The 144,179-nt window shown below is 35.8% G+C and overlaps 1 protein-coding gene and 1 long non-coding RNA gene across 3 annotated transcripts; one reads left to right on the forward strand and one right to left on the reverse strand.

The window, feature by feature from the left end:
• Positions 1 to 1,742: 1,742 nt before the first annotated feature.
• LOC101415177 (butyrophilin subfamily 1 member A1-like) lies at positions 1,743 to 73,872 on the reverse strand. 2 transcript variants are annotated; one of them, XM_058277252.1, is made up of 15 exons: positions 73,659 to 73,872; positions 68,977 to 69,324; positions 35,159 to 35,440; positions 32,280 to 32,393; positions 30,657 to 30,677; positions 28,852 to 28,872; positions 21,135 to 21,155; positions 18,773 to 18,793; positions 16,971 to 16,991; positions 13,175 to 13,195; positions 9,674 to 9,694; positions 7,464 to 7,484; positions 4,323 to 4,343; positions 4,203 to 4,229; positions 1,743 to 2,806 (listed from the first exon to the last, which is right to left on the reverse strand). In XM_058277252.1, exons 1-13 carry the CDS (start codon positions 73,756 to 73,758, stop codon positions 4,339 to 4,341), a joined length of 1,017 nt encoding a protein of 338 aa, XP_058133235.1. In that variant the 5' UTR covers positions 73,759 to 73,872; the 3' UTR covers positions 1,743 to 2,806; positions 4,203 to 4,229; positions 4,323 to 4,338. The 2 variants fall into 2 exon arrangements, with proteins under 2 accessions (XP_058133235.1, XP_058133234.1); XM_058277251.1 differs by lacking the exon at positions 4,203 to 4,229.
• Positions 35,268 to 59,111, forward strand: LOC139436649 (uncharacterized). The gene is made up of 3 exons (XR_011645914.1): positions 35,268 to 35,379; positions 56,764 to 56,937; positions 58,056 to 59,111. It is a non-coding gene; the product is annotated as an uncharacterized lncRNA (long non-coding RNA).
• Positions 73,873 to 144,179: the final 70,307 nt, after the last annotated feature.

Here is a 144,179-nt window from a genome sequence, read left to right on the forward strand (position 1 = left end):
TAATATTAAATTAACAAATGATGAAAATTCTAAGTTTATATCTGATGAAATTAACTTAAGATGTGTAGGACTGTCTTTTCTTAAATGCATAAAGTAAATTCCATTGTTTGCTAATTGTAATCTAAGGTAAATTAGCCCGTGTGTGGTTATGGTTAATTATAAAGAGTTTGTGTAAGCATCTTCCAAACTGAAACATTTAAATGGCTCTAGTTCTAATAAACCATGATTAACTAGAACCTTAGATTGATAACAAAATAACAAAATATAACTTCATAGCAATGAAACCTGTCTGAAAGTCACCTCAGTGTAATACTCAGGTGGTGCTAAAGAAAACTTAACCTTGATTCCATTGAGAATCTACAGTTTTTATTCTAAAAATAGAAAAAAAATAGTTTTTCCTCTACTGCTAAAGTAAAACACCTGCTAATGTCTTTATGGTGAAAGTGTGGATGTAAGTGAAATACTAAAAAGTTGAGTTCATTTTGAGTGTCCTAATGGAATGGGGCCTGGTTTCCTCCAAAGAAAGTGATCCAAGAGATCAAGGTAGTATTTATAATGTCTTTATAAATTATTCTTTTTTTAAATTTAAAGAAACTTTATGTTACATAAATATTACATTAAATACAGGGGATCCCTATATTTCCCACTCCCTCTCCCTCCTATCCTTTTCCACATTGACATTTTTCATTAGTGTGGTACATTTGTTAAAATTGATGAACCAATACTGAAACATTGCTTCTAACTGTGGAATTTAGTTTACATTACAGTTTACACTCAGTCCTGCACAATTAAACCTAACCTTGAAATGTTACATGTAAATACTTCCACTATATTCTGTTGCTCACAAAAGTTAGCCCTGATTCAGAGAGGGAGAGTTTAGTAGGCAAAGATAATGGAGACCCGAGACCACACAGTGAACAACACAAATCCTAAGTGTACAATTAGATGAGTTTAACCCATGAATATATCTGTAAAACCCAAATTCCTATCAAGTTACAAAATATTTACATTATTCTAGAAAATTCATTTCTGCCCTTTTGCAGTCAATCCCAACTCTAAGACAATTTTTGTTTTAATTTTCTTCCAACTAAGATTGTTTTGCCTGTTTAAGCATTTCATGTATGTATCATTTTGGGTACAGTTTCTTTTTTTTTTGTGCAACACAAAGTCTCTCAGAATCATACATCCTATTTCACATTTCAGTGGTCCATTCTTTTTATGGCCAAATAATAATACAATGTATGACTGTATTGAAATACATTAATATACTTCTTTGGAAAGAACTTTGTGTTGTTTCAAGTCTTTAGCTGTTAGTAATCTAGTTACTATGAACATTCTTGTACAAGATTTTGTAATAATATGCTTTCATTCCTCTAGAGTAAATATCTGAGTGGAATTATTAGTGATAGGATAGTTGCATGTTTATATAAGAACTGCAAAACTTTCCTCAAAATGATGAAACCATTTTATGTTCTCACTAGCAAGATGTGAAAGTTCACATTACTTTATAACCTCATGAATCTGATTTATTTTATCTTTAATTTAAATAGTCAGTAGGTGGTTTGTAGGCCTATATATTGGTTATAAAGGACAGCAAATAATACATAATAATTGTATGGGCAATGGAGGCATTTCTCATGGGCACTCTCTCAGATACAAGATAGATATCTCTATGACCTAAGGGATTTGGAGTGTATGCACAATTGCATGAAAATATCTTTGGAAACATTGGTCAGCCAGAGTTTTGATAGAATTCAAATTTATTCAATTCAATATGATTCGGAATTACATTGTGTTCAAGCGACCACTATTTTGGAACAGTGGTGGTTTTAACAATGACCAACTTTTGGTCTCTATCTTTGTAGAGTCCAGGATTTATTGATTAAACAGAAAGAAACAGAAATAAATATGTTAGACAACATGTTAAAAATATCTAAGAATGATTATTTTTGGAAAGAAACTCATTAGTTTCAGAAACCTAAACTCAAATCTAGGAAGGATGTGAATGTTTCGTATTTTTAGACCAAAAGAGATAAGGGTATTGAGAGGAAAATGGATTGCGAGTATGTGCAGTGGAAATGGCCCAATGAGTAGGATCACACTTAGTTTCCCACAAAACAAGAAGAACACAGGGCTCTTGGTGGCAGATTTTTACACCCCATGGCTTGTAGGGTCCTGACTGGAGAATGTCTATATGTTATCAGGGACCTTGGAGATAACTATTATGGAACCGAATTTCAGGTGTGTTCAAAAGAGGGTTGCAGAATTTGTTACTGATAACTTGAGGATGGTAAGGCCATTGATATTTTCCTTACAGAAAGGCCCAGGGTAGAAATGCAGTCTAAGAGGCTTGCTGAAGTTTCTTTTAAAGGTGTAGAGAATGGTAAATTCTGTCACATTGTAGAAAACAATCAACAATTCCTCATAATTCAAAACTACTCCCCACAATCAAACAGGGTTCTGGGACATTATGTGGATAACAGGGGGTGGAAAGAGCCTGGTACACACACCATTCTTCAGGCAAAGTGTCCAGAAACCATTCTCTGGATGCACAGAAATATGCTGTCCTTTCTGTGTAACTGAGCCCCAACACAGTCCTATTGTCTATCTTCTCTTGCCTGCTCCTCCAACCTCCCAATAATGTTTACCACAATAGAAACTGTTCTGACCCAGCACATCCACCAGAGTAGGAAATCAGGCAGCATAGTGAGGCACATCTTCTTCTGTCGCATAGATGTCACACATTTTCTATCATCCAAAACAGAATGGTAAGGATCAGCAGTGTTTCTATCTAGTTTTCTGTCTTCTGCAGGGGAAGGAAATGAAAATGAAGCAGAAAAAGGAAATTAATTACATGATTTAATATTTAAAATATTCAATATATAAGGGAGAGATCAGAGAAGGGGTGAGAAACAAAGCAGGTAGTATTCAAGGATCCTTTTCATATATACAGAGAAATAAAAAATAGACATCATTAATACAGCATTATGCCACCCAGACCAAAAATCTGGAGGATTTTACTTGAGAATTCATATTTCAAAATAATTTTTTCTCTGAAATTGATTCATGAAACAAATACTGTGGTGGTTTTATAAAAGAAATTTCAAATGTACCTCCAATTATGCAGTTGTTAGAAAGGAAATATGGTCACATTTCATAGCCTTCTGAAATTTCTGCAGCAATATTCTGAGTTTCTGAATGCTATCCCAATATTTTCATTATGAATATTCTGCCTAGCACTATAGCATGGAAAGAGTGAAAAGAATGACAGAGAGATATCTTTGAGAGGCAGCACTATATGCAAGCATGGAAGCAGAAGCATAACCAATGTAGAAGAGTAAGGTAGGAGAAGAGGAAGAAGATGTGGACAGAAAGTCAAGGGTGGGAAGTGTGAACCACCATTTAAGACCATTAGGTCCTTTGCAGGATTTTCATTTCTTACTGAAAGAGAAGGAAAGAAATGGAGGGTAAAAATTGGAGAATATGAATATTCACAACTATTTAGTAGGGATTTTCTGTAAGGAAAAATAAATGAATTAGGAACTGCATAGAAATATTAGATCAAGAAAGGTTATAATTTTTCCATTTTTTTAAGATAGGAGAAAAATTAGCATATTTGCATGCTGGTGGGAAGGTCTGAAAGAAATGAAAAATAGAGGTTTCAAGAAGCGGAGGTGAAGAACAGAATCCATATCCCACATATTTTTATCTTATTGGCTTTGGAAAATCCTTGTGGCTATGTTTTTGCTGGATTTAGAGTACATGGAAGACATTTCTGCATATCAGAACAAGTTCATTGTGTTATAACTGTGATTTTGACAGCTTGTAAATTTTTTAAAGCAGACATTTCTAAAATGAAGTCCCTTCCATTTAGTGACTGGGAACTTATTTTTTGTTAAGTCCATATATCCAGAATCAAATGAATTTTTGAGTTGAAAACTTTCTTATAGATCATTTAGTAACCCCTCCTACCTGCCTTTTTATCACAACAAAACCTAAGAGAGTTTAAATGACAAGCGTAAAGTCACTCTTACTAATATATTATTATCATTCATTTTATATTTACTGGAAGCCTTCAAACTTTATTCAGAGCTAAAATTAGATAAACACATTCAAGAATAGCTGGGTTTCTAGGTAGGACAGAGGCTGTTGTAGGTTGTGGAGTATTTGGTATCAATTGTGAAAATTTTGACCTCACTTACCCTCCTCTCCAAAGACTCTTCTTCAGTCTGTAACCAGTTACAAAGAGAGATATGTGTTCTAAAAGAACACAAGTTGTATTTTCAATTCAAGTTAGCCTAGGAAAGAAACTCAGAACTTACCAAGTTCTTTAGTGAATTAGTCTGAAAAATACAAACAAAAAGGAGGAAATATTAATTTCTCAAATTACAGGAAATTTGATCCTAGGTTTTGGACCCATCTTGTGGGATATCAGTGAACATCTGGGAGAGTTTGCTGGATTGGAGTGCCAAGACTGAAATGTCATCATGTTCTAGCTGTCCTACAGGAGGTACCACCTAACTTGTTACAGCCAAAGCGCTACTGAGTCTTGTATATTGTGGCCCTTAAGTCTACCACAAGTAACTCTTTCATAACTTATAACTACTTCTGCATTGGTGCAGTTGATTTTCAGGGCATTCTTTAATTAATTGAAGAAAATTCCTATTCATTCAGCAAATATTTACTAAGGATCTAATTCAGGCCAAGCATGTTTTATGTACCAGAGACGTGGTGATGGTTAGGACATATTCTCTATAGTAACTAGGGCTGAGAGCCTGCCAATGGTTACATTGTGCTGGGAGCAAGGTGCTTTAAGAGAACAGAGACAAGGTACCTCAGATATTCTTGCAGGTTTTGGCAAAGTAGTAATATTTTTCGGCTAGTTATAAATGCTTGTTATTCACTTAAAAAGCAATTTATTTTTATTTAATGTACAAATGCAAATAGAGAGAGTAAAACTAACCCATCAAGTTTTCATTGCCTGGATATGACCACTTTAAAAAATCTTGTTGTATATACATCTAGAATATTTGTAAGCCACAGCATTATAAAGACTCATCTAATATACGCAACTTCAAAACATGCTCGATACATTTCAAATATTGTTTTTAATATTTTTCATGAAAATAAATATTCTTCTGTAGCATAACAATAGCTGAATGACATTTCATTTTATAAATATCATTTATAAAAAAGAAAGGTAATCCTTTCTTTTCAGAAATTTACATATTTATTTTTCTTTATTTTGATAAATGCAAAAACAAAAGTAATGGTCATTAATATTTCTAATCCATGAGGGATCTGCTGAAAAAGAGATAGACTAAGGCCACATAGAAAAATGGACCCAGGAGTCAATCAATATCCAAAGTAAAAATGCAGTTTGTGACTATACAGTCTACAGACAAAAACATAAATTTAAAATGAGAATGAAATTGGGATTTTTCATTCTCAGCAAATCAATGACCTCATAACTAGACCAAATCCCTCTAATATATACTCTTATTGCCCAAAGTTCCTTCATCCATGGCATGCATTAGAATATTAATTTAGTATTTATTCTGAACATTGAAAAAATGTTTAAATATCTTGGCCAAGTGCCACTCATTGGTTGGTACTGTTCACTGGAATTAAACTAATGAAGAGACCATTATATTTTAAGAGAATCAACGAACTACTGAATTTTGTAGATGAAAATGTATTTAATTGCATCACCATATCAGTGAATCAAATCAATATATCCAGTTGCACATACTAGAAAGAAGTAGTGTTATTTGCACTTTCCTTTCAATCACCCCCTTATTAACGCTACACATTGAATTCTTCACCAAGGCTGCTTGATTCTACCTCCATTGTAGGCATCAAATTCTCCCACCATCTCCAGCATTTTCTCACTAATATGACTCTTCCTTGACTTCTGTGGAAAACAATGTCCTCTCTAGCACATGCCAAGGCATTCTGAAATGAGGTCTCTTTAAAATTCATATCTTATGGTAATAATATGTAAAACCTTATTTATTTAAAGTCTTTCTGTTATCTGTATACAGATACTGTTATCTAAATTGTACACATGGAATGAAAGATTATTTGTGATCTACACTCTACCTCTCCAGTCTCATCTCATACTGCTCTCTCCAGATCTTGTTTCATATGTTATTCTTCTTTTGATGTTTGATATATTAGGAAAGGAATAGTTCCATTTTATTTACTCATATATCAACATTGTAAAAAAACTACTCTTAGGAAACAGGAAATCTTAAAAATAGATATAAGTGATGATGATGTAATAATCATTCCTCTAAGGAGATTTTTCCATTTCTCTAACTAAAGGAGGTTGAATTATAGTTAGATAATTTCTTTTATTCCAAATATGACATATTTTATTCTTTAAACATAGGAGAACTCTTTGATGTCATTCTATGTAAAATGCATTCCTATATTCCACACTCAAAAAATATTAATTCAATTTGGAAGATGACTTGATTAGAATTATTTGGAATGTTAACAAATCAGTGTGTAGTGGTTTTCAGATTAGGATTAATCTGAAGTCAATGCTGTATTCATTCTGGAAGAGATTTTGCTGTACAAGGCCATTTGGAGCATTCTAACATTTTATTAATAGCTTCTCTTGAATGTCAAGATTCTGTCAAGTAGTAAAGCTGGATCTGAGTATGATTTCATCATCATATGAAGTAGGGAACATTTTGAAAATAGTATCATGTATGTCTTCTGGACTAAGACCCTTGAAATCTTATATCTAAGGAGAGAGTAGCTATATGTAAGAAACATCCAAATAGTTGTTGCTGATGTTTGCTTCTCCTTTGTTCCTTTCTTCTTATGTTTTCTTTAAAACAAAGGTGTCCATGAAAATCGGGAGCATGGAAAAGCAAAGCTGTGGCAAAGGTGAGAGGGTGGCACACGCAGGGTGGATAAGTTATCTTACTGCCAGGGGTGATGGCCAGAGAAGAACCATCCTGTACTGCATCAACATATTGGTTGATGACCTCAATGGTCTCCAAAGGGACCAGTAGTGGATTGTGAGGTCAAACACCTCAAATGCAGTTTGAAAAACCTATCCTTATGGTGTTTCACGTTTTAGGGATGGTAGTGTGTGCAATGTGACAGTTCTTCAGTGTCAATTCAGAGTCAATAAATGGAGGCTTCCCCTTCCCTACATACTGGAAAGAACAAACAGTATTTGCATTTTGGTTTCTATCTCCATGACCTGGTCAGTTTTATTTTGGAATGGAGTGGGAAATTTGAAGGTCTAAATATTTTTTTCCAGTTACTTAGTGTATGGAGACTTGACCAAGTAAAACTGATTCCTTAATTTGAAGGCTACTGTAAATTTTAGCTCATAAACATGTCCTGGACAGAAGCTGAATTGTGCTATTTACTTAATCTATGAATTTTCATCATTAAAGGGAATTATCCAGGTAAATATAAAATACCAAATTAAAACTTACCACATATCTTTGAGATTTCAGCTGATAAAAAAATAAATGAAAATTAGTGGATAATAGTGAAAAAAGAACTGTAACTAGTGGAAAATCCTTTCAAAACTCTACATGTACGAGTTAATGATTTTTGGTGTTATGACAATCAACATTTCATGATTAGTTATGACAAACCTGTATCTAGTTCAATATAACTACAAAAAAACATGTGCACTCAAATAATTAAGTCTGCTGATAAACTATATTTAATACAGTTTAATTTAAATTGTCCAATTTATAAGTTCACAGAAAGAACTGAGTGAAACCTAAATAATTAGAATTGATCACTTTCCTTTTATGGTTTCCTGAATATTGCCTGTAAACAATCTTGTCTTTTTCAGGTGCAATAACTGAAACCATGAAACTATTATTACCACTACTACAACCACTAATATTGATAACCCAATATGTGTCAAGATTTTTAGATATATGAAAATTTTAGTACTGAGTATAACCTTATGTCATAAATACCATTATTACAGACTTTTAAAAATAAAAAGACATGCCCTAAGAGGATAAAAACCTTTTGCAAAATCATAAACTTCTATGAAATAGAGCTAGAATTCAAACCCAGACAATCTGACCTGATTTTCTACTCTTCCAAAATAATTATCTAATAATCACTTTTCTCACCCATGAGATAACCCAAAATGAATGAGAGAATGAATGAGTAAAAGAAAGAAAGAAAAAAAGACTAAATCTTAAAAAGAAACAGAGAACCTTAAGGTGGATGAAAGGGACCCAGTTACCACATAGCAGATAGAAGGAATTTTCCTGTCTCCAACTACAAACACTCCCCATCTTTGGGAATCAGAACTGAACATCATCTTCATTTTGTTTGTTGTCTATGGCAAACTCAAAGAACTGAACAGTAGGGGCTGTCACCAGAAGTGAATATACCACAATATTCAAAGAGATCACTAGTAAGGGTAAATGTGAGTGCATGTAAGAGAGGGGGTTGATACGAGAATTCCCTATACTTTTTGTATATTTTTAAAAATATAAATCTAAAATTTCTCCAAAAATATAGTTTAAAAATTAAGTAAAATCTAATTAAATTAAGAAGTATTACATGGGAGTGCTTTCTTCACTGGAAAATTTTCATTAAATAGATAAGACACTAGGGAATTTACATAGTGACAAAGAATAAAAACAATTTCTGACTTTGAAGAACATATATTGAATATTAAGTAAATAATTATATATTGATATAAATTGACTTTTTGTACCTATTTATTTATATGAGTGTATCTCCTAAGGGGACGAAATTTAACTTTTCTCTCTGCAACATTTTAACTGTCATTATGTAATCCATTCTTTACACTAAATAAAAAATGACATTTTAAAATATCAGTCTATTCATGATTCTCCTTTTCCTGCAAAGTTCAAAATTCTTAGCATGTCCAAACTCTTAGCATCTCCTTGTCTTTGCATATGTACCTTGTAATCTTGACTGGGTTTTTGGCACCAGAATTCTGGGGTCATTATATGTCAACAATGTTAGAATCGTGTGTTTGCACAACCCAGAGTGCAGTGTGCTTTCTGCTTCCTGCTTTGCACATGCTCGGCTCTCATTGATCTACCTACTCCATTCATTGCAGCTGATCTCAACTCCATTAGTCCTTCTTCAGGGAATCTATGACCTCATATATAAGCCAGACCCTCCAGTGTATATTCTTATTGCATGAAATTCCCTCATCATGGCACTCATTAGAATATTAATTTGGTATTTATTCTGTACATGTAATTGTACTTCTATTCCATAATAGACACCACAGTGCAAGGTGGGATCTATCCTGTTTTTTTTTTTCTTTTTCTGTTATTGTTTTTCAAGCACCAATCACATGTTCGTAAATTTCCATAATCACAAGAAATCACTGAATTTGTCTGAATGAAGTAGATGTAAGAACTCACAGTCCCAGTCCTCACATAACACAAGCTGTTGCATCATAACCTACATTTAACACCAACTAGTTAAAAATTGAGAAACTTACATTTAGAATTTTACAGTAGAAAAAAAGATATTTTAGTTACTTCTCGACCCTGTTTTAGAACATCAATAAGCGTTTCTTTAGCTGTGAGTTTTGATTTTACTACAGTAATTTTGAAAGTCAGTTTTGGGATATTATTGGATTTTGAAGACTCAAATGCTGTCTAAGACAAAAATAAATTTTACTCACCATTCATTTTCATGATTTCCTCTGAATAAAGAAAATTAAAATATAAAAACAAAATTATGTTAGAAAGTGCCCCAATACACTACAGGCAAATATTCCAAACCAGATATTATATATATTTATAAATATAAGAAAATCAGCTATAAATACCTATTTAAAAATAAAAGTTGACAATTTCATTTCACAAACATACTAAGCAATTGACAATTTAATGAGGAATTGTAAGAAAAATTTCTGCTTACAATATGAATGTAATACTTTGGGTTCCCCAGGTCTCCCTAATTTCTCAGCATCTAAGTGCCAGCATGATGTGGATGTAAGTTAAATGCTAATAACCCTACTCAAAAGGGAAAAAATGCATAGATGGTATCATGAACTATAATCTTCCCAAAGCTCTTAATGTCCTTTGTAAACATCCTTCTTAGGAGAGCAGTAAAGCATCTCCACACCCCATTTTTAAGCTTCATGTGACTCTAACAACAACTCTGTTCTCCAACCATATAGAATGCATTTGTTCTGAAACCACTTATAATCACCTCTCAGTTTCTCATCTCTTTGTGGAGCACAAACTTCAATTATTCTTGGCCTGCTACTGTTAAAGATTCTTCCCTGTTTGCAAGTCCCAATAAAACTTATGCTTGACTAAATGCCATGTATATTCTTTGGTCTCATGTCCTCACTATCTCACGCCCTTCAGGAGTCGGGTTGTAACAACTGGTGAGCCTTGAGCCAGGAGACAGAATGACAACAGCCAGTTTAGGGCATGTGCTCAGGTAAGGGAGAATCCACAGGCGAAATTCTGGGTTGACTTGTAATTTCCATGTGGGGAAGGGTGGCTGCCTTCTTGGGCAGGTGAGGACCACTGAGAGAATATGTAGTCACTTACTTGCTTGACAGTTGTGGAACTCCACATGAGTATGGGGATGCCCCCCAAAACTGACGGGTTAGCAGTTAACTAAGGTAGGAAAAACAATATTGAGGGAACTCTGCAGACCCACTTCTGACTCCTTTCATGGAGTATCACATGTTAAGAGTGGTAATTTGTGCAATGGGACAGTTCTCCAGTGTTAGATCCAATAAAGAGAAATTTCCCCTTCCTCACATTCTGGGAAAACAATGATTGCATGTGTACATTGGTTTCTGTCTCCATGCCCTGGCCAGTTTTATTTTGGGATGGAGTGTGAACTTTGAAGGTCAAAATATTTTTGTTCCAGTAATGTTGGTGTGTGGAGACTGGGCCTAGTAAAACTGATTCATCAGGGTAGTGTATATATATTCCTTAACCAAGTCCTAGACAGAAGCTGAATTGTATTTATTTTCTCTATTGAACTGTCATCCTTAAAGGGAATTACCAGGTAAATATAAAATATCAGTGAAAATTTAACACATTTGTTTGAGAATTTAGCTGATAAAAAATAAAGGAAAGTCAGTGGGCAGTAATGAAAATAGAACTGTAACTAATATCAGAAATTCATTTCTTGAACAAGTTACTGATTTTTTGATGTTATGAAAATCAAGATTTTATGATTAGATAGGACCAGCCTGTATCCAGATCAATATAACTACAAAAACATGTGGAATAGAATAATTCAGTCTGATGATAAATTGGTAAATTATACTTCTTACATTGAACTTATGTCCAATTTATAAATTCACAGAAAGGTTTGAGGGAAATATCAACAGATACAGTTGATCCTTTTCTTTTCATGGTGTCCTGAATATTTCTTAAAACACCTTGTCTTTTCCTAGTTCAATATCTAAAACTATGAAAGCAATTATTACTACTACTTATTAAACAAGTATTAACCCAATATAAGTCAAGAATTTTTGTATAGGATCCTTTTAATACTGAGTATAACCCTAGTCATAAATACCATTATTATAGACTTTTAAAAAAATAACTTGCCTTAAGAGGTTAAAAATCTTTTGCAAATTCATGAAGCTTCTAAGTAGTAGAGCTGGAATTTAAACCCAGACCATCTGATTCTAGAGTCTACTCTTCTAAAAAAATTAATCTATTAATTACTGACTTTTCCTTCAGAGAAACCAAAATGAATGATGGAATGAATGAATGAAGGAATGAATGAATGGACAAACAAAGACGTGTACATAAATGAATGAATGAATGAACAAATATTAAAAGGAAACAGAGCACAAGGATGAGTAGGGACCCAGATTCCACAGAGCAGATGGAAGGAAATATATGGTTTACAGCTACAAACTCCCCATTTTGGGGGATGGGAGCAATCCATCATCATCATTTTGTTGTTTGTCTAGGGTTTCTCATAGAACTGGACAATATGAGTTGTCCCATTTCCACATATACCATAGTAATCTAGGCGGTCATTAATGTTAACTGTTTGTGGGTGTGAGGGAGGGCCATTATATGGAATTTCCTATACTTTTTGCATATTTGCTCTTAAATGTAAATCTAAAATTTCTTTAAAAATAAAGATTAAATATTAAATGAAAAATAATTAAGTAAATGAAGTGTTACATGGGAGTTCTTTATTCACTGGAAAAATGTCATTAAATACTTAACAGACTAAGGGATTTGCATAATGACTAGAGAATAAAAACAATTTTTGACTTTGAAGAACAGATATTAAATATTCAATAAGTTAATAGGAATTGACTTTTTGGACCTCTTAATTTATATGACTATATCTTCAATGGTGGTTCCATTTAATTTTTCTGACTGCATTCTTTTAACAGTAATCACATCATCCATTCTTTACACTCAATAAAAAATGACATTTTAAAATATAAATCTATTTATAGTGCTCTGTTGTCTGCAATGTTCAAATCTCTTAGCATGCCCAAAGAAACATTGCATTTCCTTGTCTTTGTGTATGTACTTTGCATTCTTGACTGGGTTTTCTGCACTAGAATCCCCTGGTAATATATGACAACCCTGACAGAATCATGTGTTTGCACAACCCAAGGTGTATTGTGCTCCCTTTTACCTCCCTGCTCTCACTGACCTATCTATTCCATTCATTACTGCTGATCTCAACTCCATTAGCCCTTATTCAGGAAATCTATGTCCTCATATATTGGCCAAATGCTGCTATATTTTTATTGCACCAAGTTCCCTCTTCATGGGACTCATAAGAATGTTAATTTTACATTTATTTTTCTCCAGTACTGTTTTTCAAGCACCAATCACATTAGTTGATTTCTATTTGCACAATATATCATTGAAATTATTTGAATGAGGCAGATGAAAGAACTGAGCCCCAATCCTCACTTAGCACAAGCTGGCACCTCATAACCTACGTTTAAACCTAACAACTATCTGCATGATGAGAAACTTACATTTAGAATTTTACAGGCAGAAAAAAATATTTTAGTTGCCCCTTAATGCTATTTTAGAACATCCATAAGCATTTCATTAACTGTGAGGTTTTATTTTGCTATAATAATTGTGAAACTCAATTTTGGGATATTATTGGATTTTGAAGTTTCAAATACTGTCTATGATTAAAAATATATATTACTCACCATTCATTTTTGTTATTTCCTCTGAATAAGGAGAAATAAAAGATAAAAACAAAATTATGTTAGAAAGTGTACCCATACCCTACCTTCAGATAATCCAAACCAAATGTTATATATTTTTATAGAAACAAGAAAGTGAGCTATAAATACATCTTTAAAATTAAAAATTATCAATATTATTTCACATAAATACTAAACAGTGTCCAATTTCATGATGAATTGTAAGAAAAATTCCTGCTTACAATGTGAATGTAATAGTGTGGGTTACCCAGGTCCCCCTAATTTCTCAGCAATTAAGTGCCAGCATGATATAGACATAAGTTAAAGATTAACAATGCTCCCCACAAAGGAAAGAATGTATAAATCATATCAGAAAATATAATCTTCCCAAAGCTACTAATGTCCTTTGCAAACATTCTACCTAGGAGTGCAGTAAAACATTTCCACACACACAAGTAAGCTTCATGTGACCCTAACAGGAACTTTGCTCTCCTATCCTATGGTATGTCCTTGTTCTGAAACTTATATATCACCTCTCACTTTCTCATTACCTTGTGCAGCACTAACTACACTTACTTTTGGCCTGCCCCTATCAAAGGTTCTTCCCCATGTGAAAGCCCCAGTGAAGCTTATGCCTGACTAAATGCCAGGTGTGTTCTTCAGTCTCATAACCTCACCATCTTGAGCTCTTCAGGAGTAGCATTGTAATAACTGGTGAGCCATTGGCCAGGTCACAGAATGACCACTAGCATTGAGGGCATTTGCTCAGGAAAAGGAGAATCCATAGGGGAAATCTTCAGTTGGATTTAAATGACCATGAGGTGAGGGGTGGCTGCCCTCTTGGGAAGGTGGGGACCACTGAGAGAATATGGAGTCATGTACTTGCTTGACAGTTGTGGATCTCCACCTGAGTATGGGGATGCCCCCAAAACCCTTGTTGGAGTAGAAGTTAACTTAGATAGGGAAAACAACCTGGAAGCAACTCTGCAAACACACTGCTGACTTTTCATGGTGTACCACATGTTAGGAGTGGTATTGTGCAGTTCTGCAGTGTCATTTTAGAGCCATTTCCCTACATGTTGTGAAAACAAAATGGTATATGCACTTAGCTCTCGGTCTCCATGACTTGATCAGATTTATTTTGGGTTTGAGTGTGCGCTTTGAAGGAAAAATATTTTTGTCCCCAGTAACATTGGTGTGTGGAGACTGTAGCAAGTAAAACTGATTCATCACTAGTATATATTTAGTCCATAACCTTATCTTGGATGGAGATTGAATTGTGTTATTTATTTTCTATATGGAATTGTCTTCCTTAAAGTGAATTGCCAGGTAAATACAAAATACTAAATTAAAACTGAGTATATTTCATTGAGAGTTCAGCTGATAAAAAAAATTAAAATTAGAGGAAAATAGTGAAAACAGAAGTGTAACTAATATCAAAAAATCCTTTCATGGCTCTACACGAACAAGTAAATTATTTTTGATATTAAGATAATCAACATTTTATGATTAGTTAAGACCAGGCTATACCTAGGTCAGTAAAACTATAAAAAACAAAAACAAAAACAAAAAACAACACGTGGAATAGAATAATTCAACGTGATGATAAATTATATTTCCTATACTGTGATTTAAATTGTCCAGTTCATAAATTCACAGAAAAAACTGAGTGAAAACTAAATAGAGATGATCCCATTTGTTTTCAAGTGTCCCAAATATTGCCTTAAATCCATCTTTTCTTTTCTAGGTAAAATAACTGAAACCATGAAAGCTATTACTGCTACTACTATTACTACTACTACCACTACTATTAATGTATGAGCTTTTAATATTGAATATAACCCTATGTCATAAATACCATTATTATTTTCTTTTTAAAAGGAAAATAAATTCTTAGGAGGTTAAAAATCTTTTACTAAGTCATGAAGCTTCTGAGAAATAGAAATGGAATTTAAACCCAAATCAACTGACTCTAGAGCTTAATTCTATAAAAAATCAATCTAATAATCACTTTACTCTATCATGAGAAAAACCAAAATAAATGAGGCAATGAATAAATGAATGAGTGAATAAATTAATGGATAAATTAATGAATAAATAAATAAATCTTAAAAGGTAACAGAGAGTCCCAGGATGAGAGGGAACATAGATACCACTGAGCAGAACAGAAGAAATTATTATGTTTGCAGCTACAAACACGCCCCGTTTTGGGAGGATGGGAACTGTCCATCATCATCTTTTTTTTCATTGTCTAGAGCAAGCTCAAAGAACTGGGCAGTAGGAGTTGTTACTTGTACCAAATATACCAAACTAATCTAACAATACACTAATAAATGTAACTGAGTATGGGTGTTAAGGGAGTGGGGTTAAATGGGAATTCCCGATAGTTTTTGTGTGTTTCTTCTTAAAATGTAAACCTAAAATTTCTCTCAAAATAAAGTTTAAAAATTGAACACACCAATGATTAAGTAAATGAAGAGGTGTTGCATGGGAGTTCTCTCTTCACTGGAAAATTTTTCATTGATTAACAGTCTAAGGGATTTACATAATTACTAAATATTAAAAACAATTAGTGGTTTTGAAGAACAAATATTGAATATTAAGCAAATATGAATTGACTTTTCGACCTATTCATTTATAGGAGTGTATCTCTCAAAGGGATTCCATTTAACTACTCTGTCTGCAACCTTTCAAACGTAATCATCTAATTCAATCTTTATACTTAATAGAAATGACATTTTAAATATAATTCTATTCATGATGCTCCTTTGTCTGCAATGTCCAAAAACCTTAGCATGCCCAAAGAAGTATTCTATTTCCTGGTCTTTGCCTACGTACCTTTTAACCTTGACTAGGTTTTCTGCACCAGAATCCCATGGCCAGTCTATGTCAACCCAGATAGAATAACGAGTTTTCACAATCCAGAGTGTGGTGTGCTCTCTGCTTCCTGCCCTGCACATGATGGGCCCTCATTGACCTGTCTATTCCATTCATTACCACCAATCAGCACTGTTAACATTTCTTCAGAAAATCTATGACCTCATATATAGGTCAAATTCCTCTGGTATATATTCTTTTTTTTTTTTTTTTTTTTTTTAATTTTTTTTTTTAATTTTTTTTTTTTATTGACTTTGTAATAATATTACATTAAAAATATATATGTGAGGTCCCATTCAACCCCACCCCCCCACCCCCCCCTCTCCCCCCCCCCCCCAACAACACTTGTTCCCATCATCATGACACATCCATTGGATTTGGTAAGTACATCTTTGGGCACCTCTGCACCTGTATATATTCTTATTGCACCAAGTTCCTCTTCATGGCACTCATTAGAATATTAATTTGGCATTATGTACATGTTATTGTATATCTATTTCCTAATAGAAACCTCAGTGCAAGTTGGGATCCATTCTCTTCTTTGCTTTTACGATTATTGTTTTTCAAGCACCAATCCCATATTAGACATTTGATTTCTATTTGCACAAGGCATCTCCGAACTTTTCTGAATGAGGCAAATGGAAAAAATCGGAGTCCCAGTCCTCATAAAAGGCAAGCTGGCACAACTTAAACTCCATTCAAGCCTATCAACTATCTCCATGAGGAGAAACTTACATTTAGAAATTTACAAGTAGAAATATGTTATGTTAATTACCTCTCAACATTACATTAGAGCATCAATATACATTTTTATTAATTGCAATTTCTGATTTTTTAATAAAAATTTAAATACTGTTATGGAATTTTTATTTCATTTTAAAGGTTCAAATACAGTCTGTGACAAAAAAAGAATATCACTCACCATTCTTTTCTTGTATTTCTTCTGAATAAAGAGAAATAAAAAATCAAAACAAAATTATGTTAGAGAGATTCCCCATATGTTAGCTGTAGATAATCCAGACCAGATGTTACATATTTTTATAAAAACAAGAAAATCACCTAAAAATACCTCTATGAAAAATAAAAGTTGCCAAAATAATTTCACGTACATAGTTGGGAATGGCTAATTTCATGATGAATTGTAAGAAAATTTCCTGCTTACAATATCAATGCAATAGTATGGGTGACCCAGGCCACCCTAAATCCCCAACACATGGGTGCCTCCATGACCTAGATATAATTTAAATTTTAATAACATCCCCAAAAGGGAAAGAAAGCAGAGATGATATCATAAACTATAATCTTCCCAAAGATCTTAATGTAATTTTCAAACATCCTACATAGGAATGTATTAAAAACATCTCTACACCTCCCCCCTCCCATGTGTAAACCTCATGTTACCCTAACCCCAATTTTGTCCTCCTACCCTATAGAATGTCCTTGTTTTGAAACCACTCATATGTCACCTCTTTTTTTCTCATCTATTAGTGGAGTGCTATCTTCACTTATTCTTAGAGATGCCACTGTAAAAGTTCTTCCCTGTCCCATAAGTCACAGTAATGCTTATGCTTAAGTGCCAGGTGTGTTCTTTGGTCTCATGGCCTCACCATCTCATGCTCTTCAGGAATTGGGGTGTAACAAATGGTGACCCATCAGTCAGGAGACAGAATGACCATGAGCAGTTGTGGGAATGTGTTCAGACAAAGGAAAATCCATAGGGGAAATCCTGGGTTCACTTGTAATGTCCATGTGAGGAAGTATGGCTGTCCTCTTGGACCGTTTGGGATCTCAGAGAGCATATGGAGTCACTTACTTGCTTGACAGTTGTGGAAAGCCACAGGAATATGGGGATGCCCAAAAAATGCTGACTGGAGTAGCCATTAAGTATGAAAGGGAAAACAAACTGGAAGTAAGTCTGCAAACCCACTGCTGACACATTTATTGGTGTATCACAGGTTTTTATGAATGGTAGTGTGTGCAATGGGGCAGTTCTCTAATGTCATTTCAGGTCCAATAAAGGGAGACTTGTTGCTGCCTCCCTCCATCCCTTCCCCCAGCCTTTGTTATCTCTTTCCTCCAGCCATTGCTGTCCTTCCCGCCAGTCCCGCCCACGTTGCCAACATATAATCTGCCTTCTTCCCCAGCTACTGCCTACTCATAGCCGCCTGCACAACTCCGCCTATCCACTACCGCCCTGTAGTAATCCGCCCCAGCTCCTGCCCCTCCCTCCACCCAACCCTATATAACCAAGTGTACTTCCGCAATAAAGCAGACTTGTTCCTGCGCTCAGGCTGTCTCCGTGGTTTTTACCGCGCGTCCCCCACGCCTGGAGAACCTAGGCCTACGCGCTGGCCTAGGGGCTCCCCGCCGAGCCGTGGAAGGCTGCCCGGACCTCGTGGGCCGCTAATCACTGCCAGCGAGCCCACAGAGACTTACCCTTCCCCACATATCGGAAAAAGCAAATGCTATATGCACTTTGGTTTCTTTCTCCATGCCCTGGTTAGTTTTATTTTGGGGTGAATTGTGAACTTTGAAGGTCAAACTTCTTTTTCCAGTAACATTGGTGTGTGAAGACTGGACCAAGTAAAATTGATTCATCAGAGTAATGTAAATTTATTCCTTAAACATGTCATGGACAGAAGCTAAATTGTGTTATTTCTCTGCAGACTTGTCTTCCTTAAAAGGAATTATCACATTAATATAAAACACTAAATTAAAACTTACCATGGTTCTTTGAGAGTACAGCTGATAAAAAAGTAAATGAAAATTAGCAGATAATAAGGAAAATAGAACTGCAACTAATATAAAAATTCCTTATATACCTCTATTGAGCAAGTTAATGATTTTGGGTGTAATGATAATCAATAATTCATGATTTATTAGGAGCAGGCTGTATCTAGGTCAATATAAACACAAAAAACATGTGGAGTAGAACCATTTGGTCTGAGGATAATTTAAATTGTCCAAATTATAAATTCAGAAAGATCTAAGGGAAAACTAAATAGTTAATTTTGATACATTTAGTGTTCATGGTATCCTGAATATTGCCTTAAAAACCATCTTGTCTCTTCCAGGTTTATAAACTAAAACCATAAAAACTATTACTACTACTACTACTACTACTACTATTTTTTTCATTTTTTAAAATTAATTTTATTATTATCTTTTTTAAAAGATCCATGCACCACACAAAATATTACATTAAAAAATACAAGAGGTTCCCATATACCCCACTGTCTACACCCCCCACTCCTTCTACATCAACAACTGCTTTTATTAACACTACTATTATTATTAACCCAATACGTGTCAAGATTTTTAGATACATGAAATTTTAATTCTGTGTTTAACCCTGTCATAAATACCATTATTATAGTATTTCAAAAAATAAAACAAAACATTCCTTAAGAGGTTAAAAATCTTTTGCAAAATCATAAAGCTTCTAAGTAATAGAGCTAGAATTTAAATCTAGACTCTAGATGACTCTAGAACCTACTCTTCCCAAAAATTAATCTAATAATCACTTTTATTGCCTTTACATAAACCAAAATGAATAAGGGAATGAATCAGTTAATGAATGAATGAATGGATGAGCAAATAAAGACATAAATATATAAGTAATTAAATAAGTTAATAAATAAATATATAAATATTAAAAAGAAACAGAAAGCACCAGGATGAGAGGTGATCCAGATACAAAGAGCAGATGGAAGGAATTATCCTTTCTTCAGCTGCAAACATTCCCAAGTTTTTGGAATGGGAGCTATCCATCATCATCATTTTGTTGATTGTCTAGGGCAAGCTCAAAGAACAGGAAAGTAGGAGTTGTCACCAATACCAGCTTTTCCACACTAATTTATGAGTTCACTAATTAGGGTAACTGTGTTTGAGTGTAATGGAGGGGGGTTATGTGGGTGTTCCCTATACTTTTTTGTGTATTTTTTCTTAAATGTAAATCTAAAATTTCTCTAAAAATACAGTTTAAAAATTAAATAAACAAGTAATTAAAAATGAAGGAGCGTTACATGGGAGTTCTTTCTTCACTTGACAAATTTCATTAAATAGATAACAGACTAAGGGATTTACATAATGACTAAAGAGTAAAAAGAATTTGTCACTTTGAAGAACAAATATTTAATAATAATTAAGTTAATATGAATTGAATTTTTAGATCTATTTATTTATGAGTGTATTTCCCAAGGGGATTCCATTTAACTTTCCTCTCTGTAACCTTTTAACTGTAGTCATCTACTCAATTCCTTACAGTCAATAAAAATGACATTTTAAATATAAACCTATTCATGATGTTCCTTTGTAGTTTTCAAGATTCTTAGCATGCCTGAAGAAACGCTGCATTTCCTTGTGTTTGTACATGTACCTTGTAGTGACTGGGTTTTCTGTACCAGAATCCCCTGGTCAATATATGCCAACCCTGATAGAATCATGGATGGCACAACACAGAGTGTACTGCGCTCTCTTCTCCCTGCCCTGCACATGCTGTCCTCTCATTGATCTATCTATTCCATTATCTACCACTGATCACAACTCCATCAGCACTGCTTCAAGAAATCTATGACCTCATATATAGGCCAAATCCTTCTAGGTATATTCTTATTGCACCAAGTTCCTCTTCATGGCATTCATTAGGATATTAATTTGGCATTTATTATGTACATGTTATTGTACATCTGTTCCATAGCAGAAACCTCAATGCAAGTTGGGATCTCTTTTTTTTTTCATTTTCCTTTTCAAGCATCAGTCACATATGAAACAGCTGATTTCTGTATGCCTAAGAAATTAATGAACTTTTCTGAATGAGACACATGAAAGTAATTAGAGCCCCAGGACTCATATACCATATCTTAATCTCTAAGCCTAACACCTATCTCCAAGGTGAGAAACATTTAGAATTTTACAAGCAGACAAAAGTTATTTTTGTTACCTCTAAACACTACTTTAAAACATCAATAAGCATTTCAGTTACAGTGAGTTTTGATTTTGTTATAATACTTTTAAACTCAATTATGGGATATTATTTATTTTGAAGATTCAAAAACGGTCTAAGACAAAAATAATTATCACTCACCATTCTTTTCTTTTATTTCCTCTGAATAAAGAGAAATAAAAAATCAAAACAAAATTACATTAGAAGTATCCCCATATGCTACCTGTAGATAATCCAGACCAGATGTTAAATATTTTTTATAAAAAACAATATATCAGCTATAAATACCTCTTTAAAAAAATAAAAGTTACCAATATCATTTCACATACATTCTAAGCAATGTCCAATTTCCTGATGAATTGTAAGAACAATTCCCTCATACCAACTGTATATAATAATGTGGGTTAGCCTGGTCTCACTAAGTCCTTGGCACATTAGTCCCTGCATGACCTAGACATATGTTAAAAGTCAATAACCTTCCCCAGAAGGGAAATAGTGCATGGATGGTACCATAAACTGTAATCTTCTCAAAGACGTTAACATCCTTTGTAATCACCCTTCCTAGGAGCACAGTAAAATCATCTCCACACCCCATGTGTAAGCTTCATGTGATTCTAACAGGAAGTCTGTTTTCATACCATATGGAATGTCCTTATTACAAAATCATTTTATATCACCTCTCATTTTCTCACCTCTTCATGAGTGTTAACTAGACATTTTCTTTGTTTGGCTACCGTCAAATAATTTTCCCTCTCCCCTTTTCATAAGCCCCAATAATGCTTATGCCTGGCTAAATGTCGGGTGTGCTCTTTTGTCTCATGGCCTCATTATAATAAAACTGGCAAGCCATGAGACAGAAGGCCACTGGCAGTAGTGGGCATGATTCAGGCAAAGAGAATCCCTGGCAAATCCTGGCTTGGCTTGTAATGTCCATGTGTGAGGGGATGGCTGCCCTCTTGGGCAGGTGGGGCCACGGTGAGCATATGGGATCACATACTCTTGACTGTTGTGGAACTCCACATGACTACATGGTTGTCCCAAAATCTCTTATGGAAATAGCGTTTAACTTAGATAGGGAAAAAAATCTGGCAGCAACTCTGCAATTCTAATACTTCCCATGGGCTAGTGTAGGCTGATAGAATTAGTTTAGCTGTTGGAGAACCAGTAAATCTTAATAACATTAACATATTCTGTTTTGCTTGCATGTAAATTCTTATTAGTTCTAGATAGTCACTTCAATAAAATTAGTACTGTTAAAGTTTAACTGAACCAAACATCTCTATGAAAAAAAGAAAAAAGAAAAAAAATGCTAGCAGCTTTTGTAATCCTGCCATTAAAAATATATTACAGAAATGAAAGATCATAATATTTGTGTAAACTTTGGAACATTTGAAATTGTATGTTACTTTGACAATATTTGTTCATTAGTTGCTCAAATTTTTTATCAAGTCCTTAATTAGTACTTTCAGTTTTGAATCAATAGCTTACTCCTGAACTCGTCTAAGTGTACTCCTGAAGAGTAATTCAGAATATATGAGCTAAATATCTGTCTGTATAAACACCTAAATTACTGTTTAACTGCATTTATACTGATCAAGTATTCCTAACCTGATTGCTGTTTATTAATAAAAGTGTTTCCAAGAATGAGGTTGCATATTACAGGCCTCACTGATTCCAGAGGAGATTTTAAAATCAGTAAAAGTCAGATATGTGAAATAATGGAGTGCTTGGATACAGCCATACAAAATTAATGCGAAATATGCATCAAATTTGTGAGATTTATGTTTCTGTTGAAGTGTCTATAACTCTTTTTGTGTTTGTTTTTTTCAGTGTATATTTTTATACATTCACATTGTAAGATTGAATTAACAAATGAAAATTCTTAAAAGAGCTCTATTGGAATGACTGAAAATTATGTAAGTGTTTATATTGGTAAATGAGTACTCCTCAAGCCCAAATTAGAAAATCCAAACAGAGTATAAAGTCACATAAAATCTGAATGAAGAAATAATTTAGAGAAAGAAAATTTAAATTTTTATCCTGAATTCTCCCATAATCTTTCTATACCCTTTCTACCCACAGGGTCTTTTTGTAACCTTGAATGTATTCCAGTAAAACCAGTCAAGGAAACTAAGGAAATGGGCAGGATGTGGATAGATAGGAGCAATGAAAGTTTAGCCTATTCTGTCTACAAGGGCTGAAAATTAAAATTATACGTATAGCAGGAATATCACAGAATAAACCTTGTTTTGTATAGTATGTCCTATAATTCCCCTATTAAATTTTAACAGTTTTTGAGATGACAGTAATAATTCAATTGCTAAATTTCAGTATGTAAAGAAAAACTCCTTGAAAACTATGGAAAGATTTTTTAAAAGTTATGATTAAACAAATTAAAAAATTATAATATATTCCAGAGCTTGGCAGTCAGTATGCTTTTTAAGGTTATTCACAATTTTAGAATTTTTTAAAGAAAAAAGAGGTTTTAACCTTCTGTGGAGGAAGGAAGGAAAAGAACCTTTCTTTCATACATTATAATGCTTTCAATTTTATTTAGATTTGGTGTAATCGCCATAGGTTTATAGGATACTAATAAAATTAATTAGCATAGTATGTAATAAATCTAAAAGATGAAGAAAATTGTAAGTTTTTAGCTAATGAAATTACTACTAACCTCTTTGTAAAAATTTTCTTTGCCTAAATTGAAATGAATTTTTTTTCACAGAATAGAATGAGAGATAAGAGACTTAAATGGCTATAGACAGTAGTAAAAGATTTGTAGAAGTGAATTCATAGTCAATGCTAACTAAAATTTGATAAGTTTGTTTAAGGGAATGTGTTTTGATCTAAGATAAGATGGTTGATTGTCTTAAAATTGGGTGAAAATATGTAAGAAGATTTGAATGAATATAAAAAGTTGTAGAAGGTATTTTAGAAAGTAGTATGAAGAGAAGGTATTTTATAGAGGTGAAATTTGTGCTGCAATAAAACAACTAGTTTATGTGGTTATGTTTGGTTATAGAAAGTTTGCAAAAGTATTTTCTAAACGGAAATATTTAAATAACTAATTCCACAAAGCCATTATGAAACAGAAACCTGAACTGATATTGATAGCAAAAAGTAACTTCATAACAGGGAAACATGTCAGAGGCCACCTCAATCTGCATATTAATACAGTTGTAAGAGGAAGATAATCTTGATTTCATTGGAAATCTTAGGCTTTCATAAACTAATGGAGAAAGTAATGATTCCAATACTTCTAAAATAAAATACCTGTTAAATAATGTAATCAAAATAAAGTCGTAAAAGTTAAAACTAAAGCACATAATATTGTTAAGTTAATTTGATGTTATAAACCTCACTGGGAATTTAGGAAGTGTCCAAAAATTAAAATACATTCACTTCAGCATGGTCAAATTCTCTTGTGCATTCAAACCAGACGTTCAGTACCCTGCAGGATACCTCTGCTTTGAGTTATTGGTTAGGTCGTCACTGACCCTTAAAAGAATGAAGATATTTTTCAAATCTCAGGTTATGATCCTGAAGCAGATCGAGAGAATGTTTCAGTTTCAGATACTCCTGTAGCCACCAAAATAGCTCAATACGGCCACATTTATAATGGACATTGCCTCTAAACTGACTTTGATTCATAGTGCCAAAGGGTAATATGCATCAGGTCAGGGAGACACTGGAACTTTTCTCCATGGGCCAAAGGTGCTGAAGCATGCTGGTTAAGTGAAGGACTTACCAAGTGAAGCAACAATTACCACAGTGATGTGAGTAGAACTTAAACGATAACAACTGGCATTATGGCCTTCTCTCATAGGGAGACAACATGTATGGTATTGAAAACCTGGAGCTTATATCTATAAATTGCAGCTCAAGGAGGAACTTGAGCATTGATTAGTACATAGATGAGTATTAAGTGCTGTACCCATGTATTTGATGAATATGGTAACATCTCTTCATTCTAGATCATATGCAGAGTGATATTGAATATGTTATGTCTTTGAAATCTTAATTTATTTTTTAAGTAATTAATGAATGTGCATATAAGATAAAAATATGGCTTTCTTAAATATTGTCTTTATTTTACTTGCCACGTGCTTATCCTGTTGTTGCCTATATTATCATTGTGAGTTTATGTCGAGGGCAGTGCCCATCCTCACTCTTCTTCTAGCTGTCCCAGGCATAACCACCACTGTGGGAACTGGAGGTGGCAGTTTCCTAGACAGCTTTTGAAACTCACAAGATCAAGTCCATCTGCTTTGAGAGGATATAGCCTCTGGAGGCACCTGGCCTTTCTCATTCCCATGGCTCAGTATGTCATGGCTGGCCCCCTTTTGGGGGCCATGTACCATCATTTTCTTTATCCTTTTAATAGAACCATGTAGCTTCAAAATTCTGTTTATTTCTTCCAGAATCAATGCCTTCCAGAAAGAGGTATTAGTCGTATGGGGATTTCCTCCAGTTCCAACCATGGTTCTGGACTCACTTTGCCTCTACCTCAATAGAATAGCCAGAGAGTTTCACAGCTCTTCAGTCAGGGTCTTCTTCCCCTAACCATCAGGAAGCAGCTACAGTAGAATGACCATTAACTTTTACTCCCCCTTAAGAATAAAGGTGTGAACTCTCTGGGGAAGTTGAGACAGGTTAGTATAGGGAATGAGGGAAGGTCAGAATAAAGCCTGCCAGAGATCCTGGTGATGAGGTCCAGGTTGAAAGTCCCAGGCTGCTTTCTTATGGAGATGTTACTTGTATACTCCTAGCAGGAACAATCTGTCCCTAATTGTTCCCCATAAACATTTTTCTTTTTGCCCATTGCTCCCTAGCTAAATTCCCTTTCCTGTGGACTTCATCAGTAACCCATCTCCACTTACCATCCTTGGGTGTTACCGGCCTTCCTTGGGCCATAACTCCTGCACATTTGACAGCATGGAACACAGTAAATGACTCATTGACAAATTTGGAAAAATCCTTTGCATTTAAGACTGAAATTCAGCTGCTGTCTTTCAATGAGACTCTAAATTTTATTTTTCCCTTGTAAGAGAACACGTGAATAAGCCCAGGTCTTTATTAGGATACACTATTTATGAAAGTTTAGGATAGTTAACAGCTGAGTCTGTCACCATAGATCACATCCCTCCTGTCTTCATGGAACAAGAGGGAATCTGTGATATGGGGTGGTTACCTTGATGTGTGAAATTTTACTATCAAGGCTAGAAATAGTGTAAAACATGCCCCATGGTGGTTATAACTATTGGCCATTTTTTGTGCCTTGTGGTGCTGCAAATGTCACTGAAAAGCACATAATAGCTTTAGCTTTTGTCTTTTATACTGTTGCCATGGAGTGTGGATGCAATGCTTCTCCTATATTCAATGTAGGCCACTAAGTGGGGGTGGATCATGGAGACACAATCCCACCTACTGCTCAGCATGTAGCTGTCAGCATAACCTAGACATAAGCTAAATGTTAACCTTACCCATAGGGGAGAGAATGCTTGGATAGTATCATAAACTGTAATCTTTCCAAAGGAGTAAATATCCTTGGTAAACATCCTTCCTATGAGTGTAGTGAAAACATCATCTCACCCCACATGTATGCTTCACATGGCCCTAGCAGGAACACTTTTCTCATACCCTGTGGAATATCCTTGTTCTTAAACCCCTTCTATACCACCCCATATTTTCTCATCTCTTTGCAGAACAATAACTTCATTCACTCTTTCACTCTCCAGTATCAAAATTCTCTTCTATATGTAAGTCCCAATAAAGTTTATGCTTGTCTAAACGCCAGATGTGTTCTTTGGTCTCACAGCCTCACCAACTCATGCACTTCAGGAGTTGGGTTGTAACAAACAGGAACTAACTGGAAATAATATTAAAGCATAATACATGAACTTTAAAGAAGACTAAAAGAAATAATTAAGAGAAACAAAACCTTGAATAAATTGGGAAGGGTGAAATATTCTATACTAGCAGAGTAACTGTTTCTTTTAAGTATGCAAATTTTTCCAAATAATTTTATCTGTTGAATGTTGTTCTGATAAAGTTTTATTCAGATTTATTCTCTTGTTACTTGGCAAAATAACTTTTTTTTAATCTGTAAGAATGAGCAAACAACCATACTAAAACTTAGGTTGAGGTTGGTAATTTAGATAGATGATAATGTGTCCAAACATAAGATCATATAAAGGTATGAGGATATATCACCCATAAATGAGCATATTATATTTAACAATTTAAAATATATCATACATGAATTTATAAAGTGTTTAAAAACTGATACTTCGGTGTTGGTATATCCAGCTGTTTGGTCCTCATACACTCTAGCAAAATAATATGAATTAGTATTTAACTATTAAGAGGCAAATTAAATACCTGCTTTCTGAACTTGACCAATCTATTTCAAGAAGAAAACATAAAACAATATTCCATATTTTACATGTCCTTTAAAAACAAAAACATTTAAAAATTTGGATAAATTTTAATACAAACTCATAAAGGTGACTGTCTTAAAAAGCAAATTACTTATAAAAATTAAGCCTATTGGTATCATTTCTCCTGGAAATTAATCTTGGGTTTATATACATTTTGGAAGAATTGTTAGATATTTTATGGAAATCAATTGCTAATATAATCTTTGAAGAGTAAAGATATTGCTTCTTTGATACATTTGCCTCCAAAGATATGAAAAAATATTCCCCTCTCTTCTGTTTAATTAACAGTTCTGTGAAAACAAAACAAAACAAAAACAAACAGAAAACAAGATAAATGATAGAAAATAAGAAATCCACAATCACCAAAATATGTCTGAAAGAATTACCATAGAAGCCATCCCAACACAAGAAACTTTCCAGATATGGATTCAAAAAATAGCCTAGAGATGAAAATGAGGAGAGGAGAAATAGAGAAAAAGGATGTTGTTCATCAGTTTAACTGAGTGTTTTCTAGGAGAATCCTCAGGATTATGAACTGTGCATATAGCACAATATATCACTCATTGAATCAGTCCTTACGCAGTCATGCTGATTGTGTGATGTTCACCGAAGGATATTCATGAAAAGAGTTCATCTAGGGCCTCTGAGCACTGAGGTATAGGGATGAGGTAAGTGATCCTTGGGCAGTGCAGTGTCTGTGGAGTTAGGATGACCCAGGCACAACCAATGAGCTTTCACTGCCCAAGAAGAAATCCATTAAATTGGGAAACATAATCCAATAGTGATATAAATAATGTAAACTTGATGTATGATGTATGTGGTCAAGTCATCCAAAATTTCAGAACTCAGTATGGGTTGGAAAGAGGCCTACAATTATAACCAAAAATTTTTAAATGCAAAGGAAAACTAATATTTTCCAGGTGAACTTTACACAGACTACCTACACTCAATCTCAATGAAAGTGGAATAGCAAACAAAAAACAATCCAAAAAATAAAAATACTACCTACCATTAATAGAGTTTTTATTATGGGTCAGACGTTGTGCTTTACATTAAAGGAAGCATATTGTACCTATTTTTGGATTTTTTTCTTGTCATTCAGGGCTATGCTAGGGCATACATTGGCACACTAACCAGTTTCTCCTCTCTATAGAAACAAAATAATAATGACAAATTTAAAGAGATTATATGGATAATGACCCAACAAAGATCAGGGAGTCCTGGACAAACCAACTATGACAAATTAAGGAAGAAACTTAAAATTCCCAAATTTGAAATGTATAAGAATTTTTATTTCCTTATATGATACGGTCATTTTTTCTTGAATTTCATTTTCTATGAAATTTATCTAAAAGGGCCTAGGTATTTTTAATTGTTATCAATTCTTTAAACAGATGGGTATGGAATGAATGACTTACCATATCGTTCCTGGAGCTCACCTTTGAAAACAAACACAAAAAGTATTTAGAGGATAAATATCTACAAATTCTAATAGTATGTTCCTCCACGAAGGCATTACAGTCTGACATGAATTGGAAATTACCAAGAGCTGCAAGGCTGGTTCAGAAACAGAAAGAGGTGACACCTGCACAGCAGTAGACTTGATTCTTGGCAGACATTTGAGTACCTGTACCATGATTCAGAGAGTTCTATATCTGTTCTGTTTAAGACAAAACTGCAAAAATATTTTCTCCAGTTTTCTGCAAGATTCCAGTGTGACTTTTGAGATGAATATTTGGTAAATATGATTTATCTTCTACTCACATGTTCTGAAAAGTTAACACTGTTACAAGTATTAGATATTTACCATTAAAATGATTTTAAACTGTGTAAACAATAACAACATTGTTAATTATGGATTTGCCAGATGAAGAGGAGTAGGAATAAGATAAAGAGAATGAAAGAAAGGTTTTTAACTCCAAAATCACCTTTCTAAGCTCAGGAAAGAGCAAGAAGTTAATGTTTTATGCTTAGAACAGAAACAAGAAAAAGTTCTGTATCTCCAGCTTACAACATTGTACTCACTGCCCATACCATGTATAATAGAACAAATAAACCAAAATAATAGGATTGGCATATTATATATATTTAATTGGACATTATCCACTCTTAAACAGATGCTTCATTCACTAAGCTTGCTTTACTTGCTTTTGATCCAATGAATGACTGAGTATTCAAAAGGGCCCTGGTCATTTTGAATGATTGACATTTTAATATATTTCATGTCATTTTTGACGAACATTTACATTTTTAAATCAAAAAGGAGAAAATACTATTTCCTTTGGATGGACCCTTGGTCTACTCTTGGTTTCTTACACATTATTTTCAATTTACAACTTAAAGCTAGGAGGATTTAGTTCTGTGCAACCTGAAAACCTGCATGAATTTCACTATATTTGATAAACTCCCAGGCATTTATACTTTGTATTCCTTCTATCGTCCAAGCAATACACATACACTATAAATTCTAATATTTAAATGATTCTTAATATTTTCTAAACCATCAAATAAATTGCATTGGTTCTTAAAATGTGGTATTTGGACCAGCAGCATAAATATCATGAGAGAATTTGTTAGAAATACAAATTCTTGGGTCTCAAGACAAACCAGCTGAATCAGAACTTTAGCCATAGATTTCTGTGTCTTTTTTGGAGGTAACAGGGGTCAGGGATTGAGCCTGGGACCTCTTCTGTGGGAAACTGGTGCTCAGTGAGCCACATCAGCTCCTCAGAGTTGGGTTTTTCTTTGTGTACTTGTTTGTTTGTTTTAGGAGGCATCAGGGACTGAACAGGAACCTCCCATGTGGAAATTAGGCACTCAACCACTTGAGTTGTTCGCCTTCTGTGTTTTAACTACTTCCCAAGTGTTTCTGATACATGTTCAAGTTTGAAAATCATTACTCTATATGAGACATAGAAATAATTTAATGAACAGTGTGAACATGGTGCTTCTTCCCTAGATTGTTGAAATTGATTAAATACAGCTACACTTCAGTGATATTGATACATGTGAGCTGAATACATCACTAAACTTTACCTAAACTTGAACTCTAATCTCTCTGTTTTAATGTGAATAAGTGGACTCTGTAGGAACTTTTCAAGCCAACACAATTCATGTAATCCTTTCTGATGGACTCCATCCATGTTTGTAATGCTCTCCTTGCATCTGTGAAATTATCCTCTAAATGATAGAGGTTCTCTGAGTTTAAAATAAACCAACTCACCGTGCTGCCTCATGAGTGAACCTAAAACAAACACACAAAAAGGATACGTAGTTAAGACTCATCTTATGTCTGACTGAGAGGCTTTTCAGCTCACAAAAAGATACACTGCAGATCCCATTTGAAAAGTAAGGTTCCTGTCTGACACTGTTCTGTCCATTGAAGGGGCTTTAATGAGTTTACCTAATGCACATTTCTTCCCAACCTCTAGACAACACAATATAGGAAATTTTAAAAAACAAGTAAAACTAAAAAAAAAAAAATGTTATGATTCAAAGCAGTTCCCCAGAATTTATCCACCAATTGGTTATTTCTATCTTCAAAGCAATCATTATAGAGGAATATAACTTAAAATGCTAATCTTCCTTATAATATAATATGCATTAAATGGAACACCCTTGAGACTTGATATTTTGGTAAGACAAGATTTGTTTTTATTTTAACTTCAGAGTCAAAACACATATTGAGACATTAGTCACCGTTATCTCTTTGTTTCACATATTTTCAGTGGAATTGACACTATTTTTTTTATTGTAGGGTGGAATGTGAGAAAATGATTTGCAGTATCAAATGCATTTTAAGTGTGAAACAGCAAATCTCTCATTTAGTGTCAAAATCTTGATTACATGGCATGCAATCAATACCATGATTGATAGCTGAATACTATGCTTGGGAGCTAGAAAATTTTCAAAATGAACGAAATATATTCTCTTTAGTCAAAGGAACAGGAGCCACACCTATATTGTACCTGCTACAAACCTAGCAGCTGGCAAACTTGCAGAGATCCTGACAGATTTTAGTTTCTTTATAAATGTATGCTAAATGATATAGCATCTCCTTTACTATAAAGTGTAGAAATTATTCCTTGATAAATAAATCCTATAACCTATTAAATAAACTTGTGAAATTAATTTGGTGTTAGTTGAAAGAATCTTATGCGTGGACCCAAAGCAGGCAGTCTTAAAAGAAAGATTAGTTATTCCAAGAAAAATAATTTTGCCTGTATTTTACTAACAATTTGGTCATATACATACATGTATATGTGTTTGTGGTTTATATGCAACCATTTAGTTAGTTCTCCTATGCTGTCAGCTCAGGCCAATTGGAGAATAAAGTAAATAATATAACTTAAATGTAAAAATGGATAATTGAATTGATTGTGTGTGATGAATGATGAGTGGTGGTATTAAACTGGCCAATTTTCTAATTATCCCATTTTGCCAATTACTTCAAAAAATCCCCACTCTTGTCCTCATATGCTACTACTCCTATCCTTATATGCTACTACACTTTTCTTTAGCAGCCAAATACTTTATTTCTGCCTTAAAATGAAAAGGAAATATTTTCTCATAATGTATCTGGCATTGCAATAGCCATTTTCTCCACTGGAATTCATCAAATTATGAACCAAGCATGCTTTTCTTGATGAGATAACTGCCCTTGACCAGACAACTTTTAATATCTGACAAAGATGTAGAACCAAGGATATACTGGTGGAATATTTTTTCTTCTTCATTTATTTCCTTCTCACTTCAAATTTTAAAGATAATTCATGTTCCATGTCTGATTTTATTGAAATGAGTTATCCTTTGATGCCCTCACAAATGATGCTAGACCCAAATTTACCTTTTGATTTTCTAACACGCACTAGTAGAACACAGATGATCCCAATGATGACCAGGAGAACCACAATCACAGGCACTGCCACTGACCAGGGTGAGACTCTGGGGAACAAGGCATCTGAAAGACAGGGATTGTCTCCTTGACAGCCCGTTTGACACCAGGTGACTTAGCTGTTAATTATGAATCCCCATATGTTTTATCCTATGAGATACTATTAGAGGCCATTCCTAATCAAGCTTCCCTTCAATTCTAATGAATTCAGATTCAGGAATCCTGAAGAATTTCTTACATCCCAGCTTCTTCCCAATGATCAGAAACAGGACACAAATTTTTGTAATTTCAAAGATTTTAAATATACAAAACATATAAAAACTGTGTAACAGACACCCATGTATTCACCATCCACATTTTACAAATGCTAACTTATCATTATATTTGTAACATATAATTCTTTTGTAATAAAATGCTGCAAATACATTAAAGACTCTCCTTCCATCAAGTTTTCTTTCTTTCTCTACAGTGTCCTTAACATAATGTTGACAAGTGTCCTTCCTATCCATTGGTTTTCTACATACCTGTGCATTTAAGCCAATACATAGAAGAGTGAGATTAGAAATGAGTAATGTATAAAATTAAATGATTAGCATTTCCCTAAGAGCTAGTGATATTGAGCATTTTTTTCATGTGCTTTTAGCCATTTGTATTTCTTCTTTGGAGAAGTGTCTGTTCAAATCACTTTCCCATTTATTAAAATGGGCTGTTTGTCTTTTTATTTTCAAGACATAGGATTTCTTTATATATGCTGGATATTAGGTTCCTATCATCTGTATGGTTACCAAAGCTTTTCTCCCATTGAGTAGGCTGTCCTTTTAATTTTGTGACAAACTCTATTTCCTTGAATGATATTGCAGGGACAGAAACATTATATATTATGTATCCTGCCATAACCCACAGAATGGATGGAAGAAAATGTAAAGTATAATGCAAACTATAATCCATGCTGTGTAGCAGTGCTCTAAAATGTATCAATCAATGCAATGAATGCATGACACTAATACAAGAAGTTGTTGATGTAGGAAAAGTGGGGGATTTGAGGAGTGGGGCTTATGGGAATCTCCTATTTTTTTTTTTAATGAAATGTTTTATGTGAACTAAGTGAAAGGAATTGAGAGTGGGGTATATGGGAACCTCTAATATTTTTTAATGTAACATTTTGTGTGATCTATGTATCTTTAAAAAAGACAATTATAAAAGAATGATTCAAAATAAATAAGTAAATATTTTAAAAATTAAATGAAGGATTAAGAGCATTTTGATTGATAAGCTAAACAGATCTCATGGGTATAGGCCCCAGGGACAGAGTTCTAGTTTACTCAGACCCTTCTGAGATGTCCAACTGACCAATGGCAGCTTAAATCAGTAGTAATGGCATGGTGAGAATATTATTCTGTTGGTTCATACTGGTCCAAAGGAGCTATTAAGGCACTATGAATTTATGTTTAATTATATAAATATGAAGAGGCATTTTTAAATTCATAGTTAATCTCCAACATCCAAGTTTTCAAAAGCTTTCTCTTATGATGACTTGAGAGCATTCATTTGTTCTTTTCTCATTCCAAACTCATCATCCCGTCTTAAATATTCCTTATTACCTTTCTTAAGTGTAAAAATATTAGAAGGCTTTGGTGTTTTTCTTCCTTTTTATCTTTCTAAATCTGTCATAAAATTTAAAAATAATAATAATTTAAGGACATTAGCTTTTCAAACCTCACATTAAAACCTAAATTTTCCTTTTAATTATCTTAATTAATCGTGGCTTTCAAAAATGAAGCACACAAGAAATGCCATTTACTTGTTAGTAAAATTCATTGAATGTTCTTTTATTTATTCCCTTTGCAAAATAAATTTTAGACTAAGTGTTATGCTAAGAATTGAGGATTAAAAGAAATAAGACATACTGTCCTCAAAGGGATAATACTCTACCTGGAAATATATTGAAACACATTGAAAATAACGTAAGGATAAAAAGTGGTCATTTATCGCAGACTATGTTGGTGAAGACTTACTACAAAGGGAGAGATTACGGTTAAATCTTGAAGGACCAAAGAGAAAAACATAGTTAAATTAAAATTAAGAGAGCATGGATAGAGGGGTTGATGGGTGGTAGAGGAAGGAGGTTGAGTAGGAATGGTAGGGGAAAGATATGAGGATAGAGAGATAAAAGAGCAAATGAAGAAAATTCTTGTTGACAGGGTACAATGCTTTCTTTCCTAAGTTAAATAAATAGGGAGACTTGCAGGGGTGCTTTTGGGCAAAATTTTATTTCTTTGAACAATCATTATGGGTAAGTATAGAAGTTAGCTTGAGTTTTCTGAGCTCATGTCTACCCATGATATGAATTTTGTCAGATAATCTTCATAACAATCTTATGAGGTACACAGTATTATTCCTATTTAACTTCCAAAATTAAATTTCCTTAAAAATTTTGAGGCTAGGCTCAGAAACATTGTTACTTGCTCTATGTCATAAAGCTGGTAGGTGGTGCTGTCAGGACTCAAATTCAGAATGGTAAAATAAGCATAAATTTGTCATGAATGCTTTTCCCTTGCATGAGGGCTTAGGGGTAAGATAGAAGGACTTTGAATTCCTCAAAATAACTTCATTATCCTTAATTGCTTTAGAACATCTCATGCATTTTTAATATATTAAAATAATGGAATATATTTGACTGATAGAGGGATACAAAACAGGAGAAAGATGTAATTTTACTAAGTTCCTACATAAGAGTTACAAATTCCAGGTCTGTTGGTCATAGGTCTTTATCAGTTATACCTTCTTGATCAGCAGCAAAACTTCAGGATTCTAACCTGGAAGGAACTGACCTGTCAGAGAAATGTGCCCTTCTTTTTCCACGCTGAGGACTGGGTTCCTTATGTAACAGGCCACATTTTCTTTTGAACTTTTATCCAGCATTATAGATGTCTCTACATGAAACATGCCATTTCTTTCTGGTGTTTTTGTTTCAGAAGCTGGTGACAAATGTTGTCCTTGCAAGTCTCTCCACTGTACCTCAGGTTCTGGGTACCAACCCATGGATGTGCAGGTCAGATTGAGCCCTTTGGTTTCACCATGGTCAATGTGAATGTGAGGGGCTGTTCCAGAGCCTGGAAAACGAAATGAAGACAAATTATACTTCTTTAAGTGTTTATTACATTTCACATGGGCCAGTGAACATATGTTTGTCAATGAAAAATTATGGATCTCAACTATCCTATGTAATTATGAGGGTAAAAAAATTACTGACTCCAAAAGATTCAGAGGGGGAGTAAATTAAATAATCTATACCAGTACTTCTATAGGCACAAAAATACTAAGCAATTCCATATCATTTTTCCCTCTTCCTTCTATATCTTTGGCAAATTACTCATAATTTTATCTGATGATTGCTTAAGTTGTGTCACTGAAAACTGTATCAATCCTGTTGCAGTCTTTGAACAAAAATCATTATGTGTTTATCTGAGGTAGATAGCAAGGTGTCCCTAAAATATCCATTCATCATTTTTTTCTAGAGCAGTTCTTTTCAATAAATTGCCCTGTGATTAAGAATGTTCTATATCATCATGGCCCAGTACATAGACACTAACTATATGTGGCTACTGAACTTTTGAAATGGAGCTAGTGTAATTGAGCAGTTGACTTTTAAATTTTAATTAGTATTTATTATATTTAAGTAGCAACAAGTAGCTACCGTAAGTAAAATTTGGGGGTAATATAAGTTTTATCTATTGTTATATCTCTCCAGATATTTCTCTGGGTGATGTAAATGGGAATGATGTAGGCACCTTCTACATCATATTCTTAAGTGGAGCATAAACTATAATGTAAACTGTAGTCCACAGTTCATAACAGTGCTTCAATTGTGTTCATCAATTGCAAAAAATGTACTACACTACTGAAACATGTTGTTAATGTGAGAAAGTATGGGAGGGGGAGAGGGAGGGGAATAAGGGATTTCTCTGTTTTTTTTTTCTTTAACACATATGTAATCTAAATATTCTTTAAAAATATATTTAAATAATTAAAAAAAACAACTTTTAAAAAGAAAGAGGCATGCAATATTGTCCACTCTTTCACCTTCTTAATGACTGGAACAGAGGAGTGGCAGATAATTGTCTTCAAAGATCAAAGAAATTCCAGGAAGATGTTGAATAATGCAGCTGCAAGATATAGTCCTTCCTCCAAAATAACTATTAAGTAGGCAGAAATAGCCTGATACGACTGTTTTGAAACTCTTAAGGCCAGAAGAACACAGTACAGCATCCAGGGAGGAAGAGGTTGAGAAATTACTGTAAAGAAGAGTAAATTCATGTGCAGGGCTACTTTTCTGCCCAAAGGGTACAGTTTTAATCACTGTAGTTTTGTAATATAACTTAAAATCAGATAGTGTGTATCATCTAACTTCATTCTTTATTTTCAATATGTTTTTGGTTATTTAGGGTCACTTACAGTTCCACATAAATTTGATAATTGGTTTTTCCATTTCTATAAAAAAGACTATAGGAATTTTTATTGGGATTGCATTTAATCTGTAAATCAATTGGTAGAACTGACATCTTCATGACATTTAATCTTCCAATCCATGAATATTGAGATGTCCTTATATTTCCTTAGGTCTTCCCTGATTTCATTTAGCAATGTCATGAAGTTTTCTGTGTACAAGTGCTTCTATCCTTAATTAAATTTATTCCTATTCTTTGATGATTTTGTTGCTACTGTAAATGGAATTTTTGTTCTGATTTCCTACTCAATTGTTAATACTTAATGCACAGAAACACTACTGAGTTTTTCATATGGATCTCATACCCTTAAATATCTTGATCTCCTTTATTACTCTACCAACCTTGTTTTAGGCTTTTCATGACTTTAAATATATAGGATCATGTCTTCTGTAAATAGTGAAAATTTTACTTCTATTTTCCAATTTGTGTGACTTTTATTTCTTTTACTTGTGTAACTGCTCTAACAAGAACTTCACTGTGTTGAATAAGAGTGGTGGTTGTGAGCATACTTTTTTTTCTTGAGGTCTTAGAGGAAAAGCTTTCAGGCTTTCACTATTGAGTAAGATGTTAGCTGTGCATTTTCCATATCTTCCCTTTATCATATTAAAGGAGTTTCATTCTATTCCTATATTTCAAAGTGCTTTTAATCCATAAAAGATGCTGAATTTTTCAGAATGATTTTACTGCATAGAGGTAACCATGTGATTTTTCTCCTTAGAGCTGTTAATGTGATCTATTACATTAATTGAATTTCTTCTGTTCTACCATCCTTGCATACATGGGAGAAACCAATTTGATCATGGCATATAATTTGTTTATTGTGTTGTTGGATTTGATTTGCAAGTATTTTTTGAGGATTTTTCATCTATGTTCATTAGAGAGATTGGCCTGTAAGTTTCTTTTATTGTAGCCTCTTTATCTGCCTTTGGTATTAGGGTAATGTTAGGTTCATAGAATAAGTTATGTAATAATTCCACCTGTAGCAGTTTGATATGGTTCATGAATTTCAAAAATAGATATTGGATTATGTTTGTAAACTGATCTGTACCTGGGCATGATTAAATTATGATTAGGTCTTTGATTGGGCAAAGACAGTAGGATATTGAGTCCCCAGCCACCAAAGGTTGAGTACTCAAAAATAAATGATTTGGCAAAGAACAGAGTTGGAATTTTTCTAAATATATTTTTTACTTTTAAAAAATACATGGATGACCCAAAAATATTACACTAAAAATATAGGAGGTCCTTTTGGAGTTTTTGATGCTAGAATCTTGAGCAAGAGCCCTGGAAAGAAAGCAGGGGAACCTGGTTGTGAGGAAAGTGAAGCAAGCCCTGGGAAGATAGGAACTCAGAGCTTGGAGAGTATCAAACCCTGGGAAAGAAGGAAACTTGAACCCAAAGAGAATCAAGCCCAGGGAAGAGAGGAATCCAGAAAGCCTGAACCCTCACAGACTTTTGCAACCATCTTGCTCCAAAACAGCAAAAGACTTTGGTGAAGAAAGTCACATACTTTATGGCCTGGTAACTGTAAGCTTCTACTCCAGATAAATGTCCTTTATAAAAACCAACAGACATCTGGTATTTTGCATCAGCACCCCTTTGGCTGACTAACACAGACTTTGGTACCAAGAAGTGGGAAAGTACTTTTTCAATTATCAAAATGCTGGAAAAGTTTAATAAATGGGTAAAGGATATTTTTGGATGAATTGAGAAATGCTTGATGAAAAAAGCCTAGATCACTTTGAAGAGATTGTTGATAGCAATATGATGGTAAAGGCTTTTTATGATGCCTTAGAAGTAAATGATGAAACTATTATTGTAAACTGAGGGAATAGCTATCTGTGTTTTAAAGTTGCAGAGAATTTAGCAGGATTAACACTCCTGGTGTTTTACGGAAGGCAGAATTTACAAATGGCAAGCCTGTGTATTTACCTAAAAAATTTTCCAAAGTAAACCTGGAGAATGTGGCTTGGCTTCTCTTTGCAGCTTATAGCATAATGCTAGATGAGAGAAATATGCTGAAGACTGAACTCTTGGGCACAAAGAAACCAGAAACTGATTCTGGAAATTCTGAGCCTCTGGAAATCAAGTCCCCAAAAGACAGTGCCCCATTTGAGAACTTACTTAAACTTGGAACCTATAAATCATCATTGAAAATGCAGTTATCTAGGAAAGTCTTGTGGAAACTTTTACTGTCAGATGGCTTTGATCCCTGCTTTTTGAGAGAGCTGTGTGAACAAAACCACTGTCAGCTTTGACTGAAAGTGTCATGGAAAGGATAGACTGGAGGAGAAACAGATTTAAGAGGAAAACTATTGAAGCTGAGATCTGGAATTAAGAGCCTTTCCAGATGTGGATTAGTAAAATAGTTTTGAGTTGAAAATGAGGAAGTGGAAATAGAGAAAAAGGATTTTGTTCATCAGTTTAGCTGAGTGGTTTCTAGGAGAATCTTAAGGATTATAAACTGTGCCCATTGCACAATCATCTTTAGTTTCTATACTTTAATCATGCTGATTGTGTGAGGTTCACCATAGGATATTCATGAAAAGAGTTCATCTGGGAGTTCTGTGCACTGAACTATAGGGACAGTGTAAGTGAATCATGGGCAGTGTAGTCTCTGTGGAGTCAGGATCAGTGAGAAACAACTTAAGCACCAGGGCATAAGTAAACAGGGGAGCTTGGATGTGAGGAAGGAGAAATAAGCCCCAGGAAGAGAGGAAACTTGAGCCCAGAGAGAAGCAAGTCCATGGGAGAAAAGAATACTGAGCCTGGAGAGAAGCAAGCCCAAAGAAGAGAGGAACCCTTGAAGTCTGCACCTTGGCACATATCGGAACCTGTCTTGCTCCAATACGTGGCAAAAGAGTTTGGTTTGGGAAGTAACTTGTGCTTTAAGGCCTGGTAAATGTAAGCTTCTACTCAAATAAATACCAATCATAAAAAAACAACTAATTTCTTGTATTTTGCATTAGCATCCTTTTGGTTGACTAATACACCATCTTTTCAATTTTTGGAAGAGATTAAGTATGATTTGGATTCATTCTACTCAGAATTATTAGTACAATTTACCTGTGAACCATCTAGTACTGGGCCTTTAGTTCCTGGGAGGTTTTTGATGACTGATTTAATCTTACTACTTGTGATTTGTACATAAAGATCAAGAATATCTACTTCTTCTTTTGCCAGTAAGGTTTTTTTGTACGTTTCTGGATCATATAAGTTGTCCACCTACTTGGCATAGAGTATTTCATAGTATTATCTTATGATCCTTTATTTTACTCAGGTTATTGGTTATTTCCCCTCCCTCATTACTGATTTTATGTATTTGCATCTTCTCTCTCTATTTTTTGTTAGTCTATGTAAGGGTGCTCCCTGATATCAAGGGATTATTACCATGAATTAATCAGCAATTCATTTGGAAAATGGCCTTAACCAAAAGGGGGAAATATTAAATAAAACAAGAGTTTTTAAGGCTAAGAGATTTCAAAGTGAGTGAGGAGGACATGCTGGAATTTAAGCTGATATAATTTTCTGACAGACTTCACAAATTGGCAGAGTAAACAAAGGGGCACCCAGACAACACAGGCAATCACTTGACTTCATAAAATCAACAACTCCTTAGTGGGAACTTTCTGAAAATATATGAAAATGTATGCCACAATATAACATAGTTATACTCCTTTATAATTCTCATAATCATGATACTTCTAACCCCTTTATTAGAACATAAAATCTCAAGGTACTGTTTAGTATATTTCTTAGAGACATACATCTTCAGATTGTTCATATTCTGTTTGAGCTCTGAAACCTAACAGGGTTGCAAGCAATTACTACTTTACAGGTCTTCAGACTTTGCCCTGGAAAACTAACAAAATGATGATGAAAGATCAGTGATGTTCACCAAACAATGTGTACCATCAATGGCAAATGCAATAATTCCTTTACTTTACCCCTAATATCCACATTGTCCAAAATCCCTTAAGATTGAATAATAAAGAAAAATAAGGAGGGGGATGTAGCCACAGACCTAAGAAGATTTATTGTTATTGTAGCTATTATCTTGTATGATGGAGTGACTAGGAAAATTAATATAAAAAGTAAAATATAGCCATGAAAAGTACAGTGAACACCTAAAATGTCCTTACTGAACACCTTGTTTAACTAGAAAAATAAGAACCATCTAATCTCATAGCAAGCAGAAGGAAAGAAATGAACAAAGATTAGTAAGAAATACCTGAAATTGAGAACAAACTGTAATAGAAGAAATTAACAAAATAAGAAGGTGTTTTTTGAGACAATTAATGAAATTGACAGACACTTAGACTAACAAAGTAAAAGGAGAAAGTATGCAGAAATAGAAAGGAGAGCATTACTTCTGACCTCAAAGATCATAAGTGGATATTATGAAAAAATGTATGCAAACAAATTAGACAAACTAGATGAAACTAAACCTTCCTAGAACTATGTGAACAACCTACATGGACACTAGAAGAAGGACATCAACAAAGTAATCACAAACAAAAAAAGATTGAATCAGTCATCAAAAACTCCTCACAAAATAAAACCCGGAACCAGAATGCTTCACAGGTGAATTCTATCAATAATTTCAGAAAGAATTATTACCAATCCTGCTCAAACACTTCAAAAAAAATGAAGAGCAAGGAAAGTTACACAGCTCATTTTGTGAAGCCAACATAATCATAATACCAAAGCCAGATAAGGATACCAAAAGAAAAGAAGACTGCAGATCAATCTCTCTAGTGAAAATAGATGCAAAAATTCTAAATAAAATATGTGTAAATCAATTTCGGCAGCATGTTAAAATAATTAGACCACACAATAAAGTTATTTTTTATATTCCTGGTATGTAAGTGTGATTCAACACATAAAAACCAATTAATGTAATACATCACATTAAAAAGTGAAGAAGAAAAAAAAATTATTGTAGAAAAAGCAATGGAAGAAAATGTAACATCGATGTGGAGAAAGTGGCCACTGTAGCTGCTGAGGGTAGGAAGAGGGAAGAAGAGATATGATGTGGGGGCATTTTTCAGGACTTGGAGTTGCCCTGGATGGTACTACAGGAATAGTTGCTGGACAATGTCCTGCCATGGCCCACCGGGTGGACTGGGGGAAAATGTAAACTATAAATGTAAACCATCATCCATGTGGTGCAGCAGTGCTCTAAAATGTATTCACCAAATACAATGAATGTCCCATGATGATGAAAGAGGTTGTTGATTTGATAGGAGTGGGGTGAGAGGAGTGGGACCTCATGCTTTGACTGTAATATTTTAAAAAATAAAGAGAAAAAAAACAGAATCCTTTTTTGATAAAACACTTCAAAAGATAGAAATAGAAAGAGTATTCCTCAAAATAATACAGGGCATGTATGAAAAAAAAAAAAAAAAAAACACCCAAAATTCTACTCGGTGGGGAAACTTTGAAAGCCTTCCCTCTAAGATCCGTAACAAGGAAATGATGTCACAACACTTGTTCAAAATTGTGCTAGAAGTTCTAGCTAGAACAATTAGGCAAGAAAAAGTAATAAAGACTTCCAACTCAGGAAGATGTAAAACTCTCCCTAGTCACAGATGAAATTAACCTAAATATAGAATATCTCTAAGTATCTAAGAAAAGCTACACAAGTAATGAACAATCTGAAGAGGAAAGAGGAAATGAAAAAAAAAATTCCATTTACAATAACAATAAAAATACTCAAATATCTCAGAATTAACATAACCAGTGAGATAAAAGGCCTGTACTCAGAAAACTAAAAAAAAATCCTAAAAGAAAGATGACCTAAACAAATGGAAGGACATTCTGTGTTCATTAATTGGAAGATTAAATATCTTTAATATATAATTTCTACCCAAATTGATTCTGCAGATTCAACATAATTCCAATGAAATTCCAGTACTCAACTTTAAATAAGTAGAGAAGTCAATTACTAAATTTATTTAGAAGGGAAATGGACTCTAAATAGTCAAAAACACCTTAAAAGAAGGGCAAAGATGGAGGACTCACACATCCTAAACTAAAAGAATATTACATAGTTACCATTGTCAAAACATCATAGTTTTGGCATAAATGTATAAACATTGAACTATGGAATTGTATTGAGAGTTCAGAAATAGACCATCAATTCTGTGGTCATTCTTCTCAAGTGCTCATTGATCTTTCTCCAAGATAATCACATATCCTGGATTATATCATTATAATCACATATTGAAAGACAAAACAGGTCTCAATAAAGTTAAAAAGAATGAAATTGTACAAAACAGTTTCTCTGATCATAACAGATGGAACTGGAAAACAGTAATAGAAAAAAGGGAAAATCAATAAAATATGGATATTAAACACCACACTCTTAAATAATCAGTGGTCAAAGTAGAAATTGCAAATGAATTCAACAAATATCTTGAGATGAATGGAAATGAGAACAGAACAAATCAAAATATATGATACATTACAAAGGCAGTGCTGAGAGGAAAATTTATACCCCTCAAAGCTTTTATTAAAAAGGAAGAAAGCACTAAAATTGAAGATCAAACTGCACACCTGGAAGAACTAGAGGTAGAACAGCAAACTAATCCAAAACCAAGCTGAAGGGAAAAAAAAAAATAGTAAAGACCAGGGCAGAAATCAATGAAATTGAGAACAAATATACAATAGAGAGAATTTTTTTAAAAAATCATTCTTTGAGAAGATCAACAAAATCAACAAACACTTAGCTAGACTGACGAAGAAATAAAGAGAAAAGGCACAAATAAAATCGAAATTGAGAGGGGGGATATTACTGCTGACACTGCAGATAGAAGAGAGATCATAAGATTATACTATGAACAACTGCATGCCAAAAAAAGAAACAAAACTAGAAAATGTAGACAAGATGGACAAATTCCTGGAAGCATATGAAACGCACACTGATTTTATTTTTTAAAATATTTTTATTATTTTTTTAAAGAATAGATTACACAAAGTGGTACACACAAAAAATAAGGGATTCCCATATGCCCCACTCTACACCTCCAAACCTTCCCCACATTAACAATTTCAGTTGACGAACACATTTGAAGTATTGCCACTAAGCATGGATTATAGATTACATTGTAGTTTACACTTACTCCCATTCAATTCTGTAGGTTGTGGCAGGATATATAATGGCTTGTTTCTGTCATTTCATTGTCATTTAGGACAATTCCAAGTCCCCCATATTACACCTCTTTTTCCCTCTCTCTGCCCTCAGAACCTCCAGTGATAACTGTCTCTAAATCAATGATATAACTTCTTTCATTGCTAGAATCACAATAAGTTTATAGTACAATACCAGTAAGTTCGCTCTAGTCCATAATTTTCTCCCAATTCTGAGGATTCAGGGATGGTGATATCCACTCTTCCTCTAATTGAGAGGGGCTTTGATCACATATGATGGATGGATGGGACTCTCTTGCTTGCAGGTGTAGACTTGGTTCCTTGGTAAAGTTGTTGTCCATCCTCATCTCCTTATTAGTTGTCCTGGGTGAGTTCAATGAACTGGACAGTAGGTGTTACAACTCTGCTGAGGCTTAGGGTCCAGCTGTCACACAGACAACCCAAAGATTCAAGTCCCTTGGATGTACACCAACCAACTCCAGCACCAAATATAGGTTCAAATAAAAGGGACAGAAGAACCACGTGGAGAGAAGTTACATTTGAGTTCAACTCTGTCACACTCAGGAGCACAAACTCCAAAGTAGGGCCCACAGGCAAGGCACCAACCTCCAGAGCTATCCACCATTACTGTAAGTCCTCTATGTATCCAAAACCCTCAGGAGTGCAACTATTTGGGGTATTACATACTTTAGCAGTCTATGAGATCATGTTGAAATTTTGCAAAGTCACTACCTCTGGGATGACTTCCCACTCACTTTTAAGTATCTTAGTCATATAAACTCATTTGTCTTTTCCTTTCCCCCCTTTTATTCAAGGTCTTTTTCCAATTGCATTACTTGTTGGTGTTTGGTAGTAATCCCTCGGTAGCAGGGAAGTACAGCCCCAGGAGTCCTATCCCACACTGGGAGGAAGGTAATGCATTTATTTGCTGAGTTTGGCTTAGAGGGACCACATTTGAGCAACATGTAGGCTTTTAGGATAGCAACTCTTTGGCACCCTACACAACTGGACTAACAAAAATGAGAAATATTTGGAAAATTTTTTGACAGTTTTTCTTTCATCAATGTAATATCTGTTGTCCTGTATTTACAGGTACATTTTCTGCAATTTCTTCCCCAGTGACTTTTTTTTTTTCATTTTGTCTTGAAAGAAGTTTTAGATCACAGTAAAGTGACATACAGAACACAGGGGTCTCCCTATACCCAACATTCTTCCCCTTTTCTCCCTTCCCATATCAATAAACTTTTTATATGTGGATGGTACATTTGTTACAATTGATATACAAATATTAAAGTATAGCCATGGATCATGGTTAATGGTTTACATTATTGTCTACACTCTAGACCATACACTTTCATAAATTTTTTATGAAATTCAACATGGCCAGTGTCTACCATCGCATGATCATGTAGAACACTTACACTGTCCCCTAAATTACCTCTCTTCCATCTACTCTATTCCTTCATCTCCATCACCTTGGGGCCCATGGGAACCACTAGGTTTCACTCCTTGAAGCACAAAGTTCATAGTTAAGTGCAAGAACACTGAGGTTTTGATACACTGGTGTGTCCTCCTCTATTAGGAGCCACATATGCTCTTGAGAGACACCCACCCCTCTGTTTGAGAACATATTTGGCCTCCACATTATGGGAGTCCAACTCCTTCCCACTCCTTATGTGGGTCTCCACCCATTAAAACAATACTCTGTGACAAAATGATCACTTGCACATTCTCTAGAGGACTGTCCCAGGTGTGCCCTATCTTAAATGACCCCATCCAAAACCTTAAATCAGTAACCCTTCCTTGTCATATTGTCAAATGAACTTCCCCAACATTGTTGTTTTAACCACATACCTGACAATCCCCAATGTTCACCTGCTCCCTACCCCAGGTCCAAGGACATTGTAACACAGTCTACCCACACAACCCCCTATCGAACTTGCACAACCCAATCCAAAGGTATCACTATACCCTGTCATTGCCCTTCCAGTACAACTACTCATTCCACCTTATCATAGGTTTTCCCATACAGGCATTGGTTCACAACTTTCTTCTCCCTTTCTATTTGCTGTAAACCTATCTTCCAGACTAGCACACTAAGTCTGCTTAATTTGCTTAATTCATATCAGTGAGGCCATGTAAAATGTGCCCTTCAAAGCCTAGCTTGCTTCCCTCAACATAAGGTACTCAGGATTCATGCATGTTATTCCATGTTAGTAGTGTATTTCTTCTTACAGCTGAGTAATACTCCTTTGTATATAATATACCACACATTTTGTTTATCTCTTCATCTGTTCATCTGGATTGATTCCAATTTTTGGAAATAGTGAATAATGATGCAATGAACATTGTTATTCATATTATCTCTTCATGTGCTTGCGTTCAGATCTTCTGGGTATATACTCAGCAGTGGATTTACTTGATGATCTGACAGATCTACAGTTATTTTTTTGAGGAACCACCAAACTGTCCTCCACAATGGCTGGACCATTTCACATTCCCACCAGCAGTGGATGAGAGTTCCCATTCCTCAACATCCTCTCCAATTCTTGTAGACCTCTGTTTTATAATGTTCTTCCTGTCTAATTGTTGTGAGACGATATCTCATTGTAGTTTGTATTTGCATTTTCCTAATATCAAATGCTGTTGAGCATATTTTCATGTGCTTTTTATCTCTTTTCATTTCTTCTTTGGAGAAGTGTCTGTTCAAATCACTTGCCCATTTTCAAATGGGTTGTTTTTTTTTCAAGGTATACAATTTCTATGTGCTGGATATAAGGTTCTTATCAGATATATGGTTTCCAATATTTTCTATCATTGGGTGGGCTGTCTTTTCACTTTCTTGACAAACTCCTTTGAGATGCAAAAGTTTTTAATTTTGAGTAAGTTCCAATTATTTATTATTTCTTTCATTGCTTGTGCTTTGGTTGTGAAGTTCATGAAACCATTTCCTATTGCAAGGTCCTGTAGATGCTTCCTTACATTATCATCTGAGGTCTTTCTGGTTTTGGCTCTTATATTTAGATCTTGTATTCATTTTGAGTTGATTTTTGAATAACGTGTGAAATGGTGTCCCTCTCTCATTCTTTTGCATGTAGATATTCAGTTCTCCAAGCACCATTTGTTGAAGAGGACATTCTCTCCCATTTGAGTGGGCTTGCTGGCATTCTAGATTATCAGAGAACTCTGTATGTAAGGATGTGTTTCAGAACTCCCAATCCATTTCCATTGGTAGGTATATCTATCCTTGTGCCAATACCATGCAGTTTTGACCACTGTAGATTTGTAATATGTTTTAAAGTCAGGTAGTGTGATTCCCCCAAATTCATTTTCTTTTTCAATATGCCTTTGGCTATTTGATACCCCTTGTACTTCCAAGAAAATTGTAAATCATATTCAACTGCATATCAAATGGATTATAGTCCATGTCCAGTTGTGCTTGCATGCAAGGATAGTTCAACATAAGAATATCAATCAATGTAATATACCACATAAGCAGATTGAAAAAAAATCACCTGATCATCTCTATAGATACAGAAAAAGCATTTGACAAAATACAGCATCATTTCCAGATGAAATCACTGCAAAGGATAGGAACAGAAAGACACTTCCTCAACATAATAAAGGATATATGTGAAAAACCCACAGCTGACATCATATACAACGATGAAAACCTAAAAACTTTCCCTCTAAGATCAGGAAAAAGACAAAAATGTCTACTCTTATCATTTCTAATTAACACTGTGTTAGAGGTACTTGCTTGAGCACTTAGTCAAGAAAAAAATATTTAAAAAATCAAATTCGAAAGAAAATAGTCAAAATTTCATTTTTGCAGACAACTTGATCTTATACATAGAAAACTCAGAAATCTACAACAAAGCTTCTAGAGCATATAAATGAGTTTAGTAAAGTCACAGGTTAAAAAGATAAATGGACAAAACGGAGGCATTTCTGTACATCAGTAATGAGTAATGTGAAGAAGAAGTCAAGAAAAAATACCATTTACAATAACAACTAAAAGGATCAAATACTTAGGAATTAATTTAACTAAGGATAAAATGACATACACAGAAAATTGCACAACAATTTAAAGGAAAGAAAAAATACTTAAAGAAATGGAAAAATATTTCCTGTTCATTGATGGAAAGAATAAGCATCGTTGAAATATCTATCCTACACAAACTGAGCTACAGATTTAACGCAATCCAAAAAAAATCAACACCACATTTCTTACTGAATGGGAAAAGCTATGAAATTTATTTAGAAGGGCAAGAGGACCTGAGTAGACATACACTGACTTTAGAAGTAATAGAAGACCTCAACAAACCAATCAAAAGTGAAACAATTGAAACAGTCATCAGACATCTCCCGAAGATGAAAAGCTTGGCACCAAATGACTTCACAGATGAATTCTACCAATCGTTCATATATGAACCGATACTGACATTGCTCAAGCTATTCCAAAAATTGAACTGGAAATAATGCTACCAAACTCAATCTATGAAGCTAACATCACCCTATCCAAAATCATATAAAGATACTACAATAAAAGAAAACTATGGAAAAATACCTTTAATGAATATTGACACAAAAATCCACCACAAAATACTTGCAAACATAATCCAAAAGCACATTTAAAGAATTGTACACCATGATCAACTGGGTTATCTCAGGTATGCAAGGGGGGTTCAATATAAGAAAATCAATTAGCATAATAAACCACATTAATAATTTGAAGAAGAAATCACAAGATCATCTCAATTGATGCAGAAAAAGCATTTGAAAAAATACAGCATTCATTCTTGTTAAAATCATACCAGAAGATTGGAATAGATGGAAGCTTTTAGAATAGCTTTTAGAATACATATATGAACATTAAAAAATAAAGACAAAAAATAAAATATAAAAAGAATACATATATGAAAAACATACAGCTAGCATTGTAATCAATGTTGAAAGACTAAAACTTTCCAGCTGAGATCAGTAACAAAACAGGGATGACCACTGTCACCATTATTATTTAATATTGTGCTAGAAGTTCTAACTAGATAAACTGGGCCAGACAAAGAAGTGAAAGGCTTTCAAATAGAAAAGGAAGAAATAAAACATTCACTATTCACAGATAACATGATTGTATATTTAGAATATCCTGAAAAATCCACAGCAAAGCTACTAGAATTAATAAATGAGTTCAGCAACTTGGGAGGATACAAAGTTAATATGCAAAAGTCATAGCATTTCTATTCATTAGTGATGTGCAATCTGAGGGCGAAATTTTAAAAAATTCCATTTGTAATTGTGAAAAAAAATATTTAGGAATAAACTGAAGAAGATTTAAATAAATGGAAGGACATTCCGTGTTCATGGATTAGAAGACTAAATATTGTTAATATATCAATTCTACCAAAACTGATTTACAGATCCAATGTAATCCCAATAGCTTTTTTTTTTTGCAGAAACCAAAAAAACCAATAATCAAATTTATTTGGAAAGGTAAAGGAACCTGAAAAGCAAAAAAAGTCTTATAAAAGGAAGTACAAAGGTGGAGGACTCTCACCTCCTGACTTTAAAGCATACTACTTAGCTTCACTGGTAGGTATAACATGGTATTGACATAAGGACAGATAGTATGACCAATGGAACTGAGTGAATGAATGAGTGTGTCAGTAATTGACCCACTCATCTGCAGTCAAATGATTTTTGACAACACTCTAAAGTCCACCTAGCTGGATGAACAGTTTATTCATAAATGGTGCTGGGAGAACTGGATTGCCATATGGAAAAGAAAGAAAGGTCCCTTATCTTTCACCTTATTAAAAAATTAGCTCAAAGGACTTAAATATAAAACCAACAATCATAAAACTCCTAGAAGAAAATGTAGGAACACATCTTCAAGATCTTGTTGTAAGCTGTAGTTTCTTAATCTTATGCTGAAAGCATGAGCATCAAAAGGGAAAAAATAGATAAATGGGACCTCCTCAAAATTCAGTATTTTTGCACCTCAAAGGACTTTGTCAAAAGGTTTAGAAGGCATACAATTCAATGGGGAAAAATTTGGTAATCACATATCTAATAAGGGATTAATATCCATGATATAAGGAGATCAGAAAACTCAACAACAAAAAGAAAAAGTATCTGATTAAAAATGGGCTGGAGACATGAAAAGACAACTATCTAAAGAAGAAATACAAATAGTGAAAAATGCAGGTGAAAAATATTCAATATCATTAGTGATTAGAGAAATGAAAATCAAAACTACAATGAGATATCATTTCACATCTATTAGACTGCTATTAAAAAGTTGGAGAACTGTAAATATTGGAGAAGATATGAAGAGATAGAAATGTTTATTCACTGTTATTGGGAATGTAGAATGGTACAACCACTATGACAGACTCTTTGGTCATTCCTAACAAAGTTGAATGTGTACTAATCATGGGACCCTACAATACCATTGTTAGGTATATATGCCAAAGAACTGAGAGCAGTGACATGAATAAATAATCCGCACACTGATGTTCATAGCAGCATTACTCATGATAGTCAAAAGTTTGAAATAACCCAGGTGTCTTTCAACTGATGAATGGATAAAGTGAGGAGTATACACAAGATGGAATATTATGCAGTGGTAAGAAGAAATGAAGATGTGAGGCATCTGACAACATGGATGATCCTAGAGGACATTATGTTGAATGAAATGAGACACAAAAGTGTATGATTGCCCTATTATCAACTGGATATATAGTGAAATATAAATACATTATGTGAAATATTTATAAGGGTAGAAGTGTATATATAAAACCACTTTTCCTTGAAGCTGAACAAGTGTAAGTTAATACTACATAATGTTAATATCAGACAAAAAATCCCCCACATTATACTAAGTGAAGGAGATGAGATACAAAGTACTACATATTGTATGATTCCATTCATGTGAAATGTAAATATAAATCAATTCATAAAGATAAAAAATTAGTTGCTTTGTATGTCTGAGGAAGGAATGCTAAGGGGTATGGAGACTTTCTTTTTGGAGTATGAAATCATTCTAGAATTTTTAAGATGATGAATATATGACATTATTGCTATACTAAAAGCCATTGATTATATACTTTGGTTAGAATATTCAGAAAAAAGAGCTATGTACAGTCAGAGAAGCATAGAAAGAATGATAGATGAGGAATTTTCTTGTGTTTTTTTTGTTGTTGTTTTTGTTTATTATTAACATTGAAGTAATGTCTCTAGAGTCCTCAGGAGTTCCACAATTTGAGGCATTGTTTACTGTGGAAGTCAATGAAGTCTTCTTGAAATGTGCATTTAGTTTTTTTTCCAAATGGATCACTAGTTCCTGCATGGTAATAATTCCTCAGTGCCAGGGAGGTTATGTCCAAACCCCAAGAAATCATTGGGTCAAATAGAAATCAGATGAGAATTTAGGAAGTATCTTGAGGGCAAGTGAAAATGGAAACAACATACCAAATTTTAAGTTCTGAGAGGGAAAATTATAGTTCCAATGCTTTCATTAAAAACAAGAAAGAACTCAAATAAAAGACCTAACCTCAAAACTAGAAGAGTCAGAAATAGAATACCCAAATCAAGCAGATGCATGGAAATAACAATTATAAGAGCAGAGAAAAATGAATTAAAATCTTGTAAAATTGGAATGACAAATCATTTTTCAACCATCTGGAAATTCTTGATCTTTCATTATATCCAGGGGATTACAAAGAAGAAACAGAAGTTAACTAAAACAGACTAACATACTAAAGATCCTTTTCTGATGACAATGACTCCTGCTCCTACCAGGAAGGAAAAAGTAACAAAGAGAACAAGCTTACAATAACAATGTCTGTTGATCTTCACCAGATGGCCCCATTCTTATACCACAGCCTGCTTGTTAATTAATTATCTGGAATTCAAGGGCAACATGACTGGAAAGTCCACAGTCCTTGCTGTCTTTGTAGTTCACATCATCTTTGTAGCACATGGAGCTCATGTACTAACCCTCATTAATGTCCCCTTATTCCTCCCCATTCCTCCACACCTTCCCCTTGATTCAAGAGACCATATATGGGCAGCGGACTTGGCCCAGTGGTTAGGGCGTCTGTCTACCACATGGGAGATCCACGGTTCAAACCCCAGGCTCCTTGACCCATGTGGAGCTGGCCCATGTGCAGTGCTGATGTGTGGAAGGAGTGCCCTGCCATGCAGGGGTGTCCCCACATAGGGGAGCCCCATGCTCAAGGAGTGCACCCCATAAGGAGAGTCACCCAGCACGAAAGAAAGTGCAGCTGCCCACATGGAGAGCTGACACAACAAGATGACACAACCAAAAGAAACACAGTTTCCCATGCTGCTGACGGCAACAGAAGTGGACAAAGAAGACACAGCAAACAGACACAGAATAGACAACTGGGGTGGGGGGTGGGGGGTAAGAGAAATAAATAAATAAATAAATCTTAAAAAAAAAAGAGAGACCATATAAGCTGATCCCCTTTGAGCAGAAACATCTTTTGGTACTGCTCTTGTTTATTTCAAATTTAGGTCAATAAATTTCCTCTGCATTCCCTTTTTAAGTCTATTTCTTCTTAAATGGAACAGTAGTTGTTCAGAAGTGGGACCCAATGTTGGATGCTGGGATGATGCCTCCAATGCCTTGGTGATGAGCATGATGCATGCAGGAATCTTTTACATTCCTCTCTGGTTTCATAGTCTGGCTCACTTATCTAACTCATATCAGATCTTTGAACTACTGCCACATTGTGGTTGAGTAAAAATCTGTTTGTTGAGCTAAATTCTGGGCAGGGCTGCTGTCGTGGCCTCTCTTTTGGCTGTCAAGTCACAGCCTCTGGATTTTGGACCTCAGGTAAGAGAATTCTATTCTATTTCTGTTCCTTTACTGTTGCTCTACAGTTACTGTAGGAAGCAGTCAGTCAAAAAATTTTATCTTTCTGTGCTTCTGTGTTTCTGTGGGTTGTGCCTGTTTAATGTATATTTCCCTTCTCTGAATGGTAATATAAAACTAACAAATAAAACTTCTTAAGAGAGCCCTATTTAAATAGCTTAGAGACAAATTACTATTCCTAAATTGAAGAAGCTGATCTTCTAGTGCTCTTTTTATATTTTTTATTTTATTTTCTACTGTAAATAAACTTAGATTATACAAATATCACATAAAAATACAGGGGATTCCCATATGCCCCACTCCCCATACCTCCCACATTTTCCCACAGTAACAACTTCCTTCATTAGTGAGGTACATTCATTGCTATTGGTGAACACATTTTGAAGCATTGCCACTAAGCATGGATTAAAGCTTACATTGCGTTTACACTTTCTCCCACCCAATTCTGTAGGTTATTGCAAGATACATACTGCCTTGCATCAATCATTGCAATGCCATTCAGGATAATTCCAAAGTTCTGAAAATGCCCCATATTACATATATTTTTCCCTCTTCCTGCCCTCAGAACCTCCAGTGGCCACTGCCTCTACATCAATGATATAAATTCTTCCATTGCTAGAATCAAAATAAGTCTATATGTCTACTTTAGCCGATAGTTCATTCCCCAAACCTGAGGATTCTGGGATGGTGAAGTCCTCTCCACCTCTAAATATAGGGAGCTTCAATCTCATGGGGCTTATGGATAGGAACTCTTTAGCTTGCATTTGTAGACTCTTTCAGTTCTTTGGTATTGTAGTTGTCCATCATCACCTCCATGTTACTTGTCCTTGGTGAGACCAAAGAACTAGAGTGTAAGTGTGGGAACTCCTTTGAGATTCAGGGCCCAACTTGCACATGAACAGCCCAAACAATTAAGTCTCTTGGACCTACACATATCAACTCTAGTACTAATTATAGGTTCAAAAGGAAGGACAGAAGAGACATGTGTTGGGAAACCACAACTGAGTCCAACTGTGTCACACTGGGAAGCATAAATTCCAAAGTACGGCCTACTGGCAAGGCACCAAACTGCTGAGTTATCTGCACTGACTATAGTGTCTGGGTGTCTCCAGAGCCATGAAAGAGCCTGTTATTTTGGGTGGTATCTATTTTAGCAGTCAATGAGATCCTACAGAGACATGAATAAGCACAACCTCTGGAATGACCTCACAACTCATTTTGAAGTCTCTTAGCCATATAAACACATTTGCTTTTACCCTTTTACCCTTATATTCAAGGTCCTTTTCCAGTTGTATTGCTAGTTGGTGCTTGTTAGTAATCCCTTGGTGCCAGGGAGGCTTATCCCTGGGAGTCATGTTCCATGCTTGGGGAAAAGTAATGTATTTATATGCTGAGTTCAGCTTAAAGAAAGCCCATATTTGAGCAAAAAGGAGGCTCCCAGCTGGCAACTCTTAGGCACCCTATAACACCAGGCTAAGTTTCATTTTCAAGAGTAAATTTTCATATATGCAGTCATCAATATTTTTCTTCTCCCTCTTGGTTCTATCTTAGTTTAACTACACTTCTATAATTAAAAGCTTTCACAAATACTAATGATGATTCAGTTGACCTTGTAAAAATTTTGATCTTATCATTTGTATTTCCAAGCCTGGATATGCAAACCGTTGCAAATTAATTTACAGAATGCCAGTAAAAGTCATGCAAAAGTTTAGATAAACAAAACTATTTAATAAAAACTGAGATGCTTTTCAGTACACTAGAGTTTGAGAATCTTATAATAAAAATACAGTATATTGTAAAATAAACATTTAAATGCTTATTATAAATGGCCTCATAAATAAAAGTTATTCATTTAAGGAAAAAACCTCTCTAATTTTTGTGTAAATTAAATTTTGTGAACCTGTATTTATATATGTTTATATATATTTATATATATACACATACATACATTTATATAATTTCTTACACATATATAATTTCAAGGAATTTCACAAAAAATTTAACTTTGGTTATTTCAAACCAAATATACATGAAATTAAATTGTATTCATTGCATTATTTTCTTGTAAGCATTGTTATATGTTTCATTAATTCTTGTTAATAATTGAATATTACTGTTTTGAAATATATTAAGTTGTTTAAGGTGAATATGTAAGGTCTTTTAAGTCTTTCAACAAATCTGCTAGTACAAACATGTTTTAATAGATTCATGTGTATAATTTCCCAAGATTATTTAGGAAAAAAAAACCCAGAATAATAGCAAAAAAAATTAATATTCCATGATAATTGTAATTAATCCTGGATAGTCACATTAATAGAATTAGTGCCATCAAACTTTAGTAAATTTTTAACTGAATAACTTTATAAAAAGAAAACAGAAAAATGCTGACTGCTTTTGTGCAGATGCAATTAAGCCATGGCTTAGCCCAAATAACAACCAGAACCCCTACCTTGTTTCCAAAAAGTTGTTTCAAAAATTTTTCTTTATAAATATTTCATAAATGTTTTTTTACTGAAATTCTGATAAAATAGTAAAATAAACAAGCAACATTTCTGATGACTTTGCTTTTCTTAAGTATGTTCTCCTTAAATGTATACAGATTTATTGATCAAATAAGCTAATATTGTATCTACTAAGGGTTAATAGGAAAAAGGAAAATTATGTTTGTTTTTCACTTAATTATGTCATTATTCTGATAAGTTTAATTTGGGTAGTGATTGTATGTTGTAAAATGTTTAGAGTTAGTTTACAAAATCATTTTAGTAACATACATGTAAAGAACATAGAATGCTTATTTTTATTAATTGAGGAAAAGAGCTTGAGTATGGATCTGTAAAGAAAAATTCCCCAGCTTTCCTTAAAGGTCAAAATAGAAAAATCTGTGCTTCAAAGAGCAAATGCATAAATTTAAATAAAAACTTCAGTTTTACTGAAGTTCAGTAAAATCTTCAGTTTGCCTAACCCTATATTCTTATTAGTTCCTATTGCTTCCTCTTAAGAACTCATATTGCTTCCGCTCAAGAACTTTCACTAGACCACTCTTCCCTCAGGGCCATCCTTAATTTCCTAGAACCCATGACGAAATGACAAACCCCTGTCTTTCTTGAATTCCCTCGATATTGCCTTTTGTGGGTCCACTGCTTCTCTTCCATTACCTAATCCCTTTACAATGTCCTCAAAAACTCCTAACCTGGAACTTTCATACTCTTGGACCCTGTCTTTTCACCATACTAATCTCTGCAGCAAGGCTGTTAAAACAGTCTTATCTAGGGCTTCCTAATTACTCCTCCCCTTCCAGGTGTTTGTAAGAGAAGAAGTACATGTGGTGCACTAGTGCAAAATGTGCTGATCATTATCATCCCATCTGCTATTACAGCCAGACTTTGTGTGCAGTAACGGAGAGTCTTCCCTCCTGTCTATGTACAGTCACTGTCACTGGAATTTGGTTCAGGCAGTCACTGAAATAATCTTAGACTTGACTTTCACAATTTTGTGCCTCATATTGTGGAGACTCTTTTAAACAGCCATCATGTCCAACATTTCTCTACAAGCTAAAGTGAAGACCTAGAAGCCTCCTTGTTAAACCCTAACATTTCAATCAAGTACATTAAGAATCCTCAACCTTGTCACTTTTTTCCCCAATCTCACCTACCTATGATGACCCTGAGCCCCAAAGCGGCATTGCTCTTCTTGACTCAGTTCTGAACCAAGAACAGATCTCACTGAAACCCTACTGAAAAACAAAAAACAAAAAAACTGACAATATTTTGTTTATAAGCATATGCTATCATAATGAAAAGGGACATCTAGTTGCAGGATATGGAATAAAATATTCTGAAATTTAGGGTATGGTCTTCTCCCTTGGCTTCCTCAGCTCAACAGACAGAACTCACAGAGTTTATACTGGCCTGCTGCTTGCCAAAATAAAACAGTTACCATTTAAAAAGACAATCACTATATCTTTGGAGTAACCCAGGACACTGGCATGCTCTGGAAACATTGATGTTTCCTTCCATCCTCTGGTGAGCCCAACAAAAACACAGTGTGGGTAAGTGAATTTCTTCAAAACCTTTTGCTCCCCAAAGCAATAGCAATAGTGAAAAGTGAAGGACACAGCAGAGCTGATTCAGAAAATCCCAAGGAAATGTGCTAGTGTACACTGGCCCTGAAAAAGGTGCAAGTATGAAACACCAGGTGAACTATGGGAACTTACGAAGCCAGGCTACCTTCTCCCTCTGCACTGTTGCAATGAACCTCAGGAGATGTTCTTAAATGACATTGCTCAAGCTCATTAAAGACATGTATGTTTGCCCAAGATCTTAAAAATATGAAGGGCCAAAGGGGTCATAAAAATCCTGAGTGGACTTTGTGTCAGCCCCTATGGTCTACTCATCCTTCCAGATATAATCCCTCACCCAATGATAGCTCACCTTCACACTCACACCCACTAGATTCCTGGTAAACTGGAAAATCTTTCAAGAATGTATTGGTGGGGAAATTTTAAATCTGAAAATTCAAGAAGCAGCTGCAAGCTACAACTTCTGCCCTTAAAACAACCTGGCTTAACACTTTTAGCCTGCCCCTGGTAAGTTCCCACCACTACAAGGGCCTTTTGAGATCTTACAAATCAGCTTGATCCAAGTCCCTCCTTGTCTGTAATATAAGGATTGCCTTGTTATTGTCTGCATGTTCTCTCAGCGGATAGAGATTTTTTCCTGTAATATAAGAAACTGCCACATTCAAATCCAAAATTCTGTTAGAAAAGATCATTACCTGGTAGGGAGTTCCTTGAGAAATCTATAGTGACTTTGCACTTACTTTACAGGACAACTCTTTCTAAACTTCTATCAACTTCACCCCTCCTGCAGCACTTCCCCTGTTCCTATTACCCTCAATAAGCAGGGCTTGTTGAAAGCATCTATAGTCTAATAAAATATGGCTGGGGAAAGTTGCTGAATGATTTTCCCTCTCACGGGTTAAAATTCTCCCCTAGTCCTTTTTGTCTTCACCAAATTTCCCCTTATAAAATGGTTACTGGCAGACCCTGACACATATTTTCCTGGTCACAAACTGCTGAAGTTAGCTTCTTACTAGCTGCCTTCTGTAAAAAACTCTAAAAAATGCTTTCTGAACTCTACAAAATTGTTTCTGAGTCTTTCTCTACAGATCTCCTGCAAACAAGTGTTTGGGTGTATTGGAAATGGTATCTTCAGAAGCATGGACTTGATCCCAAGTGGAAAAGACCCTTCAAATCCTTCTTACAATCCTCACTGCCACAAAACTTTAAAGAATCAACTCCTGGATGCACCTATCACACCTAAAGCCAGAACTATCCCCCAAGTGGACCACTGAAAGCATCAGAGACCTGACACTGTCTCCCAACCAGGTCCAGAAGCAGCCAGCATTTGACACAAACAGCTCTCCTAAGACTCACAACATGGGCTGAGTACACTTTAAAAATTCCTTTTGTTTATTTTCTTGACTAATGCAGAGCTCTCCCCACAGAGGAAGAACATCTTAATTGCCTCCTCTAGGAGCCCTTGTTAACTCTGTTATCCTCTCTTTGCTGCAGTTAGCTCCACTGCCTTTATTTTTTATTTTTTATTTTTTTTATTTCTTTTTTTTTATTGACTTTGTAATAATATTACATTAAAAATATATATGTGAGGTCCCATTCAACCCCACCCCCACCCCCCCTCTCCCCCCCCAACAACACTCGTTCCCATCATCATGACACATCCATTGGATTTGGTAAGTACATCTTTATATGGATTTCCCTAGCCCCATTGTCTAACAAAAATAACACCTATACTATTATTTTGCTTCCCTGTCTCCCCCAACCCAACTAAAACTGGAAAAACATCCTTATCCTTAACATGTAGAATTTATTACCTCTGCACTTAATCTCTCAAACTATGAGTTCTTCATAAAAATCCACAAGCAGCCCAATTCTTCATTCATGAAATAACCCTCTCTAATCTTTCCAGCACCACCAATCCTGCTCATCATTATTCTTCTCCTTAGTACTGTATTCCTCTGCATTTTCACCAACTTCACACAGTACCTCAAAGACACCAAACTATTTCTCCTATGTCCTATAGCTTTAGAATATCAGTCTATAGAATCCCAAACTATTCATACTTGTTCTTCAGGGAGTTAAACAACTCCCACAACCAAAAGGAGGGAATGTGAAATTGGAATGATAAATGATTTTACTATACATTTTGATTTGCTTGGGTATCTATTTTATTCATGGTGTTGCATTGAAGAAATGGAATTTAACTGAAGTAGGCTAACATAACAATGATTCTTTGCAGTGATGATAAAAACCCCTGCTCCTACATGGAGAAGAAAACTTAACAAAAAGAACATGGTGACAATAGACAAATTCTGCTGATCTTCACCAGATAGCCACATTCTTACACCAAAATCCTCCTTGCTCATTGATGAACTGGGTCTCAAGGACACCTTGAGTCAGCAGTCCACAGCTGCCATAGTCAATGTGGTTCACATCATTTCATTGCACATGGAGCTTATGTACTAACCATGATTCATATCCTACTTCCTCTGCACTACCCCACACCATCCACATTTTTTTCTTTTGTTTAAATGTTACATTAAAAAATATGAGGTCCCCATATACCCCCCGCACCCCTCACCCCACTCCTCCATATCAACAACCTCTTTTATCATTGTGGGACATTCATTGAATTTGGTGAATACATTTTGGAGCACTGGTGCACCACATGGATAATGGTTTACTTTATAGTTTACCCTTTCCCCCAGTATACCCAGTGGGCCATGGCAGGACATACAATGTCCAGCAACTGTCCCTGCAGTGCCACCCAGGACAACTACAAGTCCTGAAAATGTCCCCACATCATATCTCTTCTTCCTTCTCCTTACCCTTTTTAAAGCATCCGTATAAGTTGTTACCCTGGCTCAACCTTTTAAGCAGAATACTCTTTTGGTGCTGTTCTTACATTAAAGCAACCTGATCTCAATAAACTTACTCTGCATCCCATTGTTATGTCTGTTTATTTTATTTTAAACACAATGAAACAAAAAAAAACCCACAAAACCATACATTGAATCAACAACCAAAATTTGTTCTTTATTTCTTTAATGTTCATAAATCTTAGGGAGGCTGACAAAGAAATAAAGAGATAAAATAAAAATATCTAAAGTCAGAAATGAGAAAGGGACTTTACTACTGGTATTGCTTAAATAAAAAGGATTATGTAAACTGTACACCAAAAAATGATATAATCTAGATGAAATGGACAAATTCTTAGAAACATCCAAACTGCCTACATTGACTCAAGAAAAAATGGAAGACCTGAATAAAGTAATTCTTAGTAAAGAGATTGATTCAGTAATCAACAACCTTTTAACAAAGAAAGCCTCAGGATCAGATGGCATCTCAGGGAAATTATAAAAAACATTCCAGAAAGTATTAACTTCAATTCAGCTCAAACCTTTTTCCAAAAACTGAAAAGGAAGGAACACACACTACTTCATTTTTTGAGACTGTAATCACCCTCATACCAAAGTCAGATAAAGACGCCCCAAGAATAGAAAACTACAAAACAATATCTCTTATGGATATAGATGTAAAAATTCTCAACAAAATACTAGCAAACCAAATGCAATAGCATATTAAAAGTACTTTATACCATGATCAAGTGGGATTTATTCCTGGTTTGCAAGGTTGGTTCAAATAATATAATAATGTAAAACACACATTAATAGAATAAAGGAGAAAAATTACATGATCATCTCAATTGACACAATAAAGACATTTGACAAAATGAAGCATGCTTTCTTCATGAAAAACACTTGGAACACTAGGAATAGAAAAAACTTCAACATGATAAAGGGCATATATGTAAAGGCCACAGCTAACATCCTACCTAACTGTGAAAGAGGAAAGATTTCTTAGGACAATTTATTTCATTATCACCACTGTTATTCACCATTGTATTAGAAAATTTTGTCAGAGCAATTAGACAAGAAAAAGAAATTACAAAAAAAAATCAGAGTAGTAAGTGAATAGTTAAAACTTCCCTATTTGTAGATGATATGGTCCCATATACAGAAAATCCTGATAAATCCACAACAAATCTGCTAGCACTAATAAATGAATACAGAAAATGGGGGAGTACAATCGCAACACCCTGAAATCAATAACAATTCTACACAAAAGCAATGAAGAATCAGAAGAAATCCAGAAAAATATACATTCACTCTAGCAAATAAGATAATCACATATCTAGGAATAATTCTAACCATGGATATAAAGGAATTGTACACAGGTAACTAGAAAACATTGCTAAAGTAAGACAAAGAAGATGTGAATAAATGGAAGGATAGTCTATGTTCATGGATTGGCATACTACATATTGTTAAGCTGCTAATCCTACCTAAAGCAATTTACAGATCCAATGAAGTCCCAATCGAAATTCCAACTTTTGAAAACCCAATCATCAAAATTTATGGAAAAGCAATGAAGCCAAAATAGCAGAAGCCATCTCGAATTAGAAGATTAAAATTGGAGCACTCACAATTCTTTATCTTAAAATTTATTAAAAACACACATACAGTGATCAAAGCAGTGAGGCAGTGGCAGAGGGCAGACATATAGACCAATAGAATGAAATTGAGTATTCTGAAATCAGTCCTTACATTTAAGGCCAACTGATTTTTGACAAGATAACGAAGATGACTCAATTGCAAAAGAATAGTCACTTCAACAAATGGTGCTGGGAAACTGTATCCCCATTTGCAAAAAAAGAAAAAAAAAGGGGGAAGACCCTTACTGCACACCATGTACATAATCAAAAATGGGTCAAATACCTAAAGATCTAGAATTTTCTACTTTTTAGAGCAAACATAGGGGGGCTTATTCTGGGCACTATGTTAAGCAATGTTTTATTAGACTTTACACTCACAGCTTAAGCAACAAAAGAAAAAATAGTTAAATGAGACTTCATCAAAATTAAAATCTTTTGTACTTCAAAGGGGTTTATCCTGATGTTAAAGCTATGACTTACAAAATGAGAGAAAATATATGGAAACCATATACCTAATAAAGGTTTCATATCCAGAATGTATAAAGAAATGCTTCAACTTAACAAAAGACAAAAAACCCAATTTAAAAATGGGCAAAATACTTGAATAGACATGTGTCCAAAGAATATATACAAATGGCCAGAGAGAACATGAAAATATGTCCAACATCATTAAATATCTGGGAAATCTAAATCAGTATCACAATAAGATATAACCTCACACTCATTACAATAGTAGAGTTTAAAATGAAAAATAACAGCTGTTTGAGATAATCAAAGAAATAGGAATAATCATTACTGCAGTTGGCAATGTAAATTGGTGCAGACTCTGTGGACGGAAGTTTGACACTTAATCAGAAATCTAAATATATCACCATCAAATGCCTCAGTAATCTTACTATGAGATATAAACCAAAAATAATTAAAAACAAGGACTTGACCAGGTATTTGTACACCAATGTTCCAAGCAGCAATATTCACAATTGCCAAGAGATGGAAGCAATCCTAGTGTCCCTCAACTGATGAATGGACAAATAAAATATGGTATATATATTCAATAGAATATCATTAAGCTGAAAAAAATGAAGTTTTGATTCATGAATAGCATAGATCTTAAAGACTATACTTTGTGAAATAAATCAGAAACAAAAGGAGAAATAACGTGTGATCTCACAGATTTGAAACAAGAATAAGCAAACTCATTTAGTCAGAATGTAGATTATAGGTTACCAGGGGACTGGGCAGGGTTAGAAATTGGGAAATTAAGGTAAAAAATGTACAGGATTCCTATTTGGAATGATGGAACTGTTGTGATATTGTATGGTGGTGATTGTAGAACAACACTATGAATGCAATTAACAGCACCGAAATAAATACATGAATACTATTAAAAGGGGAAATGTTAAACTGCATATATGATAACAGAATAAGAATTTAAAAAATAATCTGTGGAACTACTCTACACAGTGAACTGTAATTTAAACCACGGAGTTTTATTAACAGTATTATTACAAAAAATATGCTATCGTCAACTGTAACAAACGTTCCACAATAATGCAAGGTGTAATGTGTGGTAGTGTATGGAAGTCCTGTATTTTATGTATGATTTTACTGTAAACTCACAACTTTTGTAATAAAGAAGAAAACATTTTCAAAAGTGAAAATTACATCTATACTGTGGGAATTTTAGAGTAACAAAACAAATGGAATGTAGAAACTTCACACATTCAACTGCTGTGCTCCTCCCTGGAACACAAACAATAGAGAAACTCTTGTCTAAGAAACAGGATTTTATATTTAGTATATCATTATACAGCCTTAACTCAACCAAAACAATCTATAACAAAAAGTAGCAAAACACTTCCGGATTTGAACCATCCCTTATTATGGTGATGAAGGAAAATTATTTGTTACTGTCTTGAGAAACACCATGATGGCACCAGAAATTGTGTTGCATTCCCATGATGGTCTAGATGGCACAATGGTACATTCCAGGATTGAGGTTGAGAAATTAAACTCTCAGAAACTAGTAGCTCACAGACGCAATATAATTTTGAAATTTTGAGGAAAATCTATACGATAAAATGTATTCCATGACAGTAAATGAGTGTAACAAAAGCTCATGTCCTTGAAATTCCTTTCTGCAAAATTAGGATAATAACAGAAATAATTCATAGGATTGGTGATAAAAGTAATTGAACTAGTCCATATAAAGTGGTCAGTGGATTGTATTAAATAAATATTCCTAATTTTGAGGAGTTAATAGGTTAAGAGTACAAAGGAAAGATGGTTATTTTTCCCTTGGGCTTTTTCAATTTGAAATTATGCTCCAAGGTATCTTGTACACTTTGGTTATATTGTGAGAGTTGAAGGAAAAAAGCAATTGTGGGAAGATTTTTTTTTACCATATCGCATTAGCTATGAAGCCAATTTTACTTATCTCAAAGTTGTAACTTGAACATTAACCATATAAAGAAAATAAATAATTTGGGGTAATCTGGTCATTTAACTTTTTTAACAAATCAATTTTATTTATACATATTAATAGAGCATAAAACCATCCAAATTGTACAATTAATGGTTTTCAGAATAATCACATAGTTATGCATTTAATACTTGAAATATTCCTAGAACACTTTCATTATTCCAAAAATAATAATAAACAACAAATAAAATAACTACCTCTCAATCTTTCTATGATTAGTTTTGATTCCTTTTCCTTCTCTCTAGTATATTTGTAGGTATATATTTTTTAAAAACAGTCATATATGCAATATCACTCATATTTGTGTTTTACAATTGGTTTTACTAGCTTATACATTCCCATGTTACAGTTAGGTTTCCTTCTGGTAATATACATGATCCAAGATTTTCCCTTTCAGTGACAGTCATACCCACATAATAGCTCTGCTCATTACAAACACTATGCTGTCCTTCCACCATTTCTATTCATTTCCAAATATTTACAAACAACCCCTTTACCAATTCTTCACAGATAAACACTCAGCTTTCCATTCTCTACTCTCATAATTTCTGGTGACCTATATTCTAATAATAAATTCTATGAGTTTATATATTTAGTTCATAAAGGTGCAATCATACAATATTTGTCCATCACTCAACTTACTGTTCTACAGGTTCATCCGTGCTCTCATATGCTTCATGGCTTCATTTCCTCTTACCACTATATGATTGCTCATCTTGTGTATAAATTACCTTTTTTTCATCCATTCATCAGTTGATGGACACCTGGATTGGTTCCAACTTTTGGAAATCATGTATAATGCTGTTAAGTACTTCAGAGTGCAGATGTATGTTCATATCACTTCTCTCAATTTTTCTGGGTATATACCTCATTAAGGTATTGCCATGTCACATGACAAGTCTAAACTCAATATTTGTTGGAACTGGCAAAGAGTCCTCCACAGTAGCTATATCATTCTTTACTCTCCCCAAGAGTGAATAAGTGTTCCTATCTCCCCCACATCCTCTTCTCCAACATTTACAGTTTTCTGACTATTTGATAGTGGCCAAATTAAGAGGTGTGAAATGGCATCTCATTGTAGTTTTGAATTGAATTTCCCTAATCACAAGTGATACTGAACATTTTTTCATATCTTTCTTTGCCATTTGTATTTCTTCTGTGGACAATTTTCTTTTCAAGTCTTTGCTCATTTTTTAACTGGATAGTATGTATTTTTATAATTGAGTTATATAATCTCTTTATATATGATGGATATAAAACCCTTAACAGATATGTTATTATCAAACATATTATTTCATTGCGTCAGCTGCCCTTTTCTCATTTTGACAAAGTCCTTTGAGGTACAAAAGTGTTTAATTTTGAGGAAGTGTCTTTTATCTATTTTCTCTTTTCTTGTTCATGCTTTCAGTGTAAGGTTTAAGAAACAATTGCCTACCATAAGATCTTGAGGATGTTTTGCTATATTTTCTTCCAGGAACTTTATAGCTGTTGCTTTTATGTTTAGGTCCTGGATCCATTTTAAGTTGATTTTTGTATCCATTTTAAGTTGATTTTTGTATAGGGTGTGAGATAGTGTCCTCTTCTTTCTTTTGGATATCACTGTCCAGTTCTCCCAGGACTATTTGCTGAATAGACAGTTCTGGCCCAGGAGGGATGGCTTGACAGCATTGTCAAAAATTATGTGACAATAGATGTGAGGGTCTATTTTGGAGCTGTTGATTTTTGTTTCATTGGTCAACTTTCTGTGTTTATGTCAGTACCATGCTGTTTTTACCACCGTAGCTAACTAATATGCTTTAATGTCCCAGAACTGAGGTCCTTCCATCTTTGTTCTATTTAAAGATATTTTTGTTATTTTGGGCCCTTTAATTCCCAAATATATTTGATAATTGGTTTTCCCATTTCTTCAAAATAGATTTTTGAGATGTTTTTTAATATTTTCAAATTTTATTATTATTCTTTTTTTAAAGATACAGGGATCACACAAAATATTATATTAAAAATATAAGAGGCTCCCATATACCCCACTCCCTACACAGCCCACCCCTCCAACATTGACAACTCATCATTGCATTTGATGAGTACATTTTGGAGCATTGCTATACAGCATAGATTATAATTTATGTTGTAGTTTACACTCTCTCCCTGTCCTTTCAGTGGATTATGGGAGGATATATAGAGCCCTGAATCTGTACCTGCAATTTTATTGAGGACAATACCAAGTCCCAAAAATGCCCCAATATCACACCTCTTTTTCTCTCTCCCACCCTTCAGCAAATCCCATGGCCACTGTTTCCAAATCAATAATATAATTTCTTCCATTGCTAGAGTCTCAATAGTTCTCCAGTATAATACCAGTAAGTCCACTCTAATCCATATTTTATTCCTCCATCCTGAAGACAGTGCGATGGTGATGTCCATTCGACCTCCAAAAATAGAGAGGGCTTAGATCACACATGGCTGATGGATGGAATTCTCCTGCTTGCAAGTGTAGACTCAGTTCCCTGGTGTTGTGGTTGACCATACTCACACCTCTGTTAACTGACCTTCATAAGTCTAATGAACCAGAGAGTAGGTATTGCAACTCTACTGCGGCCAAGGGCAAGATGGCAAATAGACAGTCCAAAGATTCAAATCACTTGAGCGTACACCAACCCCAGCGCCAACCCCAGGTTCAGTAAAGTGAGAGAAGTAAGCACAGAGAGGTCATATCTGTGTTCAACTACATCACACTCAGGAGCACAAATTCCAAATTAGGGTCCACTGGCAAGGACTAAACTGCAGAGCCACCTGTTATGACTGTAGGGCCTGGGTGTCTCTGTTGTCCTCAGGAACACCACTTTGGGGAGAATTGACATCTCAATGATATTTATTCTTCCAATCCATGAGCCCAAGTGTCCTTTCATTTATTTAAGACTTCTTCAGGTTCTTTTAACAGTGTTTTGTAGTTATCTGAACACAGGTCCTTTATGCTTTTGGCTAATTTAATGCCTAAATGTTTGATTTTTTATTTTTTATTAAAATGAATTTTTTTCTGATATCCTCCTCAGATTGCATATTGTAATGTATAGAAATGCTATTAATTTTTTGCATATTTCACTGCTTTGCTGAACTTGTCTATTAATCTCACAGCTTCATTGTAGATTTTTCAAGAGATTCTATATATATATAATCATGTCATAAGTGAATAGTGAAAGCTTTGCTTCTTCCATTTCTATTTGGGTGCCTTTTATTTCTTTACCCCAATTGCACTAACTAAAACATCTATCAAAATAATGAATACAATGGTGATAGTGATCATCCTTGTATTGTTCCTGATTTCAGTGGAAAGATTTCAGTTTTTCACCATTGACTACAAGGTTAGTGGTAGGTTTTTCATATATGCACTTTACAAAATTGAGACTATTTCCTTCTATTACTATCTTTTGGAGTATTTTTATCAAGAAAGGGTGCTGAAATTTTTCAAATACCTCTTCTGTATTAATTTAAAGGATTCTGTGACTTTTCTTCATCAATTTATCTATGTGGTTTATTACACTAATGGATTTAATTGTATTGAACTACCCTTGCATAACTGGGGTGACACCCACTTGGTCATGGTACTTAATTACTTTAATGTGCTTTTGGATTCAGTTTGCAAGCATTTTGTTGAGGATTTTTGCATCTATATTCACTGAAGCAGAAGTAAATGAAATTAAGAACAAAAATAAAAATTCTTTCTGAATTAACAAAACCTAGAGTAGATCTTAGGGAAGATAAACCAAATTGGCAAACCCTGAACTAGACTGACAAAGAAAAAAATATAAAAAAATGCAAATAAAAAATCAGATATGAAAAGGTGGACATTACTACTAACCCCACAAAATAAATGCTTGTAACTCCTACCTGGGGTGTGGTAGCAGATGAAGCTATCATTTAATTTGCAGAATATTTCTCCAGTAGGAACTAATTTCTGACTGCGAGCCAAATGTCACTTATTCAGGAGGAAATACATGCCAGAAACTGAAAAACCAAGATAATTTGAGAGAGGAAGAGGAACTTTGCCTGGGGAGCTAGCACTTGTCCTGAGACTATCACAAATAAGAACACTTTGGATGCATTCACCTGGAGGGGGAAATGAACACTGAACCAGCATAGTAACTTTTGTTGACATAATATGATGAAAGAGTTCAGAAACCAAAATAATATTGTGTCCACTCAATCAACAAAGCATGGCACAACAGAATAATCTACATGTGTCATGGTTTTTCAAAGAGAAACCCACAAAACCCATCATGGGATTCCAATAATATCATTTTACAAAGGCTGAAAAATGTTTTCCTCTGAGCTGTGTGTAAATATCTCTACTTCCCATGAAGTGCCAATCTATGAAAGATAATGAAAGAACTAGTCTGAGTCAGTCACAAAAATTCAGGATAGATCTTTAGTCCCTCTTTGATTTAAATTGACATAAGAAGCATATCCCCTGAACTCAGTAGTATCCTCTATTATGTTTGTAGGGAGAGGACTGATTGAGGCACAGTGTATGGCTGAAAGTAGAAGCCTTCCTTACCCACTCACTCTGGTAACTTAAGCACTTTTCTAAGAAAAATTGATGAGCAAGAGTGGGACATAAAAGTGTAAATATGTGTAGTGATTCCTGAATAAGAAGGAATATCATAATGAGAATGGGCAAGAACAAATTTCATTGAACGTGAATACATCCAGTGTGAACAAGAGTATTGGTTCAGAAAATGTGAGCATGATGGAGCATTAGTCAGTTTCTGATTTCCTGCATCTACCTTGCTGCTTCTGGTTTTTGGATATTGGACCAAACTCTCTCTAGATGAGATGAGTTTCTGTGACACTTCAGATGTAAGATATAGCAGACACCCTGCTCTCTCCTTCTTTTAAGCAAAAATGTTGACAAGGAAGTAAAAATTCCTATTACAACCTGAGGAAGGTGGTGGCTGTTTTTAATACTCAGTTATCCTGTCTATATACATGAATATATATTCCAACATTTACAAAATAATTAATTCCAAAGACTCACCTGTGACCAACACTTGAAAGTTTGCTTCATTGAAGTATGTGGGACTTTCAAAAGAACAACTGTATTCCCCTCCATCAGAAGGGCGAATGTGATGAATCCTCAGGGATACCTGCCCTTTAGTGATATTGTCTTTCAGGAACTCAGTCCTCCCTCGGTACTCTGGTCTCTGCTGCTCAATATGATCCTGAAAGTTTTTATAATGATGCACGAGGACAAAAGGATGGACCTGGAACCATATCACCTCCATGCTCTGAGCATCCATCAATGGGCTGAGATGGCAGGGCAACACAACGTCTTCTCCTACCAAAGCAATGACAGGTGCTTTCGGTCCTATCACATGGAATTGCTCTAGTGGAGAGTTAAGAAAAAGATAAGATCAGCACCAGGGCTGTGGCAGCAATGATTGTGAACACCTAATAAAAGAAGACTTAGAATAGCTTAACTAAAATAATCATCTGTGGGCCATAAATAAATAGATCTAAAATAAGGTACTCAATTATACTGTTAATATGTCTTAATAATAAAACTCAGTTCCAATGAGCAACAGTAATATAATCATAAATGAATGTGTGTTTCCCTACCTGCCTAGGATTGGAATTCAAATTCTTATAAATTACTCTAAGTCTCATAAGTACTCTACATATTACAGATTATTTTCCTGATTTTAAAGATGATGAATCTGAATCAGGAAGACATTTAGTAACTTGCTCAAAAATACGTAAATAGAAAAGCACAAAATGAACATGAAAATATAGGAAATGAAATATTTCCTTGTCTTAAATAAGTATAGTATGCTATATTGCATTACAAATATAGAATAACATTTTCTTAAATAGAATATAAAGTAATTGAAAATAATGTTGATGCTAAGGAAAACATAGAATACATCTTATAACATTTTTCCAATTTAGAAAAGGAGCTTAAATCCTTGTTTATAACATAAACAAATCTATAGGCTATTTATAAGTATAGACTTTATGAATGAATATAGTCTTTCCTTCTAATGCTTTCATAGACAAGCAACCTCCATATGTAGACTATTTTTTAAATGTGCAATACCCAATATTCATATTTTTATTTTTTCTTCTTGTAAATATGGCAGGCAGGACAGTTCTTAAGTGATAAGCATGTTTCCACTTGTGCTAACTGAATTTCTTTGCATCTGATTCTGTGGTTGCAACAACTTCTACATAGATATAAGGCATCCACTGCTTTGAAAGGGGATGCATTATAAATCCAGAGGAACAATGATGCAAACAAAAGCAGCTGATCAAAGAGTAAGACATAAAGTTACAATTCTATCCTTGCACACATTCTGCTTTTCCCATCCATTGATCATAAATTCAAATAATTATCTCATCCCTAGTCTACGTCAGGCTCTACTCTAGGAGTAAAGCAGTGTCCTTCCTTTCTAGGCACACTGGTCTAGTTTAATTTGTGAATATATATATAGATGAATATTTTGATGAGTACTATGAAGAAGAATAAAGTTGCATAAAATATAACAGATTGGAAGGCAAGAATTTCATTCATTAAAAACAAGCCATAAATCATATGAATTTCAGTGCTGTACCACCCTCAGTTATATCATCATGGCACAGTCTGGGGAAGATGATGAAAGGGATCTGGTAGCTGGAAGAGAAGAAGCTTCCTGAGAAAGCTGAGATGTTACAGCATAAGCAGCATGAACTGTGAGTATCAGAAATTGCTGTGGGGACTGAATCCATACTTATAGATGATCCTAACTTAAGGTTTGTTGACTCCTCATCACTCCCAGGACAGGAAATATTCTTTTCTATTTTTCTACAGGTTCTTCCCTGTGTTGAAAGTCAGTACTCCATCAGTAATAATTTCTCCAGTGAGAGATGCTTATTTTTGTCAATGCTGCATAGCTTCCTTTATGAAAATCCTTTCTTATAATTTCCATTTAAGAATTGAGCCGTGGACTGTTAGCACCCCATGACCAGGACAAGATGGATCTGTTTAGAAATAGTTGGGAAAGTGGAGGAATACACCTTATCCATTAGATAAGAGGTGATTTGTGTCATAATTAACCTGGAATCTGTTTAAAACATGTAGTATGTCATAAACATTGTCACAGACTGGAGGAATAAGGCACGGACAGAGTAGAAGTTTAGGTACCAGTGATCTGCTTCACTGGTTAGACTTCCAAAAGTCCATGGTAAAGAATAACTTACCATGCACAGTTCTGTAAACTGGACAGATAACTAAGAGTTTTCTCACTGTATGATGGAATGACATATACTTGACTTGAATCATGAAATTTTCTTGCTTTTATCATCTCTGAATAAACCTAGATATATAAAGAGCTATGGAGCTATGGAACTATTTGGCTAAATCCCATAGAAATAATTGAGCTGTACAAAAATTCTCTCAACTAAACCAAATTTTTCATTACCTGAAACTACGAAGGAATCTGACAGCTCTTAAGTCAATAGGTATCAGGACAATGAAAAATGAATGGCAGATAAAAATGGGCAGACGACTTAAGTGGAAAATAATTATGCAATGAAAGCTTAGGCTTGAGTTGATGTTAGTTTTAAAAGGTTAGTTTTTTTTATTTTTTTAAATTGATTTTGTAAAAATATTACATTAAAAAAAATATGAGGTCCCATTTGACCCCACCACCCCCACCGCACCCTCCCCCCCCCAGCAACACTCACTCCCATCATCATGACACATCCATTGCATTTGGTAAGTACATCTCTGGGTATCTCTGCACCTCATGGTCATTGGTCCACATCATGGCCCACACTCTCCCCCATTCCATCCAGTGAGCCCTGGGAGGATTAACAATGTCCGGTGATTGCCCCTGAAGCACCATCCAGGGCAACTCCAAGTCCCAAAGGCGCCTCCACATCTCATCTCTTCCTGCCATTCCCCATACCCATCAGCCACCATGTCCATTTTTCCCACTCCAATGCCATAAAAGGTTAGTTTTATATTTATGTTTTTAAAGGAGGTACTGGAGATAAAACCTGGGACCTTGTGTTTGTGAAGCAGGTGCTCAACACTAAACCACACTGTCTCCACACAGGGTTAGTTTTAAAGCATATGAATCACTTAAAAATTAAGGCACAGAAATAGATATCCCAGGAAGTAATGTTCTCTTGGAGGAAAAAGAATAGACTTATTATTTCAGAAAAAAAAGTGGATGGCATAATATCAAGTATTAATGCAGGCAGTCAAAGATACAGTATGTGTAACTCATCATGTTAAGTCAGGAGTATTCTGAATTCTAAACATACTCCCATCAGTATTTGCATTAACTTCCTAATTTCTAAAGACAATAACATTTTTTTAAAAAACCTCATGGCAACAGTGCTTTGTAAAAAGACTAATCAAAAGTCTTCAATGTAAAAATATTAAGACACTGAAATAAATATTTTATCCAGCTGATCAAGTGTTTCCATGGTTTCTATCACTTGGATGTAAGTGTTACAAAAATTGGAATTCAGACTTAACTGCTGACTAACATGTTGGCACTCTGCAGAAAATGTGTTAATAAGAACAATCTGGAAATTTACCAAAGGTTTAAAAGTAGCCAGAAGGGTTAATACTTATCTCCAATAAATTGGGAGATGCCAACTTTGCCATAGGATTAATGTACTTTACTTGTCTTCAAGGTGTTTTAGCAACCAACTTAAAAATACAGAAATCATCTTGCCAATTATTATGACTTAAAGAGGCTGGTTAACTGTGGAATTGAACAGCACCTGTTTAACTGATTTCCATGGAAAGGAGAAGAAATAAAATGATAGCAAAGGACACAGAATAATGCTTACTTAGCCCAAGTCGTTATATGAGGAACCCCACTTTTTAGCTTTTTAAATGTACCTCCTTCCTTCCTGCTGCCAACTCACTCCTTTAAAACTGAAACCAGAAAGCAACTGTACTTTGCCCAAGCTATCTCCATTAGATCGATCATATAGTGTGCATATAATAACCATGGGTGTATAAGTAAATGATTTACAGATACTACTATCCGTAGAGCCTGAGGGCTCAGAGTGAAGTGGTTAGGTTAAAATATAGAGAAATAAAAGAGACAATGATTAACTTTAATAATACCCACCCTCTAAATTAATGGTTTGAACAGTTATTAACTGAAGTACTGGTGATAGGATATGCCAGAGGTCAAAAGACATTGGTCCTATACTCAAAATATTTCATGTACCCTCTCCTTAAAAATCCCTTGAGATGAAGAAAGAAGTAGTCAGATATAATCACTTTGTTCACCTCTTCAAGTAAAATCATACAGGTGGCCCCTCCACCTGCCTTACTCTCCTCAAGGCTGAATCCAGCCTTCAAATTTGGTAATCGTGGAAACTAGAGACAAATATAGCATTGATGAATGTCACTTTCATTAGACCTCTGAAACTCTAGAAATGACCACAGGTGCCAGGATAATTAAGAGCTAAGTATGTTCAGAACATTTTCAGGCATAATCAGGGGAAATTTGGGCAGAATTCTGAACCTTGGGTCCCATATTTGTGCATTAAATTTCCCCAGATGTTTTTTAAAGCCACTTGCACTTCAGTCTCATAGAAGCTAGTCCACACAGAAATATCAAACAAGAGATAAGCAACAAGAAAATAAATGTCCAGACTCAAGGATAAGTGAAATGCTGAGAATCAACTCACAAATTGAATGTTCCCACATACCTGAGCCTGTGTGGGAAACCATGATCAGGAGGAGGAGGGTTCCAGCAACAAGAAAAGTTGGAGCCATCTCAGGTGACCTCCCTGGCCTCTTCACTACCATTCATCCATATAGGGAGAGGAACTTAATGAAGGAAGGAAAGTTGCCATCTGCCCTGCTTATACATGAATAAAAAAGGAACTCTACCTTGCAGGTCCCCGTCCTTTCTCTGGCAACTCCCCTTTAAATATGAAAGTAAAAAGCAGGTGCACTTTGCTCTGCCTATCCCTAAGAAGGTGATCATGTGGGGTGTGAGTTTGTGTGTTTGGTTTCATTTAACCCTATTCCATCCTGACTGATATTATCACAATCTATTTTGAATTTTTAAGCTTTTTTATTGAAGTTTATCATTCAAATGTGAACATCCATAAACAATAAGTATATAGTGTAAGTTGTGAACTTACAAAGCAAACATAAATATCATCACACATAGCTCCAATAGTTCACCTCACCACCAACACCTTGTATTTTTGTGAAACACTTGTTACAATCTATAATAGAGCATTGTCATATCATTACTAGTAACTATAGCCAATATCTTACATTTGTGGATTTTCCCCCAACCCACCCAGTTATTGACACTTGAATTACTATCCTAAACTTGTTGTAGTTCATAAGAGTATGTTCCTTATTTGTTTTGTTAACCAAAGTCCATCTTTCAACACAGGAGTCATTGTGCTACACAGTTTCATGCTTTGTACAATGCATTCAAAGTATATACTCAGTGTGTCTCATTTTAATCACAGAATTGTGCTGTGATGAATTTTAGAACATTTTCACTATTACAAAAGGAAAAATCCCGCACCCTCTCACACCCACCATTTTTGTCCCTTAGAATTTATATATTATCTTCTTTTCCATTGCTGCAAAAATATTACAATATTACTGTTAACTATAATCCATAAGCTATATTAGTTATAATTTTCTTATTTGTCACCATACTTAACACTTAACTTTCTTATACAATTAACTTCAATCTTCATCCATCACCAAAATCACTATGTTATAATGTTCCTACATTATTCTCCAGCTTCCTTTCAATTGAAATATTACTTAAACAAACTACTCCTTTCAGCCACAACCACATTTATAATTCAGTGGTGTTAGGTATATTCACTATAATGTATTACCTTCAACTCTATTCATTTCCAAACATTTACAGTAAACCTTATTAAAATTCCACACACATTAAACACCAGTTCCCATTCTCAACTTAAAATTCGATTTCCTATTAACCTATTGTCTCCATGAGTTTACTCATCATTTTACTTCTTATTAGTGAGACCATACAATATTTGTCCTTTTGTGTCTGAATTATTTCACTCAACATAATGTCCTCAAGGTTCATCTATGTTGTCATATGCATCCCAATTTCATTTCTTACAGTTGCATAATATTCCATTGTATATTGTATTAGTCAGCCAAAGGGTTGCTGAAGAAAAGTAACAGAGATCTGCTGCATTTTATAAAGTGTATTTATTTGGGGTAGAAGCTTACTGATACAAGGCCATAAATCATGAATTATTACCCACACTCTTCCAGGGGACTTTGCCATGAATACCAGAGCCTTCTCTTGTTCCTCATGTATCTGCTTCTCTCTGTGTGTTTTTACTTACCAGGGTTCCAACATCCAAAATTCCAAATAACTCATCTGCCTTGTCATTTGCTCTTTTTTTCTTCTTTATTTTCTTTTAAATGTTACATTAAAAAAATATGAGGTCCCCATGTACGTCCCACCCCACCCCTCCCACATCAACAACCTCTTCCATCATTGCAGCACTTCCACCGCACCTGGCGAATACATTCTCTAGCACTGCTGCGCCACATGGACAGTGGTCCACATTGTAGTCCACACTCTCCCCCTGTTCACCCAGTGGGCCACGACACGACACACAACATCCAGCATCCATCCCTGCAGCACTACCTACGACAACTCCAACTCCTGAAAATGCCCCCACACCATATCTCTTCTTCCCTCTCCCGACCATCAGCAGCCACCATGACCACCCTCTCCACATCACTACTACAATTTCTTCCCTTACTAATCCCAATAGTTCCCCAGCAGAACACCATACTCTATTCCTCCATCTTGTGGACCTTGGATGGCTATGTCCAGTCCCCATCTACATCAAGAGGGGGTTTAGATTCCACATGGATGATGGATGTAATTCTCCTGCTTGCAGCTGTCTGCACTCTTGGCTCCCTGATGTGGTGGTTGACCCTCTTCACCTCCCTGTCAGCTGGCCAGGTTAAGTTGTCATTTGCTCTTGCCTTGGTGGGTAGTGACTCAGCTTCCTACTGATGTGGCCCAATCAAAGCCTTAATCATAATTTAATCAAGTAAGGGTGAAACCTCCAAATCCAATACAACCTTTTGTATCTTGAGGAACAGAGCAATTTACAAACATAATCCAATATCTATTTTTGGATTCATAAACAATATCAAACTGCTGCATAGTATGTACCACATTTTGTTCTATTCATTGGGTGATGGACATGGGTTATTTCCAAGAACCTTCTTTTTCCAAGGTGTCTTTTCTCATGGCTCAACCATATCACATTTCTATACACAGTCGACCCTAATAGGTTTTACACTATAATATTGACCTGCAAGTTGAATAATTGTTCAAGGTCATGAATCACTAATGAAACAGCGGATGCTCAGCATGGTTTCACATTCAAGATGCCACAGAAATGGGGGCTGCTCTGAAAAACTTGAATATCTGCCTCTACTGACATGCCTTAATATAGTATCCAGTATTTATCCATATTAGAAATCTATGCTTCTCTGCATCAGCAGTAATGTGTTATAAAAAACACTCGAACATCTTAAATCCTCCAAACTAAAGATAATTATGAATTTTTCTAGGTGACAAAAAGAAAGTCATCACCAATACACAGTTTTCAAAATTCTCATTAAAACTCATGTGAAAGCACAGAAATAGAGAAAAAAAAATAGGAACATAGAAAACTTTATCTTTAGGCAATCCAGCAACTAAATGTCATTCTGACAGGAAAACAGAATGCCCAATCCAAATCTGAAAGGCATCAGAGATATAATTTTTCAATTACCTCTTCATTTTAACCTAGGCTTTTTCACTACAAGCTGGAGAAAAATGCAATACAACCAATTCCTCAAAATGTCAACCAAATGGCTCATGACAAAGAAGAAAATTCTCTACCCAATTCCCGACTTTTCATTTCATCAGCCAAAAGTTCTGCAGATGTTTGTGAATTCTTTTGTTTGTCTCTCATTTCCCATTCCAGCCCTTGCTTAATGGCAAAACTAGTAATGCAACAATTTTCACTGCTCAATGGTTTGCTGACTCATGGCTCACTTCCTTCATATTTCAGGCAATTTTTTACCCATGAGGCTTTTAAGAGTTCAGTGGTTGAACACCTCCTTCCCATTATGAGGTCCTGGGCTCAATCCCTGATCCTAAAAAAAATGAGTACTTGAGGAGCAGATGTGGATCAAAAAGTTGGGTGCCTTCTTTCCACATGGGAGGTCCCAGGTTCAGTTCCTTGTTCCTCCTATAAAAAAAAATAAGGGGAAGCAGACTTGGCCCAATGGATAGGGCATCTGCCTACCACATGGGAGGCCCATGGTTCAAACCCCAGGCTTCCTTGACCCGTGTGGAGATGGCCCATGCACAGTGCTGATGCATGCAAGGAGTGCTGTGCCATGCAGGGGTGTCCCCCATGTAGGGGAGCCCCACATGCTAAGAAAGTGCCCCATAAGGAGAGCTGCCCAGTGTGAAAGTGCAGCCTGCCCAAGAATGGAGCCACACACACAAGAGCTGACACAACAAGATGATGCAACAAAAAGAAACACAGATTCCCAGTGCAGCTGATAAGTATAGATGTGGTCACAGAAGAACACACAGTGAATGGACGCAGAGAGCAGACAACTAGAGGTGAGGTGGAAGCGGAGAGAAATAAATTTTTAAAATAAATCTAAAAAAAAAATAAGGCGAACAAATGAAAAATCAACTCAGGGAGTTGGTGTGGCTCAGTAGTTGAATGCCAGCTTCCCACATACGAGGTCTCAGATTCAATTGCCAGCAACCAAAATAAAATTAAAAAACTACTTCTTTAATTCATCTCCAGCTTATGGCCTTGTAATTAATGTCATCTCATGGTTTCTGGGAATGTGTTTGATTTTTTGGAGAGTCTTCCTTCCCTCATAGTCTAATGGTAGAAAAGCTGTAAAGTGATCCATATATGCTTAGCAAATAAATAGATGCTACAACCAGAAATGCCTGCCAAGAAATAAATGAATAATTGAAAAGTGAAAAAGAAGCCAAAAATGCTTTGGAGATTAAATTCACCAATAGAATGAAATACTGTGTTTTTAAATTGTGTCATGTGTGACATGTCAATTTAGTTTTTAATGATGAATGAAGAGATTTAACAATTGCTGATAGGTGACTATGATGCATATCATTCTTTCACTTTCAGAATAAACTTTAAGACAAAAACAATGAAATGTAATTCCATTTTATAGATTGTACGTACTGAATGAAACCATGCAGTGCCATAAGGAAATTGTGGACAAAGAATTGTGTATGAAGGATGTGTTCATTTGTTATGTTACCATTATTATTAGTTTATATTTTACTGAAACACCTCCTTAAATTTTATGGTGTTGATTATATCTGTGGATATAATTTTCTTTTCTATAAAATACCAGAATTGGAGTACTATTGAAAGGGAGTGCTGGGCAAGTATTTAACACTCATGAAAATATCTTTCCAATATGGCTTCCAGAAATAGCCATGGTAAAATCTATGCAATGATGCATTATCTAACAATGATGAATATAGATTGATGTAAAATTTTTCTGGTGAAATAACTGTGATTCTGTGGACATATTTATGTGCACCTCCTAACATAAAACATTCATCTTTTATTTTTGCTTATATTTGGAATGACTTGATGAAACTTGAGCACACTGACAAGGACCTCAGAAGAAATTTGCTATGAGGTCATGTCTATAGTAGAATAACAGTAAGTCTATTCTAGTACATCATTCTACATTTTTATGTAACATTTATGTAATCTAAAAGTCCTTAAAAATTTTTAATTAAATCAATTGGGAAAAATTGAACATTATATGGATATTTTATAACTTTAAAAACAGTTTCACATGATTTTAGAAGTAAGTGTATTGTTTAGGAACCTCGTCACTTGGAAAATTTCTGCAAATATTTATGGATAAAATCATATATTAGCTGGGATTTGCTTCACAATAATCCATTCAGAGGATAGAATAGAAATGCGTATTAGGAGAGGAGTGTAGATGAGATGATAATTGTTGAAATCAGATATCAGGCTCATAAGAATTCAGTATGCTATTCTCTTCATCTTAAATATATTTGAAAATTGCTGTAATTTAAAAAAATAAATGTGAACACACCCATGAAGTCTTTTCAGAGCTGTAAAAGAAAGGACTCATGTAAATTTAAGGTACCTTTATTTTTTAAAAAGAGGTCTAAATATTGCCTAATATATCTTCATTAGAAAATAAAGAAATTGTGTTTTATACCACCTCTAACAGAGTTAGATTCATTTATAATTTCCCTGCACATGGCTTTTCTGCCCCTTTTATTGGAACTTATAATTAGCTTAAATCTTCTGGTTGTAACAAGGTGGTTACACCCTGAATCTCATTAGAGTTGCAGCCAACTCCTATGCTTCAATTCACTGGGCTTACGCAGGACAACTAACTGAAGGATGATAATGGACAACATCCATCTCCAAAATCAGACAGTATCCACAACTGCAAGCAAGACATTTCCATCTATCTGCCCCAGGGATCTAACCCCTCTCAATTGGAAACAGAGTGGGCATCACCATCGCCAAATTCTCAAGATTGAGTAATTAACAAACAAAAGGTTTGAATGCAACTATGGACTACAATAGAGTTAGTATTACTCTAGAAATAGAAGAACTTGTGTCATTGATATACAGGCACTGGTCACCAGAGGGAAGGGAAAGGGAAAAATAGGCATAACATGGGGCATTTTGTAGACATTGGAATTGTCCTGCATGACATTGCAATGATGGATACAGGCCATTTTACATTTTGTCAAAACTGATAAAATTGTGCATTCTTAAGCATGAACTATAATGTAAACTATACACTGTAGTTAACAGCAATGCTCCAGTATATGTTTATCAATTGTAACAAATGTACTACACTAATGAAAGACATTGAGGGAAAATGGGAAGGTGGGTATGTGGGAATCCCTTATGATTTTTTTTCTTTCTTTTTTTATTCATTTAAAAAAATATTACATTCAAAAAATATGAAGTCCCATTCAACCCCACTGCCCCCACCCCCCATTCACCCCACAGCAACTCTCTCTCCCATCATCATGACACATCCATTGCATTGGGTAAGTACATCTCTGGGCATCGCTGCACCTCATGGTCAATGGTCCACATCATAGCCCACACTCTCCCATGTTCCATCCAGTGGGCCCTGGGGGGATCTACAATGTCCCGTAATTGTCCCTGAAGCCCCACCCAGGACAACTCCAAGTCCCAAAAACGCCTCCACATCTCATCTCTTCCTCCCCTTCCCCACCCAGCAGCCACCATGGCCACCCTTCCCACACCAATGCCACATTTTCTTTGTGGACATTGGATTGGTTGTGTCCATTACACATCTATGTCAAGAGGGGGCTTAGATTCCACATGGACACTGGATGCAATCCTCCTGCTTTCAGTTGTAGGCACTCTAGTCTCCATGGTGTGGTGGTTGACATTCTTCAACTCCATGTTAGCTGAGTGGGGTAAGTCCAATAAATCAGAGTGTAGGCGTTGAAGTCTGTTGAGGTTCAGGGCGTGGCTATCATATTGTCAGTCCAGAGATTCAAATCCCCTAGATATATCTTAAACCCCAGCACCAACTACAATTCCAGAAAAGTAGCATGAAAGGCTTGTGAAAAGAGATCCCATCTGAGTCCAGTTCCATCACACAGAAACACCATCTCCAAAGAAGGGCCAACTGACATGGCAGTGAACCCCATCTGCCATGACCCTAGAACATGTGGGTCTCTTTAGCCCTCAAAAGAACCAATACCTGGGGTTGTATCTACTTTATCTGTCTCTGCGACTCTGCTCAGGTGTGCATAAGGGCAATCCTTCTGACAACCTCCAGACTCTTTTTTAGAGACTCGTAGCCATATAAACTCATTTCTCCTTTCCATTTCCCCCTTACATTAGGTCAAACAGCATTTTAAAGTCCTGATACTATATGTAGACAGGGATATTCTGCTGATCCACGTTGAACCTTCAATTCAAGGCCATTTTCCAGTTGCATCATCAGTTGGTAGTTGATAGTGATCCCTCAGTGCCAGGGAGGCTCATCCCCGGGTGTCATGTCCCATGCTGGGGGGAATGCACTGCCTCTACATGCTGAGTTTGGCTTCGAGACTGGCCACATTTGAGTAACATGAAGGCTGTCAGGAGGAAACTCCCAGGCACAGTGCTGCTCTAGGCCTTGTTCTTATTTCAGGCTTATAGCCTCACAAGCATAGTCATTAGTATCAGGGGCCCACTGTCGGACACTCATTCCTTCCTGGTTCTTACCGTTGCACCTGGGGGACTGCCGCTGCTCCCCTAGGGACCACGACAGAGCACCCCTGGCCAAGAACCCAGTACCCCCCCAGCTGTTGTTTTTAATTGTTTCCACTATGAGTATATCCAAACATTTCCATGCACCCTGGACACACGCCCTGTATAACTCCCTGTCAACCATATATCCCCTGTCAATAACATCCCATACCGGTATTCCTCCGCCACCATTGTCAAACCACTCTGTGATCCAAAACTTCCTGAAAAGCAAAGCCCAATATAATGTCAGGTTCCCTTACTAGTAAAATGGAATATAGCGATGAGTTTAAAGGTTAGATCTAGAATACGTATTGATTTGGAAAAATTCTACATCCTATCTTTTTCTTTTCTTTTTTCCTAATTATTGAGCTTCTCTTCACAAGAGCCTCAGATCACAGTAATTCATATATACAATATAGAGTACTCTCACACATTCACCATAAAACCTTTTCCCTTCCACAGTGATAATCTTTTAACTTATTCATATCATATTTACTGAAACTGATGTACAGACTCCGAAACAACAGCTTTCAAACAAGGTGACATCTGTGCTGACATTGTGGCCCATACTTTAGGATATACAGTTTTCTAAATTTTTTAGTTATCCTATGTTTTACCCTATGGTTTACATTATTAGTCTGTCGACCCCTATATGTTTTTGGTGTAATATTACATATTTTATATTCATCCTTGTGTACTCTTGCGAAAATCCTCTCTTGCCCCCACATTTACCTTGGTTCCATCCATTCAACATCCATTTTCCCCTCCCCTTGGGGTCCACAGCGACAGCCAATCTCTATTTCCTGAGGAGCCACATCCAGAGATACTTGCAACAGTGTCCAGGGCCTGACTTGCTCAACTGCCCTAATGTCCTGGGTGCCACCCTTTCTCTTGAGAGGTACAATTCCCTCTATTTGTTTTTAATGTAACATTTTTGCAATCTAAAGCTTATTTAAAAATGAAAAACAGGAAAGCAGATTTGGCCCAGAGGTTAGAGCGTCCGTCTACCACATGGGAGTTCCGCAGTTCAAACCCCAGGCCTCCTTGTCGCGTGTGGAGCTGACCCATGCGCAGAGCTGATGCACACAAGGAGTGCCATGCCACGAAGTGGTGTCCATGCATAGGGGAGCCCCACACGCAAGGACCGCGCCCCATAAGGACAGCCGCCCAGCGCAAAAGAAAGTACAGCCTGCTTAAGAATGGCTCCGCCCACACGGAGAGCTGACACAAGATGACGCAACAAAAAGAAACACAGATTCCCGTGCCACTGACAACAACAGAAGCAGACAAAAGAAGAAGACGCAGCAAATAGACACAGAGAACAGACAACCGGGGCGGGGGGGGGGGGGGGGAGGGGAGGGGAGAGAAATAAATAAATAAATCTTTAAAAAAATAAAAAGTAAATAAAAATGAAAAACATGTTAAAAACATCTCTAACAATGTCTCTCCCTTGGAATTTTCCTTCTTTCTTAGAAAATAATTATTTCTAAATTTTGGTGTACAATACACATAAATGAATATGATTATCAAATTTGAATTTGAATTTTGGTTGATTCTCATCTTTTCATTCTGTTCTGACTGAGATGCCTACAATTATGGATATTGTCTTATTTATCTTTATGTAATCAAGTTCCTATTGTAATGAATACTACCAGTCACATTTCATGGCCTATATATTATCTTTTTATTGACTTAATTAATGTTAACTTTCCAAAGATCGGCAATGAATTATATCTGGAAATGCAAGAATGAGTGAAGCAGGGCTGGAGGCTTGTATGAGTTTTCATTTCATGAGAGAAATAGACCACAGCAATATTTGAGGTACCACACCGTAAGTGCTGTGATAGATGTGAGTGACAATTACTGCTTGAGGAAAGAGAATGATGGAGAGGGTTACCTGGATATACTGTGAAGATTCTGTAGGTTTGATGATACTTTGTATGTGTTCAAAGGAGTAGCACTGTGCAGAAGTGAGACTAGCAGTATCAAAACCTGATTTATTGGGAAGATCACTTGAATTTCTCAAGGACTCATCCTTCTTATAACAGGCAGAAGTATCTGTACGTGGGCTAACTGCCTATGCTAGAAGTCAGGAACGTACAAACATGAGCACAGCAGATGTTCAAATCTGCTCACAGAGTATGCAGAAAAGTCTTTGGACTGGCTCCATCATTAATTATTAATTCCTCAGGTCTCAGGTGTGGACTCCTAAATTTTTCATCCTCTTTTATCAAAATTTACACTCATTCTGCCCAGTTATAAGCAATCCAAGAATTTGTTTCTTGATTTCCTTTCCAACCAGAGGCATTTCCTTCACCCAAATCTTTCCCTACAGACTCAATGTCTTTCTCCTTATTTGCACCAACCAACCTAAAGTACACAGTCAAAATTAGTTTCTGTTACCTTATAACTTATTCTTGATTTCCAGACAAAATTCACTGGGAGAAGAAAAAACATGGTAGGTTTAAAATTTGGAACATTACTTTGTGAAGAGTAATTCATTTCAGTTTGTGGACACAAGAAAGAATGAAGTCAGAGCTTTTACAATGCAGACAAGGTAGTTATTAAACTGGTATGACATCAATGGGAAATTTAAATTTTAGTATGACTCATTCTCAGTTATATCATTTATTTGTGCCAGAGCAGGAAAGTGGATAGCATTTTTCTTCCATGTAACTTAAAAATAATTGTCAACCATAGGAACAGTTGAATGGTCAAAGATGTAATGCCAGATTGGTGGTCTCTCATTAACATTTAGGTTAAAAGCAGATTTAGGTAAAATGGCCTCGACTATCATCTGTGCCACCTCCTTGTGCTTTGGAGTACGAAGCTCTGGCTTAGAAATGCTGACTATCAGAGAAAATTGAACCAGGATTCAGGTTTGTTTGTTCCATTCTAGCAATCTGTCACATACCCTGATGAAGGGTTTGTGGACTAGATTAACTTCTGTTTCTGCAAGCATTTGGGTCTAGTTCCATACTATCCACATCTGAACCTGGGTGACATGCCATCCTCCCTTTTCTATACTGAATACAACCCCATGAGTCTGTGAAAATAATGTTATTTGCCCCACAATCTAACTTTTTAAGGTACTTGAGAATGTTTTCAATTGTGCATTGAAAGTTTCATCTGGTACATTCTGAGACAAATATATACCTACACCCACAGAATCTCACTTTATGTTCTCAGTTTTCATCACTGTCCATGAAGGGGAATTTTCATTTGGACCCTAGATTAAGCCTTCAATTACATCCTTTTTTTTGACACTTCCTTTCAGGACAGGATATCTTTGGTAGGTACAAGCACAGTTTTCCTGATTAGCTGCAATGAGTAGAAAATATGTTTACTGATGACTATCAGGGATAGTATTTCTGATTTATCATACGATACTTGTGTCTGAGCCATTACTTGTTGCTTGAATTCTTTAAACATGACTATGTCTTAACTGGTGTTTTTTTTTTAAATTTTGTTGATAAGAAAACATATTCATAAACAATACAATCCATCTACATGGTACAATCAGTGAAATCTGGCATAACCTCAAACTTCTGCATGCATCACTTTTATCCTGATTGGAGCATTTGCATACAGAACAAATAAACAGAAAGAAGTAAAATAGCAAAACAAAAACAAAGCAGAAAACTAAATCTATACACCTGAGTAGTCACCTCTCAATCTCTGTATCCTTCTCCTGCCATATGTGACTTCTAATCTATTTCTGTCTGTATATTTCTTTGGTTTTTTATTTTCTATAACTAGAGGCAAACAGCATGTAGTATTTTTAATCTAGTATCTTTCATATTGCATAATTCCTTTTCTTTTTGTCTTGCTTCACTCAACATAATGTCCTCAAGTTCATGCATGTAGTCATATGATTGACTTCATTTCTATTAATAGCAGAATAATATTGTATCCTGGGTACATACCACAATTTGTTCATCCCTTCATGTGATGTTGGACACCTGAGTTGTTTCCATCTTTTGGCAATTATGCATAATGTTGCTACAAACATTGGTGTGGAGATGTCTGTGTCCTTCTTTCAGTTATTCTGGATATATTTCTAGCAGTGGTGCTGTTGGGTCAAATTGAAGATCTAAATTTATCTTCCTTAGGAAACACCAAACAGCCCTCTACAGTACAGGTGCAATTCTCCTTTCTCAACATTGAATAAGAATTTCTATCTCTGTATCCTCTCTAATAATTGTAGTTTCTTTATTTGTTTGCTTTTAATAGCGGTCATTCTAGTAGGTGTGAAAAGGTATTTCATTGCAACTTTGATTTTCATTTCTCTAATAGCCAGTGATTTTGAATGCTTTTTTAATGTGGTTTTCGCCACTCGTATTTCTTCATTAGAATAATGTCTATTGAAATGTTTTGGTGAGTTATTAATAAGGTTATTTGTCTTTCTATGGTTAAGTTTTAGGATCTTTTTAAGTAACATGGATATTAAACCCTTGTCAGATGTGTGATTTCCAGATATTTTCTCACAGTGACTAGACTGTCTTTTGACCTTCTTCACAAACTGCTTTGTGGTACAGAAATGCTTAAATTTGAGTTGGTCTCTATTTATTTATTTATTTAAATTTTGTTTCCTCATGCTTTTAGTGTAATGTTTAAGAGACAACTGCCTAACACGAGATCTTAAAGATGCTTCCTTAAATTATATTGTAAGAAATTTATGGTCTTGGCTTTTATTTTTAGGTTTTGGAAACATTTTGAGTTGATTCTTGTATAGGGATTAAATAGGGATCCTCTTTTATTCCTTTGATTATGTATATCCAGTTCAACTAGAAAGAATTTTTAAATTGTCTTTTTTTTAAAGAGACATAGATCACAGAAAAATGTTACATTAAAAAAATGAGAGGTTCCCATATAATCCCACACCCTACAATCCCCCACTCCTCCCGCATTGACAACCACTTTCATCACTGTGGCACATTCATTTCATTTGGTGAATACATTTTAGAGCACTGCTGCACTATATGGATTATAGTTTACATTGTAGTTTACATTCTCCACCAGTACATTCAGTGGGTTGTGTTAGGATATATAATGTCTAGCATGTGTCCCTACAATACCATTTAGGATAACTCCAAGTCCCGAAAATGCCCCCACATCACATCTCTTCTTCCCTCTCCCTGCCCTCAGCAACTACAGTGGTCACTGTCTCTACATCGAAGATACAGTAGAATTTCTTCCATTGCAAGAGTCACAATAGTTCTATAGTAGAACACCAGTAAGTCCACTCTAATCCATATTTTATTCCTCCATCCTGTGGACCAAGGGATGGTTATATCCACTCCACCTCTAAATTGAGAGGGGGTTAGAGTCCACATTGTTGATGGATGCAATTCACCTGCTTGAAGTTATAGGCACTGTCATTTCCCTGGTGTGGTGGTTGACCATCTTCACTCCCTGTTAACTGACCTGGGTAAGTTGAACAAACTTCACGATAAGAGCTGAAACTCTGCTGGAGCTCAGGGCCCAGCTGAAACATGGCCAGTCCAGAGATTCAAGTGTCCTGAATATGTACCAACTCCAGCACCAATCACAGGTTCAGTAAAAGTGACAGAAGTGTCATGTGTAGAAAGGACTCATCTGAGTCCAACTCCATCACACTCCAGAGCATGAATTCCAAAGTAAGGCCCACTGACAAGGCACAGAACCCCAGAGACATCTGCCATGACTGCAGAACCTGTGTGCCTTCATAGCCTTCAGGAGTACTATTACCTGAGGTTGTATCTACTTTGGCTGTCTCTGGGATCCTACTAAGATGTGCATAAGCATGTCCCCTCTAATGACATCCTGATTCTTTTTGAAGTCTCTTAGCCATATAAACTCATTTCATTTGCCTTTACCAGTTCCCCCTTTTATTCAAGTTCTTTTTCTAGCTGCATCACCAGCTGGTAAAGAGTAGTAATCCCTTGGTGCCAGGGAGGTTTATCCCTGGGAGTCATGTCCCATACTGGAGGGAAGGTAATATATTTACATGCTGATTTTGCCTTAGAGAGTGGCCACATTTGAGCAATATGGAGGCTCTCAGGAGGTAATTCTTCAGCACCCTGCAGCTCTAGGCCTAGTTGAAATTTCAGGCACACAGGCTCATAAGTATAGACTTCAATATCAAGGGTTCATCATTGATCCGTCCTTCATCACTGGTCTTTGCCCTTGCACTTGGGGAATTGTAACTGTTTCATTGGGGAATGTGACAGAGCTCCCCTGGCTAGGAGCTCAGCACTCCCTCAGTTGTCATTTGTAACAGTAACTACTATAAAAATACCAACAAATATTTGAAATTTTTATATTGCCTATATACATGCCCTGGAGAACTTCCTCTGAACCATGTGTTCCCTATCAATACCACCCCACAGTAGTGTCCCTCCCCTGGCATATTTGAACTCCTCTGTGGTCCAAAACTACTTCAAAAATGAAGCCTAATATTTTGCCAAATTCAAATAGCAGCAAAATGAAATAATGATAGGTTTAAAGTTTAGAAGTAGAATACATATTAATTTAGATAAACTGAAATAAAGTAAAAATAAATTGGCTTATTAAAAATGAAAATTATTATAGAACCTTGTTTTTGATATTTTGCCTTTCATCACTTTAATATGTGTTGCCCTATATGTAGAGGGGAAAGGCAATTTCTTTCATTCCTTCCTCAATGTCTACATCCTTGTTTTAAAATTTTAATTCTATCTCCACATATTTTTAGGGCACAGTAAATTCATATATACAATAGAGCGGGTTCCCATATATCCAACATCAAACCCATTTCCCCCTTCCCCAGCAATGATCTTTTTGCATGTTCATATTATATTTGCTGAAGCTGATGTATACATATTGAAACATAGCTACCAAACATCATCCAGTCTTGGTTTACATTATGGTTTATATTTTTGATTGTACACTTTTCTAAATTTTTATTTGTATTATAGTTTACATTATAGTTTACATTTAGACTATACACCTTTACAAATTTTTGGTGAAATTTAACATGTCCTATATCCATCATTGCACAATTCTGTGGAACACTTCCATGGCTCCCAGTTACCCCTGCTGTCATCTATTTTATTCCCCTCTTTCCCTCCCTTCAAGACCCACAGCGACAACCAAACTTCACTGCCTGAAGGACCAGATTCACAAATACTTGCATCAATGCTGAGGGCTTGACATACTAGACAGTCCTCTCCCATTGGGAGCCAATGATTTTCTCGAGACACATTTCCCTATGTTTGAGAGCATCAAGCCTCCCCAAGATGTGGGTACACCTTTCCACACATTTTATTGATCTCCACTCAAATAAGAGAGAAAAACAATAAAGGTACTCCATGAAACTTAAATTGGATATTTGCAAAAATGAACAAATTAAATAAAAACTAATTTTAGCCAAATTGACAATGACCACATTATCAAAATCAGAAATTAAATAAAATATAGCATCACTGATCTTACAAATATAAAGATTAAAAGGAGGTTTTTAGTGTAACTTTATGACAGTTAATTAGACAATTTAGGTGAACGGATAAATTCCTAAAAAGATAGAAATTACCCAAACTCAATGAAAAATGGAAAATCTAAATAGACCTATAACAAGCAGAGACAGTGATTTACTAATTAAAAAGTCCAGAACCGGATGGTTTCACTGGTAAATTCTATGAAGTATTTTAAACAGAAATGTTAAGAATCCTACATTCTCTTCAGCAAAATAGATGAGTGTGGATATTTCCTAACACTTTTATTCAGGCTAGGTTTATGCAGTGAGACAAAAGCAAAGGGAGACAAAGATAAAGATAAGGAAAGTTACTCATCTCTCATGAACATAGATACAGAAACACCAAAATATGACAAACCAGAGCATGCAATGTTTAACATGAATTTTGTACCTTGAACAAGTGGGATTTATCTCAGGGATGAGTTGTTGGTTTTATCTTTAACAATTAATTAATATATTATATTCTGTTAATAGAAAAAATATTAAAATTATATAATAATCTCAACAGACACAGTAAAAGGTTTTGACATAATTGAAATCACATGAAAGTTAACAAACTTTCAGAAAACTAGAAAAAGAATGGAATGAAAGACAAATAGCCGACTAGAAGGAAATAATTGTTAATCATATATTTGATAGAAGCTTAATATCCAAAATATACAAAGAATTGCTACAACTCAACAAAAAGAGAAATGACCTAATTAAAAAATGGACAAATGACTTGAATAGACATATCTCCCAAGAAGATATAAGTAATGACCAATAACGATATGAAAATATGTTCAACATTATTTGTCATCTGGAAATACAACTCCAAAGGAGATACTATTTCACAACCACTAGGAAGACTATTATTTAAAAAAAAACAAAACAATAATAACAGAAAATAGCAAGTGTTAGTAAAGATATGGAAAAATTGGAACACATACACTTTTGGTGACATTGTTAAAAGGTGTAGCTATTGTAGAAATCAGCTTAGTACTTCCTTAGAAAGTTAAACATAGATTAATCATATGACCTGGCAAACCTACTTCTTAGCAAATACTCAAAAATATGAACATAGACAAACATACAAAAATATCTGTATGCCAATGTTTATAACATCACAATTTACAATAGCCAAAATGTGGAGGCTAACCCTAGTGCCCATCAATGGAGAACAAATAAACAATATGTAGTACATAAATAGACATTAAAATATTAATCAGATGTAAAAAGGAATGATGTTCTGATGCATGATAGAACATGGCTAAAAATGAAGGTGTAATGTTGAGTGAAATAAGCAAGATGCAAAGAGTGAAATATTATTCGAACATGTTTATATGAAATATTGAGGATAAGCAAACTTCATAGAGACTGATAGCAGATCGCAGGTTATCACGGGTTCTGAGGAAGAGAAGGAGGATTTATTGTTTAATGGGTAAGGAGTTTCTATTTGATGTGATGAAAAAAATTGGGGGAATGGATGATAGAAATGGTAGAACAATATTTTGAACATAACTACATCACTGACTTTTGCACTTGAAAATGGTTAAAATGGAGAATTTTGAGTTTATATATAAACAACTCAAAAATTTCCCTATATAATCAAAAGCTTAAACAAACAAATAAAACAAAAATAAAGGAATGATCACAATCTTATAAAAGGCATCTATGAAAGCCTTGTAATAACTCTCAAAAATTTTCGGTTTCCCTTATCATCCATCTTACTTTTTTCCATTTCTTAAAGCCTCCACCAAAGAAGAACAAATAATCATCAGTTATACCTACAGAAATGCATAATTCATGCCCATCAAAGCTCCTATTCCTAAAATCATGTAATTAATAGAATATAATCGGGGCAAGAGCAATTACTTTGCTCTGACTGGCCAATATACTGCCTCCAAAATCTTACAAAATGGTCTTTTAAAAAACAGATTAGTACTGTCCCTATATAGCTAACATCAGACCAAAAAACAAATCTAAAGAGGGAACCCCAGAGAACCTAGTCACACTCACAGATCACTTACAGAACTGAGATTGGGCAATATCACTATGAAAAATAAAAAGACCATCAAACTCTGTCAAAGTCCTGGCATCATCCCTTAATGACAGTCAGATTACCACCACTATTAAACAAAAGCCTACCTCAGACGTGCATAACATACATTAAGATGATTCATATTCTGGAGGGAACACATCACAAAATTCTTTCTCATTAAAGCATATATACAAAGTCACATGTGCATCTGCTACTTTACACTAAGGAAAGCCTCAACAATGGAGCTTAGAATTGGCACAATAAGCCATGTCCCTTGCCCCACCAGATTGGATTTTTGATTAGAGACTTTGAATATTTCTAAATATGCCTCTTGAATTCCTTTTACTGGGCATGGCTAGTCCTGGCTACTTATTGTAACCTTCTTAAAAAGGAGGTGTTTATAGGGCCACATGTCATCAATCAGTGTGCACAGATCTCCATAATGCCATCATTCCCAATAAGAGTTCAGCATAACCACTGCAGCCTCACTAGTAGTGTGTAAATTGTACCTATAGAAAAGGGCTAAACATGACAAACATGGACTTTCCAAATTGCAGGAGGATATCAATGTCCACCTTATCTCTGTGTTTTAGTATTTTTGCAGACTGTGTGGGTCACAGTTGTTCTTACTAACCCACATACCCTCACTATTTGGGACAGATCAAAATCAACTTAAAGTTCAAATAATACTTAGATAATCCTAAAATTACACCCAAGGAAGGGAAAGAGGAGATTACTGGCTATTGGTCCTCAATCACCTGCATCTAGCATGACACTGAGCATGTCTGATGACTCAAGATATCCATACCATATATAACATGGGTCTGCTTGCACTAATACATAAACATTTTTCAAGTGAGGTATAACCTAAATAAGATTGTCACATAGCACCAGTGGCCAAATAATATAATGAAATAGGAAACAGCATCAGGTTAGTCAGATAAGGCTCAGCTCTAATAATAACAAAGAAGAAAGAGCCAAAGCCTGCTCAAGGGACCTGCTTTTGGGGTTAGTAGACCAGGACAGTGCTTCACAACTCCCAGAAGGGTGAGGGATAGAGAGATGAAGTAGTTGAAATAACAAATTGTGAGTTACTAAACCTACCAGCTTCTTGGAAGGGCACGCATCACCTACCTCCAAAATATTTAGTGGAGGTAAAATCCCTGGCTCATTTCAGCTGACTGATAGGGGAATAGATATTTTCCTGCCTTCCAGCTGTTACAAAAGAAAAGAGAGGAGGAATCAGGGTACTTTTCATTAGTGAATTCAGCCAGTTGTGGCTGTTTTGAATGTCAGCTCTGGTCAGGGAAAAAAAAAAGGAAAACCAAGAGAGATACACTTCTGAAGAAAATTGTGCCACCAAGCACCACATGCTGGACCATCTCAAAATTGTAAGAGACAGAAACTGCTTTTAGAGCTCTCTTTACCCTATCTATTGGAGAAAATTTTCACCCCTTTAGTGAGTCTCTGGCCTGTTTATGATAACTTAAGATGGGTATTTTTAAAGACTTAAGATAAGTTGGACAAATTATCAAAGAGCTGTGAAAAAAATGAGTCAAAAGAGAGAAATAACAGTCAAAAGAGAGGACATCAGAATAAATTCACCAATTTATCAGATCATAGACATCAACAATATATTACAAGCCATACTAGGAAACAGGAAAAGACAGTCCATCTAAAGGAACAAACCAAATATCCTTAAGAGATTCAGGATTTAAGACAATTAACTATTGGTAATCACACAAAACTCCTAAATTATTTTAAAGAATTGAAATAAAATATGACTCAAGCAATAAAGTATATTAAGAAGACACTGGATGAACATAAAGAACAATTTGAAAGTCTGAAAAGAAAAGCAACTTACTTTATGGGAAGGAAAGACATGATGTATGAGATTAAAAAGGCATTATTTACTGGAAGTGTAGTTGGTGCGGGGTTTAAGATATATCTAGGGGATTTGAAACTGGACTGACAATATGATAGCCAGGCCCTGAGGCCCAACAGACTTCAACTCCTACACTCTGATTTATTGGACTTACCCCACTCAGCTAACATGGAGTTGAAGAATGTCAACCACCACACCATGGAGCCGAGTGCCTACAACTGAAAGCAGGACGATTGCATCCAGTATCCTTGTGGAATCTGAGCTTCCCCTTGACATAGAGGTGCAACGGACAAAACCAATCCAAGGTCCACAGAGAAAAGGTGTCATTGGAGTGGGAAAAGTGGACATGGTATGGGGAATGGGAGGAAGAGATGAGATGTGGAGGCGTTTTGGGGACTTGGAGTTGTCCTGGGTGGTGCTTCAGGGACAATTACCAGACATTGTAAATCCTCCCAGGGCCCACTGGATGGGACGTGGGAGAGTATGGGCTATGATGTGGACCATTGACCATGAGGTGCAGAGATGCCCAGAGATGTACTTACCAAATGCAATGGATGTGTCATAATGATGGGAGTGAGTGTTGCTGGGGGGGGGGGGAGGGGGAGTGGTGGGGTGGGTGTGGTGGAGTTGAATGGGACCTCATATTTTTTTAATGTAATATTTTCACAAAATGAATAAATTTTTTAAAAAGGCATTAGATGTACATAAGAGCAGATTTGAACTGCTTGAAGAGAGTATTAGTGATTTTGAAAACAGAAGACCTAACTGGAATAGACAGGAGAACAGAAAGAGACGAGAATGGGAAAAAATGGAACAGGGTCTTAGGGAATTAAATGGCAACACAAAACACAAACATACACATTGGCATCCCAGGATTAGAAAATAGAAAAGGGGCAAAAAGAATATTTGATGAATTAATGACTGAAAACTTCCCTATATTTATGAAAGACATAAATATAAATATCCAAGAAAGACAATGCTCCCCAAACAAAACAAACATGAATAGACCTACCCTAAAACAACTACTATTCAAAATGATGAAAATCAGAGATAAAGAGATTTTGAAAGCAGCAAGAAAAAAGTACACTACAGACCTCTCATCAGAAATCATGGAGGAGAGAAGAAAGTGGTATGATGTATTTAAGGTATTGAAAGTGAAAAACTGCCAGCCACAATTTCTGTATCCAGCAAAGCTGTCCTTCAAAAATGAATGGGAATTCAAAGTCTTCAGAGACAAACCAAAACTGATAGGACATATTACCAAAATACCAGAATTACAAGATCTATTTAAGGGAGTGCTGCAGCCTGAAAGTAGTAAACAAGAGCAAGAGATTTGGAGAAGAATGTAGAAATGAAGACTATTAGAAAGGGTAAAAGATAGACTACAGCATATGACAATTGAAAGCCAAAGGTCAAACTGGATAAAGTAAGTTAGCAGTTAAAACATTGACTGATAATGGCTTGAATTCCCCAATTAAAAGACACAGACTGATAGAATGGATTAAAAAATACAACCCATCTATATGATGTCTACAAGAGTTTCACCTTGGACATAGGGACACAACCAGATTAAAAGTAAAAAGTCAGAAAAAGATATTCCATGCAAATAGTAACCAAAAATGAATCAGATTAGTGGTACTAATATTGGACAAAGTAGATTTTAATGAAAACCTGTTTTAAGGAATGAAGAACATCATTATCTATTAATAAAAGGTATAATTCAGCAAGAAGAAATAACTATTCTAAATATTTATGCACCTAAACTCAGTATGACCCAAGATACATGAAGCACACATTGATAAAGCTGAAGAGAGAAATAGATATCTCTACAGTAAAAGTTGGGGACTCTCAGTATATGATAGAACAACTGGACAGAAGATAAATAAAGAAACAGAGATATTTAATAATATGATAAATGAGCTAGACCTAACAAACATCTATAGAACCTGCACCCCAAACAGCAGTCTGTACATTCTTTTCAAGATCTCATGGATCTTTCTCCAAGGTAGACAATATGTTTCATCACAGAACAAGTCTCAATAAAGTTTAAAAAGATTAAGATTATACAAACATTTTCTCTGATCTTAATGGAAAGAAACTGGAAATCAATAGAGGACAGAAAAAGGGAAAATTCATAAAGATATGGAGATTAAACAACACAAACTTAGGTCAAAGAGAAATTGCAAGAGAATCCAGCAAATATGTTGAGATTAATGAAAATGAGAACACAACATAACAAAACCTATGATACACCACAAAGGCAGTGCTTAGAGGGAAATTTATAGCCCTGACTATTTACACTAAAAAAGAAAGAATAAAATTGATGATCTAACTACACACCTGTAAGCACTAGAAAAAGAACAGAAAATTAATCCCAAACCAAGCTGAAGGAAATAAATAATAAAGATCAGAGCAGAAATGAATGAAATTGAGAAAAAAAAACACAATAGAATCAACAAAACCAAAAGTTGGTTCTTTGAGAAGATTAACAAAATTGACAAACCCTTAGCTAGTTTGATTTAAAAAAAGAGAAGACACAAATAAAATCAGAAATGAATGGGGAGATATTATCACTGACCCTGTAGAAATATGACAGATGATAAGAGGATACTATGAACAACTGTATGCCAAAAAACTAGAAAATGTAGTTGAGATGGACAAATTCCTGGAAACTCTATGAACTTCCTACAACGAATCTAGAAGAAATAGAATACCTCAACAAACTAATCACAAGTGAAGAGATTGAAACAATCATCAAAAACCTCCCAAAGATGAAAAGCCAGGGACCAGATGACTACAGAGGTGAATTCTACAAATCATTCAAAATGAACCACTACTAATCTTACTCAAGCTCTTCTGAAAATTGAACAGGGAAGATCACTACCAAATTTATTCTATGAAGCCAACATCACACTAATACCAAAACAAAAATGCTTACTACAGAAAAAAGGAAAGTTACAGACTAATATCTCTAATATAGATGAAAACATTCTCAGCAAAATACTTGCACACAGAATCCAAAAGCGCATTAAAAGAATTATACACCATGATCAACTGATTTTCATCCCAGGAGTGCAAGGGTGATTCAACACAAGAAATTAGTGTAAAGAAAATGATACATTGATAAATTGAAAAAGAAAAATCACATTATCCTCTCAATGCAGAAAAGTCATTTGACAAAATACAGCACCCTTTCTTGATAAAAACACTCCAAAAGATGGAATAAAAAGAAGCTTTCTCAATATAGTAAAGTGCTTATATGAAAAACCTACAGCTAGCATTGTACTCAATGATGAAAGACTGAAAACTTTCTGCTCAGAACAGGAACAAGACAAGGATGCCCATTTTTATCACTTTTATTCATTATTGTTTTAGAAGTTCTATCTAGAGCAATTGGCTTAGACAAAGGGGAAAAAAGGCACCCTAATAGGAAAGTAAGGAGTAAAACTTTCACTATTCATGGATGACATGATCCTATATCTAGAAAATCTTTAAAAATCCACAAGAAAACTACTAAAATTAATAGATGATTTCAGCAAAGAGGTTGGGATACAAGGTTAATACACTAAAATCCGTAGCATTTCTATACACTACTGATAAGCATTCTGAGGAGGAAATGAGAAATAATTCCATTTATAAAAGTACCTATACAATCAAATATTTAGGAATTAACTTAACCAAGAACATAAAAGAGCTGTATACAGAAAACTCCAAAAATAGTTTCTTTTAAAACTAAAGAACACTTAAATAAATTGAAGGATATTCCATGTTTATGGATTGGGAGACTAAATATCATGAAGATGTCAATTCTACCCAAACTGGATTACAGATTCAATAAAATCCCAATAAAAATCCAAAAGCCATTTTGCAGAAATTGAAAAGCCAATAGTTAAATTTATTTGGAAGCATAAGGGGCCCAAAATAGCAAAAAAAAAAAAAAAAAAATCTTAAAAGGGAAGAAACATTTGGAAGACTCTCACTTCCTGACTTTAAAGCATATTACCTAGCTAAAATGGTAAAAACACCTAAGTACTGGCATAAAGACAGGCAGATTGACCAATGGAAACAAATTGAGAACTCAGAAATTGACCCTCACATCTACAGTCGAACACTTATTGGTGAGGCTGTTAAGCCTACCCAGCTGGGCCAGAACAGTCTATTCAATAAATGATACTGTAAGAAATGGACAGCTATATCCAAAAGAAATAAAGAAGACCCCTATTTCACATCTTACACAAAAATTAATTAAAAAATGGATGAAGATACAAAAATAAGCATATAATTTCTAAAGGAAAATGTATGAAAACAACTTCAAGATCTTGTGGTATTTGGTAGGTCCTTAAAACTTACAGATATAGGACATGTTAGATTACATCAAAAATTTATAAAAGTCTATAGGCTAAAATGTAAACCATAATATAAAACATAAGATAAGAAAATTTTGTTTTGTTTTTTTCCATTTTCAAAATTTAAAAAAAAATTTTTTGTCTTTATTTTTTTAATGTTACATTAAAAAAATATGAGGTCCCCATGTACCCCCTATCCCCCTCACCCCACTCCTCCCCCCATAACAACAATCTCCTCCATCATCATGAGACATTCATTGCACTTGGTGAACACATCTCTGAGCACTGCTGCACCTCATAGTCAATGGTCCACATCATAGCCCACACTGTCCCACAGTCCACTCAGTGGGCCATGGGAGGACATACAATGCCCAGTAACTGTTCCTGCAGCACCACCCAGGACAACTCCAAGTCCCACAAATGCCCCCACATCACATCTCTTCCTCCCACTTCCTTCCCCCAGCAGCCACCATGGCCACTTTCTCCACACCAATGCCACATTTTCTTCGATTACTAATCTCAATAGTTCATGAATAGAATATCAGTAAATCCACTCTAATCCATACTATATTCCTCCATCCTGTGGACCTTAGAATGGTTGTGTCCACTCCACATCTATATCAGGAGGGGTCTTAGATTCCACATGGATGCTGGATGCAATTCTCCTGCTTTCAGCTGTAGGCACTCTTGGCTTCCTTGTGTGGTGGTTGACCTTCTTCTAAATTTTGAAAATTGTATAGTCCAAAATAAAAACCATAAGGTAAACCCAAATGGAACCATGTTTGAAAGCTATAGTTTCAATATCTGTATATCAGCTGCCGCAAATATAATATGAATATGTAAAAAGATCATTGCTGGGGAAGGGACAAAGGGTTTGATATTGGATATGTGGAAGTACCATATATTGTATATGTGAATTACTTTGATCTAAAACTTTTATGAAGACAAACTTAATAAGTTAAAAAAAGAGAAAGGATGTAGACACTGAGGAATAAATGGAAGAAATTGCATTGCCACTGTACATACAGGGCAACACCTATAGCAGTAATGAAAGGCAAAATGTCAAAAACAAAGCTTTTTAATTTTTTCATTTTTTGATACCCCAATTTATTTTTAATTTATTTACTTTTCCTAAATTAGTATGTATTTTATATCTAACCTTTAAACCCATCACTATATCCCATTTTAACATTAATGGAACATGGCAACATATTAGGCTTCATTTTTGAAGAAGTTTTGGACCACAGAAAGGTTAAATTATGGTAGGGGAGGAACACTAGTGTGGAACGTTATTGATAGGGGGCACATGGTTGGAAGGGAGTTCTCCAGAGCATGTATACAGGGCACATAAAATTTTTTGGATATTTTCATGATGGTTACAATTAAAAATGACAACTGAGGGAGTGCTGAGTTCCTAGCCAGGGGAGCTCTATCACATTCTCCAGTGGGACAGCAACAATCCCCCAAGTGCAATGGCAAAGACCAATAAAGATGGATGGAGCCCTCGATACTGATGGTAATGATTATGAGCCTGTGTGCCTGAAATAAGAACTAGGCCTAGAGCTGCAGGTGCCTAAGAGTTCCCTCCTGAGAGTCTACATGTTGCTTAAATGTGGCCACTCTCTAAGCCAAACTCATCAGTAAAATACATTACCTCCCCTCCAGTGAGGGACATAACTCCAGAGGATGAGCCTTCCTGGCACTGAGGGATTACTACCAAGCACCAGCTAATGATGTAACTAGAAAAAGACCTTGAATAAAAAGATCAACTCAGACAAGCAGAATATCTCAGCCTACATGTAATATCAGGTGTTAAAAACTGCTTTATGACTTTGGATAAAAGGGGAAAATGGAAAGGACAAATGAGTTTATATGTCTATGAGTCTCCAAAAAAGAGTCGGGAGGTCATCAGAGGGGTAACGCTTATGCACACCTCAGCAGGGTCCTAGAGACAGGCAAAGTAGATAGAAGCCCAGTTACTGGTTCTCCTAAGGTCTGCAGAGACCCACAGGTTCTATGTTCATGGCAGGTCACTCTGGAGTTCAGGGCCATGCCAGTTGGCCCTTCCTGAGTGTGATGGAGTTGGACTCAGATATGACCTCTCTATACATGCCTCTTCTGTTACTTTTACCAGACCTGTGGTTGGTGCTGGGGTTGGTGTATAATGAGGAGACCTGAATCTCTGGACTGTCCATGTGACAGCCAGGCCCTGTGCCTCAGCAGACTTACAACTCCTACACTCTGGTTTATTGGACTTACCCTGGCCAGCTAACAGGGAGGTGAAGAAGGTTAACTATCAAACCAGGGAGCCAAGAGTGCCTATAACTGCAAGCAGGAGAATTTCATCCATCATATATGTGGAATCTAAGCCCCCTCTTGATATAGAGGGGGAGTGGACATAACCATCCCAAGGTCCACAGGATGGAAGAATAGAGTATGGACTAGAGTGGACTTATGGATATTCTACTATGGGACTATTGTGATTAGTGATGGAAGAAATTGTAGCTTTGATGTGGAGAAAATGGCCACGGTAACTGCTGAGGGTAGGGAGAAGGAAGATAAGATATGATGTGGGGGCATTTTCAGGAGTTGGAGTTGTCTTTGGTGGTACTGCAGGGACAGAGGCTGGATATTGTATGCCCTGCCATGGCCCACTGGGTGGACTGGGGGAGAGTGTAAACTACAATGTAAACAACTATCCATGTGGTGCAGCAGTGCTCCAAAATGTATTCACCAAATGCAATGAATGTTCCACGATGATGAAAGAGGTTGTTGATGTGGGAGGAGTGGGGTGAGGGAGGTGGGGGGTATATGGGGACCTAATATTTTTTTAACATAACATTAAAAATAACGGAGAAGGGTAAAAAACAGTACACTCTGTGCATGAGAAACAAAAGAAAATATAGATGAATGGCATCTCCTCAAAATTCAACACATTTGCACCTAAAAGGACTTTGTCAAAAGGGAGAAAAGGTGATGGAATCAATGGGAAAAAATCTTTGGTAGTCACATATTTGATAAGGGTTTAATACCGTGATCTATAAGGAGTTCATTCAACTCAACAATAAAAAGACACAGTATCCTATTTTTAAAAAATGGGCAAAGGGTTTGAAAAAACAATTAAGCAAAGAAGAAAAATAAATGGAAATGATAAATATGGAAAATGTTTAATATCACTAGTCATTAGGAAAATGCAAATGAAAACTACAACAATAAGGTAAGCTCAGGGAGGACAGAAACCTCCCATAGAGCAGAAGGGCAAAAACTCACTTGATCTAGATTTTCAGTATGAATACAGACCGTGAAAGTGGGCCTCATGATCCTTCTGCCCTTTTGGGTTTTAAGCAGGAGGTGTCAGAAAAGTTACCACAGGGATAACTGGCTTGTGGGGAAAAAATAAAAACTACAACAAACTATCATTTCATACCTATTCGACTGGTTGCTATTAAAAAGATGGAAAACTATAAATGTTGGAGTAGATGTGGAGAGATAGGAACACTAATTTACTGTTTCTGGGAATGTAAAATGGTACAGCCAGGGGAGGACTGCTTGGCAGTTCCTAAAGATATTAAATGTAGACTTGTCATGAGACCCAACACCACCATTGCTAGGTACATACCCAGAAAACTGAGAGCAGTACAATGAATAGATATCTGCACACTGATGTTCATAGCAGCGTGATTAATGACAGCTAAATTTTGGAAACAACCCAGGTGTCCATCAACTCATAGATAAACACATTGTGGTATATACACATGATGGAATATTATGTAGGAGTAGGAACACATGAAGTCATGAAACATATGACAACATGGATGAATCTGGAGGATATTATGTTGAGTGAATGAAGACAGACACAAAAGGACAAATACTGTTGATTGTCCTGTTATTAACTAAATATGTGAAATAGAAATATATTATGTGAAATATGAATATGAGTAGAATTGCATATGTAAGACAATTTTTCTTTGAAGCTGAGAACATGGAAGTTAATAATACAAAATGTTAATATCAGACAAAAAAAACAAAGCATACTAAGTGAAGGAGATGAGACATAGTTCATATTGTATCATTCCATTTATATAAAATGCAAATAGAAACCAAATTCAGATGAATGAAGATTAGTGGTAATGTAGGTCTGAGGAAGGAATACTAAGGGTGTGAAATCTTTCTTTTTGGTGTAAGGAAATTGTTCTTAAATTTTTGAGATGGTGAAAATACAACATTGTAATTATACTAAAGGAAATTGATTATACACTTTGGATAGAATAGCAAGAAACAGCAGCTCTGAACGGTGTGGGAAGCATAGATTTAGGAGTGAGGCATTTTCTTGTTTGTTTTTTGTTTATTATTAGTATTACTGAAATAATAAAAATGCTTTATTAATGATTGAAGCAATGAATGCATAACTATATTATTATAAAAATACCATTGTTTGTCCACTTTGGATGAATTGTATGCTTTATATATATGTATCAATGAAATTCATTTGTTTAAAAAAATTCAACATGTGTGGCTAATTATACTTCATTCCCACCTGTTTTAAATAATATTTTAAGGCAAGAGCATAGATTACAAATAGGACGTACATAGAATTAACATCCAAATGGCATTTAAGTATGTAAACAACATATTCTCCTTGTAGAAGAAAATACAGTGGGGTGTCATGGAAAGACACAGCCAAAGTCTTGTCCTAAATGCCCCTCAATATGTCTTGGAGTTCCATTTTACAGATACCTACGGAGACAACATGACTAGTGCTGTGTTATTTAAGCATTCATGAAAAATTTCCCTTCCTGGGAGGGATACCCACTTCTGTGTCTGCCCCTGACATCCATCACCTTTTGCCAGAAGGTGTCACCTCTTCCTTATGGTGTGCTTGTTGCCAATGTTATGCACACTTAAGATTGCACAGATGCCTTGCACTGTTGTGACCCCAATGGCAAGTTAAACATTTTATCTTTAATTTCACAAAGCAGAGACAGCCTTCCAACATTTGTAGGGTTTATATTTGCCTGAGCACCTGTCCCTATACATTGTAATAAGGGCTAATGTAACAAAAAATAGATTTCCTAACCTAGGTAGACTTGTACAATTTCCTAGCCATAGACAACTTCTTCATCAAGCAAGAAAGTATCCAGAGCAAAAGGTTTGCCTCCTACTAAATGTATATTAATAATTTGGGGAAGATCAAAATCAACTTACAAAAGAGGTTCAAGAGATCAAGATGTTTCACAATACAACCAAGGTTTTACAACAAATACTGTAGATGAGAAAAAAAAAAACCTCTCATATTTCTTCCTATTTATGCCCTAAAGGGAAAGGGAAATGGCTTCACAGAGGATTCCAGCTCTTGGTTTTATGACTTATTACCATTTTTTTAATCACCAGTATCATCAAGTATCTTATAAATTGGCTCAATAATCCTATGCACCTGGTAATTATATCAGCCACCCAAAATTCCCAAATCCTCCAAATAAAAGATACTGAGGCATAAAGCATTAGATTGTCATATCCATCAAACCATTTTTGCACTGTCTTAGAATCTGTTTTACTTTGGCTAAGCCGTTTGCCTCAACACTGAGTTTTAGCCTAGTTAATAGGAAACATCCCAGTCCTGGGGAATAAGATTCCCCAGAATCAAAACCCAAGCCTGCACCTGCAGCCAAAACCCAAACAACACACCCAAAACTGACAGCTGGTCACAAATGATGAGCTTCAACTCACAACTGTCAACTGCCAGTCTCTTCATCTTTTTGTGCACATCTGCCTTAAACTAACCAGTCCCTCACACCCAAGGGAAATCTTCCAATTTCCTGCCCTAGACCACAGTAAGGCACAAGTACTTGGTACCATCTTGCACTGCTTATATGTTCCCAACCCAATGCTGGATCCACCAAAGTCAGTCACAGTTCCCATTGACCAATCATGGCACCCCTCTCTCTCTGGAACCTATGCACAACAAACTGTCTTTTCTTATCTATTATGGTCTTGGCTGCCCACTGTGCCACACTTGAATCTGGACCCAAATTTAAAATCCAACTTGTATAATTTGAAACAATATGAAAGGGCAACACAAGGTTACTCAGGTATTTGAACTGTTCAGTGTATTCACTCTGCGAGTGGATATACAAAACTAAATTTGTGATAAAAATTATATAGAATTTAATGCACAAATGCCTAAATGAGTCCAAGAAAAAGTGAGAAAATCTGAATAAGATGAGTGGATTTTATCAATGTCAGTATCTTGGTTGTTAGAAAATAGTTTTGAAAATGTGAGCATTGCAGGAAACTGAGAAAAGTCTACTATATATCTCTTATCTCTTACAAGTGCATTTATCTCAAGAAAAATTTAATTAAAGTATGTGATTGCTAAAGTAGTCTGTTGTGCGAACCATTTAAGTAATGGCTATCTGTGGGAAGACAGGAATGGAGCATGATCAAGATAAGACAGAGGGAGGACTCTTTCTTAATTTGGAAGGGGATCTTAAAAGATGAGACTAATTTTTGAAATTTATCAAACTCTCTATATACATATATATAGATATTATGTAATTCAATAAATGCTATATCAAAACAAACTATGGAAGGAAAATATGATAGGAGTTAATTTATCCAGGTTTGTCAAAGCCAGTGTGATCAAGGATTATAAATGTAGCTTCTAGAACCTTTCATTTAGGGTTTGTTCAGAGAGTTCATTTGGGAGACATGAGTTGAAAAACCACAAGACATGTGTTTGCTATAATCCAGGTAAATGAGCTTGAAGGTTTCATACATAGCAGCTCCTTGTAATTGTTTCCCGAATCTATTTCAGTTTACGGAAAAGGGGGAATTGGTAGGGGACCGATCACTGGTTGCCCAATAAAATAGGCTTCCTCATGTACACCCTACTTCTGTCAGTTAATCAGTGACATCTAAAAATGGGGATGCTTCAACCAGTCACTTGAAGACCTTCAGACAAAAATGGGTTTCCCAAAAAAAAAAATTATTTACTGGCAATTTCCAAACTGCCAATTTACCCTAGTAGATTTTGATCTTGTCAGCCTCCACAATCATCTGAGCAAATTTCTTAAAATAATTTTCTATGTATCTGTATCTACATATATATGTATAATATAAATTTATCCATATAAATCTACCATCTATGTATCTACCTAGCTACCCACCTATCTTCTATCTATATCATCTACCTATCTATATGTACCTACCTCACATTGTTTTGTTTCTCTGAAGAATTCTGACTGACATAATGACCTAATTCTATCCGCCCTCAAAGTGCTGCTATAGTTCCTAAACCTAATCCTATCCTGGGGTTGAGAGGATTAGCCAAAAATCCCCAGATCTTATTATTTTCTTGGTAATAGCACTTGGTTTAGTTCTGGTCCTCTGAGAAGCAGACAAGGTTGGATTCGATTTGCAAGAGATTTTTTTTTATTGATTTTGTAATAATATTACATTAAAAATATATATATATGAGGTCCCATTGAACCCTACCACTCCCACCCCACCTCTCCCCCCCCCCCCCCAGCAACCCTCCTTCCCATTATCATGACACATCCATTGCATTTGGCAAGTACATCTTTGGGCACCTCTGCACCTCATGGTCAATGGTCCACATCATGGCCCATACTCTCCCCCATTCCATCCAGTGGGCCCTGTGAGGATTTACAGTGTCCAGTGATTGCCGCTGAAGCACCATCCAGGGCAGCTCCATGTCCCAAAGATGCCTCCACCTCTCATCTCTTCCTGCCTTTCTGCATACCCATCAGCCATCATGTCCACTTTTCTCAATCCAATGCCACCTTTTCTATGTGGACATTGGATTGGTTGTGTCCATTGCACCTCTATGTCAAGAGGAGGCTCAGATTCCACATGGATTCTGGATGCAATCCTCCCACTTTCAGTTGTAATCACTCTAGGCTCCATGGTGTGGTGGTTGTCCTTCTTCAACTCCATCTTAGCTGAGCGTGGTGAGCCCAATAAGTCAGATTGTAGGTGCTGGAGTCTGTTGAGGCTCAGGACCTGGCTATCACATTGTCAGTCCAGAGATTCAAATCCCCTAAATATATCTTAAACCCCGACACTAACTGCACCTCCAGCACATTAGCATGAAGGTCTTATGAAGAGAGATCCCATCTGAGTCCAGATTCATCACACATAAACACCAGTTCCAAAGAGGGGCCATCTGACCTGGTAGTTAACCCCATCGGCCATGACCATAACTCCCATGGGTCTCTTTAGCCCTCGAAGGAACCGATATCTGGGGGTTGTAACTGCTTTATCCGTCTCTCAGACTCTGCTCAGTTGTGCATAAGGGCAATCCTTCTGACAGCCTCCAGACTCTTTTTTAGAGACTCGTAGCCATATAAACTCATTTCTCCTTTCCATTTCCCCCTTACATTAGGTCAAACAGCATTTAGATTTATTTTTTTTTTAATTTTTTTTGTCTTTACTTTTTTAATATTACATTCAAAAATATGAGGTCCCCATATACCCCCACCCCCATCCCCCCACTCCTCCCCCCATAACAACAATCTCCTCCATCATCATGAGACATTCATTGCATTTGGTGAATACATCTCTGAGCACCGCTGCACCTCATGGTCAATGGTCCACATCATAGCCCACACTCTCCCACAGTCCTGCCAGGTATTGGTGGGAATCCCTATTAAGAGAAAATAGAAGGGATCCAGAAGAGGCAAAGAGAGACATAAACTATGATGCAAGTCTGACCGAAATTAATGACATAAGGAAAGATGAGGTACAGAGTTCCAGATTCTCAGTTTTGATTCTTAGTCAAAAAATGTCACTTCTTTGAATGTTGGTTGATTGAGAATTGTGAATTTTGGACTCAGTGTAACCTCAATTGAGGATTTATATTGCTTTTTTTTCCCCAGAGAGAATTTGGATTCTCCCTATCAGGGGCTGATTCCCATGTGAAGTCACTTCTTCAATGTTATTCAAGGCTTTGTTTTGGTCTATTTAGCCATGTAAAAATGGATGGCATTATAAACATTATTTTCCGTTGCTTAATCACACAGTAAAACTCATGGAAATCTTGTACACTGGCAGAGCTCCAATGTGTTAGTTCTAATTTCTAAGTAATGTTCTTTGTTGTGGACATCATTTTTCTGATAGGTATTCAATTTATTTCCAATTTTTCTCAGCTATAATCAATACTACCATAAACTTCACTTTGAAGACAGATTTAATGGAATTAAAGTGTTGGCTTAGAGTGCAATACGTGTTTTGTTTTTGTCATTTTAATTTGAACAGGTTCTGCCATTCAGTTGACAAACATTTATTGACTACTTGTATGACCAAGGTAATTTTTTTGGTTCTGGGCTAGGGGAGTTAGCAAACTCAGAACTGCTTCATGGAATTTAGACTCATGGTTTCCATACCTGATTTAGATGTCAATTGTTAGAGTGAGAGGTTGTACAGTGTTTTTGATTGCTAAACTAGTGCCACACAGACATGGGAAGGAATTTCCAAAGGACAGGATGTTTCATTCCCAGAAAGAAGGGCTCTATGACAGCAAGCAGTATAGGAAATTAGGAGGTGCTGAGAAAAGTAAAGGAACAGTAAAATGAACTTCCATGATGCAGGATTATCTCATGCAAATATTCATGCTGTGAATCTAAATTAGTGGTCTGATAAACCTGCCTATTTCTTCCAGCATAATATCATTAGCATTCTGCTATCTGCTTAAATAAATTTTATGTTTTAGTAATCATAACCTATTTAACAATGCATTACTGGTCTTTTAGTTTTCCTCTTTTAAATTTGACTCTCAGCTCCTGATACTAATGTATGCTGAAATTAAAGTATTTAATATTTTTTATATTGTGCAGTTTCTAAAGCAAAAATTAATGGGCAAAAACTATTATTTTAAATAACATAGGCTAATTCACAATCTAGGACATTTATTAATCGTTTGTGAAGTAACTTTTTCATGCCCATTTGAAATTTAAATATACTGGGCAGATAAAATAACTGAACATACATTCCATTAGTACAGAAGTGTTTTTAATTCAGAGTACATATATTTGAAAAATGTTTAAAAACAATTGAATGATGTACATATTTTAAAACTCAGTTATTATTGAAGAGTTTGAGAATTAATTTCATTTAGTAAATCTTCTGTGAAATTTGTGTAGACCATAAACAAAGTCAAATCAAATAAAAGACCCCAAATATTTAGGTACATATAACAGAAATTTGACAAATATTTATTGACTTTTCAAACATTACCTAATATTCATTAGATGTTGTGAAAAAGAAATATTGGGAATTTTACATTTAGAAGAGACACCTTTCCAATATCTTTTAAAATATCCCCAAAACATTCTTGTTTCTCAGGCTATAAATAAAGGGGTTCAATGTAGGTGTGATGATTGAAACTAACACTCATACAGTCTTGTCCTGAGCAGGGCTGTGTGAGGAAACAGGAGTCATGTAGGTGAAGATGGATAAGCCATAAAACAGCCCCACAACCATCAGGTGTGAGGAGAATGTGGTCAGTGCTTTGTTCCTCCCCTCAGGGGAATTCATATGTAAGACACTGAAGAGGATGATGGTGTAGGAGAAAAAAGATGATGACAAAAGGAATAAGGAGCAACACAATGCCCATCAGAAGAATTGCCAATTTACATGGAGAGGTATACTGAAAGGAGAAACTCAAGATAACCATGACTTTGCAGAAAAAAATTATCTATCTCCTTGTGGCCACATTTAGTTTAATGCATGGTGTATATAGTAAGAACTACAGCATCTAGTGTACCCCCAACCCAAGATGCCATGACCATCTTATGGCAGACCTTTTGATGCACGGTGACTGCATATCTCAGTGGATGGCAAATAGCCACACAGCAATCACAAGCCATAAGAGTCGGAAGGATGCACTCAGCTCCCCCCAGCATCAGAGAGACAAATATCTGGGTTCCACAGGCTATGTTTGAGATGTTTTTCTTCCCTGAGTAAAAGTCCATGAACATCTTGAGTACCGTGGTGGAGATGAAGAGCAAGTCAATGAGCGACAGGTGGCTGAGAAGAAAGTACATGGGTATGTGGAGCTGGGAATTCACCAGGATGAGGAAAATAAGGGGGTAATTCCCAGTGAGGGCAACAAGGTAGATGAGGATGAATACACCAATGAGGATGTCAGCATGCTTTATGCTGGGGAAGAATCCCAGGAGGATAAAATTCATTCATGCTGTCTAATTCTTTCCCATCACTAATTTAAGGCAATGGTTTGAATTGAAAGGTAATAGGTAAAAATGAACACCCATAATAAATTATTACTTCATTTATTTTCTTTTTCTTTAAAATAAGAATCAAACTTTTTTGGGGTATATCATGTCAGTGTATTATTAAGAATTCTCAAATCTAACAATGGATCAGTTACATTCATAACTTTACTGCAGAGCAAAAAAAAAATCATATAAACTTTAAGAGTCATCATTTTAGTTTGCCAAAGAGATGCCAATGTCACAGTCATTTACTATAAACTATTTTTAATCTTATATGATTTATTCTATGTTAACCCAGCATACTTCATGCACTCAAAATGAGTGTTCTAAATCCCTTCGTGGTTGATGATTACAGATTGAACAGAGACAAATGCTTTCTTTTTTTTTTTTATGTTGAAATAGTAAAGTTTTTTTAGATGAAATAGACTTTATTTTTTTTTATTGATTTTGTAAAAATATTACATTAAAAAAAATATGAGGTCCCATTCGACCCCACCACCCCCACCACACCCCTCCCCCCCCCAGCAACACTCACTCCCATCATCATGACACATCCATTGCATTTGGTAAGTACATCTCTGGGTATCTCTGCACCTCATGGTCATTGGTCCACATCATGGCCCACACTCTCCCCCATTCCATCCAGTGAGCCCTGGGAGGATTAACAATGTCCAGTGATTGCCCCTGAAGCACCATCCAGGGCAACTCCAAGTCCCAAAGGCGCCTCCACATCTCATCTCTTCCTGCCATTCCCCATACCCATCAGCCACCATGTCCACTTTTCCCACTCCAATGCCACCTTTTCTCTGAGGTCCTTGGATTGGTTGTGTCCGTTGCACCTCTATGTCAAGAGGAGGCTCAGATTCCACATGGAATCTGATTCATTCCTCCTGCTGGATGCATTCCTCCTGCTTTCAGTTGTAGGCACTCTAGGCTCCATGGTGTGGTGGTTGTCCTTCCTCAACTCCATCTTAGCTGAGTGAGGTGAGTCCAATAAATCAGATTGTAGGAGCTGGAGTCTGTTGAGGCTCAGGGCCTGGTTATCATATTGTCAGTAAAAAGATTCAATCCCCTAAATATATCTGAAACCCCAATACCAACTACAATTCCAGTAAAGTAGCATGATAGTCTTATGAAAAGAGATCCCCTCTGGGTCCAGTTTCACCACGCAGAAACACCAGCTCCAAAAAAGGGCCATCTGTCATGGCAATGAACCCTATCTGCCATGACCATAGAACCCGTGGGTCCCTTTAGCCCTCAAAGGAACCAATACCTGGGGATTGTATCTACTTCATCAAGCTGCTTCTTTCTTCAGTAACTGGACGATGACGTTATTTAATTTAAAGCTATTGAAAGCAATGTAAGGGGAGGTGTGTTTTGTCTTTCCAATCACAACTAAGTTTGATAGACAAACGTGGAACATGGTGAAATCTCTTTGAGGAAGGAGTATAGGTATCTAGCTCATATTAGGTTGTTATCTGAGCAGGAATTAAATTTTGTTTATGTGATTAAGTCACTGAATTTTGGTGTTTTTTCTTTTTAATTATAGCAACTACTGTGATCCTAATATACAGTATATGTAGGAGAATATATTTTACCCTGAAAATGCATGTATAGGAATGGTTGTGTATATTATTTTAGCTTAACACCTAATATGAGCTCCCTCACTAATGTTAACACTTTATTCACAATTAATCATTGAAACAGACATTAGTTACACTCCCATATTAATAATTTGTTCACCTTTGAAATTCCAGGCTTTGGAGTTCCTTGAAACTCTTCTCTAAAGTCTTCACTGGTCTAAAGTGTTCATTGATGCTGTGTCTGTCAAATTCTTAAGTTGATTGATCTCTAACCAATGCACTCTACATCTGCATGTGCAGGGTGTGCTGCTCGAATCCACACTGATCAATGTGCAGAACATTCATCCACGTCAGTGATGAGATTATATGTAAGTGATGAGATTGTCCCTGAGGTTTCACCTGCAGGTACTTGGTTCTGATTTATACACACAGACATATCAATATGACCTTTAGCCTGGCACTCTAGATGATAAAGGAGAAGTCTTAAGAATCAAACAGTAATATGGATTGCTCTCTTACATATATCCCAGTCCATTTATTGAATAATCTTAATAAATTTCTATTAATTTGGTCAAAATATAATATCTTTTTCATATAGATTTTATACTGTATTCTTACACCCATTATTTTTCTTAATTTACAATGTATTTCTTCATTCTTAAATGTATTTTTATCAAAGTATTTTCAGAACACATAAAAACACCAAAGAAAATATGATGAAAAGTTTCTGGAAATGGATAGAGTGATGGTTACACAACACTGTGAATTTGTACTACTGAACTATACACTTTAAAATGGGAAATTTTAGGTTAGGTATATTTTAGTACAATAAAAACACATATAAAATACCTAGGGTAGCACTGAGATACAGCCATTTCTCTTGTGCTAGTTATTATTTACATTATTTTTATAAATATGTGTACATGTATATATAACATGTTATATTAAAATGAAACTTCCTTAATCTGTCCCTTCACATGTCATTAAAAATGTTCAAGGTCATTTTCAAATAGCAAAAAATAATTTAAGCCTTTTTAATACATTTTTAAATATATAATCTTATTATTGTTAGATTTTAATGTTGTTTGCCCTATTATATTTAAACCAAACTGACATGAAGATCATTAATTCTTTTCCTTTTTCAGTATGTTATTCTGAAGTTAGAATTAAATCCTTTTTACTAATTGAATTTTCACATTACTATGGGGTCCTTAAGAGGACTTTCTTTTTTTCAGAGAAGGCCTATGGATATGAGTCAGGAGGGTTCCAAATATGTGAAAATACAAGATATCTTACAGAAGGCCAGTATGGATGCTCTGGACTTTTGCAAATGTCTGATTATGTTTATTCTTGTTTTCTAGGGAAGTGATGCCAGGTGAGTCCGTGTGCTTAGCAGAGAAGAAAAAGGCTGGTTTCCAGTTTGCATTAGGCAGCCTTTTTTTTTTATCACAACACAGTTCCCCCATTCGGCATCTCAGGTGCTTGTGATCTTAATGCCTGTTGATGCTATAATCAACCTCACAACCAATGTTGGTGTCTTTCTCAAATAATCCAAATTGAAATAGAATGTTGCCCCATCTATTTTCTTGTTGGTAAGTGATTATATCACTCAAAATAAAGTTGATGCTCCCTCACTCTACTATGCTACCCTCTTCTTCTTTTAGAAAGTGTTTGAATTAATATAAATGGGCCAAGGGTCAAAGGATCTCACAAGTGATAATGTGGTGATTTGTAAATGATTAGTTTTGTAATCATGATGCAAGATAACATTATTCAATTTTGCATACATTATTTCAACCATATAACTGCAAGAATCTTAATCTTCATAGATAAAGGAGCACAATATAGACTGACCAGTTAGATTACTGTTTATCCTTGAATATAGCACAGATTTAAGAGTCAATTACTTTTTCTAGATAGAAAGAGTCATAAAAATCTTGTGCCTTTTTTCAAAATACAAGAAACAATATATGAGAAATTCACTAAATTTTAGCCGTCTGGTATTGTTGGTTAATTTTCATTGTATTGAGGAAAGCACGTAAACTCACATTTGTTCCTTTTTATTGATGAGGTCATCTGAACTATCAGCAACATTTCCTACTGCTTCACATGATGCAGCATCATATTTTCATGATCCCTATGACAAAATGTGAAGTTTAGTGATGATTAATTTCACGATGCCAGCAATGCAGTCTGTCTCGAAGGCCTGAAAATCATATTCTGGTTTGGTGAGTGTGGTATTCTAATAGTCCCAGGCTTAATATACCTTATTGGACATACCTGCTGTGATGTACAAAATGAGAATTCATTACAATATTTATATTATGACTAGGAGCAAATGAACAATATCCATGAGATATTTGATAGTAAAATTACCCATGGGACAGTTTTGTCTCTGAGCCTCAAAATTCCTATGGGAGAGTTTTCTCTCAGAATCAATTAAATAGATTGCCAGAGACTTTTTTAAAAATAAATTTTCAGAAGAAAAAAATTAATTTACAAAATCTCATCAGCAGGTATTTGGATATTTGGTGAGGTTGTGCTTGTCTACTCTGAAAATATTCTCTCCTGCTATTTAATATGCTTTATTTTATTCAATTAACCTGTATCCTTATGGTTCAGTAGCTCTGCATATATCTTATCCTGTGTTTATTTCTCTAAGATTTATTACAGTGAGCTAAAGTGATGTTGTCTCACATTAAACTAGGAAATTAATGCTTATCATCCATTAGTTTCACTTCCCTCAAAACTTTGAATTTTGAAAGAACACACAACCATCACCATACTCTGCTTCCTGCTTGCCCAACAGAAGCTAGTGTTCTACCCCAAGCAGGGGATTCCTTACTCAGCCTCAGTAGATCTTAGTGCTTCCTTCTTAGTATTTATCCTTAACTATCATAGATCACACTTGCCTTACACCATTCATCAAATGTGTATCTGCACCTTTATATAGAAATACAAAATCCAGTAATTCCCTTTTCCTCATATTCATACCTCTATTTTATTCTTTTGTTTTTATCTTTTCACTTTTTTTTATTTTTAAGAAAATACTTAGATTACATAAATATTACAGAGAATATATAGGGGATTCCCATATGTCCTGCTTCCCACACCTTCCAAATTTTCCCACATCATCAACATCTATCATTAGTGTGGTACATTCATTGCAATTGATAAACACATTTTAGACCATTGCCATTAGGCCTGGATTGTACTCAATTCAGTAAGTTATGGCAATATATATAATGGCCTATTTCTGATGCTGTAATGTCATTCAGGATGATTCCCAAGTCCTGAAAATACCTCTGTAATTACACTGTTTTTTCCCTCTCTCTACCCTCAGAACCTCCAGTGGCCATAATCAGTGATATCTCTTCCATTGCTAGAATCACAGTAAGTCAATAGTAGAATACTAGTAAGTTGACTTTAGTCAATAGCTCATTCCCCAATCCTGAGGATTCTGGGGTTGTAATGCCCACTCTACCTTTAATTAAGGAGGACTTCAATCCCATACAGCCTATGGATTGCACTCTCTTGCTTATAGTTGTAGACACTTTCGGTTCCTTTGTGTGTTGATTATCCATCATCTCCTCCTTGGTAGTTGTCGTAGGTGAGATCAATGAACTGGACAGTAGGTGTTGGAACTCTGTTGAGTTTAGTACTAAATATAAGTTCAACTACAAAGACAGAAGAGTCATGTGTACAGAAACCACAAATAAGTCCAACTCTGTCACATTTGGGTACATAAATTCCAAAGTATGCCCCAGTGACAAGAGACCAAATTCCTGAACTATTTACCCTACTACAGTGCCTGGATGTTTCCAGAGCCCTCAGGAGGCCACTATTTGTGGTAGAATCTACTTTGGCAGTTAATGAGATCCTGCTGAGATGTGCATAAGTGTTACCTCTGGAATGATCTTCCAACTCACTTAGAAGTCCCTTAGACATGTAAATTCCATTGTGTTAACCTTTTTCCCCTTTGGGTCAAGGTCTTTATTTTTTCAGCTGCAGTTCTTGTTGGCACTTGTTAGCCATGCTTAAATACCAGGGAGACTCATCCCTGGGTGTCATGTCCCATACTGATGAGAAGTTATTGCATTTATAGGCTGAGTTTGTCTTAGAGAAAGGTCACATTTGAACAAAAAGATGGCTCCCAGTAGGTAACTCTTAGGCACCCTACAACACTAGGCTAAGTTTCAATTTCAAGAACAAAGCTTCATAAGCATAGTAATCAGTTTCAAGGGTCCACCAAAGGATCATCCACCTTCACTAGTCATTGCCCCTGTATTTGGGAAACCATTGCTGTTCCATTAGAGAAAGTGGCAGCAAACCCCAGGATGAGGATTTGATATTTTTTGGTTATTATGTGACTTGCCACTCACTGTGGCAATATCCCAGGAATATTTGAACATATTTATATGCCTTATGTGTATGCCCAGGTGAACTACTTCCCATGGTTCAGAGATCACTGAACACATTTGCAGGTCTTCCCCTGCCACAGTTGTAACCCTTTAGTGATTCAAAACTTCTTCAAAAATAAAATGAATAAAATAGCCAAATACAATTAATAGGAAAATGAAATAATAATGGTAGTTTTAAAAATAAGAAATAAAATACAGAAAATTTTAGAAAAACAAAAAATAAAATTTAGAACTTAGGATATTAAAACATAACCAAAAATATTTTTAATCTTTTGACATTTTGTCTTTCATCACTGTAAGATATGTTGTCTTATGTGTACAGTGACATTTTCTTCCATTTATTTCCCCAGTGCCTTACTTTTCCTCATTTTGTCTTAAAAGAAGTTTTAAGTTACAGTAAAGTTACATAGAGAATAGAGGGTAGTCCCATTTAACCAACATCATCCCTCTTTACCTTATTTCCAAATTAATAATCTTTTTTCGTATTTGCATAATACATTTGTTATAGCTGATATACAAATATTGAAACACATTTACTAACCATAGTCAATGGTTTACATTACGGTTTACATTTTGGATGATACATGTAGCAGTGTGACATTATTGATGAATTCCAAAAAGATATATTGGATTATGTTTGTAAAATGGTCTTTTCCTCCGGGCATATAAGATTATATTGGATTCATAGGTTTACTTGATTAAATAATGAAGCAAACCTCTTGTGCCAGTAAGGTATTGAATCCCTGAACCTTGGTGGGTGGGAACTCACTGATAAAAGACATGGAAAAGGACAGAGTTGGAGAGGTGCTTACATGTTGAAGCTTTGATGTTGGAGTTTGATGCTGAACTCTTAACCTGAAGCCCTAGGAAGTAAGCACACAGAGGAAAGTGAAGCAAAACCCAGGAAGAGAGGAACTCTGAGCCTGGAAAGAAGAAAGCCCTGGGAAGAGAGGAACCCAGAAAGCCTGAACCCTCGTAGATGTCAGCAACTGTCTTGCTCCAACACATGGAATAGACTCTGGTGAGGGAAGTAACTTACGCTTTATGGCCTGGTATCTGTAAGCATAAACCTCAAATAAATATCCTTTATAAAAACCAATGAATTTCTGGTATTTTGCATCAGCACATATTTACTGACTAAAACAATACACTTTTATAAACTTTTGATGAAATTTAACATTGCCTGTATCCATAACTGCAAAATCATGTAGAACACTTTCATCACCCCCAAAATAACCCCTGTTCTATCTATTCTATTCCTTCCTACCTCCCTCTCCCCTTGGGGCCCATGGTGACCACCAGGCTTCACTTCTTGAAGAACAAAATTCATAGTTACTTACAACAACACTGTTGGCTTGACACATGTCTCTCCTCCCCTATTAGGCACTACCCATGCTCAGGAAAGATTCCTGCTCCTCTGAGAACATAGCTGGCCTTCCCAGGGAGTCCAAATCCTTCCCAATCATGATGTGAATCTCCACCCATTTATACATCACATTATGACAAAATGATCACTCACACACTCCCTAGAATCCTGACTCATGAGTGCACTGTCTCGAATACCCCCCTTTGACACACTAAACCAGTAACCCTTCCTTATCATATTGCCAAAAGAGCTTTCCCAACATTGTAGTTTCAACCTTGTACCTGCCAATACACAGGGTTCACATGCTCCTTTCCCCACCCCTTCCCCCACTCCATGGACAGTCCAATCCACCCTCCCCACCCTAAAACCCTCTCAAACTGAACTGCCTAACCCAGTATTATCACTACACCCATATCATATCACTTCACTGCACAACAACACACTTTCAGTTTAGCATAGATTTCAGCCATATGAGCACTGGCTCAAAACATTCCTTTCCCTTTCAATTTCCTGTAAACCTGTCATCCTGACTTTAGTTCTGTGAGTTTGCTCAATTTGTTTAATTCATATCAATGAGGTTATGTAATATTTTACTCCAATGCCTGACTTGCTTCACTCAACATAAGGCTCTCAAGATTCACGTTCATGTTATCCCATCTGTTAGAACATGTTATCCCATCTGTTACAGCTGAGTAATATTCCATTCCATTCCATTGTCTGTATATACCATATTTTGTTTATCCATTCATCTGTTTAAGATATTTGTGTTGTTTCCAACTTCTGTCAATAGTGAATAATGCCACAACAAGCATTGGTGTCCATATGTCTGTTCATGACCTTGCTTTCAAAACTTCTGGGTATATAGGTAGCCACAGAATTGTTCGATCATATGGCAGATCTATATTTAGTTTTTAAGGATCCACCAAACTGTCTTCCACAAAGCCTACACCATTCTATATTCTCACCAGCAGTCCATGCATGTTCCTTTTCTTCCATATCCTCTCCAACACTTGCAGTTCTCTGTTTTTATTTAATAGCTACCAGTCTAATGGCTGTAATCTGATACCTTACTGCATTTTTTATTTGCTTTTCCCTAATAGCTAGTGATGTTGAGCACCTTTTCTTGTGATTTTTAGTCATTTATATTTCTTCTTTGAGAAGTGTCTATAAAGATCACCTGGTCATTTTTTAAAGGGGTGGCTTGTCTTTTTACTTTCAAGGAACAGGATTTCTTTTTATACGCTGGATACTAGGCTCCTATCAGATATTTGGTTACCAAATATTTTCTCCCATTGGGTAGGCTGTCATTTCACTTTCTCAATAAACTTCTTTAAGGTACAAAATATTTTAATTTTTAGAAGGTCCCATTTACTTATTTTTTCTTTTGCTGTTCATGCTTTGATGTGAAGTTCATGAAACCATTTCCTATTACAAGATACTGTAGATGCTTCCCTTCATTAAACTCCAAGATTTTTATGGTCTTGGCTCCTATATTTAGATCTTTGATCCATCCTAAGTTAATTTTTTTATAAGGTGTGAGATGGTATTCCTCTATCATTCTTTTGGATAAGGATATCCAGTTCTCCAAGCACCATTTGTTGAAGAGGTCATTTTCTCCCAGTTGAGCAGGATTGGTTGCCTTGTCAAATACCAGATGACAGTTTATGCGAGGATCTATATCATAATTCAATTTGGTTTCTTTGGTCAGTATGTCTATCTTTGTGCCAAAACCATGCAGTTTTGACCCCTGTATCTTTATAGTATGTTTTAAAGGCATGCAGCATGATTATTCCAATTTCATTTTTCTTTTCCAATATGTCTTTGGATATTCAGGGCCTCTCACCCTTTCAAATAAATTTCATAGTTAGTTTTTCCAATTCAGTAACAAATGTAGAGATTTTTCTTGGGATTGCAATAAATTTGTAGTTCAGTTTGGGCAGGATAGTAATGTTAATGATGTTTAGTCTTCCTGTCCATGAACAGGGAACATTCTTCCATCTATTTAAGTCTTCTTTCTTTTTCTTTAAAAATGCAGTGTATTTTTCTGCATATAATTCATTTACATCTTTAGTTAAATTTATTCCTAGGTATATGATCTTTTTAGTTGTTATTATGAATGTAATTCTTTTCTTGATTTCCTCTTTAGATTGTTCATTATTGGTGTACAGAAGTGCCACCAAATTTTTCTATGTGACTCTTCTAACCTGTGACTTTACTGAACTCATTTAAAAGCTCTAGAAACTTTGTTGTAGATTTCTCAGCTCTTTCTATGTATAGGATCATGTCATCTGTGAATCAGGAAATTTTTATTTCTTCCTTTCCAATTTGGATATCTTTAATAACTTTTTCTTGCCTAAGTACCTGAGCAAGTACTTCTAACACTATGTTAAATAGAAGCAGTGAAAGTGTACATCCTTTTCTTGTTCCCAAACTTAGAAGTAAAGCTTTTAGGATTTCACCTTGAGTATGATGTTAGCTGTGGGTTTTTCATATATATCCTTTATCATGTTGAGGAAATTTCCTTCTATTCCTATTTTTTGCAGTGTTTTGATCAGGAAAAGTTGCTGTATTTTGTTGAATGCTTTCTCTGTATCTATAGATATGATCATGAATTTTTTTCTTTGAAATTTTTATGTGGTGTATTACATTGATTGGTTCTCTAATGTTGAACCATCTTTGCAATACCAGGGATGAAACCTACTTGATCATGGTGCACTAATTTGTTTGAAGTGATTTTCAATATGGTAGCAAGTATTTTGTTGAGGATTTTAGCATCTAGGTTCACTGGGGAGATTGATCTATAGTTGCACTTTTTTTTGTGGCACCGTTGGTTGGCTTTGGTATTAGCATGATATTGGCATCATAGAAAGAGTTCTGCAATATTCCCTCTACTTCTATTTTTTGTAAGAGTTTAAGCAGAATTTGCATTATTTCTTTCCAGAATATTTGGTAGAATTCACCTCTTAAGCCACTTGTTCCTGGGCCATTTTTATTTGGGAGACTTTTGATGACTAATACTATCTCTTTACTTGTGATTGATCTGTTGATTTTATCAATTAATTTTATTGACTATGTAGTCTTTTTTTGTGTGTTTCTAGGAATTTTTAAAATTCCTCTAAATTATCCATCTTGTTGGCATACAATTTGTCACAGTATCCTCTTATGATACACTTTACTTCTGTGGGGTCAATGGTGATATTCCCTTTCTCATTTTTTTTTTTTATGTATTTGCAATTTCTCTATTTTTATCTTTGTTAGTCTAGGTAAGGGTTTGACAATTTTATTAATCTTGAAGAACCAAGTTTTGGTTCTATTTTTTCTAGTGCTTTCTTATTTCCAATTTCATTTAGCTCTGCTAATATCTTTATTATTTCTTTTTTCCTACCTCCTTTTAGGTTAGTTTGTTTTTCTTTTTCTAAGTCTCCAGGTTTGCTGTTAGGTTTTTATTTTAGCTCTTTTTTTTTTTTAATAATTGTGTTTTCAGCTATGAATTTCCCTCTCAGTACTATTTTTGCTGCATCCCGTAGCTTTTTATACATTGTATCATCAATTTCATTCATTTCAATGTAGTTACTGATTTCTTTGAGATTTCTTCCTTGACCCACTGTTTGTCTAAGAATGTGTTGCTTAATTTCCATATCTTTGTGCCTAATCTGGTTTTCTGGCTCTTGCTGATTCCCAGCTTCATTCCATTGTGGCCAGAGAAATTACTTTGTATAATTTCAATTTTTCTGATTTCATTGAGAGTTGTTCTATGGCCTAGCTTCTGGTTTATTCTAGAGAATCATCCATGTGCCCTCGAGTAGAATGCATATCATTCTATATTTAGGTATAATGCTATGCATGGGTCTATTAGGTCTGGTCCTCAAATGCATTATTCAGAAACTTTTTTCTTTGTTGGTTCTCTGTTGAGATGGTTGGTCTAACAGTGATAATGGTGTGTTAACGTCCACCTTGTTAATTGTAGTGGCATCTATTTCTCCACTTATTTTTCCAAGTGTTTGCCTCATGTATTTTGAAGCACCCTGGTTTGATACATAAATGTTTTGTTTGTTCTTTCTTCTTGGTAGATTACTTCTTTTATTAATTTATAGTTTACTACTTTTTCTCTTACAATAGGTTTACATTTAAAGTTTTTTGTATATCAGTACAGTTACTATCACACTTTTTTCATTATTATTTGCTTGTGAAATTGTTTTCCAACAATTCACTCTCAGTCTCCTTGAATCCCCTGGTTTAAGTTGGGTTCCTTGTAAACAGTTCATTGATGCTTATATTGCTTTACCCACTCTGCCACTGTGAGTCTCTTGACAGTTGAATTACTACATTAACTTTCAATGTTATTACTCTCGAGGAATTACTTACATTAGTCATATTTTCTTTAGGTTTAAGTATGTTAAATATAGTTTTTATTTCTCATTGTATCTTTTTAGTTGTGCTTAATCTTTCCTCCATCTCTTTCTCTTGTTTTTCCCTTTCCATCTGCACAACTTCTTTTAGTGTTTCTTGAAGTGCAGGTTTCTTATCGATTTATTCTTTCTGTTAATCTGTGAATATTTTTGGCTCTCCCTAATTTTAAATGTTAGTTTTGCTGGATAGAGAATTCTTGGTAGGAAGATTTTCTTTCAGTACCTTTAAATAAATCATACCACTTCCTTGTTTTGACCACAGCTTCAAATCAGAAATCAGCACTTAATCTTATTGAGCTTCCCTTGTATGTGATGGTTCTCTTTTCTCTTGTTGCTTTCAGTATTCGCTCTTTGTCTTGAGCATTAGACAATTTGAAAACTATGTGTCTTGGGGTGTGGTGCACTTCTTGGACATGTACATCAATCTCCTTCAGTACAGTATGGAATTTTTCAGCCATTATTTCTTCCAACACTCCTTCTGTCCCCTTTCCCTTCTCTTCTCCCTCTGTGATTCCTATAATATGTATGTATGTGTGTTCCATGTTTTCATTCAATAAGTCTCTGCTGAATTTGTTCTTTCTTTTTAATCTGTTTTATCTGTTTGATTTCAGATGGACTGTCTTCCACATTGCTGATTCTTTTCTCTGCCAGTTTAAACCTGTGGTTGTGTGACTCCAGTGTGTTTTTGATTTCTTGGATCATGCCATTCATCACCGTCACATCCTTTATCTTTCATGTATGTTTACAATTTCTTTGGTATGTTCTCTCAGTGTCTTCTTAATGTTCTTAATCTCTTCCTTCACTTCATTTAGTTGATTCATGATATTTGTTTATACATCTCTGCTTAGTTGTTCCATATTCTGCATTTCCTCCTGGTTTTAGTCTGTTTGATGGACTGGGCCATGATTTCCTGTTTCTTAGTATGGATTGCAATTTTTTGTTGGTGTCTAGGCATCTGTTTATCTTGATGGGATTACATAGTTGATTAGCTTCCCCTCTCTATTCTACGGTTTTATTTTGAGGTTGTTTTTGTGTGTGTGGTAAGGTTTCACTTTGATACTTCCTTCCTCTTATTCTATTTCCTTGTTGTTGTCTATGATTTTTGGGAAAAAAATTAGGACCAGAGAAAAGAGAAAGGAAGAGATAAAGAGCAATAGAATTTATAATAGTAAAAGGTAAGAGAGTAACTGTACAAGACCTAGCAAACTTAAAAAGTAACAGGAGTAAGAAACACCAATGAATAAGATTAGAATTGTGGCATAGAAACAATGAACCAGGAAATAGAATAGAGAAAACATATAGAACTAATTAAAAGTCTGGATTGGTGATAAGAGAAGAAAAGTAAAGAGAAAAGAAAGAAAAAAAGTAAAAAGAAAAGGAAAAAGTAAACGGAAAAAAAGAGAGAGAAATAAAAATAAGAAAAAGTAGAGTAGAAATAAAAAAGGTGGAATGAAAGAACAACAGAAAACAAAACATATACAGATGGAGAGATAAGAAATAGTGTAGATAAAGTAAATCTGTACATAAAAGAACTAAAGAAAATCAAACAAGCAGAAACAAAAGAAGGGAATACACAACAAGCTAGAAACAAGAAGGCAGTGACTTGTCTAAAAAACAGAGATCAAAGAAAAAATATAAAACCAAACAAAAATAAACACAGAAAAAATCCTTCTCCCTAAGACTCTTATTTTTTTTAGGCTTATCAGCTCACAAGCACAGTCATTAGCGTTAGGGGCTCACTGTTGAACCCTCACTCCCTCCCGGTCCCCGCCGCTGCACCTGGGAGACTGTCGCTGCTCCCCTAGGGACCACAACAGAGCACCACTGGCCAGGAACCCAGTACCCCCCCTGCTGTGGTTTTTAATTGTTTCCACTATGAGTATATCCAAACATTATCATGCACCCTGGACATATGTTCTGTACAGCTCCCTGTCAGCCATATATCACCTGTCAATGGTATCCTATACCAGTATCCCTCCATTGCCATTGTTGAACCACTCTGTGATCCAGAACTCCCCGAAATTTGAAGCCCAATATAATGTCAGGGTCCCTTACTAGGGAATGGCATATAGCGATGGGTTTAAAGGTTAGATAAAGAATACGTGTTGACTTGGAAAAAATTCTACATCCTATCTTTTTCTTTTTTTTTCCCCCTAATTATTGAGCTTCTCCTCACAGGAGCCCTAGACCACAGCAATTCATGTATGCAATATACAGCACTCCCACACATCCACCACAAAACCTTTTCCCTTCCACAGCGATACCCTTACACCCTATTCACATCATATTTACTTAACGTGATGTACAGCGTCTAAGACAATAGCTTTCTAACAAGGTGACATCTGTGCTTACATTGTGGTGCATACTTTAGGATACACATTTTTTTACATTCTTAGTTATCCTATGTTTTACATTATGGTTTACATTATCAGTCTGTCATCTCCTATATGTTATGGTGTAATATTACATATTTTATATCCATCCTTGTGTACTCTCACGAAACTCCTCTCTTACCCCCCATTTACCTTGGTTCCACACATTTAAGACTCTTAATTATCTCCTCAGGTTACTGTTGGTTCATCACTCAGTTGATGCATGTTTAACCTGCAGAGGGCAGACTGCAAGTTGAGGGAACTCTTGTGACTAGTAATGGAAGAAACTGTAGTATTGATGTGGAGAAAGTGCCCATGGTAGTTGCTGAGGGCAGGCAGCTGGAAGAAGAGATGAGATGTAGAGGCATTTTTGGGACTTGGAGTTGTTCTAAATGATTTTGCCAGGACAGATGCTGGACATTATATATTCTGCCATAACCTACTGAAAGTACTGCGGGAGAGTGTATGCTACAATGTAAACTATAATCCATGCAGTGCAGCAGTGCTCCAAAATGTATTCACTAAATGTAATGAATGTGCCACAATGATGAAAGAAGTTGTGTGGAGGGAGTGGGGGTGGGGGTGGGGTATATGGGAACCTCTTATATTTTTTAATGTAACAGTTTTTGTAACCTATGTATCTTCAAAAAAGAACAATACAAAATAAGGTAAAAATTTAAAAATAAGTGATTAAAAATGGGGAACTGTTTTTGAAAAAATAAGAGAACCAAGAAAAATTAATACTAGGAAAATGTCTGAATGTTCTCTGTCATAAAGTTATAGTTAGATGCCTGATAACTTGGTGGGTCACTCCTCAAGGAAGAGTCAGGAATAGAAACCATGACCTCATATAGAACAGGCAGGAATTCTTCCACTGAGCTATTCTACCTCCTTAGTTGAATCAGCCTTTCAGCAAGCTATCAGTCCCTTTTTCCTCGGGAATGTTAGAGTCCCTGCAGTCTGCTGGAGTGGTGGTGACACGTGTGTCTCTGCCTCCTCTCTGATACCTCTCTGATACTTTACCTAAGTGGCTGGGGATGACCACTTGCCTGAAGATATTCCCCTCCTTCCCCGTAGATTCACGGTCTCTTCGGACAGTCAAGGGAGACACAGCTGGCTAAACTCACTGCGAATAAATCACTCTACACCCTTCCAGACCCATCTTCCTCACAGGGAATCTGGCTCCACACTCAAGTTTGGAGGAGAGGGCCAGGGGCTCCACCTAGTCTATCTGCCCTGAGAGCTGGGTATGTATGCTGCTTCCAGTCACAGCGGTAAGCAACTCATGATTTTCCGCTGGTTTCCTTATCTGTTCAGTACATTCCTAGATAACTCAAAGCACCTTCCCTTGGAGGTAGATCTCTACTCTAAGATGCAATTCACCAGGTGTTTTTCCCTCACTTAATATCTCAAGAGTGGGGGAGGGGGACACACTCCCACGACCGAGAAGTTTAGTAACTCATGATTACTTGCTGTGGCTTCTTCTCTTCTCTGATCCTCACTCCTCTGGGAGTTGTGAAGCAGTTTTCTGGTTTTCTGTACCCCAAAACAGGTCCGCAAGGCAGCCTCTGGCTTTTTCTCTCTTGTTTTCATGAGAGCTAAGCCTTATATGCCTAACCTCTCTGCCATGTTCAAACAATCCTTGTTTTATTTTTTGAATATTTTCTTAATTTTAATTTTTTGAAAGATACTTAGATTACATAAATCTTAAAGAAAAATATTGGGAATTCTCATATACCCCTCTCTCCACACTTCCCCCATTTTCTAAAATTAACAACATCCTTCATTTGTGCAGTCCCTTCATGGCAATTCATGAACATGTTTTGAAGCATTGCTACTAAGCATGGATTATAGTTTCCATTGTAGCTTACACTCTCTCCCACCCAATTTTGAAGGTTATGGCACGATATATAATGGGCTGTACCTGTCAATGCATTGTCATTCAGGACAATACCCAAGTCCTGAAAACACCCCCATATTATACCTGTTTTTCCCCCTCCCTTCCCTCAGAACCTCCACTGGCCACAGCCTCTACATCAATAAAATATTTTCTTCCATTTCTAGGATCAGAAGTACATAGTAGAATACCAGTAAGTTTACTTTAGTCCATAGTTGATTCCACAATCCTGAGGATTCTGGGATGGTGATGTCCACTCCATCTCTAATTGAGAAGGAGCTTTGATCCCATAGGGCTGATGGATGGAACTCTCTTGCTTGCAGTTTTAGACCATCTCAGTTTCTTGTTATGGTCATTGCCCATCATCATTTCCTTGTTAGTTTTCCTGGGTGAGACCAATGAACTGGAGAGTAGGTATTGCAACTCCATTGAGATTCAGGGCCCAGCTGACACATGAACAGCACAAATATTTAAATATCTTGAGCATTTAAATACTACCAGCTCTAGTACTAATTAAAGGTTCAAGTAGAAGGACAGAAGTGCCCTGTGTAGGGAAACCACAAACAAGTCCAACTCTGTCACACTGGGGAGCAAAAATTCCCAAGTAGGATGCAATGGCACGTAATCAAACTCCTAAACAGTCTGCCCTTACTATAGTGTCTGGATGTCTCCAGATCCCTCAGGAGACCCACTATTTGGGCTACGTGGGGTAGTACCTACTTTGACAGTCAATGAGATCCTCCTGAGTAGTGCATAAGCATAACCTATGAGATGGCTTCCTGATACACTTTGAAGTGTCTTAGCCACATTAAACTCATTTGTCTTTGCCTTTTCCCCCTTTTGGTCAAGACCTTCTTCAAATTGCATTGCTAGTTGATGCTTGATAGTAATCCCACAGTGCCAAGGATACTCATGCCTGAGAGTCATGTCCCACATTGGTGGGACAATAATATATTTATATGATGAGTTTGGCTTAGAGAGAGGGCACATTTGGTCAACATGGTGGCTATGAAAAGTTAACTCTTAGGCATCAAATACTACTAGGCTAAGTTTAAATTTTGAGTAAAGGTTCATAAACACAGTCTTCAATATCAAGGGCCTGTCAATGGATCATCCTCCTTCAAGTGTCATTGCCCCTTTACTCCAGAGATTCTTGCTGTTCCATTAGAGAATGTGGCAGAGCACCCTAGGATGGGAATTCTATATCCTTTCAGATATTGTGTGAATCTCCATCAACTGTGATAATACCCCATGAACATTTGGGCACATTTATATGCCACATAGGTAAGCCCAGGTGAGCTTCCTCCCATATATTACCCATCAGTGACATCCCGCAGCAATGATCTTCCCCTCCCATGGTTGCAAATATCTGTCATCCAAAACTTTTTTAAAATATGAAGCCAAAAAAAAAAGCCAAATACAATTAATAAGAAAATGAAATAATAATGAGTTTTAAAAATAAGGAATAAAATAAAAAAATATTTAAAATTGGGATAATATAAAATAATGTAAAAATGTTTAAAATGTTTTTGACATTTTGCCTTTCATCACTATAAGATCTGTTTGTCCTGTATGAACAGTGACATTTTCTTCCATTTCTTCCCCCAATGTCTTAATTTGTTTTCATTTTGTCTTCAAAGAAGTCTTAGGCTACAGAAAAGTCATGAAATGCAGGGGATTCTCAAATACCCAACTTCCTCCCCCATTTTCCCTTTCCCCTTTCTGCTATTAAAAATTTTATACTGGTACATTTGCTACCAGTGATGTGCAAATATTGAAACATAGATACTTACCATGATTAATGATTAACATTTTGGTTTACATTTTGGACCATACACTTTTATAAATTTTAATGAAATTAGCATGGCCTGTATCCATCATAGCAAGATCATATAGATCACTTCCATTGCCCCCAAAATGGACCCTGTTCTATTTATTCTATTCCTACCTCCTCCTTTCCTTGGGACCCATGTCAACCAACAGGTTCACTCCTTGAAGGACAAGATTTGTAGCTACATGCACTCACACTGAGGGTTTGACACACTGGTCTCTCTTCCTCTATTAGGCACCAATCATGCTCTCAAGAGACTCCCACCCATTTGAGAACACAGTGGGCCTCCACATAATGGGAGTCCACCACTTTCCCACTCATTATGTGTTTCCATTCACTGATATAATACACTATGACAAGAGGAACACTCAAACAATCCCTAGAAGCCTGGCCTAGGTGCATCCTGTCCTGAATTCCTCCACATACAACACTAAATGTGTAACCCTCATTTGCCATATTGCAAAAAAGAGCATTCCCAACATTGTAGTTTCAACCACACAACTGCGAAACTCCAGTGTTCAACTGCTTCTACCCCCAACCTTCCCAGTTCCATGAATAGTCCAAACCACGCTCCCATCATAACCCCCTGAAAAACCAGCACCACCAAACTAAATGGTATCAAATTAAATGGCATAGTCATGCTACTCTACTGCACAACTATACACTTCCATTTTATCATAGATTTTGCCCATTGGGATTTTGGCTCACAACCTTCTCTTACCTTTCTAACTCCTGTAAAACTGTCTTTCAGACTCTAGCTCTGTGAGTCTTCTCAATATGCTTAATTCTTATCAGTGAGGTCATGTGACATTTTCCTTCAGTGCTAGGCTTGCTTCACTTAATATAAAGTCCACAAGATTCATCCATGTTATCCTGTGTGTTAATACTGCATTCTTTCTTCCACCTGAGTTATATTCCATTGTATGTGTATATCATATTTTGTTTATCAATTATATGTTGAAGATATTTTTGGATGTTTCCAACTTTTGGCAGTGGTGAATAATGCTACTATGAACATGGGTGTGTATATATTTGTACATGTCCCTGCTTTCAGTTCTTCTGATTATATAGTAAGCAGTGGAATTGCTGGATCATATGGCAGTTCCATAGTTAGTTTTCTGAGGAACCACCAAGCTATCCTATACAATGACTGCATGATTCTACATTTCCACCAGCAGTGGATGAGGGTTCCCGTTCCCAAACTTCCTCTCCAATACTTGTAGTCCTCTGCTTATTCTAATAGCCTCCAGTCTAAAAGATGTAAGATTATACTGTATTGTACTTTTACTTTGCATTTCCCTAATAGCTAGAGATATTGAGCATCTTTCAATGTACTGGTTACCATTTGTATTTCTTCCTTGGAGAAGTATCTATTCAAATCACTTGTCTAAATTTTAAATGTATTGTTTGCCTTTTTTATTTTTGAAGTATAGGATTTGTTTATACATGCTGGATATTAGGCCCCTATCAGATGTATGGTTACCAAATATTTCCTCCCATTTAGTAGGCTACCTCTTCACTTTTTTGACAAACTCCTTTGAGGTGCAAATATTTTGGGTTTAAAGTTCATGAAACCATTTCCTACTACAAGATCCTGTAGATGCTTCCATACATTTTCTTTCAGGTTCTTTATGTTCTTGGCTTTTATATGAAGATATTTGATCCACCTTGAGTTAGTTTTCGCATAAGGTGTGGGATGTTGTACCTCTCTCATTCTTCTTGATATTTATATCCAGTTCTCCTAACACCATTTTTTGAGGAGGGCATTCTTTCCTAGTTGAATGGGCTTGGCAGACTTGTCAAATATCAGTTGACTGCATATGTGAGGATCAATACTGTAACTCTCCATTCAGTTCCATTGATCAGTATGTGTATCCTTGTGCCAATATCATGCAGTTTTGGCATTTGTAGCATTGTACTATTTTAAAATATATCTTTATTTATTTTTAAAAGATACATAGATCACACTAATGTTACATTAAGAAATATGAGGTTCCCATATACACCACTCCCTACCCTCTCCACTCTTCCCACATCAACAACTTCTTCCATTAGTGTGGCACATTCATTGCATTTGATGAATACATTTTAGAGCACAGCTACACAGCATGGATTATAGTTTATATTGTAGTTTACACTCTCTCCCAACCCATTCAGTGGGTTATGGCAGGATATATAATATTCTGCAACTGTCCCTGCAGTATCATTCAGGACAACACCAAGTCCTGAAAATGCCCCCATATCACACCACTTTTTCTCTCTCCCTGCCTTCAGCAATTCCCATGGCCACTGTAAACACATCAACAATTTCTTACATTTCTAGAGTCACAATAATTCTATAGAAGAATATCAGTAAGTACACTCTAATCCACATTTTATTCCTCCATCTTGAGGAGGCTGCAATGGGAATGCCCACTCTACCTTTAAATTGAGAGGGGGATTAGGTTCCACATAGCTGATGGATGAGATTCTCCTGCTTGCAGTTGTAGAGACTCTTGGTTCCTTGGTGTGGTGGTTCACCGTCCTTACCTCCTTGTAAGCTGAGCTGGGTATGTCCAATGAACTGGAGAGTAAGTCTTGTAACTCCGTTGAAGTTTAGAGCCCAGCTGGCACATGGGCATACCAGAGATTCAAGCTTCCTGGGCATACACCAATCTCAGTGCCAACCACAGTTTCAGTAAAAGGGACATAACAGGCATGTTTAGAGAAGTCACATTTGAGTCCAACTCCACCACATTCAAAAGCACAAATTCCAATGTAGGGCCCATGGGCAATGCACTGTACTCCAGAGCCATCTGCCATGACCTTAGGACTTGGTTGTCTCCATAGCCTCCAAGATCACCACTAGCTGGGGTTGTATCTACTTTGGCTGTCTTTGAGATCCTGCTGAGATGTGCATAAGTGCAACCCCTTTGATGACCTCCCAACTCATTTTGATGTCTCTTAGACATATAAACTCATTTTTCTTTACCATTTCCCACTTTGATTTAAGGTATTTCTCTACTTGCATCACCAGCAGGTGATTGATAGTAATCCCTTGGCACAGGAAGGCTCATCTCCAAGAGTCATGCCTCATGCTGGTGAGATGATAATACATTTATATGCTGAGTTTGGCTTAGAGAGTGGTCACATTTGAGCAAAATGGAGGCTCTCAGGAGGTAACTCTTAGGTACCCTGCATCTCTAGGCCTAATTGACATTTCAGGCACAACAGGCTCAAAAGCACAGTTATCTGTATCAAGAGTCCATCATTGGACCACCCTTCCTCACTGGTCATTGCCGTTGCACTTAAGAGGTTGATGCTCTTCCATTGGGGAATGCTGTAGAACTCTCCTGATTGGGAACTCAGAACTCCCTCAGTCATCATGTGAAACTCTACCCACTGTGTTAATACCCAATAAGCATCCAAACATATCTATACACCTTATATGCATGCACTGGAGAACTCCCTTCCATTCATCCCCTTCAGTCACACCCCACACCAATGCTTCTTCCCTGCCATAGTGGTGTGATCCCTCCAATTTTATTGTTCTTTTTCCATATGTCTTTGGCTATTCAGGGCTTCTTGCCCTCCCAAATAAATTTCATAGTTAGTTTTTCCAATTCAGTAACAAATGCTGTGGTGGTTTTTATTGAGACTGCATTAAATTTGTAGATTAGCTTGGGAAGGATAGACATCTTAAGGATGTTTAGTCTTCTTATCCATAAACAGAGAATATTCTTACATTTATTAAGTCTTCTTTGTTTTCCTTTAACATTGTTGAGTATTTTTCTGCATATAGATCATTTACATCTTTAGTTAAATTTATTCCTAGGTATTTGATTCTTTTAGTTGTTATTATAAAAGGGATTATTTTCTTGATTTCCTTCTCAGATTGCTCATTATTCTGTATAGAAGTGCTTCTGATTTTTGCACATTAATCTTATAACCTGTGACTTTTCTGACTTATTTATAAGGTCTGGAATCTTTCTTGTAGATTTCTAAGTGCTCTATATAAGATCATGTCATCTGCAAAGTGTGAAATTTTTGCTTATTCATTTCTAATTTGGATAACTTTTATATCTTTTTCCTGCATAAGTTCTCAAGCAATTACATCTAACACAATGTTAAAAAGAAGCAGTGAAAGTGTGCATCCTTGTCTTATTCCAAATCTTAGAGGGAAACTTTTAGTATTTCAAAATTCAATACAATATTAAGTGTAGGTTTTTCATATATACCCTTTATGATGTTGAGGAAGTTTCCTTCTAGTACTATTTTTTGTAGTGTTTTCATCAGGAAATGTAGCTGTATTTTGTCAAATGCTTTTTCTGCTTCTATAAAGATGATCTTGTGGGTTTTTTTTCTATTTGTTTATTTGATGTACTACAATGATTGATTTTCTTACATTGCACTTTCCTTGAATACCAGGGATGAAGTCCACATCATGTTGAGGATTTTAGCATCTATGTTCTTTAGAGAGATTGTTCCATAGTTTTCCTTTCTTGTGACATCTCTATTTGGCTTTGTTATTAGAGTGATATAGGCAGTATAGAATGGGTTAGGTAATGTTCTCTTCACTTCTAATGTTTGGAAGAGTTTAAGCAGGTTTGATATTAGTGCTTTCTAGAGTTTCTGGTAGAATTCCCCTGTGAAGCCATCTGTTCTTGAGCTCTTCTAACTTGGGAAGTTTTTGAAGACGAATTCTATCTCATTCCATTGATCTGTTGAGTTCATCAATTTCTTCTTTTGACAATGTAGAGTGCTTGTGTGTTTCTATGAATTTGTTCATTTCCTCTAAATTATTCATCTTTTGGCATAGAATTTTTCAAAGTATCCTCTTTTTATATCTTTATTTCTGTGGGGTCAGTGGTTATATCCCCTTCCTCACTTCTTATTTTATACATTTGAGTCTTTCCTTTTCTTTGATAGTCTACCTAATGGTTTGTCAATTTTATTAATCTTCTTGAAGAACCAGCATTTGGTTTTTAATTTTTCTAGTGCTTTCTTACTTTCAATTTCATTTAGTTCTGCTCTAACCCTTGTAATTTTTTCCTTTCTATTCCTTTGGTTTATTTGTTGTTCTTTTTCTTATTCTTCCAGGTGTGTAATTAAGTCTTTAATTCTAATGCTTTCTTCTTTTTTAAATATAGGCACTTATGACAATGAATTTCCCTCTAAGTACAGCTTTTGCTACATCCAATAGGTTTTGATACTTTGTGTTGCCACTGTCATTCATTTCAAAGTAGTTAACTGATTTATTTGAGATTTCCTCCTTGATCCAATGTTTATCTAGGAGTTTGTTGTTGTTTTTTTAACTTCCATACTTTTGTACCTAATCTGATTCTCTGCACCTTACTGAATTCCAGCTTCTTTACATTTTGGTCAGAGAAATTACTTTGTATAAATTCAGTCTTTATGCATTCATTCAGTGTTGTTCTGTGGCCTAGCATGTGGTCTATCTTGGAGAAGGATCCATGTGTACTTGAGAAGAATGTATATCCCACTGTATTCAGATGTACTGATTCATATATGTCTATCATGCCTACATCCTCTTTATGTATTATTCAACAACTTTGTTTCTTTATTGATTCTTTAAGATGTCTAGTATAATGGTCATCATGGTGTATTAAAGTCTCCCAGTATAATTTTAGAGGCATTTATTTCTCCACTTATTTTTTCCAGTGCTCACCTCATATATTTTGAGGTCCCCTTTTTAGGTGCATAAATGTTTCTGATTGTTCTTTTCTCTTGATAGATTGCCCCTTTTATTAATACATAGTGTCCTTCTTTGTCTCTTTCAATAGTTTTACATTTAAAATCTATTTTGCCTTGTATTAGTGTATTAGTCAGCCAAAGGGGTGCTGATGCAAAATACCAGAAATTGGTTGGATTTTATAAAGGGTATTTATTTGGGGTAGGAGCTTATAGATACCAGGCCATAAAGCATAAGTTACTTCCCTCACCAAAGTCTATTTGGAGCAAGAATATTTGAAGAAATAATGGTAGAAAATTTCCCAACTCTTTTGAAGGATATAGATATCAATGCCAAAGAATCAAAACATACTCCCATCCCAATAAATCCAAATAGACCAACTCTGAGACACACACTAATCAGAATGTCAAATGCCAGAGACACAGAAAGAATTCTGAGAGCAGCAAGAGAAAAGCAATGCATAACACATAAGGGATACTCAATAAGATTAAGTGCAGATTTCTCATCAGAAATCATGGAGACAAGAAGGCAGTGGTATGATATATATAAGATACTGAAGGAGAAAAACTGCCTGCCAAGGATTTTATACCCAGCAAGGTTATCTTTTAAAAATGAGGGTGCAATTAGAATATTTACAGATAAATGGAAACGTTTATAACAAAAATACCAGCTTTGCAGAAAATACTAAAGAGAATGTTACAACCTGAAAAGAAAAGACAGGAGAGAGGCCTGAAAGAAAGTCTAGAAATGACAAATGTATCAGTAATAGTAAAATAAAAGTGTCAAATATAAAATGACAAACAAAACACAAAGATCAAATGGATGAACTAGAACTGCCTTTACAGTAATAACATTGAATGTTAATGGATTAAACTCCCCAAACAAAAGACACAGACTGGCAGAATGGTTAAAAAAATATAAGCCATCTATATGTTGTCTGCAAGAGACTTACCTTAGAGCCAAGGATACCAATAAATTGAAAGTGAAAGGTTGGGAAAAGATATTCCATACATACAGTAACCAAAGCAAAGGTGGGGTAGCTATATTTATATCAGATGATACAAACTATAAAAACAAAATTGTTATTAGAGACAAGGAAAGACATTAATATTAATAAAATGGATGATTTGCCAGAAAGAAATAACAATCATAAATATGTATACACCTAACCAGGATGCCCCAAGATACATGAGGCAAATGCTGGCAAAACTCAAGGGAGAAATAGACATCTCTACAATAATAGTTGGAGACTTCAATACACCACTCTCAGCATTGGATAGAACATCTGGGCAGAAGATCAGTAAAGAAACAGAGAGCTTGAATAATATGATAAATGGCCTAAACCTAATAGACATATACAGAACATTGCACCCCAAAAGAGCAGGATATGCATTATTTTCAAGTACTTAAGGATCTTTCTCCAGGATAGACTATATGTTGGGACACAAAGCGATCTTAATAAATTCAACAAAGCTGAAATTATACAAAGCATTTTATCTGATCATAACGGAGTAAAGCTGGAAATCAACAAATGGCAACTAAAGGGAAAATTCACATATATATGGAGATTAAACAACACACTCTTAAATAATCAGTGGGTCAAAGAAGAAATTTCAAGAGAAATCAATAAGTATCTTGAGATGAATGACAGTGAGAATACAACATATCAGAACCTATGGGATGCTGCAAAGGCAGTGTTGAGAGAAAAATTTACAGTCCTCAATGCTTACATTAAAGGAGAAAAAAAGAACTAAAATGAATGACCTAACTACACAGCTGGAGGAACTAGAAAAAGAACAGGAAGATAATCCTAAAGCAAGTAGAAGGAATGAAATAATGAAGATCAAAGCAGAAATAAATGAAATTGAGAACAAAAAGAACAGAGAAAATAAACAAAAAGAAAGTTGGTACTTTGAGAAGATTAACAAAATAGACAAACCCTTAGCTAGACTGATTAAGAAAAAAAGAATAAAGATGCAAGTAAATGAAATAAAAAAGAAAAGGAACCTTTCTACTGACCTCACAGAAATAAGGGAGATCATAAAAGGATACTATGAACTACTTCATGCTAAAAATCTAGACAATGTAGATGAAATGGAAAAATTCCTAGGAATGTACAAACAACCTACAGTGATCCTAGAAGAAAGAGAAGACCTCAACAAACCAGTCACAAGTAAAGAGATTCAAACAGTCATCAAACAGCTTCCCTAAATGAAAATCCCAGGGCCAGCCAGTTTCACAGGTGACTTCCACCAAGCATTCAAAGATGATTTAATGCCAATCTTACTCAAGCTCTTCCAAAAAAGTGAACAGGAAAGAATGCGACCAAACACATTCTATGAAGCCAATATCACCCTAGTACCAAAACCAGATAAAGATATTACAAAAAAGGAAAATTACAGACCCATTTCTCTAATGAATGCAAATGCAAAAATCTTCAATAAAATACTTGCTAATCGAACCCAACAACACATTAAAAGAATTTTCCACCATGATCAAGTGGGTTTTATACCAGGCATGCAAGGCTGATTCAACACAAGAAAATCAATCAGCATAATACACCACATTAATAAATCAAAGAAGAAAAATCACTTGATCTTATCAATTGATGCAGAAAAGGCATTTGACAAAATACAGCATCCTTTCTTGATAAAAATACTACAAAAATAGGAATTGAAGGAAACTTTCTCAACATGATAAAGGCCATATATGAAAAAAACACAGCGCTAAATTGTACTCAATGGTGAAAAACTAAAAGCTTTCCTGTTGAGATCAGGGGCAAGACAAGGAAGCCCATCTGTCATTACTGTTGTTCAAGATAGTGCTGTAGGTTCTAACCAGAGCAATCAGGCAAGAAAAAGAAATAATAGGCATCCAACTTGGAAAGGAAGATTTAAAACTTTGCCTATTCATGGATGATATTATTGTATATCTAAAAAATCCTGAATAATCTACAACATGCTGTTAGAGCTATTAAATGATTTCAGTGGAGTGCCAGGATACAAGATCAATACACAAAAATCAGTGGTGTTTCTACACACTAATAATGCATAATCTGAGGGGGAAGCCAGGAAAAAAATTTCATTTACAATAGCAACTAAAAGAATCAAATATTTAGGAATAAACTTAACCGAGGACGCAAAGCACTTGTACTCAGAAAACTATAATGCATTGTTAAAAAAATTTAAAAAAACTCAAATAATTGGAAGAACATCCTATGCTCATGAACTGGAAGACTAAATATCATTAAGATGTCAATTCTACACAAAATGGTATACAGATTCAATGCAATTCCCATAAAAATTCTACCAGCATTTTTTAAGCAAGTGGTAAACACAATTATCAAATTTATTTGGAAGGGTAAGAGGCTCTGAATAGCCAGAAACACCTTAAAAAGGAAAAATGATGTTGGAGGACTCAGTTCCAGACTTTAAATCATATTACCTAGCTACATTGGTAAAAACAGCATGATATTGGCATAAAAATAGACACATACCAATGGAACCAAATTGATGGTTCAAAAACAGACCCTCACATCTCTGGCCAAGTGATTTTTTCTTTATTGACTTTGTAATAATATTACATTAAAAAAATATATATATGAGGTCCCATTGAACCCTACCACCCCCATCCCACCTCTCCCGCCCCCCAGCAACACTCCTTCCCATCATCATGACACATCCATTGCATTTGGCAAGTACATCTTTGGGCACCTCTGCACCTCATGGTCAATGGTCCACATCATGGCCCATACTCTCCCCCATTCCATCCAGTGGGCCCTGTGAGGATTTACAATGTCCAGTGATTGCCCCTGAAGCACCATCCAGGGCAGCTCCATGTCCCGAAGACGCCTCCACCTCTCATCTCTTCCTGCCTTTCCCCATACCCATCAGCCATCATGACCACTTTTCTCAATCCAATGCCACCTTTTCTATGTGGACATTGGATTGGTTGTGACCATTGCACCTCTATGTCAAGAGGAGGCTCAGATTCCACATAGATGCTGGATGCAATCCTCCCACTTTCAGTTGTAATCACTCTAGGCTCCATGGTGTGGTGGTTGTCCTTCTTCAACTCCATCTTAGCTGAGTGTGGTGAGCCCAATAAATCAAACTGTAGGTGCTGGAGTCTGTTGAGGCTCAGGACCTGGCTATCACATTGTCAGTCCAGAGATTCAAATCCCCTAAATATATCTTAAACCCCGACACTAACTGCACCTCCAGCACATTAGCATGAAAGTCTTATGAAGAGAGATCCCATCTGAGTCCAGATTCATCACATATAAACACCAGTTCCAAAGAGGGACCATCTGACCTGGTAGTTAACCCCATCGGCCATGACCATAACTCCCATGGGTCTCTTTAGCCCTCGAAGGAACCATTATCTGGGGGTTGTATCTGCTTTATCCGTCTCTCAGACTCTGCTCAGTTGTGCATAAGGGCAATCCTTCTGACAGCCTCCAGACTCTTTTTTAGAGTGGCCAAGTGATTTTTGACAAGACTGTCAAGCCCCCCCAGTTGGGGCAGAACAGTTTATTCAACAAATGGTGTTGGGAGAACTTAATATCCATAGCCAAAAGAAATAAGGAAGACCCCTACTTCACAACTTATACAAAAATTAACTCAAAATGGATGAAAGACCTAAATATAAATGGAAATAAAATAAAACTCCTAGAAGAGAATGTAGGGAAACATCTTCAGGACCTGGTGGTTGGTGGTGGATTCTTAAACCTTACACCAAAAGCATGAGTAAAAAAAGAAAACATGAATCAAACTTAAACATTTCTGTGATTCAAAGGACTTCATCAAGAAGGTGAAAAGGCAGCCCAGTCAATGGGAGAAAATATTTGGAAACCACTTATCTGATAAGGGTTTGATTTCCATTCTATATAAAGAGATCATACAATTCAACATTAAAAGAGCAAGCAATGCAATTAAAAAATGGACAAAAGATTTAAATAGATCTTTCTTAAAAAAGGAAATACAACTGGCCAAAAAGCATATGAAAAAATGTTCTGTATCACTAACTATTGAGAAATGCAAATTAAAACAATGAGGTATTATTTATCACCACATAGAATGGTCATTATTAAAAAGCAGACAACAATAAGTGCTGGAGAAGATGTGGAGAAATAGGAATACTCCTTCACTATTGATGGGACTGTAAAATGGTGCAGTCTCTGTAGCAGACTCTTTGGCAGTTCCTCAAGAAGCTAAATATAGAACTGCCATATGATCCAGCAATTCTGCTACTAGGAATATATCCTGAAAAAACTGAAAACTATGACATGAACTGACAACTGCACACCAATGTTCATAGCGGTGTTGTTCACAATTGCCAAAAGCTGGAAACAACCCAAGTGTCCATCTACCAATGAATGGATAAACAAAATGTGATACATATGTATAATGGAATACTATGCTGCAATAAGAAGAAGTGAAATTGGGAAATATGTGATAACATGGATGAGTCTTGAAGACATTATACTAAGTAAAATAAGCTGGATACAAAAGGACAAATATTGCATGATCTCATTAATATGAACTAAATACAAATAAACACATGGAATGAAAACCTAGAGTATAAGTTATAAGGAGATAAGAGGAGGGTTGAGAACTATGGATGTTTAATTAACTTGACTGTAAAAGTGTGGAGATGGATAGAGTTGATAGTAAACATAGTGAGTAGCAACTTGTTTATAAATGGGATTGTGACTGAAAAACAGCCTGGGGAAGTAAATGTCAATAGAAAGAAAGCTAAAGAGTAATCTAGGGACCAGATAACACAGTGAACCCAGAGGTAGTTGAGAATTGTAGTTAAGGGTACAAATGCAAGAGAGTCCTTCTGTGAGCTATAGCAGATGCATATCACTATTGCAGGGTGATGGGAATATGGAGAAAAATGGGAAAACTACAACTGGTGTGACCTATAGACTGTGGTTAACAGCAATACTGTAATATTCTGCACTGTGTTGATAATGGAGGTGTATGGGAAAAGTGTGCCAAATGTATGCTATGGACCATGATTGGTGGTAATAGGCTGATGATATATTATCCTATAATCTGTAAAAAATATTCCACCAGGGTGTGGAGTTGTATGGGAAATCAACACATGTGTACGATTGTTTTGCAAGTTCACAATATCTGTAACAAAAATATATTTAAAAAACAATAGTATGGGTTGGGGTAAAAATACACCAAATGTAAGATAAGGAAGATAGTTGGCAGTAATATTTTAATTATGCTCTTGCATTGTTTGTAACAAATGTTTCACACCAATGCAAAGAGTTGATGGAGGGAAGCAGACTCGGCCCAGTGGTTAGGGCATCCGTTCACCACATGGGACGTCTGGGGTTCAAACCCCGGGCCTCCTTGACCCATGGGGAGTTGGCTCATGCACAGTGCTGATACACACAAGGAGTGACCTGCCACACAGGGGTGTCCCCCACATAGGGGAGCCCCACACGCAAGGAGTGCACCTCACAAGGAGAGCCACCCAGTGTGAAAGAAATTGCAGACTGCCCAGGAATGGTGCCACACACACGGAGAGCTGACACAACAAGATGATGCAACAAAAGAAACACAGATTCTGGTGCCACTGACAACAACAGAAGTGGACAAAGAACACCCAGCAAATAGACACAGAGAACAGAAAATGGGGGCGGGGGTAAAGGGGAGAGACATAAATAAAATAAATGAATCTTTGAAAAAAAAGAGTTGGTGGAGGGGTGATGTTTGAGACCCTGTGTGCTGTTATGTATGTTTTCTTTGTAGGTTCACAGTCTTTATTGTACACTTATTGTTTATGTGTGTTCATGTATGCATGATATACTTAATAAAAATTTTAAAAAATTTCATAAACTTAAAGTGTTGTGATCCAGACACAACATCAATATTAAAATAATGATGGTAATTTATTCTTTTCTCAATATAACACCATACATTAAAAATTATTTGCATTTCTCTGTATTTATTGCTTTGAGAGTCTTTCTTCTTGACATGTTTGTGAGGTCCTTAAGGAAATGGTTCTGGAGATCAGCATCTATTTGTACCCAGAACCTTGCAGGAGGTTTTCAGGAATGTTCCATGGCAGGAAGGCAGGCAGGCATGCTGTGAGAGGAGACACCCGTCCAGTTGTGGGTCAGTGGTCAGGTTAGACATAGTCAAGGCCCAAACATTAGATGCAAGGATTCAGGACTTCTGGAAAATATGCACAAAGGGGCTGACAGAGGGGAAACATGCACCAAAAATCTTGAGAATATGCTTCAGCCACAAGTAGTCATACTTGGGTACAAATCTTATGAAGTATATCCATATAGTTAAGAAAATAAATGGGATGACATTGGCTACCATGAGCAAGGTGGTGTGGTGAAGTTCTCAGGGAATCCTGAGTGTCTGTAAAGAGGAAACATCATGTAGATTCTGGCTGGAGAGCATTAACCCAGCACCCTAAAATAACAGTATAATCCTAGATATTACTGCCTGGCAATGTTTGCATTGGACAAATGTAATTTTTTGTCACAGAACCACTGTTATTGCTCTGAAAGACTTATTTGAATGGGAAAGATGGTGCTGATTTCCAGATTGAGGATCCACCAGAGGAGGCAGGGTATGCCACATTCATTCATACCCTGCTTTTGAGGATGGCCCAAATCCCGTTCCAAGGACTGGCTATGAAAGCCAGAAAGTAGCTCATCAAGCTGTGGTGCACAGAGAAATATCACTGTACACCCTTTGTATAAAATATATTATTTTACACAGAATATTTTCTTGGCCATGGGACAGTCAAATCCAGCATTATAGCGTGTGTCCCATAGCAGAGAAAAAAAAGCATTGGTCATACCATTGTGGATAGGAGTGATCATCAGTAGGCCTCAGTCTGTGCCCAGTGAAGAAAGGAGAACCAATAAATGTAGAGAATAAAGGTATTTCCCAGAATAAAATCTCCCACTTCAACAGCAAAATAAACTTCAAGACCATGACATCAACAGTCATTTGCATCATGTCTTTGGAGGTATTTGGCCTTGGGGGTCAGGCATTTTCCTGGAAAATGATAAAATTGACATGGTCATCCTTGTGTTTACAACTGCCCTAATTGATATGCCAAGAAGTTAAAGGAAGATGTGGTTGATTTTCCCATACTCTTGTAAGCAATAGGACTTCATTGCATTCCACAATGTGTCAATGTTGGGGTAACCTGAGTTTCCAGACACAACAGAGTTAACCCCAAGCTTTGTGTGTACCACATGACACAGGTACCTGTATCTCCACTGTCTGGGGCCAGAAATACAGATTGCTACTGTGGTGCCTGACACAAGACAATGCAGAATTTTCTCCCTTGTCATATATCCATGTGCTACTGAAGTATCTTTTGGGTCCCAATAGAAATATTAAGACCCTGATAAATCAGAGGGAAACAAGGACAAGAGACACATATAGATATATCACAGACTCAATTTTCAAAAATTTCACCTGTAAGGAAATAAAAACAATTAGAAAGGATGCAGGAAAAAGCACTAGTTGTAGAAAAGAGTTGTGGAGTAAGCCAGACTTAAGATGTGACCAATATACCCAAACACAGGGAGGGTAGGAAATAATCAGGTAGGATAAAATTAATGAAATCATTAAGAGAACTCATGCAATATAAAAACTCACACATTGGAAGTTAGATGTCAAGATACGATTGCTTCCAGCTTCCTAGGTACCAAAAGTTTATTAGACACCTGTGAGATGGTTTATTTACTCAACTTATTTTACCTACAATTTTCCTGGAACTATAATTCTCATCTTTATGTTAATGCAGGAAAATCAGTCAAAGAGGTGGAGTAATGCATACAAAATCACACAGTCCAGGATATATGTTGAACTTATGACAGTGTGTTTATCTGGCTCAAAAGTATTTACTTGCATTTTGTGATTTCATTATGAAGAGAGAGGTGTGCTTTTCTTACAACATGAATTACCATATACCAAGCACATTTCTACACATGCACATAAAAATTATTTCTCATTTGCTTATTCCCATTCCATCCAAACTCCAAAGAGAATATGTGTGATCATCTCTGGTTTTGTGCATGTGTGCATGCACAGACTGAAATTTTATGTTGAATTAGAGGCAATATTACCTATTCTAAATGCTAAAGATGAAATCAATTCATTTCTCATAAGTAGGCCTGCAGAGATGATGCAATGCACAGCAATCCTCTTTCTTCATAAAGAAGCTGAAGCACAGTTGAGAAAATCAGAGATGGATACAGACTTGGCAGTGACAGCTATGCCCATATAGTCTGTTTAATCATAAAAATAAATATTGGTTACCTCAGCAAAAATCAATTCCCGAAGCTGCTGGGATTTCAGTCACTGCAGGTTTTCACTCTCAGTCACCTCATCAAAATCATCCTCAGTTTTCATAAGCCATATCAGCTCAGTTGGAACTGAACACCAGGAATGGGTGGGCACAGCCTAGTCCATCTCCAAACTCTGGCCTCCTCTGCCTGGGGACACCAACTCTCACCTGGAGGCATGGGGGTACTCCCAGCTTCACCTCTGCATCTGATGACACGAACATGAGTTTTCCCATCAGGAAGAGCAGGAGGTATGTGGGGCCATACATATATGGAGAGGATTCCAGAGTTCATCACCCTAAGCAGTCATCATAAGTCATGAACTGACAAAAAGACACAGTCTGCAAGGGGTGTATGGGGTATGTCCATGGAAGGGCCAAACACATGCTTCAGATGCAAATCTTCAGCAGCAATCACCAGTGATTAAGTAAGAAGCTTAAAGATAAGCAGAAACAGATGGGAGAGAAATGTCTCTATGCTCCCTGGAGACTCAGAGGAAGTTCCAGCTAGATTAAGGGGGTAAATATGGCAAGGACTTTCCCTGAAAATGTTCTCCTCATTTTCTCCATATGGGTATACCTTGTAAAGTTCTCCATGAGGGAGAAAATACACATTGTTCCCAAAGGGTAAGACAACCTCTGAGTTTGGCACAGCCCCTGCCTCTATAATGCAGAGCCACCCTTCCTGCCTTTCCCCTCAGACCTATGATCTTTCATCCTCACAACTTTTTGTAGCATATCTAACCCCCTCATTACTTTGTGGTGTTTATTTTTCAAACATTTCCTCCCTCCTTTGGCCTGATGTCATCCTATACTATCCCTTTTCCCCACCAATATAACTTTTCTAGGTGGGGTTTTCTGATTTATATATTTGCACTTCAGATTTTTATATCTTTTCCTTTTTTCTCTTATCCAGAGATGTCCGATCTTTATATGTCTGTCCAGAGTATAGATATTGAGAGACAGATTGGGCCCCTTTCTTAATAACTTACCATGATAGCTTTTATGACTGGTACTTCCCTCCCATGCAAAATAAATTCCTTATACATTCATTACTGCCTGTTGAATAATTGCCCTTTGTGAAGTATTTGGACAACTCTGTGGCTTAAGTCTTAGTAATTAACCCTTTTACGTTTTTAGAATCATATACTTCCTCATGAAATATTTGTAACAGAGTATGACCTTTGGTATATTGAATATGTGCTGAGGCCTTCAGCCACAATCAAGCATAGCTTATAACAGCTAGAGCTTCTATAGTACCAGTGATCTACCAATTCTAAAGCACCCGCTTGTGTGAATCTATGACCAAGTTTTGATTCTGCCATCTCCCCTTGTTTTCTATGATCTCAAATACCATAGATCATTTCTCTTAATTCATGAAGAAATTACCCTGTTGATCAACTTCTTAACACTTAAATCTTTGTCCTTGATAACATAAAAAATCTACATGGAATGTCCCCTGTGGAGGATGTTGTCTAACAGATTCCTGAGATGTGTAGCTATTGTGGCATTTTGCTACACAAAAGCCATTAACTCCCTACAGCAGTCACCTTGGAATCTATCACCACCTACAATATCCCAACAGAAACATCACTAATTGGACATTCCCTCAGCCCAGAACCTCCTGGCCATTATTCTTCATTACTCAGAACCACCACTCCTTGGTATTTCCAGGCAATATCATGTCTACTTTTCTCATATCATCAACCACTTGTATAAACACTACACATTCCATTTAGAGCAATGAAAATTAGTTTCCAAATAAGGTTCACAAGTGATGCTGGAGATTCTGAGATTCATGAGTAGTGATGAACAGGAAATGAAAGTAGAAGTAGAGCCATGTTAGTATAAGCTGAGTGCATGTACATGTGTGAACACGAGTGTGTGTGAATCCATTTAGGAATGCACATAAGTGCCCGTAAGTGAGCCTGAGTGTAACTATTTATGATTCTGAGTATGCAATCCCATGTATATAAACAAGTATGAGACACTTTGTTTGGGTCTATGTGGAAATCTCATTTGTGACACTATGTCTATGACCTATTTGGGACTCTCTTTAGGGCCTTGTGTATGTGATCCCTTATGTGAAAATAAGCATGATCGTTTGTGTTTTAACCCTGGCTTGTGACCCCCAATGGCAGGCTGTGCATAATCCTGCGTATATCTATGGTTCCATACCCATGAGCTTGAAACCATTTATGACCTCATTCTTGGCTATGTGTCTGAATCTAGGTTTAAAGATGTACGAGTGACACTGTGTGACCATGGTTGAGATATGTGATTCCCAGTTGTGACACTTAGTGTGACATTGTATATAAACCATATGAACATGACCCCATGTGGGTAACCCCACATGTGAGAGGACATGTGTTTCTGTTGTGAATTTGAAAAGGCCTTCTGTCAAAGCATTTACTAGCACTATAAGACTCTTGCTAGGAGAAGATTTTTAATTATTTAGAGATTCATTTATTGAACTCCATCAAGGAAACAGAAGATCAAGCTGCCTTTCAAACTATGGGGAGTCACACAGGTTAGTATAATGCTGATGTAAAAAGATGTTTGATTTTAGGTGGGAAAAATATCTCAAAAGTCCAGCAAATTCATGTAATAACTGTGGCAACTGAGGGCACTCCCAGTGAACTCTTGCCATATCATACAATTTGACATATCTATTCATACTTAATTACTTCACAATTCTCTTAGAAAACTTTCACAATTCTCATGTCTATTTATATATTGAGTTACATTGCAGTAAATAAAAATCCCTGTTTTGAGGATAGTAAGTACCCAGGAAAAAGTTCTGATATCTTTATGAGAAAAGCAAATAGTGAAGTTTACTATTGTTGATAGAGTGCAGTTCATTGATATGTCTGATCTTATTTTGGACTCAATTATTTAACTAGCTAAGCTTCTTGGAATACCTACTAGGTCAAATATTCATTTTCATTCCA

Source organism: Dasypus novemcinctus, chromosome 16, assembly GCF_030445035.2.
Source record: "Dasypus novemcinctus isolate mDasNov1 chromosome 16, mDasNov1.1.hap2, whole genome shotgun sequence".
Classification (NCBI taxonomy): domain Eukaryota; kingdom Metazoa; phylum Chordata; class Mammalia; order Cingulata; family Dasypodidae; genus Dasypus; species Dasypus novemcinctus.

Excerpts from the sequence above, each read along its gene's own strand:
- LOC101415177 (XM_058277251.1), bottom strand. The coding sequence starts at position 73,758 with ATGGTAGTGAAGAGGCCAGGGAGGTCACCTGAGATGGCTCCAACTTTT. Across the intron at positions 28,873-30,656 it reads TTCACTCATGAGGCAGCACG|GTGAGCTCCAGGAACGATAT; the intron begins GTGAGTTGGTTT and ends TTGTTTTCAAAG. Across the intron at positions 13,196-16,970 it reads AGAAATACAAGAAAAGAATG|AGGAAATAACAAAAATGAAT; the intron begins GTGAGTGATATT and ends CTCCTTATTCAG.